Below are 144179 nucleotides of genomic sequence, written 5' to 3'. Positions count from 1 at the left end.
CTGTGTAAAATCAAAGTGTCTTCAAAATACAACTTCCAGATTCTGGTACACCAGCTCAGCATATGATGCAGTGATCACTTACGTATATCTTCAGTTCAAGAAATTCCTCTATGTAGCTTAACTACACTACATGCCAGTATAAAGAGATGTATGCCATGGCACCTGCTAGTATGCAGTCATATCAAGCTGTTCAGGGACACCACTAAAAATACCATTCACAATAATACTAGTGTGAAGGGTTAGACTGACTCAGCTGTCAATCAAAAGAAATCTTCATTGAGAAGTTAGACTATACAACATAACAGCCAGTCAGGTCTCTGAGGACAGTCCACACTCAGTTTAATAGTACGCGAGTGATAACACTAGAAAATAAGTGTAAACCAGCATGCATTAGAGCCAGTGTCCCTGCTAGCTACATAATGGTAGACCAGCTAGCAGCTAGCTCACAATTATATTCACATTGTAAATCAGGATTTGTGCTCTAATTGATGGTGGCATTTTTATAAATGTCATAAACGCGGATTGTCGTAAACTGGATCATTGAGGCTCAGGGGACTGCCTGCATTGTCTGCGTGTTTGACCTTCATGATGCACTAAGGGTCATGAGTAATTTCAGTGGTAGTTTTTTTCATCAAAGAGAAAAAAAAAACACACTGTGTTTAACTGTATTCATCAAAGAAAGAAAAATTACATCAAAACTGAATAAAGCTTCCAACAAACACTTTTATCATATTCAAAATGAACTGAATATTTTTTAGTCTATGACAATTCATAAATGACTGAAACTGATAAAGATAACCAGATAGATTTTATTGGCCAATGAAATGTGGTGCTGAGTAGAAGCAGTAATGTGAAACACTGCTACTTCACTGCATGCATTTATTGCATTTAATGGGTTTTTCTAACAGTCAGTTTATACACAGGGATTTTAGAGCTTCAGTAATATGATACCTTGTCTTAGTCCAGCACAAATGATCCAGCCTCATTTGAGCAGTTTTTCTTTACACTACCTTTAGAGCTAGACATTGCACTTCATGGACTATACCAAATTACAACAAAAAGCTGGTTATCACTGATCCATGTTCATTTCTTTTCCCTCATTTTTTTCATACGGTTTTAATAATTGCTTTCTGCATTTTTTGTGGTGATTAAATGTAATTGTCATTTGTAATCACAATTTTCATTTAATTTAGTCTCCAGAATTATTTGCTTTAGATGGCTTCTTATTTGAATTGAATACACAGTCCTAGTGTTGTTTAGCTCTCGCTGCATGATGAATGTGCTTTTAGCCTGTTTCCATACAGACCCTTTCACTGTGCTGTGCCATTTATCAGGAGACATTTTACTTCATGTGCAAGTAAACTCGTGTTACGCGTGTACAGATAAATTATTTTAAAGACCAAAGTCAAATTACTATAGCTGTTTTCCAAATGGTATTTTTACTCTGCCAATATTGTTCTACAAACCATCACAATGTAATCTATACAGGCAATTTACCAGTTTCTTTACATTGTGTTAAAATAATACTCTGTAGCTGCTATACCTCTATACATGTATTTGGATTTGTGGTATGAGGGACTGATGTTTGATTTGGTCTTAGTTTTGGGGTTGGGTTTTGGTAAAGGGTTAATCCCGGGCTAGGGGCAATTTTGAGGTTGGAATGAGGGTTATGGGCTGGGATGCTTTTATTCAGATAATCCATGTCATTATATAAACCACAAATGCGTATTATACATGAATCATTCTGAAACAAGGCAAAGAAACATGTTATTTATTAGTCATACAGTAGTTGCCATTACTCATAAACTGGTTGGCACTGTACGATGGCAAATAGTTTTCTAAAATGCAACTGAGGTGAAGTGGGTTTTACCACTCTTTCTTTCATTTTCTTTCATAGAAACCACTATATTCATGATATCGTATAAGTATCAGCTTCCTTGAATTCGTTATTCAGATTTCAGGACAAAGCATATTGCGGTTAGATTGAACCTGTACCGTAGTCTATCAACAGATGGCCACTGTGTACAACTTTATGTGATACTTACCTGACCCCCTGCTTCTCCGTCTGATGTTGATGTTCTGGATGGACCGCTGATAAAATCAGCTGCAATTTAATTAGACTAATACTGCATCCAATGATTTTACACTATTATTCAGCTCTTTGAGTGTCAGACTCAAAGCAGAGATGTTCAGGCTTGGACATTTGATATGCTTTGTTAACATATCCTATGAAAGTGGAATAATTTAATACTGTGAAATAAATAATTGAGTTCATTTTTACTGGGGGGGGGGGGGGGGGGGTCATGCCCCCCACTCCCCCACCCCAATCTGTACTGCCAGGGTGTCACCATACCCTCTGTCACAGTGCTGCTGTCTTCTCCTTCTGAAATGAGCCCGGACGCCTAATTCATCCGCAAAATAATTAGTGTAACTCATCAGGGATTTATTTACTTCTATCGGATCCTACTGGAGGGCTGACTGTTTCATTGTGTTGAAAGTAGACAGTAATCCACTGGTTTTAATGAAATACATTTCTCATCCTTCAGCTCTTTTTCCTCTGAGAGGCCTTTAGCGTCTGTGATTGAAGCTTTTTTTATTTCTCAGTTTCCTGCGATGCTCGCACCTCGCCGCCTCAGTTTGTCCGTTAATTCTCTCTCGGCCACCCACGGCATGTTTCCCGGCCTGCGTAATCAGCTGGAGAGTCAGCAGTTACTGTAGGGTGTGGATGCAGACGGATCAACTTCACACGCTAGTCCCATCCAATAGCCATTCATCCTCAGACATGTTGTAGGGGGAGAGGCTGGTTTAGGCAGGGAACTCACTGGGTTGCTAGGTGACAGTAGGCGTCACTGTCAGCTCACTTGCCTTCAATCATCTAAGGTGAAATACTGGTATCTTCTCCATTAAGTAAATATTGTCTGTTTAAAACTATTCAGCTATTGGTGAAAAACCTTTTACTTCATATGCTCCCAGCTGTCTCCTCTATCCCAGCTCCCACCTGCTCATAGGTTTCACATGAAAAGGGTGTGGTAGGTGTTGGGTATTGCATTGTATGTTTGGTATTGTAGTGTTATCTCCCTAGCAGGGGACAACCGTAATGGCAGAGTCAAAGGCCCAGACTAATATTATACTATACTACACCATTATTTGCATGGGTCACATAAATGTGTGATCTTGTTGTGTAATTTGTGACATGACATAATAAACACAAGTAATATGCGAAATATGAGCCTAGCTGTCAATGAGCTTAGCTGTCAATGTGGCACTGTGCACACCCTAGAACAGAGAGTGGTGCCTGATAATAATATTCCAAACAGTGAATGGTCAAATCCACAAATGGGGCACGTCTCCTGCACTGAGTTCCAGGCTCTGCAAATACACCGGTGCAGTGCAAGGATTACCTTACTAGGCCTGTCTCCTCTAGAAGAGAGGGCTACAGCAAACTGAACAGACTGGAAGCCAAGAGAGATGCAGGCAGAGGCTGTGGAATGGCTCCCGTTTCTTCCATATTGTTGCTACATATACTCAACCCTGTCAGCAGCAAACCCCGCGGGGCTGTAATACTCTGTAAAATTCCATCTTTATAAAAAGCCATGAGGTATTCCACTTTATTTAGGTATAGGTTTCCATATTTGATTAGCGCTACAAGTGGCGAGACCGCAAAAATTGCCCGGCTCTTGAATTTAGGTTTGGCACAGCTGGTTACTTCATAACCAGCACTCACTGGCAGGGAGGCAGGAAAAGGTGTTTAAGGGTGGTGTGGATGACTGCGGGCTTTGGATTCATAGCTTATGGGCTCTGGCATTGCTCAGCTCCTGGCCAATGCCAGAGTGAAGGGAAAATGAACAGACAAAAGACAGTCCTATTCAAATTTAAATGCCAATAAAACAACAGACACATCTGAGATTCAGTGACAGTTTTTCTTTTTGGCTACGCAATATCAAAATAGTTATCAACCACTATAAGACACATAACCATACCTATTAGAAATGCCTGTTTAGCACAGGTTTAGCTGCTGACATATTTTGTACTTGTCAAACACTTGAATGCCTTTACAGCTACAGAAAAGAGATGGTCACAGGTTGTTTTTTTAAGAGGGTACAGCATTTGCACAAAAAAAAAAACAGCTCTCTAACTTTCCAAGAAGCATGTCAGCACCTGGCTTGCTGTGTGAAATGTTCTATTTCTCAGATTACATCTTAATTGGGACAATTTTAACGATCCTTTTCCGATGTCTCCAGGAATGAAAACAGATGTGTGGCACTCTGCTTGAGCTCATCGGAATCAGAGAGGGAAAAAATGAGTAAAAAAATGACACACTCCTCAAGCGAAATCCCAGCACTAAACATTTGCTGACCTGCAAACGTTATTGTACACAGTGTATAAAATACAGTTTGCCAGGCCAGTAACTGTTTTAAATTGTCAACATACTGCCACTGGAAGCACAACATATTGTCATGCACCATACCACTCTGACCTCAGGTGAAGTGGTTTCCTGTCATTCCATACTATTATTTATTTATTTATTTATTTATGAGGTTAGTTGAAACAGGGTGAAGGGTTGGCCACATGCTTCTTTGATGTGAAGAAGAAACAGCAAAGAGAGTCCCCCCTGCACTCTCAGAATTAATACTGTCCTTTTCCCTTTAACTTTTCTGTTCCGTTCACTCAGACCTAAGACCAGAAACAATCAAAAGAATTCAGTTTCTTCGAGGTTATATTTTGTTCCAGAATATGCATCGTCTGTTAATTGTTACGCTCCGGGAACAAGAAATAACTAATGAGCTTAATCAGTGATGTGCCTGTTATAATTGTGAGTAATTGTTTGTGCACCAAGTATCATTTGCATGCTTCTCATGAAGCTTGGAACGGTTGTGTTTAAATGGTTTCACGCGTTCATTTGTTTTCCTCTTGGAAGAGGAACTGTAGCTGAAATGCAGAGTGCTCTTATGGTTGCAATTAAAAGGGAGGATGGGGGGAGTGATCAAAACAGCCAAAGGTACAAATTAACAGACAGCTGGAGGATTGTCTCAAAAATTAAAGGCAAAAAATGAAATGTCTGGATTTAATCACGGTCCTTCCAGGAAGCAAATATGAGTGGAATGTAAGACAGCTGAGGGGCGGCTTTCTGGGTACAGTAAGTGCGAGCAGACCACCGATTCCCAAGTTTCTTCATTATCGTGAGGATGACCGGTCACAAGTGTGACATTTTGTAATGGTAAAGCAAAGTCTGAAGGGAATAGTAGCATGTAGTCGTTTCAGAACATGGAGGATAAAATTGCGCCTTTAGACTGTTTCTTCTCATGACACCTGGACCAGCTTTTGATTGTCTCATTTGACTTGATGAGTGTGTCAGTTTAAATATCCCATCTACAGCCAATTCCTGTTTTACTATCATGGTAGCATACCTGTATATCTGTATGCTTCAAATAAGCACATAATATTTTATGTACAAGAAATGCATTTGCAAAGGTGTACAGGTTACAAAGGTACCTGTGCTTCAGTAATAAAAGGAATCAGCAGCTAATGGATTTTTTAAAATTTAAATCTGCACACTTGTTTAAGCAAAACCATTCAAAACAGGTCCTGCATTTTGGGTTTATGGACCTCCACCTGTGCTGTCAGTGTGTAATAAAATGGTATGAGCCAACACAAAGCATAGTTACCTCCTAAAACTCAGGCTAAAGCTAAATTCACATCAGCTGTCAGAAAGAGAGAAAGGTGAGTTACAATAAAAAATGAAGACACTGTCATAAAGCAGAAATGTAAGAAATTCAGTTCACGTTCTGTCTTTATTTTGTAAAATGTACTGTATGTAATTTTCTAATCATAATCACCAATCTATTTCATAATCATTCAACATCAGTGTTTTTTTTTTTTGCAGCCTGTGAGCATCTCCCTTGTGCAGTCAGGAGAAAAAGATACAAAACCAGGCTGAATCCTTGCCATAAGACAGGCAATAAGTGTTAACCAGGTGAAGCGGCACCGAGAAATGCATAGAGTCCTTGAGAATCTTAACTCTAGGTGCTCAGGCTTTGCTGGAGATCGAGGATGATGCAAGGTTAACAGGAGAGCTCAAGGTTTTCCCTGATTAATCAAGTAGAATCTCCCCCATGGCCAGGCCCCACCTCCTCCCCCTGTTCCATTCTCAGGATGCAGGATGGGGGGGCCTCTCGATGGCGACTGTGAGAATGGTGCTGACAATGATACACCTCAGAGAACGTACCCTCTAATTCTGTCTCCTGGAGCGTAAGCAGGGCCAACTGCAAACTTGCTGGTGCTTTGCCTCGGTGGGGGAGGGGGGGGGGTTGGTTTCCCAAGGAACCACTTCTAGATTAGAAGGAATCTCACACCGTGTTGGGAGGGGCCCAGGTCCCACCCCCCTACTCAGGTCTCTCCCCCTGGGGTCTTTCCAGGAAAGCATCACCCTCCTTGACCCCCTGTTATTCACCTCTCTGACCCCCAAGTCTAAACTTAGTTTGTTTTCGGTGTTCATCCTCAGTTGGAAGTGGAGCAAGAGTCTTTACTTTACACCGCCGAGTGAGACGCGGCACTACAACCCAACCCTCCCGAAAACCTGCACTGAAGCAAGGACAAGTTTGATGCTGCCGGTTTAATTTTTGAGTTATGATGAATTATGCCTGCCGTCTGCGAGAGGAGCAGGAGAAGGATACGCGCATCTGAGCCGAGCCGCGCTTCACGCCTGCCTGTGTTTAAAAATGATTGATTAAGCTGACACTCACTCAGGAGAGCGCGGACACCCCATTTCTCTTCCTCATTACGTAAGACAATATTTCAAATCGATAGAGCACAAGGGACGACACCAAAGGTACTGGGACATCCTTCAGAGAAAGTTTGAGCGCAAATATCGCAAACCAGCCCAACCATGTCCGTCGCGCTCTTCTCTACCTAGTTCCTGGTTATTTGTGTGTAGGCCAAGCATTAAAGGCTGTATGAGCCGAGTGCTGCTTTTTAAATTAAAAATGAAAAATAACACAGCAGCAAGGCTGACTGTTCTCTGCCATGTCTGAGGTTTCTCCCCAATAAGCTTCAGACGCTTCCATTATTCCAAACACCTTGGCCGGTACTATGGGGAAATGGAACCCAGGGAAAGCATTTGGCTGGATTTATGGGTATGAGTATTAGAAAATCAGCCTCATAAGGGCCACTGACTTGCTCTTTGCTTGGTGCACCCAATTAGGTGTGTTTCCAGGGATTCATGTTTAAATAACGAGACTTTGGAAAGAGAGGAAAAAAGGGGTAGAGCAAGCGTGCATCAGTGCATTGATGATTTGGAAATGGCATATGCTCGACCGCTTTGCTACTGTGCTAATGGGATGAACTGTCTTGTTTTTTTGGCTCAGCCAAACTGAGATACCAGGATACTTTTTATCATGTAGCCTGTTATTACATGCTGAAAGGGGAGCTCCAGCCCTCCCTTCCATTGACAGCAGCACAATTTCTTGTGACAAATCCAGCATCATAATCCAGAGTAGACTCATGTCATTTGAGCTTCCTGAGACATGAAGAAACTGCCTCAAGAACCAAGCCAAAAAGAGCAGGAATCTGGAAAAATATTATGTATACACATTGCCCTCTGTATTAAGTAAAACCATTGTTAAAATTGTAACAAAAACACAGTAGCAACATAGAAAAAAAAAGTATTCAGTATTTCTTCACAACAAATATGTTGTAGTTTGATTCCATAACTAAAGTGTGTATGGAATATGTGGAGCGCTGGATTATCAGCGGGATCCCCAGTTTTGACTGGAACAACTCAGTGATGACCCAGATGAGCCCATCTCTGAGCGGCAAAGGCTTAATTTTTATGATGGAATCCCTCTTTAAGCAGACCTTTATTTGATGAGAATCGCTCTCTCATTTTTAATTAACGAACCCTCCTGTTTTATTTGAGTGCCCCACTGTTTGGCTCACTGGGTGACTTCGACGCTCCAGCTGCTACCTCAGAGTTCCGGCACGTGGTGATCTTAGCGGGGCCTCTCTGATGCCTCTCCGTGCTCACGCTGGCACAACCCGACACGGGGGCCATGTCGGTAGCGGGTTCCGCCACCGCAAAAAACGTACCCCCGCCGGCTCATCTGACCCTACCGAAGTCACAGAGATGTATTGCGTTTCTCCGCAAGCGTCTAACAGGGCAACAAGACGAATTGATCTTTTAATAAAAGGCGCCAACCTGCCTCTTATGTTTAACTGCAGGGGATTAAAGCCAAACCCGGCTGTCCGCCGCCAGCTACCACCGAGAGGATTTTGTGGTTAACCCTTGACCGCGTCCCTTCAGAAGCGAAGCCGGTATGACAGGGCGTTAGAACGGCTGTTTGAAGCCTTTTATATTGCACTGCTCTGGCGCACTGCCTGAGCAGAGCTGACACTGGCCTTTATTAAACGTGAACGAAGCCGTAAAGAGCTATCAAATCCAGCTTGCTTTTCAGTTTTATTCTCCCGCTTTCTCGCTGCTGTAACCCACTGGGTACAGTGTGCTGCCAGTCAGGGGTCTCTGTTGCATGTGACAGGAGGGGATGGACAGCGGTCACCTCCCTGTCACATCGCTGGGATTTTCCTCCAGAGCGGTTTGTTAATGCAGCCTTACAAGGCTCATACATCCATCCATAAGGATGCCAGATACAGCAGACATCCATCCAGCTTGGTGATACGGGGCTGGGGCTGCCAGTCACAGCACACATCAATCTGGTGTGGTGATGTGGGTCTGAGGATGCCTGATACAGCAGACATCAAACCAGTATGGTGATATGGGCCATGGCATGCCAGATACAGCAGACATCAAACCAATATGGTGATATGGGCCAAGGGATGCCAGACACAGCAGACACGAACCCAGCATGGCGATATGGGGCTGGGGATGCCAGATCAAACAGACATCCATTACACATGGTGATATGGGACTGGAAGACCAGATGCAGTGGGACATGCAGGGTGAGAGGAGGCCAGCCAAAGGGATTTTGCACCATCCTTTTTATTACCCTTTTCCTCAGAGGCACACTTTTGCAGAGTATATAGCAATGGGCATGCCTCTTTTGCTAATCTGTCTCACTAATATTTAGGTTTTTCTGTTTGCTAATTGCAAAATAATAACTATAACATTAGTTGGGAAGAAGATTTATGAATTGTTGATGGTCTTCTTAATATAAAATCATGTTATACTGTACCTAACCTAGGGTAAATTAATCCACACACTTCATTTCCCAGTGTAAGAGACATATTGGATGGGTGTATTTGCTTTGTGCCAGCAATGAGCTGTTAAATTTTACAGTTTCCAATCCGTTTCTATGGTTCTTCCTCTTCCAAACCGCCCTGGTGCCATAAAAATCCAAAAGGCCAGAGTGAAGCATGCTCATTGGTTGAGAAACAGGGGCTCTTATCAGTCCAAAAAAGCACCGCAACAACCCCTCCTCTGATTTCATGGCAACAGAAGTATGAAACAGCAAACGCTGGCTGCAAACAAAGCCGGCGCGGCTCGGCGCGCTGACAGCTGGAGACAGTTGGCAGGGCGTGCGGAGGCAACGCTGGGGGAGCGCTGTGTGTAAAATTTTAATCGGAGGAAAAGGCGAGACAGGAAGACGAAGTGACACATTCGAGGCGGTTCAAAGTGATTAATGATGCGGGGCGCGATAGGAAAGGGGGAACCTTGGCGCTGGGGGTGCGCGGACAGATTAATGAGGGGGGGGGGCTCTGGAGGACAGCGGGGCCTGCGAAGCCTCCGCTCTCTTTCTGAACTGGCCGGAGACGGGGGGACCGCTATCACATTTCCCGCTTGAACCGGGCCGAGATACAACAAGAGCCAAACACGCACTATGTGGCGCTTAGAATGTGGAGTATAAGAGCCGAACGCTTTCCGATCGCCCTGCCCACCCACAGCCCAAAAGGCGCTTCATTTTTATAGTGTGGGGGGCAATGCTGCCAAACAGCGCCACCTAGCAGCAGTTGGAATTAAGTTTCAAATCACCAGATTCCAGTGACATAATCTGTACCAGTCATTACTGTGGAAAAAAAAACCCCAAAGATTATTCAGGAAAAAATCTGGTTCCAGTTCTCAAAGAATGCACTCACTGCAATGTGCTGAAACAGTGCAATCCTTAACAGTGGATATATTTCTACGGATGAAGTTTCATCAGGAAAATGTAAACAGATTTTAAACAAAAACCACTGGAACTTTTTGCACATTATTTTTTAGTCATATCACATTAAGGATTGTATCATATTTTCCAAAGACTACACAAACTGGAACAAATTTTTTATATCAATGTCAACTGTTCAGTTGTTTCACAAATTGACAGGTTGCATTCTGTTGTACTATACTGTATTTTATTGTAAGGACAGTATAAAACAAGGTTAGGGCAGTTTCTTGTTTTTTTCATTTAGTAGAACTAGGCATTTACAAAATAAAGAAATCCCGGACAAGGGGTTGGTGTGTGGTTGAAGTGTGCCGGAGCTGTGAGAAGGGAGTGATTTTCTCGCAGAGGAGTCAGAAGGTGAAAAATGGCGTGGTTATTTACTCCTGACAGGAGTTAAGCGTCTGTCCCTGAGGTGCAGGTGTTTCCCGTGGGCCCCGAGGTCGGCCTCTCTCCTCCAGCATCGTCTCACCCTGTGAGAGACCGCAGCGGAGCGGCAAACCTACACACACATCTCCGGGCTGGCTTCGCCCGCACAAACAAGCTTGTGTGTGTGTATGTATGTCTGTGTCTGTGTGCTTATGTATAAGCTTGTGTATATGTGTGTCTGTGTGAGAGAGTGCATGTGGGTGTGTAAAAAATACAGTGCGTGTCTGTCCGTGTGTGTGCAGGTGCATGTGTGTATGTGCATCTATGTAGGTGTGAGCATGTGTGTGTAAATGTGCCATTGAGTGAAAGTGGGTGACTGTATTTGTGTTTGTGCATGTGTGCTTGTATATGTGTGTGAGTGTGTGTGAACTGGGATAGCATGATTCCTAGCCAGACTCCTGGAGGTAGCAGGCAGGCTGAGTGGGGCTTTCCTTCTTGGCTGTGTTCTGTATCAGTAATGGAGATGAGCAGAGGCACTGATGAAGGTGTGCTCCTCCCTGCACATCACTCATTCCCTCATTCCGCTGGCCTCACTGCCAGTTCTCCTCCATAACCTCAGGATCTGTTGCCTGCTTTTTGAATTCCAGCAGAGCCGCATACAGTACAGGCTCCAAGAAGAACTGTCAGCAATGCCATTCAGATAACCTGCTCAATTACATTCTGTCACACACTTAACCTGTTTTCCATATTAGTAATGCTGAAATAATATTCTGATACATGATGTCAGTAAGTTTGTAACAGTGTTGATACAATGCAATTAGAGGAATAAGGTGCCTACATTAAAATGCGCCTCACTTATATTACTGTCCTCCAAACAGCACTCTCCCAGAACAGATCAAACCCTCAAAACCATTGTGCTTCCCAGCACAGATGAGTCACAAGGCTAAGCTGAACACAGACAAAAGTCTGTCAGGCTGTGTCAGACTGTGCAACAAGAATGTGAGCTAGAATGTGTTGCTAATGCACAAATACTGATATATGCTTGCACACGCATACACACAATCACACACAAAACATACAAACACATACATTCTCAGGCACGGCTAAGTGTATGGCATCCTACTACTTATTTTTTTACTGCTGATCTGTGTGTTCCTTAACTGCAATTATCAAAATCCCCTGCCCCTCCCCACCAGAGAGATCACACCAGAGTATGTGACACAGCCCTGCTCAGTGATGTTAAACTAAGACTGCTGGAATTACTGCAGCCTCTGTGTGTGTGTGTGTGTGTGTGTGTGTGTGTGTGTGTGTGTGTGTGTGTGTGTGTGTGGTGCGTGTGCAAAGGGTTTTTTTTTTTTTGCTAATTTAGCCTTTAACTCCACAGTACTGCAAACCATAGAGCTCCAGAAGACAAATGTCAGAACACATGTTGGCAGACTGTGTCTTTGAGATACAGATTCCTTTAATTGGGTGAGTGGGGACTGACTCCAATCCCCAGCACCCTCCCGTCTCTCCTCTGTTTCTACGTGTTAACAAAAGACACAGAGATGAAACAGACGTGGCCCGCCCATCCCCGTCTCCAGCCATCTCGGCGCAGATGCATTGTGGGTAAGGAGGTACGACGCATCGGCTTCAAGGAGACCTTTATGCGGCTCCCTGTTTTTCGCTCCTCCCCTTTCATCTTTATTTCACGTCTCCTGCCTCTCGCGTGTCGCCAGACGCAGCGCCCCTTCCCTCCGAGCGCTTTATTATTTATCAGCCCGACTCGATGGGGCTGATTGCCTCTTTAAGACGCGTGACAGGATCGACTTCATTCCCGCGGCCCAGGCAGGAGAACAGGAAGCTCTCTCAGCATCCACACCACCATAACAAGCCCAGCATGGCCACAATTCCACCCTCTCACAGGGGGTATTACGACGACAATGGACCAGACTCAAAGAGGGGGAGAGAGAGACAGAAAGAGAAAGCACTTTCCCTGGTTAATATCTTTCACAGTATTGTCCAAATTTTTCAAATTTCAAGAAATGGTCTTGAAATTATGGATATTTGAAATAAAGGGCATAGTGATGGTGGCAGTAACCATTATCTTCATTGTCACAATCATCATAATAATCATGGTTATAAACATAATCAAAACCATAACCATAATATTAAAACTAGTAACAGCAACAACAATGATAATAAATGTAATAATCACAAAACCAACTCTCGACTTGAAGTCCTATACTACAGGTGACCCTAGGACATGACACACCCACCTGTATTCCACAGACAATCACCATCAGTGCCTCTGGCTCAATAATGGACTGTGGAGTGGCATAATGGTAAGGAACAGGGCCTATAACGAAAGGGCTGCAGGTCTGATGCCCAGGTGGGACACTACTGTTGTACTCTTGGGCAAAACTATATATATCTAGCTGTATATATGGATAACATATAAAAGTCGTAAGCTACGTAGGTTGTTTTGACTAAGAGCATATGCTATTCAAAAAGTAATGCAAATGTAATATGGCTCCTCCCAACTCCCTGTTGAAAGAGAGCTGGACATGGTAAAATAATGAGACCTCAGACGAACTCAGGCGGGCAGGGATTCAATATCTGAGCTGTGCATTGGGCCCACATCCAGCACTGACATATCAATTCATTCCCCTCCACTGTCCCTCCAGTAATTACTTAAGCATGTTATTCTGTCCGCGTGGGTCTCAGAGTGCAAACTTGTGATTAATACAATAAGTCATTGCAAAATATGAAGAGCTCACCACACAATCCTCCGTCTGGCTCGCCCAGCAACGGGACCTGCTCCCACAAGGCGTCACTGCGCGCTGTAGCAAGTTCAGCTAATTGCGTGAGGGGCTGTCTCAAAATTTCCATCTTAAATCTTTATTTAAAACTCATGCACATGCACTTGATGTTCTCTGTTGCTGTGAATTTGTGATGTCTCACTGCAAAAACGAAAAGGTCCTACACTGTCCCTAAAGAGAACTAAAGAAGGTGTGCTTTTTTGCAAGAACTTATCCTGAAGAGTGAACACTTTTTATTGGTGGACACAAAGTGTGAGATGAATAAGCTGCGAATGACAGCTGTGCTCCATGGCCTTTGGATTTCAGCCCCATCTCTTTCCTCACGTCTCCTGGCTCTACTTACACAGGAAAGACCCTGCACATTACAATAAGCATATTATAACATAATGTGGTACCAGGTCTTGCTGCTGTTTAAGCTGTTTAAGTTAAGTTCTCCCTTACATTCAATCATTTTTTAACTTCCTTCCTTATGACACACTATGGAAGACATTTCATGGGACAGCTATGTCTTCATCATCATCATCATCATCATCATCATCATCGCCATCGTTTTTATTATCACCCTTTTGTTAGGGCCTTCTGAGTCCTCCCTGATCATCATTCTGCCTCTACTCTATTTATCTAGAGTACAGCTCTGGTAGCACCTTGTGTTTATGAATGCGACGTTTGATATGATGTTTTGGTTGGCATTGACTGGAACTGTACACTGCCTTCCCACAGCCATAATCACAGCAGGTAGATGTGGGTCAGTGCTGTAATGGTGATTCCTTTTTTTTTTTTTTACAGCCCTTTAGTTCCATTACCACTTATCTGCAATCAGCAGCAAACAACTGTGAACATCATTGGGTAATTTGCACTGAGTAAATTGGTTGGAGCAAATTATATCCAAAATCCACTTAAGCCTTGTTGCATTAGGTTTTAGTGTGGAAAACACAAAGGGCTGTTTCAAGCTTTTTATCTGACAAAATTTTGATTTTTCACCTGACAGAAAGTATAAAACTATTAAAGCTGACCCTGAGCAATGATTTTCTGTTCATTTACCTTCCTTAATTAGACATTTGCCAATTTAATTAAAAATGTGAAAGCACATTGCTTTGAATAACACCTTCTTTTCAATAGCAAGGCACTGAATGCCTGTTGAAGCAAAGGAAAGCATTTCAGCATGATTTTACTTAAGATGAACAAATCCATAAATAGATCATTAGGAGAAAAAAAAAACATTCCCTTGTTTAACTGCGGGAGGTCAAAGTTCAACTTGAAGTAGCTTCATAAACAAGGCAAGACATATAATCACAGTCAGAGACAAGCCCTAGAGTATGAAGAAGAGATCACTGAATGATAAACTTAACAGCAACAAGTCAAACTAACCCTGCTGTGTAATAAAACACAGGGTCTCACAGCTTGTGTGTCTGTTGATTTTACCACAAACATCACTGCAGTCCGCTTCTCAAGTGACCTGCATCAATTAACTGGAATAAAATCGAATGTAAAAAAAATAGTCCTGGAAAGTAAATAAAACAAGCCCAGTCTCTTCGGATGCTTAACAGGTTCATTTATTTCCTTCTGTGCCAGCTTTGCGCAGGGAGGGGAAATAATCAGAAAATATAATCATTTTAAAGGCAGAACTGATCTAAGTCCCCACTGACCAATCAAGATGTCCGTCCTTGTGAGGTTGGCGGTCCTCCAATGCAAGGCAAAGCTGTAGCTGATGTGTGTACAGATTTGGGTGTTTTTTTTTTTTCTTTTCAGATGAAAAGCCAAGGAAAAAAGGATTTTGGCATGATGCACACTCCTAGAAGCAAAGATCCCACCCTTTAGTGCAACAAAAGCAATGTACATGTGCCATTTTCCTTTTAAAAACCCAGCCAAACTGGACAATTTTCTACGGCCATGGCAGGCATGGCTCTGGCCTTCTGAAGACCCTTGCACGGAAACCTTGACCGATGAGTGATTTATGACATGCAATAGGTTTGTGGCAGGGACCAGCTTTTTTTAATGAAGCTTGTATGAACCATTGCAACACTCTTTCCATGATGACGGGTGAACACTGCTCTGCAGTGTGAAAAAGTCACACGGATGTTAGAAAGTGTTAGAGTGTTAGAAAGCAGGACAAGAGACTTCCCCGGCACAAACACATAAATAAATAAATAATGAAACTGTACCCAGTGTTCTCTCATCTAAACTTTTTTTCCACACTGAGCTGTCTCTAAAAAGTTCGAGAAACTCCGGAACTCTCCACCCGTGCCGAAGACTCATATTTTACATCTAAGGGCGCCCGGAATCTTTCTCCGGCATCTGCTCCGCTCGCGGCAGGAAGGGAAAAATCCATCACGCCCCCCTTGGGATTTGAATAATCTCCCGGCTGCGGTGTAGCGCGGGGCGGGTGTTGGGCTGTTTGCCGCCGCGTTCTGGAGCTCGCACCGTGTTCCTTTATTTGGCTGCGCGGCCCCAGCTTCAGGTGTGCTGGTCAGGTGACACTTTCCGCGTCCTCTTTACCAAAGATTTTGCAAGCAAATAGCTGTGACAAAGAATGGGCCCAAAGTGGAGTTTGTTGTATTCCTCCGGGGGATAGGGTGTGAGGTCTGGTACACCAGTTGCCAGCGTGCTCTGTTAATGCGATGTTCTTTGCAGGTGTTAGTGTAATAAGCATAATACAGCAGTTTTAGCCTGTTCATGTGATCTTCATCACTTGCATGTGTTTTCGTCATCTCCTCAGAACTGACTGCATTTCTAACTCTTTCCCTCGCAGAGACATCCTTGCTGCATCTGCTCAGAAACCTGTACATCACCCTGGATTCACTCCTTCTACCTATATATATATATACCCGAAACTCTCTTGCTTGGATCTTGGATATAATTTGCTCCAACCAATTTACTCAGTGCAAATTACCCAATGATGTTCACAGTATATTATTGTTTCAGTCACATCGGAAAAGGTGATTTGATAAATTACAGAATTATAAGAGTAATAATTGATATGTTCTGAATGGTTGCATTGTGACACCCAGCTGATGTTCAATGTGACATTTCATACAATAACAGCTGGGTTATGGTCGCTTTGGTGGGAACCATGCTTTCAGGGCGATTTCTCAGCTGCGCAGTGAAGTCAGGTGTTCCAGCCTCCCGCGTCATTGTCCAACAGAGTTAATTAGAATGGAAGTCAAAAGAAGAGGGTTCTAACGAGTTCCTCCAGATTCCATTCCTAATTCCACCCCGCTCGTTATTTCTGGTTTGCATGCACATGCAGTCCTGGTTGTAATTTGTGATGCTGGCCGGCCGCATTTGTCTCTCAGGAAGTGCATTAGACAGGATTACATATGCAAATATAATCTTTGCAGGCACTCAGCTTGTCACTGGAAGCCACATTCTGGGGGGATTCATTTATAGAGCAAAACATTAGGGAATATTCAGCGCTAATAATATAGAAATACATTTGTATGTTGTGATTACTATTATACTCCTGATATGATAGAGCGCAGACCATGAATTTCAGAACCAGGGGACTGCTGAGACCTCTCTGATATTGAGTTCTTTTTATTTTAAGACAAACCATGAAATACATAAGATCTTACACCTTTTATGCTAAGGCTGTAAGCCTTCTTCATAAGCCATCATGTAAAGAAAAACAAATAGACAAACATCAGTCTATTGGAGAGATTCTACATGATTTATTTTAATGGTAGATTTATGCTGTAAGGCATATGGAAGCTAAAACATTTTCATCTGTTTTATCCATTTAGTCTTGTTCTGCTTCTTAACAGAAGTGTTCTCCCTGAAACATATCCTTTAAGTCCTGAGTTCAATAGTGACCTTCATACTGGGGATGGCTGGATGACAGCTGAGTTCTACTGCCACTTCAGTGGCTGCCTCCTTTCTATTCCTTAAGGATGTTACCTTCAAGTGTTGCTCATACCTCTCAGACAGCTTTTAACGTCTTCAGCCCTGAATTTGTCAATTACAGATGATATTTCTCTGTATTTATTGATTGCTCTTTGAAAATCAAGCCTTGAAAATAAAGTGACGCAAGAAATTTTGTTCAATGCTATCACGGTTATTTGATAGCATTGCACATGTAACAGTACTTGTATTTTTATACAGTAAACAATTCTATAGCTTCTTATCTATACAAAAGATACATATGCATATATTCTCAGTCTAGAATGCGTGGCTTTCAAGTTCATTCACAGCCATACCCACCCTCACACACAGGCACGTAAACATGTATAAACGTATACATGTGACCTTCATGGCCAGAGGGCTCCTCTGAATTGTGAGGGAGGCATGGTAACGCATATACATGCAGACTGCAGGGAGGAGTGGCTGTAGTCTTTACTGGAATTATGCAAAGCTGTTTAGCTTTTGGCTGTTTCTTTCAATTATGGGGGGAGGGGAGAGGTAGGTGTACATCTTTGAACAAAATTATGTCTATATCTATAAAAGGCATGCTGTTGTATCATTCTGTGTGGGCTCTGGCCAAGGGCAAGAACTCTGGTTTGAGGTAACGGGACAAAGATGGCTTCACCTGAGCAGCAGGGGCACAACAACTTGGAGGCTAAGCTGCACATTTTCATTTTTCCTGAAGAAGCTGTTTCTTCCTGACTCCTCACTTTAGAAGCTTCCTGAGGTATAGTGGACTCCTCTCTCTAGAGGATTCCAGGGGTACAGTAGACTCCTCTCAATAACAGCTTTCAGGGGTAGAGTGAACTCCTCTAAAGTCTTCCATGGGTACAGCTGACTCCTCTAGAAGCTTTCAGGGTTACATTAGAATCCTCTCGGTAGAGGCTTCCAGGGTCACAGAGGGTTATCCTTCTCGCTGACCTCCAGGAGTATAATGGACACTTGGGTTTGTCAGTCAACAAGGTTTCCCTCACTGAGGCCCCAAAAAATTAAAATGAACTGCTGTCAACATCAGTATCTTTCTGCATCAGTCTCCCAGTCAGAAAATGTATGTATGAATATGTGTGCACACATCTGAGCGCATGCGTGTGGTTGCCTTCCTTTTGTTATTGCATGCACCCTGCTTTAAACAAAACAGCAGTTATTAGTGCAAGCAACATGTACTGATCAGCTGTTATTGGCTCCTTACTCCCCACTTTTCATCCACACACTCACAGACACCCACACAAATATAAGCCATGGTTCCTGTTTCCTGTGACCCTCTTCCCAAAGGGAGCACATGCCACTGCCCGGGAGCAAACTGTGTCCCAGTAACTATTGTGCAGCATGCTGAAATAATGCTGCATACAACATGTGCCACCAAGTTATTCAGCTCTCCTTCACAGTAAGTATTCTATCACCTTACAACGTGATAAAAAGAAATATAAGCTCAAAGCTTTCAGGGCACGAAGTGGTTAACATATTAAGGCGAGAAATAACATTAAACATTGTTACCCAGACAGAGAGAATTCCCAGGGGAGACTGTGAGACATAACAATTTAGTATTAAATAATACATTTTTCTTCCCAACTTCAGCAGTTTAAAAATGTCATATGTAAAGGAAAATATTCCCGCTATCACTCCTGACCTATTCCGCTGACTGGATGGCTGTCATTTAATCAGATCTATATCATTACGTCTATTAGAAAAAAAGAAACATTTTCTTTTCCATATTGGTGTCATTTATTGCAGATGAATTACACGAACGCGTAACTCAGATCGATGTGGGATGCATGGTTTACGGTCTGCTGATGAATGTGTCACGGGTGCATATTTCTCTCTGTCACATTTATTTGTTGTTATTATTGATCAAACCGAGAGGCCCCGCAGCACAGAGCAGAAGTCACCTTGTGCTTCAGGACATCAGTCTTTACGGGAGCTCCCTCAGCCCTGCTCGTCCATTAACAACAACACGCTGAGGTTTACAGAAGGGGTTAAGAATTCATCCGTTCAAACTGCAACAGCTTTTTAAATAACCACTTAAGTGCATGACTCCTGGACTTAAGTGCATGACTCCTGAAGTTAGGTGCATGATGCCTAGTCTTAAGCACATGACTCCTGGGAGTGAAAAAGGTATCAGGAGAAAATATTGCTTCCTTGAAGGCTTTTTACAAGCATCAGCTCAGTCACAACAACTCAAGCACACAGATACAGAAAATTGCATATTTAGTGTGCATGTTTTCATATTTATATTATGTTCACATTGGTATTGTTGTACATGCTGTTTGTGTGATGCTCCAAGTTAACTGTTTAACTGTAACAATGAAGTATCCATTCACGAATGCATTGTGATTCATGAGCTGGTACCCCTTAGTTAAAGAAGAATTTGAAATGTAATTTATTTTCTTTGCGACCGATTCTCCATGGTAGTTTCATTTTTTTAATTCATCATGTGATATATAATGTGTTTAATACATACATAAAATATATTCCTCTTTTAAGCCTTCCTTGCAGCTTCAGTATTATCATAATGGTGAAATCTACCATGGAGAATGAGTCAGGAATGGGGGTCTAAGAGGCTCAGAGTTCTCCTAAGCTTCCTCTACACAATCTGGAGGCTAACAATAGCCCACAGTTCATAAAGTGGCCACAGCTTCCTTCTGTGGGGTCACTTTTTTAATGAAGCCTAAGCCCCAGCTTTTTGACACAAATACATCACCTGTCCTGCTCCTTCTATGTCCCATGGCTCCCTTAAAAGCCAGCTTTTTGTCACGACAACTCAGACACAATCACCACACACTCCACGCTGCACGCCGACGCCACAGTCTCACAACAGAAGCAATTTCAGAGAAACGCAGAGCATGGTCCTTCACTGAACAGATTCGAAAAATGTAAATAAATAAGTAATGAATACATAAAATAAATAAATAAGATCTCACAATTCTTCCCAGTGAAGGGGGTGGGTTGAGCTGATTCACCTCATCCATCGCTAGTGTGCGGCACCCACCTGGGTGATCCGTACCAGCCATTTTGCAGCAGAAATTGGCAGGTGATGTGACAGTAGACAAACAAAGCTGGGAGAAAGTCATGTGACCACAGCGGGGGAGCAGTATATGGAAGACACCGCTGACTTTAAAGGAATGACACTAAAATCTTAAAATGTCCCTTTTTTCTATATTGTGCATCAGCCCAAATATCTTTTGCATCTGGAAGACCTGTGACAGACAGAATTCGGCTTGACAGAAATTTTTTATTATTTTTTATTATCTTTTATTATTTATTCTTTTTTTTTACCATAGCATGATAAGGAATTTAGAAATCGTCATGCCAACACATGGGAGTACAACATTTTTCTTATTTCTCAGTCACTGCGTTATGTTCTGTTTCAAAATACCTGCAAAAAAAAAAACCTTTCAGAGAAGACCGTCATATTTGTGATAAATCATTCTGTTAGTAACAACATCATACGAGATTTTTATTTTTAGCTGCAAAAACAATAAGGCGATTTCCATAAGCAAATATCTTATTTCTTGCATTTTTGGGACCTGAAGTCACCTGAGTTGATGTCACATGACCCTGTATTTTTTCAGGTGTGTAAAGCTAAGGGATTAATTAGCCAGTCTGGGTATTTCACACAGGACAGGGGAGAGCGTGGTTGGCTGCTGGGACATATGCTGGAAGCAGGCCAGCCTTACTGCAGAATAAATCACCCAAACCTCAATGACAGACAGAACCCACCGCAGCGCCTGTCTCGAGCACTCCTGCCCCCTGTCTCCCTCTAATCTGGCCGGGCCCATCTTTAACGCTTGCCCTAATATTCCACCGCGTGTCGCTGGGATTATACTGAGGTTGGATTATCATACCTCCTCGTCTGAAGCGACTCTCACAGCCTGTATTTTTGTATACCATACATTTATACAGCTGGATAATTACTGAAGTAGCTCAGGTTAAACATCGTGATTGGGTTCTTGCAGTTGTGCCATACCTGGCGATCAAACCTGCAACCTACTGGTCACATGCCCAGTTCCTTCATCACCACGGCAATGGGTTTCCACAGATGTGATGTGACATGCAGGCAGCTACGGGCCATGCAAAGCATAACCGAGTATCAATTCAGCCACAAAGAACCTTCAACAGGAAAAAAGGCATTAAAAATGACAAACAGCAACCTTCACAGCAACTGTGGGAAATTCAGTGCAAGCTAATTAAAAAGGCATTCCTACAGTAAATGCTGTACGTGGGGCCATTCCAGTACATGTGCTTCATTACTGCTACTACCTGTCGCTTCATTCTCGCTGTGGTTAAAGACCAACAGTAAAGAGCAATTACCTTTGATAGAAAAGTAATCAGTAAAGGGAAGGAAATTATCCCTGCAGCAGAAATGAGGGACAGGGCTGATGAGGGAGAGGGAGACGTCTAAAAGGACTGGGAGCAGCGGCATTGTGGCACATAGTGTGTGTTTTGCAGATGTATTCCTGGTGTGAGAAGCAGGGAGAGAAGTAAACATGTATATTGGGGGGGGGGGTTCTTCATTTGATCACCCATCAGGTGTCAGAGCGGTCTTACATTTCGCAGAAACAGGAAGGGGCGTGTTACTTCCGCATGTGCTCAGCACATGCCTTCAAACGTTCTGCCGCTGCTCGTGTGGATGTCAATTTCATTTCGTGGCGCACAGCAGCCAGGTGGATGCTCTGTTCAACAGCAGCGTCCTCCCTCCTTACAATATGCAGAGCGCAGGCAATCCGGCCTCCTGTTTAACGCACTCTAAACGAAGCACGCTCCTCATTGTCTCAGCTCAAATCTGCACCATTTAGGAGGGGAGTTCGCGCCGATGAGAAAAAGGAAGTAGAAGGAGGAAATTAAGTCTCACTCTGCTCTGTAAAGATGGTAAATGCTGGTGCTCCTGCTGCATCAGACTCCTCATCGCATTGCCGTTATGAAAAATAGTTTGCTATTTTGGAACCCCCTGGCAGCCGTACTGAATCACCAAGGACCCAGAGCTCATTTGTCTTTTGTCAGAAATAAAGCCAAACTCACGGCATCTCTCCAAGCCGCTAAAGGATGAGGAGGAACACGAGGAGGTAAAAATAACCCTCGGCAGCTCAGGTGACTACACAGGTAAGTCACTTTAGGAGTACTGAGTGGCTTTTTAAAGTGGAGCTTCGGTGGGTTAACAGTAAAAGTAGCGTAAGCCCTCTGGGCTCCACAACCTCCTCATCTGCTCAGTGTATGTCCATTAGCACCCAAACCTTACCAAAGGTGACTGATACATTCAACAAAAATATTGTGGCATTGACATTTCTCTGATTCTAAAAATTAAGCATTTTACCACTGTGCTACTTTAAGACAGTATTCCATATAGCGAGTGCATTTTTACAGTAGAACTGCATAACACTTACATGTACTGTACATACACACATGCAGGTCAGATTGTGCATGTTTATGGACCTCATATGGAACATATTCCTTAGCACTGTACACAAAGTGTTGAGGTGATAAAAATGTCATGATCATATCAATAAAGATCATTTACAATTTTGAATATTAAATGGGGTTGTACCTGTAACCATTGCACACGGTACATGAAAATATGAGCATATACATGTAAAGCAAATTATGAATTATTTGTTGAGTATTGCAGCACTCTTGCATAACTTACAGAAATGAATACTCTACACCAAATTATTGTGACTCTGTTCATGCTGCACCCTATGGGTGCTGCATGGTAATGGAGAGGAGCACACTTTGGATTTGTGTCTCACTTAAGACAAATTTCCTCTAATTCCTTATCAGCCCACAAAACTACCCATATTGCACAATATGTTTTCAATCGGTTTACTCTTTGTGCTCATGGCAATAAATAGACAGACAGAAATTTCGTGAATGGTTTTTGCCTCACTTTGTGACTTCAGACACCCAAGTCAATTGAAATTGAAATGCTGAAGCAGTTGGGTTGTTACGTAAGCCGTCAAACAGAGGCCCCCAACAGGGATACAATCTTAGCTCGAAGTCAGAGACCTGCCTGACAGCTGCGATGCCCCCTGCTGAGCTCTATTGTACGTTGAACCAGATGAGCTTGTGGCTACCTTGGTCACACGATCACATCACATGACCAACCATCACTCCCAGGAACATAACAGCTGCGTCCTGTTTAGGTGAGCACCATCAACAGGGCATCACGCCTGTCTTTGCCAGGCCAGTGTTTGGTTCTGGTTTGTGTCACTGTGCAGAAAGTATTCCCAGTTCTGGGAGGCACAGCCTGTGCAAGAAAATAAGAGGTGTAACGATAAATAAGCCATTCAGCCCAGATTCATCGTTTCTGCCTGTAGGGTGTAGAGTGTAACTAGCACAGTGTCAGGCCTGGCCTTGAGCAATCCAACCATCTCTGCTTCCACTAGGAAGTCATGTAAGTTATTCCATGCTTGATAAATACGTTAAATACCAAAATTCCTGGTGTCAGTGTGGTATTCGCCTTTGGATAATTTCCACCTACAGTATGCCCACATGTTCTGCTGACAAAACTCAGCTTCAGATAGCTTCTGTGGTCATTCCACATGGCATTAGCTTCATCCTGGAACTGCTGTAGAGTGTCCACTATGTTGCAGCTGACAGGCGACCCAGCAATAGCCCAGTGACGTTCTGGTGACATGGGTTTACCCTCAACCCCACCTCTTGACATCTGGTGTGTTGAATGCCTCTTTGTGCGTGATGTAACTTGCTAGATGGCTGATTCCTGGAAGGACGCAAAACCACCAGAGGAAAGACCTGGATCTGAACAGCACTAATGAGGAACGGACACACCAGGTCACAAACAGAGATAATTAGATAATGCAGCTGTTGTGCGTCTGTTGCGCTGGAAGTCAGGCTGGACAACAGCGTCTGCTAAATGAATGTAACGTAATGTACAATAAGTGCAACCAGGATAGCCAGTTTGTTTGTCACACACACCCTGACAGCTTATTATTCCTGAGTCCTTCATGCACTTTAATGGTAAAACATGGACTTCCTTTGTGAGGTCAAAGTACGCTCATGGGGACAGGGGTTTTAGTCATTCTTTTCAGGTGCCCTGCCCCGTCGCCATAGAAACCGCGCCTGCTTTGTGCTTTCCTCCAGTCCAGCTGTTAATAACTGACAACACAGCGCATCTGTTGCAGCTTAGCATCTGTTCGATAGCTCAAATTTACGAGCTGGTGTACCAAAACAGATAAAGTGGATTTGCTCTCAAAGTTAATCTTTAGTTGTCATTAGACAACCAGAGGGATATTATACACTTTTCTCCCCCCACTAATGTACTGGATAAGATCTTTTTTTTTCCTATTACCTTACTGTATATAACTGTAAGGCGCTCCATTAGGATGTGTCTCCCTTAGATCAAGCACAGTTTGATCACACCTCATTGCATCCTCCACTATAACTCTGGGTGCTTTCTCTTCTGTTGCTGAAGCATCCTCGCTTCCTTTCAAGTTGCATCTCCTTTAAATTAGTGTGTGTGCTGTTATTATGAAAAGCACTCCACCAAGCACTCTGTGACACTTCCTTTGATAGCAGCTCTATATCACACAGAATTTGATTGATGGGTTGATTTTTTATTTTCTTGTCAGTGCAGAAGGAAAATGATGTTTGGCACCTGAGTACAGACTTCTACCAAAAAAAGGTGCTAATGTCCATCACTTCTCCTTCTGTACTCATAGTGCATTGTCCTCAAGACCAGCAACAGGGGTCTGGTCTGTATCAACAAAGCAATGAGAACCTCCCTCCTTCGGTGTGTACAGAGAAAACGCCTCATTCTTCCATCCACAGAAGAGAGCTTATCTCAGAATAAAATGTGGTGTCTAAGGTTCAAATACACAAAATATGTGCTAGCACTCTATGTGATTTTGTTTGCCCTCTGCCGTTGCATCTCTCCAACCTGTTTTATTCTCTGTTTTGCCTTTGTACTGGCATTTCATTTTTCTTCTGTGTTGTGTTCAGTGGCGCCATCCTCAGCCATTCTTTTGCAATGTTGCTGGATGAGGTTATATGTTAAAACCAAATTTGAATAATGCATTGATTGTCAGCTGTACCGTCTTAACGCTGCATTCAATGATAATTAGGTTCTATTTTTTTTTCTGCGTGGGCCATTTCCATACAGTGTGCAATAAAGAGGTCTCTGTAAGTGAATGAGAGCTATCCCTGGGAAAAAAAAACAAAAAACAAATCCAATACAACAATGTTGTCAAGCAGCTCACATCACAAATAAGATTTTAGCAGTTCAAAAAAGGCGTAAAAAACATCTTAAACGAAGGTAAGGGGCTTCTGCAGCATGGTGATACTGTATGCACGCCAAGCTTCAGCGATGCTGATTTGCCATTAAATTGGCCGCTCGAGCTACAACTCCATCAGCGAGAGCACCAGCCAGCCAGAACCGGGAGAGACATATGCTAAGTTTATCTTCGGCAAATAGGTAAGTGGCACTTTAATATGCGCCTGCCCTAGCGGTCTCCTCTCCTCGGAACGGACACGTTCGAGGTTTTCTTCGCTGCAGGGCGAAGCGCCGTAATAGAATCCCAGCCCGGCTCCGGCTCGGCCGATCTGAAGGCAGGTCGCGTGCACCGTGCACCGAGTCGATGCCGGGGTTCATTTGCACGGCTGCTTTGCATTCCCTTTGTACTCTCCGACGGGGGGGCGCGGAATCTTAAGCCAAGTTCAAATAATAATAAAAGCTTAGTCCACCGTCCCCTGTGGAGCACCACGACCCACCCTATCTGCAGAAGAGAGAACAACCTCTAACCTCTACCTCAACATTTTCTCGACTTGGCCGATACAGTCAGTCACAACAGGAGAGTTTCACTTATAAAGTCCACCTTAAAATGGCCTGTTTTACAGGCGATTTATCCTTTTACAGGGCAGTAATGAAGATAACTGCATATTTCTAACTTCAATACAAATTAGCCTGCACTGACACTAAACATAACCATGTATTTGTCTTGTAATGTGTTTGTCCAAACTGCAGATTCACAGAGATCCTCCATGCAGTGTTGATTCAAAATGAATAAAAATTAGGAAAAAAAAAAAAAACTAATGCGAGCATACGCTTTTAAGATAGAAGGTGACTACATTACTGCCTACATATCGTCCCAGCAGCTATATATAAGAAAATGGATTGCATTTTTTAAAGTGCAATAAGCAATGATATCGGTCATGGTCATGGATATTCACTGGGGTCTCTTTGTATGTCTCTGCCTTAATTAAGTTATGGCTCTGTATGAATTTAATGAGCAAGACATACAGAATACACCTAGAGCTACAATGCTTAATGAATAAGATAGCTAATCACATGCCGTTTACATTGGCTTTAAATATCCCTGTGATCAAAGGCCTGGGTACAGCTCTCTGATATTAATAACAAGTGATTAATGCGTAGATAAACATGGCTAAGGAAAGGGAATATTCATTAAAGAAAGAAATATCACAGGATATATTCTGAAAATATTGGCCATCTTAATGCTAAAGCAAATCAAGCCAAATGTATCCATCACAAAATACCCAGAAATAGGTGCAATCAAATATTGTCCTTAAACACAGAAGAAGTGGATAGTCCTATCTGAAGGGATTGGTGATATACTCACATTATGAGTTAGCTGCTTAGCTAATGCCCTTCTCCTGGGTGATTTATATTGCTCACATTTCCATTTACACAGCTGGATATTTGATGGAACGATTCACATTAAGCACCTTGCTCAAGGGTACAATGACAGAGCTGAATCAGGAGTTCAAACAGGAAATCTTCTGGTTACAAGTTAAATTAGGTGAGACCAGACGTCTGCCATGAACAGACTCTCCTTTGACCTTATCTGTGGTTTTCGTCATGTTGGTTTTGGGTCACAACTTTCATCCCTGCAAATATCTTCTCATGCCAAATGTTTTTGGGTAGCTATACACCAGACTGTGGATATATCTCTTCTATATTTTTTTAGCAGGTACCCGGGAAATTAATGGATGTGCATGTTTTCCGTGTTCCTGTACAAGTCAAATTAGACCGCAGGGAATTCAGCACCCACTCAGGTGCTGAAGAAATAACTGCTTCTCTCCATGACAGGGAAAAAAAAGAAACATTCAGGAAATGTATGGGCTAAAAATGGACATGCTAATTTCATAAGCCCATTACGAAGAACAAGCGTGAATCCTTCATGCGCAAACCAGGACTGCATTCAATAGAGCTGAGTTGCAGCAGTGACTTTGGCTCTTTCCAAGTGGTTTGCCGTAGCGCAAGCAGCTCCATGTACTGACAAGAACGTAAGTTCACAGACAGAGGTCACAGAGTCCGCATACTCATTACAAAAGCCAATAAATTATTTTAAGCCGTGCTTTAATGAATCTAACAAAACCAGAGTAATTACAAAGCCCTCCTCAAGCTATTTGCAGATTTATATTAGGTGACTGGCATGTTAGTTTTAAAAGTTAATATCTAGCAAGCCTATGCAAAATTCCTTATGAGCTTATTTATATACCACACAGTAGGTAAACAATGCCACATAAACAGTGTATGAAGACGAAATGCAGTCAGTGTCTGATCAACCATTTGTGGATTATATGGTTTGCAGATTATCCCTGTTGGTGGTCGTCACCCATACCACATGCTGATGGTAAGGGTGAGGGGTCAGTCTAACACTCACTGGGTACCCACACAGACACATTATCAAGAGGAAAGGTATTAAATTATGTTATCATAAACATGGCATGATAAAATACAGCCAAATATCCTGAGGCAATAGCTTCATAAATGTTTTGGATTAAATTCCACCACAAAGTGCATTACACTCCGGAACTATGGCAGATGGGAGGATGAAATCTGCCCATTGGTCCATGTGACAAAGGGAGTGGACCATCGATCCCAATGACTGGCTGAAAGAAATTTCACTTCCTGATCCATTATAAGACAAATACATGCACTGCACACATACTCACGTACTACACATTATGTATGCCATGGCAAAAAATAATCTTATAAAGGCAAATGGTGCAGATATTATAATATATGCCCTGCCAATTATCCTTAAACATACAATGCACACTATATGGATGCGATTTGTCAGTTGCTGCTCTTTTTTTGGATGGCAGATTCCCAGCCTGAAATGTGCGGTGATTAGTGAGTGGCCTCATGGGTTATTCTCAGCTCTTCTCGATTGCTGCTTCATCATCCGTCAACAAGGTGCAAATCAAGCCAGTCTTTTAATGCACAATTTACTCAGCTGGTTACAATTATCTCTTCATCGTTGATTTTGTGATTCCAGTCATTACAGGTATGATTTAAAATGATATCTGCCACCATAATGACTGACAGCAACTGGAAACAGCTAAGGAGAAGTATGAATAGCACATTTGTCAGGAGTTGAATTTAAAGCAGTATTTTCTGTTCTTAATACCATAATTCTACTGCTACTGTAATATAATAGTAATAATAATTAGAGGAATTATGTTTGATTAAAATTTGTTACAATCACACCCAAATGTTTCAGTTTCTATCAAATTTCTTTGGAATTCATAAAATATGCAAAAAATATTTAAAAATCCATCCAGCAGCCTTTTTTCTGATATTAAATAGATGTGAAAAAAAACTGTAAAACAGCATTTCTCTAGCAGACATCACACATTGGACGGAGGCCCAAATTGCGTTTTTAATTAGAGGTGCTGGTGGCAGAGAATGGATGGCTTATCAGGTCATAAACAAGTGTGTTACCAGCGGGCCTCTGAGAAGCCCTTTTGAAAATCATTCTCAGGCACTTAACACCACCAGCCAGGGAGATGGGGGGCGGCTCAACGGGATGCAAGATTAAAATTCGTGTGGAGGCAAAAGACTGCAGCTGTGTAATTTGAACAATTACACAATCATCAGAAGAACACTACAACAAGAAGACGAGGGCTTTTGAAAATTACAAGGAGGCAGCCTGAGAAATCTGCTGCAAAGAGAAACAGGCCGACAATACCAACAATTATAGTGCAGAATCTGATCTGATTACTTAAGTTAGTACAACTGATTATTGCAAGTATACAAATTAATCATATTTATGTAAAATATGATTTATATATAAAATGATGTAAAATTATATATGCATGATAAAGTCACCCCGGATGAGGCAAAGATGGTGCCTAATGACTATTACCTAATGATTACCTAACCTAAATACCTAATGATATTAAAAGATTTCATAGTGAGCTTGTATGTACAGTACAAGTATAATATGATGAAGAGAGGACATGTTTTTCAGGTCCATGTGCTTCTTCAGTTCAATACTTATGTTTTCGCTGCACAGATAATGTTGATTCAGGTCTCTGGCATAGAAAACATACCACAGAACATGAACAATACCACTTTACTTTCTCTCTTTACGTTCTTTCAGAGTGTTGTTCCCAGCATGTGCAGTGTGTTTAATATTCATAGATGAGAGCATCTCTGAATAAAGACTTCATATTTTCCCAGCTCATTTCCATTCTTGTTGAAGTACTGCAGTAAGATAGTGGCCGCAGTGCTGCATGACACGGGATTGTTTGTGTTTGCAAAATATTTGTTTGAATTCCCTATTGTCTCACCACAAGGTTTTCAATTCCTCCGGCTAAATATGAGTCTGATATTCAGGCATGTAAAACTGAAATGTTTCTGTATGAAAGGGCAGGATTAAGGATGGTCCCTTTCATCTTGGAAGTACTTATCTGACACTCGTCTGGATCCAAGCTTCTTTTTGAACAATTCTGAGGCCTTCCTTTAATGAAAACCATTAAATACGCAATTCGTCCTTCCTACAGCTGCACAAATATCCCATATAGCTTGCACACAAAGCAGTGAACCTCGTATCAGAGAAAGGATGTCTTTGCCACATTCAGTGTCTCGAGGTTAAATTCAGAGTTTGTAGGTAGGAGGGATGGGAGATATTGCCAGTGGTGGAAGTAGCTACTTTGATACGATTAAAAGATCGGGTTCCATAACTAATTCCTAGCTACTCTACCTAGCACTTATTCTTACATTCAAGATAGGTATAAATGATCAGCTCTTGGAAATTATTAGGACAGTTAGTGTATGAGTTAGTTATCAGATACAAAGTGCAGTTCGTTGGCTGATGTGTCATTGTGAAATGGCCAGTGGGATATTCGTACTTCTCAGCCTCTCTGACCCCTGAATCACAAAAAAATGGCCATCTGCCAGCAACGCAAGAATAGAGCAGGAACATAACAAACAGCAGCAAGGACCAGAACACAAACACTAATGCAGCACATTTAAAGCTATGCAGTGATTGAATGTGTTTTATTTCTGTGCATCTAAGAGCTGTTGCCATGACCTGCACTGATCCTGCAATATTTGGGAGAGTTGACTCAAAAAAGGTGAAATTAAATTTCACCTAAACTATTATTCCCTCCTTGTAGTAAGAGCTTACCTCAGACACAACAGAACCATAAGGTCTTTAAAAGTCCACTGGCACAGGAATCGGAATATTCAGCCAAGCAGGTACTGAGCTGAATCCCTACCTGATGGCCCCACCCCTGTGGGAGGTGGGTGTAGACACCTGGCTCAGGGCTACAGTGCTGACAGGTGAGATTGCAGGTCTTCCAGGTGCTTCGCCATCTGGACCAAGGCACATGAGCTACCGTGGTAACAGAGCACAGTTAACCTTAGCAACCACAGAAACAGTGCAGGACACCTGAACTTCAGTGGCAGAAGATTACAGTCCACCTGAGCTACAGCAGAAAAAGACTGTGTTACAGATCCAATGATGACAATAAATTTTATTCCACTTCACTCAAACTGTATAAACATTTGACCTATTTACTCCTGTTCTGTTTCATACAGATCAGTATTTAAAATATACATCAACTCTTACATATATTATGATACATATATTGACACATAACTGAAACATATATTATAGGCAAAATATGATATCACAGATTAAAAACAGCAAAACAGCTTACATGAGCTTCATTGACCGGAAATGATTTGTGGCTTTGGTTCAAAACCAATTTGGAAAGATTCTCACAAACGCATGGATACGCACCAAAGCAGGCAAATGCTAACAAAATACAACCGCATGCACTCAGGGGGTGTATTCACCTCTGACATCCACTGGGCACCACATAAAGCATGGGACACTGAATCAAGTCGACATCCAAAGGATCAGTGAGCAAGACAACCAATCAGAATACAGTGTCAGCACTGCATCATTATGAAACATCACAGCACATTAAAATATATATACAAAATATACTTTATATTTTAAAAATCTGAGTAAATAGATCTGGTCAGTGCCAGTGGGTCAACATACACTTGTAATTAAAAATAGGTCACAGTGCTACATGACAAAAAACAAAGATGTGGTCAGTTTTGGGATAGGTAGTCAGTTTTTGGTAGAGGTACCATAGATGTTGGATATCCTTCTCCACAAGACTGCATGCGTGGGAATTCTGCAAGACCCCCAAGTAGCAGATGCATGCTGGGACCCTGTGCAAGGCACAAGGCCCAGAGACTGTGCAGTCAACTGCAGCTGAATTCTGAGCTGCGCTGCCTGCCAAATGCTCTTTTCCGTGCAAACAACCCATTTCCATTTCAAACTGAAAAAAAGCTCAAAGCAAAGCTGATGCTGTGCAGCAAGGAGTACTGCAGTAAAATGCTGCATGTTTGATGGCTGTCACAGTGCAGGGTAACGAGGGGAGGGGGGAGACCAAATCATGATAGTGCAGCTTGTGTCTCACTCCAGGGTATACACCAGTGCTTCTTCAGTTACACTGTAATTCCCACTGCTAGGAAACAGGTGGCTTACATTCAGCCACTTCCTCTTGGCTACTAAATTCAGACTCTGCACTGGGAAATCTTCTGTGTACAACAGATCTCAAATATATGATTGAATTCCAGAACAAGAGATTTAGTGCTGCATTGTACTGTCCATCTCTGCTACAAAATTGTAAATGCCTCCATGTCTTCTTTTGCGTCTTTTTGCATCACTATCTATAGAAGTATGGCAGTGAAATTAACCTCAGTCTTTGGCTATTTTCAATCAGTAGCGTTCAGGTCAGAAAGCAGCCAATCAGAGACGAATGTTGGAGCTGCAGACAGGCCAGGTCAGAATACCGCAACAGTCTCCAGAGATGACAAAGTGTGTTTTTTTTAAAGACGAGACTAATTTCCCTACCAGCCAGCCCTGGGTCCTGGGTTTTAGATTCATTTCTGCTGAGTAAAACCCCTGTGGTATTTTCCTAAAGTTTAAAAACCTTTGTCTAAATGGCCTTTGCTTTGTGCAGCTGGTAGACTGCTCCCGTAGATGAATACTCTCCAGAGGGCGGTAAATCCCAATAAAGGTTCCTCTGCCGCTCCGCGAATGAGCGCACGAGCGAGTCACCGCGCTAACGGGCAGGAGGCGTTACTGCCATTTCCCATTTTCATCCCCGCCGCTCCCATTCCTCTGTCGGCTAAAACGCCCTGGTGTTGACACAAACCAGGCTTTTTAAAAAATTGCTGTGACATAAAGTAGAGGCACGTATGAAATCCCCCCACAATAAAGGCAGAATATTAGTCAGTGTGTATGTGGATCATCTGAGCTAAGCCGATCCAGCGCCCAACATCGCTGATAAGTATATTTAGTTCTTACAAATACACGTCACCTTAAAAATGCCTTGTTTGGCGTGTCCTGTTTTGTTTGAAACATAAGCAATTACACATAAAGATCTAAAAAAAATTCTTCATCATTTAAATACTAAGGACATCCACGATACATGTCCCAATTTTCTATTTCTTCTTTACAAAATGAATAAATGATACCTTCTGGTGTTTTCAGCATCTGAGAGGTCAGACACAAGATACTTGCAGATCGGACATGGGGAGACTTAACTAATCTGAGTCATCACTGTTTCATCAGATTAAAAAAATAATTTGCCAACTTCTACTTTTCAAATAACTGCTGGCATTAAACAGTATTTGCTTAGGTCTATGAATACAGACCATTGTGCATGAATGAAGAAAGCAGGTCAGTAAATCTAAAACATGGCTTATTTGGCAGCTCAGCTCATGGCTTTAAAGTGTAAGTCCAGTCAAAAAACAAAATGTGACATTTTATAATATGTATCAAGTGCTTGCCTGCACAATTAACCATTGTGAGGCTCATCCTGTTAGCCTAGGACCTGACTCTGCTCCTGCGGTTGGTGACAGCCTGGCCTTACTAGCAGCCAGAGCTTTTCATCAGAGTGAATGGAGAATCACAAAGCCCCTGTCCACAAAGGCTGCTTTTCTCTGCTGATGGAACTCTGATCATTCAAAGGCCCCATAGATCATGTGGAATAACTTCTTGTGAGTTTATGAGTGAGAGGTTTGCGCCTGATGTCAATGCTGAAGATCTCTTATCTGAAAAAAAACCCTGCTGCAGCACTGTCAGAATGTAGTCACAGGGCCCTAGGGGTGTCTATACATGACTACGCAATTGAAAAACAGCAACATGACTGGAAAGCCATTACAACTTGAGGGTAGGTCCAGGTGATGATCAGAAACACAGAAAAATGCGAGCCCTGTTAAACATATATGTATTTGGTGCTGGACATGATAAAAAAGGCTGTGAAAATAACACAGTATATTGAACACCAATGAGGCTGGTAACAGAGACCATGTGGTAACCCTATTCAGGACAGCCTCCTCCCCTGCAATGACAGACTGCCTTTGTGTAGAAAGAAGCGTTATATTGCAGAGTTCACAGGAACAATATTTGAACAGTCTATTTAAACACCCTGCGGCCAGAGCAGTAGGCCACGGAGCAGTTGCTGGGAATGGGCAATGAGGCCTTGGGTGAAGATCTCAGCCTGTTTGCTGTGTTTTTTTGTAATTAGTTGCCAGCTAAGCTTTGAGGTATTGGAGAAGAGCTATTGATAATTAATTGCATCATCTGTTTCCTCTCGGATGCAAGCCCAAAAAGTTCTCTGACAGTACCCCCCCATCAGAAAATAGTGGTATGATCCCAGTAAACCTACCCCTGGGCTCCCAAAGAGGGCAGTACCATTATACAAGGCTGGTTGGGAAGCGCCACTCAGTAATGCCAGACAGCAGCAAGCATATCCCCGAACCAAACCTGGCTAGCTGAGCGCTCAGACAGGCACAAGGTCACGTCCATGTGCATTTGATTTTACCAGTTTCTCAGTGCCACGCCTTTCACAATGAATACAGTATGAATGAACGATGAAAGGAACAGACCTTCACTGCACTGACACAAAGCATCACTCTCTGTTCCTGTGTGTGTGTGTGTGTGTGCGTGTGCGTGCGCGCGAGGGGATGTCTGGGGCAATATGGAGGTATCAATACTGCATGACGTCCCCCTGGCTTTGCCTCTGCTGTCTGTTAGCTTCCCGGCTCCAGCAGTATGCTCACTCCCTGCTCACGCTGCATTCTCCCTGTGCCACGCCAAATCCTCCAGACACCATCACCTCGCCTCCTCCACACAGCCCTTCACGCCACTCTCCCCTCCCCCAAACTCAATCAGCACTTGACTCATGATTAAATGCTGGTTTGGCAATCAAAATTAATCCAAAAACATTTTTGCATTTAAAAAGTAACACTTCCATGTATTTGTGAGTCAGAGTTAAGGACAAATGTTGATTGAATCCATGGGTCTGTCCCTACCTTGCAGAGTAAAGGCTGTGTCTGCAGGAAGACTGCATGCCCTTACGTAGGAACATACTTTATCTCAATAATTAATAATTACAGAGGGATGCTGAATAATTGAACTGAACTTGGAGGCTTTTCTGTGCAACGGAGCATTGCATGCAGTTGATGGATTGCTGGGATTTGATGCTCCTGCGCATTAGAGGAGACAGGAAATGCTGTCTTACTCCACACCCATTGGTCAATTATTCAACTCGATATCCTAAAAAAAAGTGACCCCTGGTCGTGACATCTTTAAGCTTTTCACTTAAGATGTGTATGTGCGCAGTACCTTACATTTGTTGAAATGTTTCATGCTAGACAGGTTGCCCTGTCTCAAAGCATACCCCATTGCCATTTTTAGCTAATATTGGTTTCATATTTCACCTGATAAATTAGAGATAAAACAGCTGAAGCATGAATACTGAAATATTTTGTAATTTGTGGATGTGTTCCATGCCTAGCAAAAAGCAGGTTGAAGACACAGGCACCAATTTCAGGGTGCCAAGTTTCCCCCGGACCACTAGAGGTCCCGTGGCAGAAATGAGTTTTCACCAACACCAATAATTAATATTAATTGTTAATAGAGTGACATTTGGATGTAGAAAATCTGCTTGGAGTATAACCTTATGCTAAGAGAGGTAAATTATTCATAAATGCAAATTTCTGTCAAAAGTCAGCACTGCTGCATCTTCTCATGTAAGGTAAGTTAAGGCCATTCATATTTAATAATTAATAATAATAATTATATAACATATTCAAACAGGTCCAATATCCACCATGGAAAAGGCATGGAATTTCACTGTGATCATTTTTCACAATTTTTTTTCCATAAAAATTCACCTATTCATAGGGTTGTGTTTGTTGCAGAGAGCTAAAAAAACAAGGCAACAAGCACCTAATTTGTGATCAGTCTTTATTCTGAAGTGTTCATTCCCACAGGAATTCATTATTTCTAGAGGTTCCTTCATTTTTTCCTACCCTTAACGAGACGCCATCCCTCAACGAGGTGATTTAATTATATTCACAGAGTAATGAAGAACTATGGAGCATGACGACAGATACAGCGAATAAATTATCTATTCTTTTTTCCCCAGAAGATGATTATGTACTATTATGTAAATTACTCTGCCCACTCCTCATATATTTCTTTGTTTGCTTACTTTTGTTTTGATCTTCTTTTTTTTCAGAACTGTCATTGTATTATTACCCATTTACAGCTAAGAAACATATTTCAACATGAACTGTTACATTTAATTGTTCTGTATAATTGTTAATATTTGCTGTATTAACAATCATAACAATGCGCTTTTGGCAAGGAAAACAAACTCAGCCTTAACATGGAGTCATGTTCACCTGTGAACTAGTCGCATATACACACACATTCACACACGCACAGACATTCTGGGGGTTAATAAAAATGACGGAAATTTAAAATGATGAAAACATAAAAAGTGACAGAACTTTTGATTAAAATTAGAGTGTTACAAGTTTTCACAGATGTCCTTTCATCTTATCATAATTAATATGTACATGAATAACTAATAAACCCTGCAGCACTACAGTACATACACAGTACTCTCTCATAACCCATCTATGGATTACATTTTCAGACACTGTATGGAGGCGGGGGAATGCAGAACTTGTTTCTACATCCACACACAGGTGCTGAGGAGACTTCCCCTCCCTGGGTTGACTAATATCTGTGGCCTTGTAATATCTGCAGCAGGACATTCATTTGCAAAGTGCCTTCATAATACAGAGCACCATCTGCGGCGGACGGGGCTAACAACTGTTGCTGGTTAAATTAGCCAGCTCCATCATCGTGATGCATCAGCGGAGCGCGCCTGCTTCCCGTGACCTTTACCTGTCCCGCTACCCGGCCCTCCCCTCCGCTAATACAGACGCAAACTCAACTAGGTCAAGCACCAGGTATGAATCTTCCGCTGCAGGCGGCAGCAGGGTTTGCCAGGCGGGTGTGTGCCGCGGGCGGGTGTGACAGACCGTGAGGAGTTGGGCGGGGGGTTGGGGTTCGAGCGTGTGGTGTGCCGTGTGCTCACGTGTCCGTGACACGGTCCCACAGGCTCAGTGTGCCACTGGCCAAAGGGCCTGACTCCTGCTCGACGGTCCGTCGCTCGCTACCTCTTGTTTTTGAAAGTGGCAGTTTATTACGAGAAAGGGGCTGGCATCGTGCTTACCATACTTCCCAGAAAGAGAATTGTTATGCTGTGCCACACTCACACACAGCACTCTGCAAGAAGTGAACATGGAGGAAGACATTTGCCATATGAATGAACTGTTCCTAAAATGTAAAAACTGCTTTCAAAGCAAGCCATTTTGATGGATTCAGGCCACATGATAGTTGCCTCAGACTAGTCATGAAGCTGCACTAGCAGCACTAAAACGTAGGAGCAGTGAAATGTTAGCTCAATGCTATAATATAGTGATCCGATGGCCGAGTGCTGTAGTGGTTAGAGAGCTTGAAAAGTGACCACAAAAACTGCAGTATTTATTTCCAGGCGAGACGCTGTTGTTGTAACCTTGTGTAAGGTACTCACCTGAATTGCTTCTGTAAATACATAGCCACATAAATGTATGATATGTTGCTAGCTGGAGATATAAGCTATGCAAGTTGCCCAGGCATCAGTAAAGGATAAACTGCATATGGGTTGATTTTAATTATTTTTATGACCGTTTGTGTTCCTTGGTTTCATAAGACTAGGGGACCTGTGGGTCATGTCAGCATATCAGTGCACCGGGTCATACAATGTTTATGTTTGTTACGTAATGCTACAATGTTTTTTAGCTTAGCATATGCCTTTGTCCTGGAGGGACTTACACAGATGACATTTTACATACTATACATTCATACCTGTACAGCTGTTAAGGGACAGGGCTTAAAACCAAAAGGTTGTGGGTTCAGTTCCCAGACTGAACACTGCTGCCATACTTCTCAAGAAGGTATTTAACCCTATATCCCCTCAGTGGATATCCAGCTGTTCAAATGGATCATGGGTAGAAAATGTAAGCAATGTAGTGTTCCCTGGATAAAAGTGTCAGTTCAGCCAGTACCTAAACAACAGCGCTTAGTATTTTATCAAGCAATTCAGACTAATTACCTTAAAGCACCTTCCTGTCATAAGTTCAGCAGAGTTTCACAAATACTGCTCATTTATTTTCAAAACAACCATAAACCATTTCTTTTCAACCGCTCTTAAATTTAACTTTTTACATTCAAAAGTGGCTTGAGAGAGATATTTATGAATATTATGACTTACTAAGTGTGTTTTTTGATGAGGGTGAGCCATCTGGTTTTCATAAGTAACCTGATCAGCAATGTACCAGTAAAGGACCAAACAGTAGGAAGTGAAAAAATACATCTATTTGTAGGACTGATTCATGAACAGAGAGCATTTATGGACAATGAATTATAGTGAATTATGGTTAATTCTCAAAAGAATATTCTCTGCCTCTCATGTTATGGGCAGCAGAGCTCTGAGATGACTAAGCGATTAAAGGTGACATTTGTTTGGACAGATTTTCACACATTTCCAAGCTTTGTTCTTCTCCTGTGTTGACAGAGCACAGCATTTGAAAATCCCCTCACATCCCCGCCCAGTACGGCCTTCTGTCTGCCATCACCTCTGACCCGCACCTGTGAGCGACACGTTCTTTCCTTTGAGTTACCGTGGTTATGTAAGAGCCGTAACAGCACCCCAGGAAGAATGACATAACAGCCAATTCAGACTTCTTTCCGTGGCGCACGACAGCTGGTTCCAGGTCAGACGTGCCTGAGCTCCTCCACTTCAAGAGAAGGGTCAGAGCGCTGCCCCACTGACAGACACATGGCCTGTACCAAAGCAGGCAGGAAATTCTCTTTACCAGATGCCTGCATCAAACTAACCATCGCGCAACGTGGTGACCTCCAGTGCAACTGAAGCTTTTGAAAGCCAAGTATGAAGTATCTTTGGAGTTTCAGTGGTGTAAAAATGATGCCACTGCATTCCCCTCTACCCAGAACCCTCTCACAAGAATCCCTCTCTCCCTCATGGAGGAATGACACATTCACCTCCTTAACCAACTGGAGAAGCAGACGACAGTGACGAACAGCAGTCACTGGATCAAAACACACAGCAGCTGTCTCTCTCCCTTTCTGTCTGTCTGTGAGACTATCACTTAACCTCCAAGGACAGGACGGACAAACCTCAATTACAGCTTGCAAGTCCAATACAAATAAAGCAGTGAGACAAATATAACTTTCAAAAATAAAAATGTCTTCACTTCCTGGTCCACATCTCATCTCACTGAGTCCTTCACAAGGTGATAAGAATAAATTCAGCAGATTATTCTCTGAATTTGAGCAGATAAGTCTCAAATTTATGCATATCTGCAGGCTGGCTGGTCCATAATTCACTTCAAATTTTACAGTCAGGATGGCAAACTTCAAACTTTACTCTAAATGTCCAACACATCAAAATCTCACCAACTGCATTTTGGCACTAATGTTTTCAGCTATGTATGAGGAAACTGAAATGGTGAAATGCAGAAATGAATTAAAAAGCATTTGTCCGCATTTATTGCAATCATACTGATATCTTAGAAGAGAGGACAGGCATAGCTATCATGCACCAGATGCATCTGAAACCAGGACAATGGCCACAGCCCCACAGGCAGAAAGCGCAGGAGGAGACATGCAGGTATAAGTGTCATCTAAGAAAACAAAGAGCTTGTACATTGTGTCTGTGTACTCATAGCTTCAGGGTAAGGTGGTAAATAAACCTGAGGGGTAACCATACAACTAACTGGCAAGGGCTGCTCTGACATAAACCGCCCACCATCCCTCCTACCTTTGGGAGAGAGGAGCACCGCGCTTCTGCCCAGGGTGACGTCTCCGCCTCCATTACTCGCTGGGCTGGAGTAACGCCGCGGGACACAGCGGTGCCGAGCGAAAAGCAAACCTGTAAAAAGTGCTCTGATCAAAATTTCCATAATTCATTTTGGTGCGTTTCTTCAGTGCGAGAGCGTGCAGAGTGGATAGGAGAGGAAGGGAGGCCAAGAGGGAAAATCAGTCATCATTCTGTATGTAGCAATGACCTCCACTAAAAGGGAAAATCACTGTTCATCTCTCCAAAGTATACACTTCACAAGGTTTTCAGGACTGGCAGATGCTTTTTTTTTGTTTGTTTTTATGATGCACACTTCAAAGTGACTTCCCCTCAATCTTGTCACTATCGTCAAGGCACACAATGAATCACCATCTCTCTCTCTCATTTATCTGCGTTTTGATCTGTGGACTAATGCATTACAGAGCACCACGTTTTGGTTAAATGTGTCCTATGGAATGTGTTCTGTTTCTCCTCAACTGGTCCAATGCTGAATGCTCCTTTCTTCCTGTCCATACAGGTCACCACACTATTAAGCAAATGACCTCCCCCATTACCTTATTCACATTATTTTCGTGTGGCCGTTATGGATGAATTTCCAAAGCAGAGATCCCTTTTTCCCCCCACTGTTCCATGAAGTGCAGCACTGAGTTGCTAATGGTAAAGTGAAGTGTTGAGACTACTTTTGGATGATAATTTTGCCAAACCTAAAATGTTTTATTACTCTCTTAACTTCTCTCACTGAAACTTCAAGGATTATTCTAGCACTGGCCTCATTCATTATAGGCAGGCGGAGACACTGAATGTCCAGTGTTATTGGTTCTCTGTAATAGGCTAAGTTACCTTCAAACAGTTTGAAGTGCATTTCGTGACTTTGCTTGTTTTGGGTGTGTTTTTTTTTCCCAGTAACCCAGTAAAATTAGATACAGTTTGTATATCCTGGCGAGACTGGTTAAAATTAGCCACAATATTGAGATCTCGTTACTACACTCAAAAAGAGCGCGTCTGTGTCCTTTCTACGGCATTCAAAATAGAATATCCGGCCTAGTTTGAGAGAAACTATTCTTGGTGTGAGGCCTCAAACTTTGCATACTAATGCCTTCTGTCCCTCGGTTTCTCCAGACCTCCAGAGTAATATTGCTTTCTAAAACTTTTTCTTTTCCATTTGAATCACATCATAACATTGAGCTACACTTTCGATGAGCAGAGAATTCTGCGCTACCAGTACAAACACTTTCCAGTACCACATGTCTGACAGGGATTTTCAGACAGGATTAAATGATTAGAAGCGCAGCGCAGCCCAGACAGCGTCGGTAAGATCTCTCGTCGAAGGGCGTGCTGTCAGGAGATGTCACACTTGTTCACCAGGTTCTGCCGGAAAACGCTGCCATGATCTACACTTTACAGGGCAGCCATGAAAGTGTCTCCGTGTCTGGGTTTTTTCCACGTCTGGGTCACAGTTCGAAATTTAGCCATGGACACGGGGAACAGTATTTCAAACACAAAAAACAAGGTCTTAAATGATGCTAAGAGTGAATAAATGCAAGAGAAGGGAAGGAAGTTCACATCAGGGTTCCACGGCACTCTTTTGAGTATGTCATGACTTTGCTTTCCAAAATAGCAACCAAATGTGACTTTATTTCTCATAAAACATTCTTACCACTCAGCAGGTCAACAGGGTGGGTTGCTGAGGATTCAGAAGTTACAATAAATAAGTCTCTAACTCACAGAAAACCATAAACTATAGAGACAGCACACACTCATCACACTAAACGAGGGACGTGTGGTGTACTCTCTACAGAGTACCATATAATATATAGAAAATAATAAATAATAAAAAATGAACAAAAAAAGGTGGAGCCCATCGGGAGATTTCGCCCCCGGTGCAACACAGGTGGATGGAGCCGGCTGCTGGCGGGGTGGGGTGGGGTCACGGCAAAGATTTATATTATGTACAGAGTAAAGAACACAAGAATAATGACTATGAGTGTACGCGTCTCAGCGAGGCGAGCGACACAGCTGCTGGCGGAGTGAAGAAACGGTCAGCTAGGACAGGCCGATAATAATCGCAGGGCCATCTGCGGACCTGGGGCTACGCAACCCCTAGAGCCTCCGCCACATTCCTCCTGCACGCCCCAAATCGGAAATTATTCGGAGCAGTGAGACTGGGCTGTGCCCTCTCTGTCGCCGGGAACTCAGTGATGAGCTGTAGTGCAATAACAGACGACAAGTAACAAATACAGCAGAACAAAAACCACATCCCAATAGCGTGGTGTAACAGCGCCAAAGCAAAAAGGAGCATACACTATAAAACTGATGGTGATACGCTTTTGTATTTTACTCTCAAGAGCTCATACGCAATAAATCTGCAGAAACTCGACATGAATACCAATATTCCCTACAGTATTTGTCAAGGGGGCGCTGGAGAGAAGAACAGGTGGTTTTAAATAGGGAATTTCACACAACAGTGATTGACCGCAGCGGATCTTTAAAAATCACGGATCAGTTAGCACCCGACACATCATTAAACTAGTGGATTGAAATGTAATCGTACTTCCATTTCCATTAAAGCGTAATGATGATTAAACAGGAATTAAGTATCAAATAACTCAGCAGGTAGCCTATTGTCATTGCTTTACCATGTACAGAGCAGGCTGCTTCGTAAGGATCACATACGTCCAGAACAAGGCTAATTCTTAAAATCTGACTGACAAACTAAGGGGACAAATGGACGACTATGTTTTAAAAAGTTTTTCTTTCAACTGAGAAGTGCCCCAAGACAAGTGATGCAAATATTATTGAAACGTGTTTTAAAGTTTTTTTTTTTTTTTTTTTTTTTTTTTTAATGCAATCACCAAGTAAAATTAAACACCGAACTGTAGATCAGTGAATGTCCTTAATGTAGGCTAATCATTTGACCATCTTTTTTTCGAGCGTCACAATGATTACTGGCGGTCGTGTTGCCAGCTTTCAGTCGTTTTCTTTATAGGTTTCCGGACAGCGTAGGCTGTGAATATACAGTTTCTGAGCCGCATTTCTTGCACTGACCTTGAGACTATCGGAAGACACAGTGAAGCAAAGTTTCTTTTTTTTTTTTCGTCTTGCCATGGCGACAGGTATTAAGGTACGAAGCTAACCTGCACAAATTGTTTTCTCCAAATAGTTCACGTGTTAGGTAATTAGCCCGAAACAAGAGGTACACGGTATTCAAATTCTAACGGCTTTTTCCATTAATTAGGCACCCTTCCGTTCAACTGAGTGCAGTAGCTATGAAGTGTTGTCAATGAGCAATTTTAGCGAAACAATTGATTCTTGTAAAGGCTATCTTTAAAAAGTGAGCACAGGAACGATTCTATCCCCCTGTTTTGAAAACATGAGGTGGAATCTTGTATTCGTAATTCTTATAAGATGAGTGCTTTGTATAATTATTCCTGTAAATCAACACTATCAGTCTGGTCACAATATCTAGCCTACACTAACGTTTGCACATCACAATGCTCTATATTGCGATGGCTGCCTGCAGTCGTGGTTTGGGAGGTGGGTTTCTACTCATTTGGAAGGTACTGCTGTTGCACATTCATCAAACTCTAAATGGATATGAGGAATCCAAGCTATCGACTTTGCAATAAAAGTAATATGCCTGCAAACCTAAAATATTACTTCAAATATAAATGCATGCGCATAATTTGCTATTGACAAGCAAGTTAAATTATTTAAGCACCTTTTCAGATAAAAATGGGATTCGCACAGGCATGCAATCTCCAACCCAAAATGACCAAAGAGGGTATTCGAGATTCCCATTCAGTGAAAGCCAGAGTGGTTTAATTTAACCATTTATTTAGTCTGAAATTTAATGAAACGTGGAATTTTAAAGTGCATTTATCACATTAGTTTAAGAACAGGTGAATTCCAGCTTCGGTTCCTTTAATGGGTTTTGCTGGGGACAAATCAATATTGTGTTATTATATATGACCGATGAGGAGGCTGGGAAAAAGTGTGGAAAACGTTGATTTATGAATTTAGATAATTTCCTCTCAGAGAAGAGCAGGAGACGTAATGACAATTAAATGTTGCAGAGATGAATGGATCCGTCCTGAACAGTCAGACGTTTGCCGAAATCTCCTCCTGCACCTTCGTCTTGTTTTAATCCACGAAACAACCCCGCTGCTGCTAATCACCGGCGCCAGGGTCCTGCAAATTAACTCGACAGAGCCTATTTTCCTGTGATTTCTTGTTAATTAAATAAAAGCCCTGGTAGACGCAGGCAACATCTGAAAGACGTACTTATACAGATTGTCAGGCTGTGCGTTTTTCAGGAAAGCGCTTTCTAAAACAGCAGTCTTTACTGTTTAGGGAATAAACCAATTAATAGATAATTCTTCTATGCAGAAAAAAACGCATTAATTGTATCGATTCCACTGCGCAAATGTATAATTCTTGTTGAAGGCGCGTATGCCAGTACTGCCTTTTGTTTCGACTGAAGGCCGTCACTGTGTTGGAAAGCTGCGAGCTTCAGGGTGTCAGCGCACGCAATCGCAGCTCGCCTCACGCAACACAGTACCGGCAAAGCTCTGTAATAGGGAAAATAAATAAATAACTGCACAACATTCAAGGTCCCGTTTAATCATGGGAAGCATTACCATTGCAAGACAGAGAGGGGAAAAAAGCTGATTTATGTGCAAGTAATTTTATGACACTTTGACATGGTTAGTTTTTAAAGAGGAGGAAAGAGTGTTTTTTTCCCTTCAGAAGAAACGATTTCAGCTGTGTTTTTTTACCCTGACACATGACAAACAATTCAAACACAAACTTGTCAGGTAATAGGGAACAATGGCCAAATCAACCTCCAATTAGACTCGCTAGCAGCAAACAACAAACAGCTCTTGCTGGGTGCTCAGCGGTGATTATTTTCTGCTTCTCTCAGTTGTGCACATAGCAGCTATTGCGCCAGGAGCCAGGCTTTCATCACAAGTTTGCAGGGCTGCGAAAGAGAAGGCTGAAACATCACAGCGTTAATACAGAGGTGAAACGGGGAGGGAAAGCATTTTTTGTGAGCAAAGCACCCCCTCTCTTGCTGTCTGATGCGGAGCCTACCAGTATTTGGAACAGCGCAGAGGAATTGTTAACCAAAGGATTTTTTGTTGCACAGGGGTGGTCAAACCATAGCCCTTCAAAAGCTCGTGTGTGGCCCCTGAAGTGAGTATGAAGCAAAAAAGAAAAAAATCACACTTCCAGTACAGGCCTACAGTTCTGGGTCTTGTGGAATGTGTCAAATGCTATTACACACACAAATATGGATTCAGGGTGCAGCGGTGAGTTGGGTGAGCAGATTCTTTTTGTACAACATCTGAGGGACCCGCCCCTACCTCACAATGTACTATACTTAGCTCCCAGTTCAGGCCCTGGTCCTCTCATGCCTGGACTACTGTAACTCCCTCTTTGCTTGTCTTCCTGCCTGTGCCATCAAACCCCTGCAACTAATCAAGAATGCAGCTTCACAACTTGTCTACAGCCTCCCTAAATGTAATTAAGTAACACCCCTCCTCACCTCACTTCAATGGCTTCCTGTTATTGCTCACATCAAGTGCAAAACCTTGGTGCTGGCATAAAGGACAGTGAATGAGACAGCCCCCTCATACCTACAACTGGTCTTCAAACCATACATAGCACCCAAATCACTATGCTCTGCAACCATGGGGCAACTGACTGTCCCATCCTGATGGGGTCCCTCCTCTCAGGCACAATGCCTGTCTGTACTGGTCCCTTAGTGGTGGAATGAACTTCTGATGGGGTTCAGGACAGCAGAATCACCATCTTCTGATGCAGACTAAAGATCCACCTCCTCAGACTGGACCTCTGTTCTACGCGCTAACACCTGCTTCTTGCATTACTTGAATTATTTACTGTTTATTTTATGTGTAGTATTGCAATGTGTTTTGGAGTCTGTGATCTATTGCCTGTGATGTATGGTAGTATGTGTACTTGGCTTCCCATAGTTTCTAGGCTGTCTAGTCAGGTTGCACAAGTTAACTTGCGGTGGGGCTTCAATGGTGTTCTGCACACACTCACTGGTCTGGGAGTATTGTTAGCCTGGTCTGAAACTGTTGCTTGTTCAAGTTGAATGGATACATTCTGTTCCTTTGTGCTGGCAGTCGCTCTGAATAAGAGTGTCTATTAAATTAATGTAATGGATGGTTTGTAAAAACGTTTGTTGTGGCCTTTTGATAATGATACTGGTAAATCGGTTAATTCTTGCTCCCACTCTAGGTCATGTTGGCTGCCCCTGCTGTGCTGGGGCCTTAAGCTTTGCTCAATGGGGCACCTTCAATGAGGGGATCTCTTAGTGGTGACATCACAAAGTAGTGAGGGTTCTGGGTTCTGACTGCACTAGTCAGGGGCTTAAGGGTTTACACTGTTACAGAAACACCAGATACACTCCCATGATAAAACTGAATTTTTAATTGGGACAGAGGGCTACAGCACAGGCAAAGGTTTCAACATATCCCATACAACAGCCATGCATTTACTCTAAGATGGCTGCTTTCTGCAGTTTTAGCCCTCTTTCCTTTGTCAGGTAGTACAGAATTCTGGTTTAGTCTCCTCCCTCTCAGCAACATATTGGTGGTGTGCTACCAATACATTCACAGTTTTAAGTCCAGTCTCACAAGTTATTAAGTACATCACAAAATTCATTACGCATTACAAGTGAGTGCACATACATGCAGAGTATAGGCACTTTGTACCATGAGGGAAGCATAGCTTAGCACCTCTGTAAGCCGATAACAAACAGAAGACATGAACAGTCTGGACATTTGCATCTGATGATATAGCAGTTTGGTTTGAGGGGAGCAGTCATTCCCCAGGTATTTACACGCACAATGTGATTGATCGGATGTGTCTGCTTGTCAAGGTAAGTTATCTAATGGAGAGCATATCTCTGGGCCTGTGAACATTACTCCATCTGAGGCAAGGCTGATATGTCCCTCCACCCAGCTGTGACCCAACAGAAACCGTCCCCATTCTGCACAAGCAACATTCTGTCAGTGTGCAATATGCAGTTTTATTCCTAGCTTTTAACTTGTCAATATTACTTAATCTTGCTTTCATTAAGGAACCTACTGCTTTGAGGACATGTAGCTTTGAAACTGTGGGCTGAACATGCATAACAGGTGCAAGAGCACAATAACTAATATTAAATGGTAAGAAAAATTACTGTCTGAATTCCCCTCTGCATTGCACATTTTTTATAAACAGGTTATGAAATGTTTCTGTTGCCACGGCCTGAGGCATCGCCACCTCCCCTCAGCCCTCGTATCTCAGCACTTATTCAATTTATTCCTCCAAACAAACGCACAGCGCTCCCCTCACCCGCGTAAAAAAATAACGTTCGAAATGATCCATGTTGTTCTCGAGACTGGCCTCGGGCTTGAATTAGCTCCCATTTCCCAGCATGCTTTACATCGTTAGTGCCTTGTTGTGAAAGTAATAGCCATAAACTACTACCCCAGGTTACGGGAGAGGTTGCCTCGCGGTTTTCCGGCAGGGGGGGGGGGGGGGGGGGGGGGGGGAACGGCACTATCAGGTTAGCGATTCTGACCTCAAGGTATTAGTCTAGGGGGAGATGCTGCCAACATTTGTTACCTGCCAACCTTTGATTGTTTTTTTCTTTATTTTATTCCATCTGAGCCTGAGCTTTTTTCTTGCACTGGTTCTGCTGAATACAGACATTTCAGCATCTGCTCAGAATATCGCATTTCTTCTGGCATGCCACGTTTGTCATTTTATATGTGGCATAATTAGTATGATACAGTTCAGTGGATGACTGTAAATGAATTTTGAAAAATAGAAAACAATATCAACAATGCAAACCATGTGAAAACATTTTGTTTTGTGAATGAAACAAATGAACGATATTGCATGTTTTCTCATATAATTTCATAGTTTGTGCAATACACTGACTGAAAATGAGAAAGTATCTGACTGTCCCCCATATCTGGTATATGAAAGCCACTTAACTATAAATAAAATTTCTTTTTCGAAATGTTAACTGGGATGGAACCAGACACTCAGAGGAATATTTTCAAAACTTAATGGAACACAAACAAACATCTGCAAAGATTTTGAAACCCAAGAATCTGCTTTGTGTAAAAATGCCATATCATAAAAAACAAGTAAGTTGTTTATATGATTGATGGTGCTTTAGACTGTTGTAGTACTCCACATTAAGCAATTGTCATCACGATTTCATGTCTACAAAAGATTTCCATTACATAGGGAAAGAAATATTTAAGATCCACTTTGTTGACTTTGATTGCCATTACCTGGATATTTTCTGACTGGCTCATGGTGTTGTCTTTGGGTTTTTGTATAAATTAGTTGAAGTAAACTCAGAGTTTACCATTGGAAGGTTTTCCCACAGTTTAATGTTGGAATCTGTCGTGCTATGTTTGATCTGGTGACATCAGTCCTTGAGTGGGATGCTGGAATTCTGGGAAAGCTGAAAATATCACTAATTGCATCCTGGATTTCCGCTGCTGGGATTCAGCAGGCTTCAGTGTGGCAAGGCCAGGGCACTGCATCATCAAAGCCTAGTGACCCTTCAACATATTATTGAGAGATGAATCTTTTTCTAACAGCTTGTTGCCCTTGATCCTTTGATGCAATCAGTGAAATGCGAGGAGAGAAACAGAGGATTATCTATCGTGCATTTCAATGAATCACAACTGGAGACTAATGGAGAGATCTGACATGCTGTAATGACTTAATGAGTCTTCCCTTGCCTTGGGTCTGCCTGGGACAGATACTACTACTGAATGGAAACCACAGAGTGGAAATCACACCAAACAGACAGCAGCTCTCTGCTCTGCGCTAAAAGCTGATATAAGTCTGAATACTTGGTCACTCACAGAACAATAATGATGGATCATTTCCCAACAGTCTCACTGGTGAACGTTTTATCCTTCAGTACAATTCATCTGGGATTGCGCTGAGAGCAAACTATTATCATTCAAGTTAATTTGTATAGTTATCTGTGTGGTGTCCTGTTCATCTGAATTTCCATGAGTTATGTTTTTTTAGTATTATCTTGTTTTCCTTTTCAATGCGGCCATGGATGTCAAAAGGACAAATCTGTGACTGCAATTAGCTGAGCTCTTTGGTCTCCAGCTGTATTTTTATATTGCATTGTTAATCTCTTGGCCTGTTCTGAAATAGATGACATTTGAACTCACAGAAAAGGTGTGTGTGTAGTGTCCACAATGACGAACAGCCACTGTGGGCTGTTATCTGTGAACAGTTCTTCACCAAAACTGGTTTCCTGAACCTGCCCAGTGTTCAGGTCTTTCCCTGTGGATTTTGTGGGGGTTTTTCTGCCTTTGCCCAAAGACTTTTACAAGCCTGAGAGAGTGTTAGAGCTGTTTCTTTCATCCAAAAATGGCTTTCATCCTAAAATCCGGTCCAGACAGAGCCTCAGCGATAAAGCGCTCAGCTCTTTGCTTTGTCTCCGGCATCAGTTAGTTAGAGTTGAGTCAGTATGGGCAGACTGTATCTGCGTGTCCCATGATCCTCTGCAGTGTTTTACTTTCTTTTTTTGTCCCCCTCTCTATTCTGGCACGCCTCCACAGCCGACAAAAGCATCCTGTCGACCGTTGCCCTTCCCGCGGAGTGGCGGTTCACACCGTAAATCGAATCCGCATGCCGTCAGGTTTTTTTTTTTTCTCCCCGTGCCAGATCTCAGCGTTGTTTACCCATGATGCCTCACTGCGGGTCATAATTGCTGAAGGCCAAGCGGCTGAAGGCAGTGACTGTGACTGACCTAATGTTCGCATCCCTTTCTTTGGTCAGATGGTCGAGGCTCGGGGGCAGTGAGTGACACGGCTTGGGCACAAAAGGTGGCCAGATGCCACCGGTCGGCATCGCGAGAGGGCCAGGTGCGTTCACCGTCGTGTCCAATTGGCGCCTTACTTCCGAGAGTAACGGTGGGCGCAGATGAATCTCTGACGCCCCACGATTCTCTGATCATCAGCCACGTGAATCGGCATGTCTGCTTTCTGTGCTCCATGCTAGCTGCCAGACACAATCCCTGTGACCTAACTTTGTATTTTTGACTTGTACAGAGATTCAGATTCAACGGATGATTTTGCTCGGTTAAAACAAATGATTCATTCCCGTTCTACCACGGACAACAGTGTTTTCCACATTGCTCCCCGCTGATACCACTACGCTTCTTCCCTGCTATGCAATCACCCAGCTATGTTTGATTTCTATCAATATACTTCTCGGCTCATGAACTATTCCCATGCAACTGCCCAAAAATCATTCACTTTCATACCCTCATATTGTGGACACAAAACTGCAAAAAAAAAAAAATCTCAGTTGAATGAATTGGCAGTCATTTGGTTTGAGCTGTACTACACTAAACGCCCAAAAGACTAATTGAAAGCATAAAAGAAGAGAGATATGGGCCAATGAACACAGAAGTTAACTGTGTACTTTCATATTTCAACAAATCTGGTTTGTTGAAATATGAAAGTACACTTTCTTAAGGTTATGTATCCGAATAAAATGGGTCCTCTCTTTGATGATATTAAATGAAATTTTTTGTGCCTTTGTTTGCTGCACTGGCAGTGACCTTGGGCAATTCTCCAGTACAGAGGACCAAAAAGTGATCTGTCTCCGCAACTGTGTCAGTTCTGTGGCACATTTTCAGTTCATTGTGGGCCATAGATAGGTATTTTCAACCACAGAAACTAAGGCAATGGTAATGTAAATATAATAAAAGACACTGCTTTTTCATGAGAGGCCAGTCATTTGCGTCTTTTGAGACAATCTCTGTGTCTGTGTCTGTGCATGTGTGTGCCACATTTTATTTTTATATCAAACTGTTCACTGTTGCAAAATGCAAGAGAAAAAACATGAATGTTCCTGGGGATTTCTGTTGTGCTCCGATTAACAACGCTATTGAACATACTATGTGACGGCTGCCGAATCAGTGTGGGCATTTCCTACATAGCTTTGAAATGCCGACTTTCGCATGTGTGAAGGGAAAAGTGAGTGTCCCTTTGCAACGCATGGGTTCATGCAATCCATCGTTAAGGGTGTGAATCTGGACTTCATGATGACTTCTACTCTGTACATTATTGGTAGCTGGGTTAGGTAAACTGCACTTAGACATTAACAGTGGAAGCAGGTAACCTACCTCGCTGTGTACGCAGTAGCGTATAGGGTGCGGTTACAGGTGAATGCACGTAACCCTCCTATAGACATTGGGTGAGACAACCAACGCACCTTACAGGGAGTGCTTAACGTGCAGTGGATCAGATCTGAGTCTATGTCTCATTTGTGTTTTTAAATGAGGTTGTGATTTAAATGAGGCTGTTTTTTATGTATTCAGAAAGGTATTGCTGTGATGTAGGGAATTGCATGTTTTTAAATGTGTGATGTCAAGACAGCAATGTACCTATCTGCAAGATGGTATGCTCCAGTCAGGAGTAACCTGTGAAGCAAAGGGTATACAGGCCATTGTCCTTGCAAGGCCTGGGAGAGACAGTTGGAGTCTAAGACTACAATAAGTCTGGTCTGTATGTTTGCTTTGTAGTGTGAGCTAGGTTCTTTCTTTTGTTGTTGCTGACCAGTGTTAGTGTAGTTTAATACTGTATCAGTTTGTATATAATTATTTCCTTTTTGTATGCCAGTTTCCCCTACACTGTGTATATCTTTCACCACTGCACGTGCACCTAGCTGTAATAAACTCCCACCTTGCCCCATATTTTGGATTCCTGTGTTTCCCTGCCACCTCCCTTGGCCGTGTGTGACCCACTACCTTGTGTATGTGTGTGAGATGCAGATTGTGTTTTAACATGGAGTTTGTGAGCAACATATTCATCCCCTAATGAATCCAAATGCAGTTGCTTCAGTGCAGTGGCGTGCAGCGTGGCATGAGCTAGCCATGCTTGTGAAATCACCCATCATCACAAAACAAGGGTGAGGTATTTGTATCTGCACATGCATTTGCATGTTTCTTCTCCCCACTCTAAAGAGTCTCTCTCGCTCTTTCCCTCTCTCTCTTGTTTCATTGATGAATAAACAATTGTGCTTTTCTTCCTTTCCCCTGTAGGGAGGGGGATTCCATCACAGAGCAGACATTGCTTTCTGCTCATCAAAAAGATGAGTTCTCATCTCTTAAAATAGACCTTTACACAGGATATATCAGCACCGGCTTGCAGTACGTTACTGCACATCTATATTCATCTACATTCACACCATTATGAACGCCACTGTTTCTGAAGCTTCTTTTTATTTAAATCTCCATAGGCTCCTGCTCCCACACAAATTTGGCTATGCTCACCTCCTGACCGACAGAACAGGTAGAGGCAGATTCACATACTCCACAGTCAACCTCAAAATGACATTCTCGTCCTTAAAGAATGCTTTTTTTTCATGCAGTTCTATTAAAGTCCATCTTTTCTTTTCCTGTGATACTCGAACTCTACAAAAGCACAATGTGCGCTCAAAGGTTGCTTTTGCAATGTGAGGAGAGGCCATCGATGATCAAATCCCAGGCCTCCAGTGGGTGCAGACATCCTACCCCCCTTCCGCCCTGCTGGGGTAGGGGTCAGCGCACACTTGAACCTGTTTACGTGGCCCTCGGACGCTCAGGCGCTTTGCTCTCGACCCGCTCTAGCCTCTCCCATGCACAGAGCTCTAGGGAGGGACATCAAGGCACTCAGGAGAGCTTTCGCAGTGCACTCTGTTCACGGCTCAGGAGAGGGGTCATGCTGCTGCCTTAACAGCACAGCCAGGAGAGCATAGAGGTGCAGCGTGGGAATGCTCTCAGCACATACACCTGGGAAAGGAGACATGTTCTGATAGGACTTCAAAGGAGGGCGCCTCTCCACACACATACAGACACACACGCGCACACACACACACACACACACACACACACACACACACACCTTGGGAAAGGAGGTACGTTCTGATAGGACTTCAAAGGAGAGTCATCTCCACACACACATATACACATTTTTATGTACAGGTGTACACACACACACACACACACACTTACACACTCATTTCGCACTGCTGCAGAGAGGGAAACAGACTGCACTTTTTTAGCTAACGTCTCCATCTTGTGGACACAAGCCCACTGACGCCAGTGGCCTCCAGGGGGCTGCACCCTGTATAGCCAGTAAAGGTGCAGGTGTTGTGATGAAGAGAAGAGGAAAATACAGCAAAAAAACAGGCCACTTACAGTCTATCCCAGCTCATCTACCTATAGACTATAGCACACCAGCCTTCATCAACTTCAGACTACCTCCTTTCTCTGACTGTATGAAAGAATAACTTGGAGTTGTATGAAATAGCAAGTCAATGTTTTCAGACTGCATGTAATATGTGATCAAGGAATTACAGTAATTCATAATTTGAAATCATAAATAATGAAAAGACAACCTCTAGAGCAAAAAAAAACAGCACTCCCACACTTGTAATGATTTCTCTAGTTTGTCACCTGTTTTCAGGTCAAACGAGAAGTTCGCTGACTTTACGGCTGCTCTCACTTTGGCAGGTTGTTCATCTCTCCCTCTTGGGCCGAACTTCTCGGATGACAGCACAGGTGAAGCCTGCGGAGGAGAGCGCTTTTCTCTCGGACGGCGACGCTTTAGAAGGTACAACATCTGTGCAGGGAGAGCGTTCCAAAATGGCTTATCCTTGGAGGGTGTCGGCGGGGCCCGTGCAAACTTAGGCCGGGATGCTTGTTGCCACGACAGTGTGCACAGATGTTTAGCGATTCCCAATGTCAGTTTGTCCTTAACTGGAGCTCCTGAGGAATTGCGAATCTTCCAAAAATAGTACTGCACATACTAAAGAAACATAGAGTGTGTAAAACAAAGACACCCAGTCGGCCAGGCAGATAATATCCTTTTCTGTGCATCTCTCTCTCTGCTTGTCATCCCACACACAGCTTAATGCTAGCGTTTGTAGTTGATCTGTGATTAGCTTGTCTGATGGCAGTTTGGCATAGTGGTTGGGGAACTGGCAACTTAAAGCCAGAGGATTGCAGGTTTGAGTTCCAAATGGCGTACATATAACCAGATAATACATAAAAAATATGTAAATGATGTGTGTGTTGTGTCTAGATAAGGGAATCTGTGATGCAAACGAAGCTAGACTTTGTGGAGGTGATCCCAGCTACCCACCCCCCACCACTTCCCCAAAAACCTTAACAGACAATTATGTCTCAGTCATGTGAAATGCAGGCCACAGTACCCCACATCACCCAAACTCTGCGAGCTTAAACTAGTAACAGGAGAGTGAGGTTTCAGACACCAAAATGGGTGGAGCTACCATGTTTTATCAGTGATACAGTTATTTGAACCAATCGTAGTGAAGAACTTAACTCATGCTGCCCAGTGGATCCCATTCCCCCTCCATATCATATTTTCCCCTTTCGCTAGAAGCACAGTACAGCCCACACACACACACACACACACACACACACACACACAGTCTGCTAAGCCCCTGACAGACGTCCTTCGGCGGTCGGGGTGCAGTATGGTAAAAGGGAAGCTGGGTGTCACCAAAATGGAGCCAAACAGACCAAGACAGCTTGTGTGGAAGCTGAGGAACTTGAACCAGAATGTTGCTGGTTCAAATCCCAGGAGTTGCTCTGTTGTTGTGTCCTTGATTAAGGTGCACATCCTGAATTGCTTAATTATGTACTGATCTGCATAAATGGCTAGTATGTAAATGTAAGATGTGCACAGTGAGTCACCTTGGAAACAGGCTTCTGCTAAGCACATAACTACTGTAACAACGAGCTCCTCTAATCAGGCTAAGGTGGAGCTTGTCTTGCTGTGCCAACTAACACTCTGCAGAAGATAGGAAAACCCTTTTTCCCCTGTTTATGCAAAATGTATTTTTACACAGAGACCCTGCCCTCAGAGTTGCTTATCGTCTAAAATTATTCCACCTTCTCAGGTCAGATGAGAGACAGAGAGCAAGAGATATAAAGAAAGAGAGAAACAGAGGTCTCATAATGCATGGCCTCTGTATAAAAAAAAAGCAATATTCATGTTTAATGTTTATCCCGCCGGCTGATGCTGAGCAGGGAAGAGGCTTTCGCCATTTTCCCCGTGGCTCCGCGAGCACGGTGTCTGTGACAGCACTCCACTGCACTCCGGCGAATCACCCGCATGAATTCATGCAAACAAAAACAGGCCTGGCTGTGGCGGCTGAGGCGGGAGCGGCGGGACTCGGCCCATTACGGGCGGCATGTCACTTCGCATCACGAACCATCGGCGTGACGCGCATCGTCTCACAAACCTCCCGCTGCCCCCACGTCTCCACGGCCACCGCTGCGGCGACAAGGGAAACGGGAAGAGGGGGAAACCCAAGAACAACAGGACAGTGGAGAAAAATGCACCTGCCTTTGGCTCAGGTAGAGCAGTTAGGTCCAGCAGCAACTAATTCCTCTGTAGCCTGTGTCTGCATTTTGAGTGCATTTTCTTTAAGTAACATCAGACGCATTACAAAACTTGGAGCTCTTAGTGGTTTCCTTGATGTGAATCAACAGTGTGACCTGTGGGACTTGCAATGGTTTCACTGAAAGAAGAAAGAGGAAGTACCTGCATTTGTGTGGACAAATAAACCTGTCTCCCTAACCCTAATCTCCCTGCTTTTCAGAGATTATTTGTAACCTTTGCCAACAAGAGCGAAGTGTGACTCCCTCAATAATTCCTTCTCAACAGGAAGCAGGAGGCCATAGTTCAAAGGTCAGTCTTCCTCATGGCTGGTTTGGCTGTCATCTCACAGTGAGTTCTCTCCTCTCTGCATCTCTCTTCCTCCTCTCCCACTGTGGAGTGTATGTACACTTTACCTCCTGGTGAGTGGCACGTGGTCTTCTCCGAAGACACCCGTTTTACATCCCATGAGCCCGTGGGTGTTTCCCAGGGGTGGTGGAGGCATGTGGAGCGAGACTGCCTTTCGCTTGCGTTTTTTCATCCTCAGCCGTCATCTTATCCTCTGCCTCCATCCCAAAGGTTTGCTGCTGCCGAGTGCTGTGCGGTAAAGTAATCTTTTAACCACTCAGAAGCAGCTTCCTCCAGCGCACTGCTGGGTCCACTCACACGGCCATACACTCCTGAAGGAGCCTGCTGTGTTCGCAGAACCCATGAACACACACACACACACACACACACACACACACACACGCACACGCACACGCACACGCACACGCACACGCATACACACACGCACATACACACGCACATACACACACACACACACATACACAGGCCCTCATTCTCTCCGTCTCACACACACACACACACACACACACACACGCACACACGCACACACACACACACACACACACACACACACACGCACACACACACGCACACACACATACACACGCACATACACACACACACGCACACACACATACACAGGCCCTCATTCTCTCCGTCTCACACACACACACACGCACACGCACACGCACACACACACACACACACACACACACGCGCACACACACACATACACAGGCCCTCATTCTCTCCGTCTCACACACACACACACACACACACACACACACAGAGGCACTCTGACTCACACACATGCCCACACACACACAGGTGCACCCGTGCACACAGACACATATAGACAGGCACTCGCTTTCTCTCACGCCCACACATGCACATGTACTCTCTCTCTCTCACACACACACACACACACACACACACAAACACAAACAGGCACTTGTTGTCACACACACAGATACCGTGCTGTGCAACTTTTTCAGAGAGAACCGCTGGGAATATGAAAACAGTATTCCATAAATATAACCTGATCTTTTATTCAGAAGTCTTCATGTCAGTTTGGTGGAAAAAAATGCATGTTTCATGCCAAAGACATACATGAGATACAACTGTAGTTATGGGACAAGCAATATGGACAGTGCATATGTTACTGCAGTTTGAAGCACAGAAATCAGGCCACCAATTTTATATTAATGGTGCATATGAATATTAAAGAGTATGAAAAACTTCAAGCAACAAACCCATTTATCCTAACCCTTTCTTCATATAGAGAGCATTTATGAAAGGTAATTGCTAACAGAAAATATATATAATCTTAATTGTTTTTTCTTATATTTGTTCTTTGAGTTTGCACAATTTCTTTGGTCCACCTAGTCCATCTTTGATTATTACAGTTTCCACAATTTTTCCTACATACCTCACAGACATGTTATTTTTGCATAATCTAGTGGACAAGAGCACAGGGTTGAACCCAGCTCAATTGAATTGAGCATGTACTGGCAAATACATTCAGCGTGTTTGCAGCAAAATCTCCTCCAAACAGATCCTTTCTCCGGTGGACAAACTGCAGACAGGCAAGATAAAATGACCACTGAACACAAGCTGGTATTCCGAAATAAAACCACACACACTAAAGTGCTTCCTGCTCAAAGCTGCACTGAAACAAAGTGGGAAAACAGACTGAGCCAGCAATGTAGACTTGGTATATCATCAATCCCACCCTTACACCATGCTATACTGCATACATTCATCCTACCTATCCTATGTTCAGTAGCTGCACCATTTCCCATTTTCCCACAACCATTACAAACACAACAACTTCAAATTAACCAACATATTTAAGCTGCCACTGCCTAATCGTGCCGTTACATTCATCAGTACATTTCCTTGTGCAATTCTTATTAGTACAGTGTTGGTATACGTTTGGCAGTATCTGATTGCATCCCTCCATACCCCCTGAGGCTGAATTCCACTAAAGCATTGTGCTATTAGTCTGTAAACAGGAAGGCGCACAGGAAGGAGGAGGGGTTTAGTGCAAAGCGCACGGCCACCACGGGGGGGTGCCATGGAAGCGGGGGGCGGGAGGGTCTTCAGCTCTTGTTCTCAGGTTTTAGGAAGCGCTGAGACTTCTGCTTCACCATCTGATGCTGCCGACGCGCCACCTGGGCGTCTGTGATGGCGTCGCACAGTTTCTAAAAAAGGCAGAAATGTGTGAGAAGCTACAGGTGTGTTTCTGCTGCAACAACAGTGCTGTAGTGTGAGGAGGTACAGGTGTGTTACCTGAGCAACAACAACACTGGGGTGTGAGGAGGTGCAGGTGTGTTACCTGGGCAACAGTTGGCTGTTTAAGGTGCACAACTCTCATAGGTTCCTGGCCATCCTTCTTGGGGATCTTCAGTTTGTTCTGTTCCTACAGTAACAAGGGGAGCCGTTAATTCACTGTATGTTTTACTTCCACGTGTCACACAAACTTGGTTCCTTTCTATCACACCACTTTAATAAACTAGCAAATATTAGCAACTATCCCAACTTGTAAATCTGTAAAATGGAAAACAGAAAACAAAGTGCATTAAACAGACTGTGCTACACTGCACCACAGACAATCAGAGAGCATAAAACTGTACCACAGACAGCTAAAGGGCATGTTAAACTGGACCTCACGCAGTCAGAGAGAGTACTCTACCTCACACGGCCAGAGAGAGTACTGTACCTCACACGGTCAGAGAGAGTACTGAACCTCACACACTCAGAGAGAGTACTGTACCTCGGACTGTCAGAGAGAGTACTGTACCTCACACAGTCAGAGAGAATACTGTACCTCACACTGTCAGAGAGAGTACTGTACCTCACACACTCAGAGAGAGTACTGTACCTCGGACTGTCAGAGAGAGTACTGTACCTCACACAGTCAGAGAGAATACTGTACCTCACACTGTCAGAGAGAGTACTGTACCTCACGCGGTCAGAGAGAGTACTATACCTCACACGGTCAGAGAGAGTACTGCACCTCACACTGTCAGAGAGAGTACTGTACCTCGGACTGTCAGAGAGAGTACTGTACCTCACACAGTCAGAGAGAATACTGTACCTCACACTGTCAGAGAGGTCACAGAGTCACAGAGGTTACTGTACCTTGCAGTATATTCTCAGGTCCCCTCCATCCACACAAGGAGGCCGGGAGAAGTGTTCAAATAAACACTCCCACTCTTTATTGAAGTGGCCCACAAACTCAATCTCCTTCAAACACATGACTCGCCTAGGTCACACACAGACAGACAGACAGAGGCACACACACACAAAGAAAAAATATACCATCATATTGACAAAACTGCCCCAGAACAAAGGAAGATATATCTCACTGATATCTCACTGATATAAGATCAGAAATATCATTGGGTCTAGATGTCTACCAAACAAAACACCAAACAGCATTGACTTTATCAGCTTGTTAATGATCTACACATAGTCACAACATAATTTACAACATGACATTTCATGCATTTAACATTTTGTAACAGTAAGAAATGTTAGAGGCACTTTTGCTCTATCTTCAATGGAAGATAATGACTTCAGTCCTGCCCTTTTCTTTGCATCAAGCCAAGCTGCAAATATTCAGCACCCAATAATTTAACAGTTACACAACAAGCCCTGTATAATGCAGATACCTAGGCTTACATCAAAGGGCTTTATGCTGATCTGAGTTCACCTGTGCTGCATGCAGTCGATTACAAACAAAGCATTATACTGACCTGAGTTCACGCACACTGCATGCAGTAGAATACAGACAGTGGCAATATTGTGATGTGCTTTGTGTGTCCCATTACCTTACCTGTTGGTCACAATTATGTTGGTTTTCTTGTAGCCAGGGAATTCGCAATGTTCTCTGAAAACCTCTCCATCTAACTGTTTTATCTCTGACCTCTGAAAGAAAATGACAGGGACATTTTGCATAGTAAATACAGAACATTCCTGGCAGTCTGACCCCAGGTGTCAGTTTGAGTGGATATATACGCAGGAAGCACTGACAAAACCGCTCCGGTATTCGATTTTACTTTTCTTTTTTAATTTGTTGCGTGTGTCTCGGCTTAGACAAGCAGCAAAATATTCCGTTCATTTGATCAACGTTTTCAAATGCAGTGCTATTTATATATCCTAAACGCACCCATCATTGTACAGTCCTTCACTGTGCTTAGAAGAAACAGCACATCTGACAACAGAATAAGGAAGTCCATGTTTATTTTTCTTATATTTAAGTTTATGGTTAATATACTTTTACACAGGATGCTCCACACTGTATACATAAAAAGCCACACCAAATTACAGATTTCACTTATCCAAAATAAATTCAAACAACACTTATGCAGTCAAGGAAAATTCTCAAAGCTACGTGTATATAAAACGTTTAAATTTTCATAAATTACATATAACAAAGTACATTGTTTCAGTCATGCTTCCTTTAAATGATAAAAGTATGAAAATAAATTGATGTTTTGCATTGCTATATATTTTGACACACATTAGTTCTGCAACTCTAAAAGCTAAAGTATACTAGTACATAGATAAATAAGAGGACAAGTCATTTAAATAAAGTGAGTATGAATTTACAGCTATGAAGATTATAACATCTTAAGGGAGCTTTAGAAAAATATAGTGCACTTTGGCCGAAGCAGCACATTAATAATGCAAAACTGCAAAAAAAAAAAAATGCAAAAATAAGTCATTTTGGTAGTACTGTGAGATGTTTTCAAATGCTACGGTATGTTTTAACAGTCCAAACTGTGACTTTTCAGACAGGTAATTTTATTGTAAAATTATCTTGTAATAAACTGGCACTGAATAGATGAGGTCGGTTATATATCCGCTTAAGCAATGTCTGTTGGTGCATCTATTTCCACACTAACACAGGCTCTCAACAATGTCTTACTGTATATAATAGACTGCCTTATTGATGTTTCCACATTTAACCCGTATGAAATGCAAACTCAATGACATTTGGCACAGGGTAATCTAATTTCAAAATCCAGGCAAAACAAATATGCATAGCCTTGACTGAGGTACACTATGGAGCCGAAAAAATTCAGCTGAAGCAAAAGGAACCTGAATTTCTGTCTTTAAAATAAAAAAAAAACTGTGATGTGTAATTCTGCCCATGTCACAAAAAATGCAGTACATCTGATGTTAGAGTTAGGCTACACAGCCAAAAGATTTTACACTGCTCCACCGAGATGGTTTTTAAAGGCAGCCTGAGCTTGATGATGTCACCAGTATAGTAAGAGGACCCCCCATTTCTAGAACACAATATGAAAAACATTCATACAAGTTGTTTTATAACATCTTAACCACCCCCCCCCCCCCACCCCCCATCCCCACCCCCCCCCCCCAGTTTAGTCCTTTTCAGGCTGCATGTGAGAAAAAGAAGAAAGGAAAGAAAAGTTAGATTTCTAACAAAAACACAAATAGAACCAGACAACTGCAACAATAACAAAAAGAAATCATTTAGATTCTAGATGGGAAAAAATAATTAACACCCATTTAAATTCAACTCAGAAATGCAGAAAAAGTGCAAATGTTTCCTCAGAACGTGTCAGTTATCACGCTGAATTTGTACTCTCCCACCTCTTGCTTTTACCTTTACTTTACTTCCAAACTACTGGGTCAGGGTTGGTCACTATAGGTGTGTCAGGCAAACGTGTGACAAAATGCTAGATCACATAGAAGCAAATATACACTTGCCCATCATGGAGCTGTACTCGTCTTTACTCAAAACATTTATTCATTGCTTCACACAACACTGGTCATCTCACTTTAAGACCTTGTCAGTAGGATCTGCCACCTGAACACATTTTGTGTAACTCTAAAGTGCTTCGTTTTTGCTCCTGTCATCCGCCATGTGATTCGTAGGTAACAGCTTAGCAACAAGGAAGACAAGTGCCTGCTTCACAGCAATACAGGACAAGAGTACAGCCTTTATCAAGAAAACCACTGCAATGTAACCTCAGTCACAGTTTGCTGCCAGATGCCCCAGATCCACCTCCTATGAAGGGCCATGTTTGCTGCATAAAAATAATAACTGACATGTTCTGGAGAGTACATGGCTTTTCACAGCGTCTTATTGTGCGCAAATAGTGAGAAAGTGAAAAGACAGAACTGAGACGGGAGAGGCATGCCGTGTCTGCCGCAGTGTGATGCCGTGATACCTTCACAAACATGTATGAATGGAGACCTGAAAAACACATGTGCCGTGTGACGGAGCCGCATCAGCAGCAGCTTACCTGGAACAGGTCGTAACCCTGGGACGCGACCGCGTTGTACGGCCGAATGATGCCATCCTCACGGATCAGGCGGACCGGTCTCAGCTTGGTCACCTCCTCGGTCGATTCGGCCACCCTGCCAATCAACAGCGAGAGTCAGCTCTCCGTCCAATCTGGTGGGGACACCTCCAAAACATACGGAGGCCGTCTAACAGACGACAGGACCACCTGCCATTTTCATTTATTTCTTTCTTTTTAGATTGGTTTCGTTTTTTCATTCCAAAACCCAAGCTGAAAGAGGAGCAGGCGGAAAGCTCCAGAAGCGTGCGATCGCACCCGCCAAACCGCCGTTTGCTCACCTTTCGTTCCCTCTACAGGGGGGAGCATGGAACAGCAAAAGGCCATGTGGTTACTGATAAATGCAGCACGTACTTAAGTTTGGAGGAGGATGGTGCAGAGTGATGGATGGAGAAAAGACTCGGGTCTCTGCACTGCACAATCACCAGGGTACCAGCAGTGAGTAGGTTCACCACTTGAGAGAAGAATTAGCCAATGGGGAGCGGGGAAGGTGGGTGGGAACTGGGCTCAAGACAATAGCAAGGGGAGTCGTCATAGCTGTTTGTGAGCATAATTGCAGGAAGTGTTTTCTGTGTAAATTTAGGAGGGGTTGAAAGCATCCCAGACTGGGTTCACAGTGGACTTGTGGGCTCGTACCCCTGGACTGATGGGTAAATGAATCTTGGACCTGCTTTCTAAGGGACACAGATTTAGTGTGTGTTCTACACCCAAATGAAGACCCATGTATTCATACATACTTTACTCCTCAAAACCTAATCTGAATCATGTAATCCAATGAAATAAACCAGCTAAACTGTGATTACAGAGCTGGTGCCCTTATAATGTTACACAACAACTCTAAACAATTCAAGATAAACCCGTTTATCTTTCTTCATTCGGCTTTTGGTTCATTTTCCCCACTCTTAACTGATAGCACCCCTCCCCCTGTCCCCATCAAATCAGCACACGGTTCATTTTCACCAAAGTCTCTACTGTCCCAAGTGCAAAATAGTGCTCCATTGCCATGACAGGTTGAGATTGATTCTGTGCAGCACGCCAAATTCCATCCGGCAGCGCAGTGTTTTCGTGCAGCCAGCCAAGCCTGGAGAGAAGCAGCTGTGGGAGGAGTTAGGGGCGGGTCTTAAATCACGCTGTTCTCACGTTTAGGTCATCACAGCCACGCTTAGTAGCTAATGCACAACGAATTATCTAAATAGAAAGAAACGTTTTTTTGTTGTTAATGTGACTATCAAAACCACTGCTGGCGAATAACTACACACTTTTTGGATGTACAGCAAGCAAGCAATGTCCCTAAACAAAACTGTGAGTTATTCATTCATTTCGCTTCTCTCTAGACACCATGTCGACCATTTTGTTCCTGCCGATGCACCAAACGTTCTACTACAGGTCATACCAATGGAATAAAAGAGGAAAACGTTTTACAGTGTTCTAAAAATTGATTTGCTGTCATACAAATATTTAAATTTATATTATTTATATGTACATATAATAGAAATTAGCATTTAAAGTGTTTCATTGAGTTTTACTGTCATGTACATGTTTAAATGATAGCAGTTTAACATCCCTAACTCAGATTTTTATTTCAATCAGAGAGTGGACTGTTTTCTGCCCTTGTCTATTTTCCCATTTGAGCAGGCTGTCCTTCTCCCAGGGCTTGGCTGTTCGTCTCACAATGCTCCAGCATGGGAGGGCGGTCAGTTGCAGTGTTAAAATGATGTAGGGGGTAAATGTTTGTCATTAATTAATGCGAACATTTCATTTTTTTAATCTGCAGGCTTGTACAGTAGATTATGAGCAAATAATTCACTGTACAAGGGGTTAGATCCTCCATGGTCATGATGCAACGCTTACCTTCCAGTTAGCAACATCCCTGTCAAAACCTCCAGCAGGCGAGCTGAAGCCCGCTCTTTACCACTGAGGTCATTTTACAACAGTCAAGAGAATTAGCCTTGCTTCCAGCCACAGCTGCAGGGTAAGCTTATTCAACAAGCTCAGAAGAAGTCAGCAACAGGAGTGTGACAACATTTTAAGCGCGACGAAATACTCACTCAACAGAGAAGAAAGAAAGGAAAAAAACATTGAAAGAACAAAAAAAAGAAAAACTCCATGGGGTTTAGTGATAAGAAAATGAAAACAAAAAAAGGTTAAAATTAGTCAGCTTGATTTACCTTAATGAATCAAAAAAGCAAACAAATAATAAAAAAAATTATGTGTGACACTCAAACCAAACCATTTTTTCACAGTTCACAGTTTCACAGTCACAGAAAGCCAGTGCAGTGATTGAGGGCAGGGTGGGGTTTGTACCTCTGTATCCCCTGAAAGGTGCTGCTCGCCATATCCACGATGCCCCCTGTAGGCCGGGCCACCACACCCACCAGGCCCTTTCCGATGCCCTTGAAGAAGCCGGCTGCACCCTCCTTCTTGGCCCCTGAAAAGCAGACAAGAAGGATGATTTAGACACACACACACACGTACGCACGAAATAACCTGGGCCAACATTAAATCAGTACCTCCTCCCTAAGGGGGCTAAACTTGCACACGCTTTCATCACGTAACCTCCCAGCATGCTCAGCAAATGACCTAAATGTGGGTCATGACCTTTCCACAGTGGAACAGGATGGTAGAACAGTGAGGTCACGTGCTAAACAACCTAAAAGGGAAACACTGTCACAGTGGCTTAACGCAATGACTGAGACTGAGACTCTGCTAATTAAAATACCCCAACGTGACTTTCATCTTAAGGGTGGTGTGTAATGCAAAAAAGAACAAACACTTCTTTGTGCAATCACCACGGATGTCACAGTTACTACACAATTCATGCGAAATTAATTTAAGACCCATGACTGAAGTCTTACGGAGGGGTTCAGAAGAAAAACTTCTTTACTTCATGCAGTGGCAGAGCAGATAAAGAACTGAACCGAGTATAGTTTAACAATGAAAACCACACAATCAAAACGATGTCAAAGGAAAATTAAGAAATGCACCTTCCACAGGCTTGGTGACGATTCCTGTTACGCCACCGACAACCCCCTGAGGGCAGAGGAGAGAGAACTGTTAGGGCTCCATGGAAACGGTTCTTTCCCCATAGAAACAAGAAAAGAATGGGACACTAGACAACCATGGCCTGGTGTGGAGTGAGTTCCCACAGGCTAACTCCCCCTAGTGGTGAGGCAGAGATTGCCAGTACCAAGTGGCCTGGAAAAGCAGCATTCTTGAAGTAAGAAGAGACAGAGCTGATGTGTGCAGTGATCAATTTTTCCTGAAAATCAAAACCAGATGTGCACAACGGTAGACAAACACGTCAATCATTCAATACTGTGGGTGTATCACACCTCTGAACTGTTCTAACCAATCTACTATAATAAGTTGATTTTAAATTTAAAAAGTCACATGCAATTAATCAGTTTCAAAGTAATAATCCTAATTATGTAACTCAATTATTGGATTCAAATTAAATCTGCAAGGAATCAAAAATAAATTTAATTAGTTGGAAAGCACTTGTATTTCTTCTACTCCGTGTGCATCTATTTTTGTATTGTGAGTTGCTCATACGAATACACCTGAGAGGATCCATTTTTACAGGCTGTTAAAGATCATACGGTGTTTTCTGTGACACAGGAGATAAAAGATTTACTAAATATAAAATGCATCAATCAAACAAATCTTAACGCCTTTGCCACCTAAAATGTCTGTTTAATATAAAAAAGGTAGTGCAGCTTATTTGATCTATAATGAATTCAATGCGTAGCCGCATAATTTCCTAGTAATTACTATATTGCAAGTGACATGGTAATTCTGGCCTCACAGCAGAAATATTAATAAATGATCCAGGTGCTTTTAGCAGTCACAATAAAGAGTTCATTCATATTCATAACTAGCCTTGCAGGGGAGTTGACTTAACCCTTCACCACTGACACAAAGGACAATGACAGACAGCCTATAATGAGCTGTAGACTGGTATGAAAAAGGCTTCTTTACAGCAGTGCCTTTCATCCAAATCACGACTGTAACTTACACAAATGAGAGGTCCTCATAGGATGATTTGCTCAATAAATATAACATCTGAGAAATTTAAAAAAAGTCGCCCTATGAGTCCAGTGAGTGACCATGGGTATAGGTGTCTGGCCATACTCGCCCAAGAGCTTTAAAACTCGTGTGAGTAGTTTTATCCTGGAAATAAGATGGGAAAACAGCACAAGCTACATATTGTCTAGCTGACTTTCACCCCCGTGTTCCATTGCGAGCCACTCCACAGTCATTTTTAACACACTGAGAAATGGAAAATTATTCTGATGGAAACATACAGTGCCCCAGTACCTGCAGGGCTGTTTGCTGTATGCTTTTTTTTCCCCTCCTCGGTTTGAGCTTTTCGCTTGAAACCACATACAACAGCAGAGGACGATATTCATATTCATGTGATATTTGCTGTGAGGCATTTGTCTCTCCTAAAAATAGCGCGGAGAACCAAAGGCCTCACATGCCTCATCCCTGCATTCATAAGCGCAGCCCTGACGATCGGCAGCAAACAAATGCTTCTTTGCGGAGCGCATGCCATATGCTGTGGAACAAGCACAGTAAGTCATTTAAAAAAACGCCACTTCTCAGGGATCGGATTCACTGTGTAAGCACATATTTTCCAGCAGGCTGATTAACGTGGTCTGTATGTTTTTTGTCCAGAAAACCTTTTCTGGAAATAAATAAATGTGACAGTTTTCTTTTTTAGAATCATTGTTATATCTCGTGCCCAATGAGAAATGTCTGTTACCCAGTGAGTGCCGTAACACTATTATAACACTGTCAGTACTCGTAAAGGTTGAGAGTCATAAATTTCACCTGAGAATCTCAGTTTAAATGAGAGCTGTGGTTTTTTAGTGTTCTCAGATGCACTGGTAAAGGTCATAAGAGACTTGGTCAAGTTTGGTTGGTCATGACTAAATCTCAACTAGAAAATGAAATGAAATTTGGGTTGGGAATAGCTAAAGTTTTGATGGGAGCTAGTAAAGTTAGATTGGGAGTCTATAAAGATTGGCCTGTAGTCAGTAAATTTAGGTTGCAAGGGAGGGAACACGTAAAATCAGTGTGGGAGTCTGTAAAGTTGGGCTGAGAACAGGTAGGGAGGGCAGGAGTCTGCACAATCAGGGTGGGAAAATCAGGCTGGGTGCTGGCACCTTGAGAAAGCCCTTTCCTCCCTTGGCCAGGCTCTCCCCGAAGTCTTTGGGTGGGCGGTTCATCTCCTCTCGCCGCTTCTGCTGGTACTCTTTGTCCATGGTGATGGCGGCCAACCCTTTTCCCACGGAGCCAGTAATCCGAGACACCATGCCTGCAGCGCCACCTGGTGGAGGAAAGAGGGGTGAGCGTCTCACACACGCTTACAGCCACAGTCCTCCACGGTTGACCACATTCAGCTGTCACAGGGCAGTGAGGTTTCACAATTGTTAACCAATGTGTTAAACCGATCAAATAACACCGATTTTAGTTTATTTAAGTAATTAAGCACTGAGATTAGCTGAAATTGGTGATATCACATGGTATTTCCCTCCATTTCGGCACTCATGCAGCCTCACTCTCCCATCAGTCGTGTTCCCAACTGGTGTGAATGGGGACGCAGTAGGTCCTGCGTGTACCTCCCTGTCTTACCTACTGTGTGGCCCAGCAGACTCCGCACTCCAATCACAAAGCCCTCTGCAAACTCCTCCGGCCCCTGCACAGCTCCCTGCCATTAACACACACATCAAACAGGCGCTCATTGTCCAATCAAAGGTGACTTAGAATTAAAAACAATTTCTAGATTCTGTCTGATTTGTGCCTAACACTAATTAACAGACTGAATTTCAGTGTAGGAATCCATCTTTTCTATTATTACATGACATATTTCTGTAGTCTTCTAGACCTAAAACTTAATTTATGACCCATTTAAACACCTTAAATTGATACAGCATTAAAAAAGACAAGTGCACTTATAAGTAGATTAACATTAGCACTTAATTGGGCTCCTTTTTGTCTGTTTAGTAATTTAAAAAGGGATCATTGAGGTTTCTGTGGAAAAGTGATTCATGAGCTTCCTCCCGCTGAAGACCACAGAAAGAACGGTGCGTAGCACATCCTGTGAATATATATCACCTGGAAGGGCTCATAGAAGAAGGCCTCTACTCCCTCAGACAGACCCCGGATCAATCCGAAAGGGTTTCCCAGCACATCCAGGCCCAGCACCAGCACGTACATCTGCTTCAGGAACTGTGGGGAGAGCGAGGAGGAGAACGGCAGTGAGCACCGGCTCTCGTGGAACAATCCGGGTCAGAGCAATCACAGAAATGGCACACTTTCTTTCAGGTCAGGAATCCCTGAAGCTCATAAGGTTAATTTGTAAGGATAGAGGGAACTCACCTGTTCAGAGTAGTGTCGAATAACTGCCCACATCAGTTTCTCTCTTCTGTAGAACTGATACTTCACTTCAAAGAAGGCAAGTCTACATGAAAAAGACAGCCTGATCAGCAAGCTGCTACTGACAGTTAATGAAACAGATATTAAGAGCACAGGTCTTTATGGCTGATCTAGGGTAATAATCTGCCTCTGATATGTCAGATGCGCATTTTTGTTTAAAAAGCAGAAAGGGTTATTTTCTCTGAGCCGCTCACTTGAAGATGAGGTCGTCCACATCCGTGAGGGTCGCTCCAATGCTCTTCAGGAGTAAGTTGACGGACTGGATTGCAACCATGTCCTGGTTCTCAGAGTCGTCCCCGCTGGAGCCCAGGGACAGGCTGAGGTGCAGCTGGAAAGGGACAACAGAACTCAGTCAACAGCTTTCACCAGCAGAGTGTTTTCAACAGTAAAGTGAACCTTAATTCAGATTACAATGCACCAAAAAACAATATATGTTAGTGTTATGGATGCACAAAGTGTGCATGATAATAACATTAAAGTGATGGCGAAGGCCATCATTTTCCACGGTGTGAATAAGAATAATCTCAACAGGGCAACTGGTGTGTGTGCTGTGGAAAAAAGACTCTTACTATGATAGGAGAGATGTTTAAGACTCTTCATTTGATAAAGAAGATTGGTGTGCAATGCAAAAAGACACTCCTACATAACAGACAAAATAAGGAAGTGTGCTGTGAAAAATACTTCTACTTAAATAGGAGAAATGGGTAAGACTTATTTTTTTAGGCTAGATGTGGGAGCATGCCATGAAAAAACTCGTACTTTGATACAGAAGATGTTGAAGTGTAGTGTGAAAGGAGACTCTTACTTTGATACAGAACATGCTGAAGCACAGTGTGAAACGAGTCCGTAAGTGCGCTGTGAAAAACAGTTTCCTACTTTGATAGCAGAGATGTGCGAGACTCTTACTTTGATAGGCGAGATGTGGAAGTGCTCGAAGAAGCTGAGGCCCGAGGTGTCCGTCATCGACGTCTCCATGAGCTCTGCCTGCAGCGCCTCCAGATCCTTCTCAATCAGCTTCGTCTGAAAGCATTCGCAAGTCAGGGTCCCGCCACCCGCTGCAAATACCCAGGGCACCTCTGCCCCTGCACTGAGGATCTAGCATCAAACAGCCTGAGAATGTCCACCCACAGCACCGCACTAGCACCACACAGGGAAACGCTGCAGCTTGCATTCAACACAATGCTTAAATGACCACAACCCAGTCCACCGAGAGCACAACAATCAGCCACTATGGGTATGGGTAAATATAAAAATAACGCAACAGACAAATAAAATTTGAACTAAACTGCAATCTGGAAATGCGAAAAGAAAGTGTGTTTCAGACATGCAAGGGGCTGTATAACAGAGATATGCTCAAAGACTCCACACAGTATTTCTTTTAAATTTGAAGATGCGGAACACTGAAATCATGATCTAGGATGAAACTTCACCAGATTCATTTAGAATTTTAGATTTCCGTATAATAATCTACCTTTACAATCCTGGAAGTCTGCAATTGCAAGCAGAGTAAACAAAAAAAGTTTAAATAATAAATGCCTGTTCCGAACAGCAAAAAAAATCAGATAGCAATATTAATTCTTCACTTCAAAAGCTGTGCGGTCCTGCTCCTTTGCCATCATAAATATGCAGTGCTTGCTGCAGCCACCAGGGAGCAGCATTCACCACGTCTCCCACCACCAGCTCGAGATCACTGCCTAATGACTGTCAGCTGTGTCACCTTCTGCTGATCTGCCTCGGGGTCTGTGGCCGGGGTGAACAGCGCGATGATCGCTCCGAGGAAGCCCTGATCGATCTTCACCGCCATCTCCTGGACCAAAGCCATGAAGTACCTGCAGATACGCACCGGGCAACAGTCTCTCGCTAAGCGGCCTCACGACAAAACTGCAGTCATTATAAACAAGGTTCTGTTACAGAGGGATGTACACATTGTCCAATGGTGCTGGAATATCTGCTGTAGCTCCACATGGAAGATTGTTCAGTTTCCAGTTTCTCAGCTGGAAATGAACTGCCTAAACCGAGAGTACAAATACAGAGGGCGAGAGACAAAGCCCTGCTGCTGGACGGCATAAGCAGGGATCACACTTACTTAAACTGCATGACTTGGCTGTGTTCATTAAACCTTGTGATGATGCTGATATCGATAAAAGGCTTTGGCTCTGCAAAAAAAGAAGGGAGATTACTCTGTAACGCGTGCACTCACACACGCACGCACGCACGCACGCACGCACGCATGCAAACCCACGCACGTACACACACGTTAACATATAGCATTCACATACACGTTTGCAGAACACAAACACACAAATACAAAATCACACACAAAAAAACGTGTGCGCACACATGAACAATACTGAACCGAGTTCCTTCATCTACCTGAGTCTAAGGCGATAGACTTGGGAGGGGGAACTGGATGGAAGACGATGGGAAATACAGCCCCTGTCAGCTGATTATCCACCTGTTAGGAGCACAGGAAACAAAGCGATGCCTGAGAATCACGTGGTCTGGAACTCAGCCTTGTGTGAGTAGCCATGATGCTGTTCCAGTGCTTCACACACACATACATACATGACCCTCAGCCTGAACTTTCAATTTCTGACACATCTGGGTTAACAAGCAGCAAGGGTTGCTCTCTGTTCATCCTTCAATAATCATATAACATGTACATTATTCATAAGTATATCCACAAATGGATTTGAAATTATTTTTATTTGTTAATGGAAAAATTCAGTGTGCAACACAATGACACTGTGTAAACCACATGGCTGATTTATAAACGCACACGTGGATTTATGTCCACACAAACACTGTCCCTGGGTTATTTTCTCAGATAACACTATAGGCTTGTTGACAGACCACATAGAGATCAAAGAGTCTCTTCCAAGAAATGAGAACATCAAGACACAAAGGTCATGCCCCTAGGCCTCAATCTGTCTATCTTGTTAGTGTAGATAGGTGGAGGCTTCTGCCACTCATGTGACCTGAGAGGACCGATGAGAAGGCAGTGTTACCTGCAGCCAGTGCAGCTGGGCACGCAGGCTCCTCTGATGCGGGGACTGCTTGAACTCCACCTGGATGCCGGACAGGAAGTTCCTGCGGATGCTGCAGGCGTACGGCTGCCGCATCAGCATGGGGACACGGCTGAAGTTCACCTGTCCCATTTCACAAAGACACATGTGTTACCTTTAACCGTGAACTCATGTTCATCTGAGAGATTTTGGCTTCACAAACGCAAAAAATATTCATACAGTTTGAATTCTATCTATGACATGGCTTAACACTAACAAAAATTTTAAATGTAAATATGTGCTACTACCTAAATCACAATAATGGGATGTAAAATAAATTAAGTGAATTTTCCACTCACTTTAACCTCACATCTCTGCTATCTCCCTCACCCTGACTTCCTGTACAAGACCACCTACATATGCCATTGACCACAGACACGCAGGCAGTTAGAGCAAAATCAGATAAATTCATTACCTCTAAGCCAGTCTCCAGCTTTACCCATCCCAGCTCTGCCTTTGAAGAGAGATGGTTCTGATAGGCCTTCTCCAGGAGGTTTATGTTTTTGTGGTTGAAAGACTTCCAGCGATTTTTTGGCCTCATCTCCCACACCACCCCAGAGCTGAAATTGGTAAAAAAAACACAGACGTGTTTCACTGCCGTTCCTGGACACAACAGGAAGGATTTTGGAAGGGAATCTCACTTCCAGCCAGCTGCAGCTCCAGAATGCTTTCAAATATATGACAGAAGCACAATAGAGTAAAGGTTTATAACCCTCCAGCGGAGCTCTTAAATTTACATTACCATTACATTACTATTACTATACACCACTGCTAGTTACAAGTTCAACTTCAATGATTAAGATTATTTGCCTATTTAATTGACCATTTTTGGACCAATAACTATAAATTATACAATCATAAGAGACTTCACTGAGACAGATAACACAAATTTGCTTAAGGGAGCAATATGAACAAAAGCATGTTGAGCATGTTACCTGTGCTCAAACACACCTTGGGCAACACATTACTTTGACAAGAGAATAATATCAAATTTCTTCTCAGGAGATGTCAAAATCACATCAATATTCAGTTAGCAGTGCAACTAAGTTGGAGCAAAATCCACTATAATGATGACAGAGGGGGGGAGGAAGGGAGGGGGGGAGGAAGGGAGGGAGGGAGGCTTCCTAGAGCTCAAAATATGTGGCGCTATCAGGTGTTACCTTTGCTTTGGACAGCAAAGTTTTCTGTTTAGTTCACACAAGATACAGAAGACAAGATTAACAGCATACAGTAGCTCCACCAATTATGGAGTTTGTGAAACCGCATTCTCCTCTCACCATGATCAAGGCCACTGGTGGCACCTACATGAGAGACTGTCATCCCTCTGTCCGCCTTCAGGGCGAGCTCCAAGGACAGTCTCTCAGAGCACCGTCTTTAAGCCCCTCCCTCTCATCAATAGCCCCTCCCTGTGTGGCCTCCCAGGGTTGAAGTGAACAAGCCCTGCTGCGCTGTGGGGTTACCTGGTGATGCCCACGTAGGCGATCTCCTGCCGCAGGTCGTTGTTGACGAGGGACAGCCCCAGGTTCTGCAGGGACACGCTGACCTCCTGCTGGAACTGCTCCATCTCCTCGGCCTGCCGTGCCTTGGTGACCACCGCCACGTCCTCGGTGAAGAGCAGCACCCGCTGCCGTCCGTCCAGGAACGACACCCAGTGAATGTGCGACATGCTGTCGTAGGGGAACTGGCCACACTCATCCTGCCAAAAGCAGAGACCAAAAGACCATTATAATGCTTAAGTACAGGCCGTTTCACCCCTCCTGTCTCCTCATTTTTGTGGAATATAGTAGAATGGTGTGCTGGCTCCGTACCATGCAGTACTGGCTTTCAATTTTTTAGATATTTGCTTAGCAGAGGCCCTTATACAGGCCTTATACAGCTTACATTTTTACACAATATTCATTTACACAGCTGGATATTTACCGAAGCATTCCAGGTTAAGCACCTTGTTCTAAGGTACACAAGCAGCTCTCCACTTGGTAATCAAACCGACCTCTGGGTTACAAGTTCAGCTCCTCCGTCTCACCGCCCCCGCCCCCCACGTTCCCCTGAATGTGTGATGTGTGGGAACAGCAGGAGGCCACTGAGACATGTGAAGTGAGGAGGGGAACGTGTCCCACCTTGACCAGGTCCAGCTCTCCTTTATGGTCGCCACACATCCAGCTGAGCTTGCGGGTCCCGGCGGGGTCGTCCCACGCGAAACGCTGCACCTGTCCCGGCTTAAGCTCCCGGGCCTCAGAGAACCCGCTGCCAAAACAAGGGGACACTGAGGAACTGCCCAAAACCATGGAGTCATGCAGAGCGGCTCCTCACACCACAGAAACAAAGTGCTCTATCACCATGACTGACAGACCATCTCCCAAATACAAAGCAGAATTGGCTCAAATACATTTACATGTACTTATATTAATTTGGTAGACACTCTTATTCAGAGCAACTTACAAAAAAGGGCATTCAATAGTATCAAGAATGCAGCCGTATAGACTCAACAAATTAGCTTGCTTTTACTGTCCTGCTTTCATCCTAATATTACAATAGATTATTGTTTTTTTTTTACAACTGAACAGAGGTTGAAAAACTATTAATACTTCAAACTGATCAGCTCAGCTTGTCGGTAGGCAGGTAACAGCACAGTCAGAGGTAGCCTGGCTCACCTCTGTTTGAAGTGAATGTTCACCCAGGGGGTGTGGTTTACGATGAGGGCGGGGGCAGAGCCGTGGTAGTAGTCACTGAAGCTGATGACGGTGGAGTGGTCGGAAATATTCACATCCACGATGATGCCTCCACACTGACAACAAAAGACACAAGACACTACTGACCGTAATCAGGTACAGCTGTGGTCTTACAGGTATACTTGTAAGAGGTACGCTACATGAGCAGCAAACATGTTCTTACAGGTACTATACACCAGAAGGGTTTCTTGTGGTCTTAACACATAACATGATAATAATGTCCATAGGAAATAAGTAAATACATTTACTCTGCAATACGTATCCTAATAAAATTTTCTGTAAATTATATCATCAGGTAGCATCCACATTTACTATACCATTATAATAATAGCAGATTGGCAGTAAGGAATTGTGGTTACCATTACATAAACCTAAACCACTGAGAACCTTTTGCATGTGGGTGCCAGCTCAGAAATTAAGGTTTAGTTAAGGGCCTAAAGTAGTTCAGTGCTGTGTCTGTGGTCCCTCACCATGTCCATGCTAAGCAGGGTCCCGTTGTCCTGCTTGTTGAAGAAGAAGGATTTGGACGAGGACTCGGATCCCACCACTCGCACACACAACTTTCCTGTGCTTGACTCAGGCCACAGGGGAAGACACTGGCAAACACAGAGAAGATGAGAGTAAGGTGATGAGTATGTAAATGTTTTCAGTGTGTCTATGCAATTTTGTGCATAAGCCTGTGTATATGTGTGTGTGTGTGTGTGTGTGCGTGCGTGTGTGCGTGCATACATCTACATGGGTGTGTCCATGTTTGTGTCTGTGTCCATATGTATGTGTGTGCATATGCCTGTGTGCATACGTCTATGTGGATGTGTGTGTGTGTGTGTGATGCATATGCTTGTGTGTGTATGTGTGTGCCGTCCACCCCCTCCTACCTCTTTAGATGCGATGTAATGCCACCTCCCGTTGCTGTTGCTCTCCTCCGTCTGCACCTCGCCCACCTCCAGCTCGTAGGACGACTTGTTGACCAGCGTGTAGAAGGGGCTCATGGTGACAATGCGGGTCAGGTTAAAGCTGCTCATCTGGATGCTGATTCCCACCTGCGGGAGTCACCTCAGGTTACCGCTCACAGGTCTAAACAAAGGCAATAAGCCAGCAGTTGCTACCACCTTGATTCCCAGGTGAGGCACTGCTGTTGTATCCCTGGGCAGAGTATTTATCCTAAGTTGCCTCAGCAAATAAACAATACATGTGAACTAGTAGAAGTCGCTCTGTGTAAGAGCATCCACTAAGATCATGAAATTAAAATCAGCTGTCAGTTTTGAGGCTTTAGTCAGGTTTGTTGATGTCTGAAATGAAGGTTTATAGTTTGTTCACAAAGACTAACAGGCAAGCCAGTTCTTACCAGGTACTCCATGTTATTGGCCGGACACTTCACACACCCATAACTTCCAACAGTGTCCAGCGAGAATCCATCCGACCAGGTGCTGGTGGAGACACAGAGCTGGAGCTGGAAGTGAAGGAGACACGACCAGCTTTAGGGAGGGGATATGATCAGCTTTAGGGAGAGGATGTGATCAGCTTTAGGGAGAGGATGTGATCAGCTTTAGGGAAGGAATGTGACCAGCTTCAGGGAGGGGATTTGACCAACATTAAGACAGTCACAGACGGTCACACAGGATTTCAGGTAAATTTGACTGCAGGAGACATGATCCATCGCAAATGCCTGCTGTTCCGGTACCTTGTTCTTGCTGAAGATGTTCTTCTTCTTGAAGGAGAAGAGGACGACGTCGCGGAAGTCGGAGGGGTGCTTCACGTAGATCTCCTCGGCCCGGTACTGCAGCACGCGGGAGGTCTTGTTGATGATCCAGTAGGGGCTGAAGATGGACAGCACCAGCCGGCCGCCCACCCGGGACACGTGCACGCTCACGTCCACCGTCAGCCTCTCGGCCGAGTCGCAGCTGAAGCAGACGGGGAAGAACTCGGCCATGCCCGCGTGGATCTTCACGTGGCTGTTCCAGTTTCGGCCCTGGTACTTCACCAGCACCAGCTCCATGATCTCGCCGCTGATGCGGGCGTTCAGCACGTCCGCTGTGCTCCCCTCCTGCAGCTCATGGGCCTCTGCTGACCCCTGCAGGACGGAAAAGGAACACCATCAGCAGGACCTCACAAGAAACTTAAAATTCAAACGCAAGCAAAACGTTAAAAAAAATCAGTTGCCTGGCCCTATACACACAGTATACCATGCTGCATTGCCGCCAGGAGGGGGCACCATGAAAACAAGATCAAACACACATCCTTAGATTTCCACAGATCAAGGGAGAGAACACAACTGTCAAGTACCTCCAGGGTTAAACCACTGTTTGAAGATTCTCCTAAGAGCATAACAAAGTGTGTTTGCAACCAGAAGTAAAGAAGGTTAAATCTCCAGATGAAGCACTGCAACTATACTCTCAAGCACCTGGACCTGACATGCTTCAGTAAAACAGTACATTTGGATAGTATGTGAAAGCTACAGAATTCCAGTGGCCCTGGAGGCCTGCTAGTCTCGTGAGCGTGCTGCAGAGCTGCGGGGCGGAGCAGGTCACCTCCAGCAGGTAGCGGATGGAGTAGGGCAGCAGGTTGCGGATGGTGACGGCCGGGTGCAGGTGGATGATGTAGGCGGGGTCCCAGTCGTCCTCGCCCTGGCTGGCGATGAAGCGCAGGTCGTCGGGCACGGCCAGCGTGCTGACCACCAGCGGCAGGAAGCTGCTCTCGCTGGCGGGGCACTGCAGGATGGAGCGCACCTCCGAGCTGCAGTGCACCTGCTCCTTCCAGGCGATGCAGGTGGACGACTCCCTGTACTGGCTTTTCAGATGGCCGGCGGGCTGCAGGAAGAGCTGACCCCTGCACCCAGAGACGAACCCAGAGAGGTCAGAGGTCAGCGGGCAAGACCACAAGAGTACAGACATTCTATTTTCTGACCAAATATTTGGCTCCAGGTGCCATTCCCTGATCTAAGAAGCTCCGGTGCCAACTCTGTTGCTGCGCTAGCTATGGATGATCTATTACAGACCACACTCCTCCATTAACTTTCTTAATGAGCCAGCAAATCAGAATACCTATTCTTTCTATGGTGGCAAAGAGAGAACTTTCAACGTCTAACAAACAAAGCAGACTATCCAGTCAACACAGAGTATCTTTGACATGAGGGCCCTCCAGTGGCCAGAAGAAGCATTGATAATTCATGAGCACTGTTGTGGAAGATTGTGGGTATGAATTACTGTAATAATTCCTTTAAAGTCCCTCTTGGTTCTGCTGCCTCCATGAAATCGAGACTACAAGCTGATCCTAAACATTGTTTCCATACCTTTGTTTTCCTTACTTTTTATTGGTATGTGATTAACAACAGCTATTGTTCCAGTTGTTTTTTTGCTGTAATACAGAGTATTAAATGCCATTATGAAGACAGACTGAAGCCTCAGCCCATACATATATAGAGAAAAACACATTGTCTCTCCATGATGGGTGTGAGCTCCGTGTGAGAGGGTATGAGCGAGTATGAGTGGGCGTGACCCGTTCCAGCACCTGTAAGAGTCCAGCGCCACGTGGGACTCCTTCTCCGGCTCCGCCACCCCTATGCTGACCAGGGCTCGGGACGTGGGGCAGTATTTCAGGATGTTGAAGGGCACAGAGAAGTGGTTCTTAATCTGGAGCGGGCAGAGGGAAGACGTGTGTGTAGAACGCATCAGTGGGCAGTCTGCATAGGCACACACAGACTCTAGCGAGGAGAAGGACACTGATGGACACCAGGCGGGACACCGAGTGGGGCTTAGCGGGAAAGTACCTGCAGGGGGGAGCGCACGGTGATGACTTTGTTGCCCTCAGTGGCGTCGATCTGCACCAGCACAGAGACGGCCTCCTGCTTCATGGGCCCCCGCACATTGTACAGCCTCCGCCCCGGTTTGTCCACAGGGATGTTGGAGATCTCGCTGTACCCAGCCGGCACTGACCAGTCAGACAGACACAGAGAAAAGCGGAGACAAGATCAGCCAACGGTCTGGAGACACGGTCTGTCCCGTGGTCCGGTGGACGGCGAGGTCACTGACCGAGGCTGAGGTTGAAGAGGCAGCTCTCCTGGCGCTGGAGGGCAGACAGCTTGCCCCGGGCTGAGGGCTCGAAGATGGAGTACTCCAGGTCCACGCTCTGCCCCACACCGACCTCGTGCAGCTTGCCCCTGGAAGGCGAGCCTGCCATGCGCAGATTGGCGCTGTGCTGCACAATGAGCGGGATGCCCAGCGCGTTCCGGATGGTGAACGGGGCCTTCTCTTTCAGGGAGTAGTCAAACGTGGAGGCCGTTCCCTCTGAGAAGGCCTGATAAAGGACAAGAATGAGGTGGAGAGAAAGAGAGTGAGAGAGAGTGAGAGAGAGAGAGAGAGAGAGAGAGCGTGTAGGATTGCCTCTACCCACACAAAGCTGGGCTGGTCTGGTGCTGTTTGCCCCTCATCTACACACACCTCCTCTTTGAATAACATATAATTAGCATTAGCTGGGTGACTGCAGCTGTGAAATGCCTATTGCCACTGACCCAATTAGCTGGTAATTGCATCCACAAAAGCTCAAATGCAAGAGGCTGTAATTGTGAGCAATTGCGTCGGCCTGCGTAATGAGCTTGACCTGATTAGCCAGGCATCAAAGCAGTACAATGTTGGTGTGGCCAACAAGCCAAAGTGCTATTTTCGAGCTGGGTTTAAATAAATCGAATGAATAAAACAAAAAAAGAGTCTCTGATGCATGGTGTAATGAGAGCAGCTTATGGTCCTGTCCCTCAGTGTGGTGGTAAGATAACAGGGACGTGGCAACATGAAAACTCATACCACTGACATATAGGGTGTGATGCCCTGGGTGGCTCAATTTGGTTTCCCCAGACTTTTGTAGTCTTTTTTACCCCCATCATAAGTGTTCTTACCTTAGCCAAGTTTGTGAACACATTGAGGCAGCACTTGGAAATGGTGATATTCATGGTGTCCTTTGAGCAGATGTTGATGGCCGTCTGGGGGTCAGGCAGAACAATAAAGTCGTCCCCTGGAACCGGGCTTCTGTCCTGCACGGGGCTGTTTTTCATCTACGGAGTAATCAAGAATGACCTGCAGAAGGCTGTACGCGCACCATCCACACGCAAGCCTGACGGGCAGGCATGAAATGTCAGATAAACAACTGGACACCTGCTTCTCGGCAGAGGTCATAAAGTAAAGAGTTTAGGCCGCTCCAATTGAGCCGCCACTTAGTCACAGAAGAACAAGCAGAGCGACCTTATACTGCGGTGATCATTTAATTAGACTTCAGCTCGGAAGGTTCTACTGTCTGAATGTGTTTCAGGAGCGGCTGAGAACATAGTGGCCTTGAGAGGATAAACGGATTGGTTCTGCAAATTACAAGGACAGCGTTGCACAGAAGCTTTGAATCTGTGGAAGCACTCATTCAATAGACACCCTGATATGAGACCGCTCTCTTTGAGTTTATGCAACTCTCAGTACTAGAGTAGTGGTTCACAGGTGCTAGCACAAGTATTCAAACTGTGCTGTAGCTGACTGTGTTCTTATTAACTTGTAATCTAAAGAGCTCATTTTGACAGTACTGACGTGGGTAAGTGGGGCTGGGCTTGGTTACTGCTTGGATGGAACACCTCCTGGGAAAACCCATGTTGCTACTGGAACTGATGTTGTCGTGCAGCAGGGGGTAGTGTGTGTGCCTGTGTGATGTGAAAGCTCAAACGGTCGCGTTGTACCTCCAACTTCAAGTTCCACCTGCGTTTTCCATTCTCCACTCTCTCAATGAGAGGCTCCCACGCAGCATGCGTCTCATTGAAGTAATTCACCTGCAGGAAAATTGGACAGTACAGCAGTTCAGATCTTTCATCGAGGCTAATCTACCCACATTCATTTGCAAATGAATATTACATTTAACTAGGTTCAGTTATCTTCAGTTATATGGAAAATGACCCACCTCCAGAGTCATGTCTGCACTGACATTGAGCAGGGAGGACCAGTTCTTGGCGGTCCCGGTGAGGGAGGACTCGGCCAGGAGGAGGGGGACGGTGCGGTGACCGAGGCCGGACTCCAGCGTCACCTGCACAACTTTCACGTCCACAGCAAAGTTCTCCCCGGCGTTCCTGCCGTCCTGCTCACTGAAGTTCTCCATGACCTCAGTGGCCGAGTCCACGCCAAGGAACCAGTAGTTGCACTCGTAAATGTTCATGACGGACCAAAGCCTGCTCATGTCGCCCGCCTCTTCCTCCAGCTCAGCCTCCTTGGGCTTGGCCGTCATGGCCGCCGTGATGGTCATAACGGTGTTGAGAATCACTGGAGATATCTGAAGCAATACACACATCAATCCAATGTAAATTTAAACAACTATGAATGCATGCAATAGAAAATGCTGCATTTCACCTTCAAGAGGATTGTGTCCATGTTTACATATGAATATACATGCATAATATATATATTATGTTTGAGCATTTTGTGCAATTTTGTTCTATTAATGTGATTTACTGACTTTAACAATGACTTCCTCCACGGTCACAGACCCTGCCAAAGGCTCGTTCACACGCCTTTTGGTTTCCAGGACAACAGAACATGGTCGCAGCACCTGGAAGACATTGGGTCACGTCCTGAATTTCAGGTTCTTTTAGTGTCATAGTCTTGCATCAAAAGAGCACAGTGGTTTTGGCAATTACCAGTCAATCACATCATAGATACTGATAAATAAAAATGACATATTCATCACACATCAAACTATAGCAAACACTTCTCCAGTTTGACCTATTTTAAACTGTCCTGTGGAGATGTATTACAGTGATGGCACAGACAGAGTACTTAACATATGTTGCCTCACCACTTACGCCATCTACACTCATGCAGGAGCAGTGAAACACAGCAAATGCAATACTCCAACACACCCATACTGCAACAACAACCTTTTGCACACTACAAATCCCACAGTGCACCAGGGAAGCAAACGAGGTTGACACCCCTCGATGTCATCTGAGTAACTCATAGGTGACTGACGAGTCCCTAGAGTATGCTAATGAACAGTGCAGATCAACCCCAGCTATACTAAGCCAACTGCGTTCCACGCGGGAGACTCCTGGACATTCTCAGTTAATAACACAGCCCAGACTGGAACATTTATCTTAGGAAGTAGGGTTCAGCCTGTGCTTGGAATGAGCTCCTCACAAGACAGAGCCACTCAGGAGCTGCAAGAATCATTTTCTGAGGTAAGCAACATCTGCATGAGGTGCTTCATACATTTTAAAAATATATACAGAACCCATCATCATCCCTCAGAAATCTCACAGTAACTACTTCTAGTCTCACAAGGCCCTGAGGGAGAGTCAACCAATCAGGAAGCTTCACTCTTGGAGGTTGCTCGGTCTCCTACCGTGGTGACGGCCTTGTCCTGCTTGTTGCGGATGAAGGGGCAGGCCAGCACCTTCAGCTCACGCAAGTTGGCCCTCATGAGCTGGCTGTCCTCGTCTGACTCCAGGGAGAAGTCGCACTGGAAGGAGGCAGACAGGGCTGGGGCTTCCGCCTTCATCAGATTGGCCACAAACACCACCTCAGGGTCCACCACCACCGCACGGATCTTCATCTTAGGCACTGAGGCTGAGCAACAAAACCAGGTTGATAAAAACGCCACAGCCCGCTAGCAAGTTTATTTTCACTAACACCATTTAACTGAAAGTTTATACAAACTATAATGTTAGACAAGATAGTAGCAAGTTTTAGGTGATAAGAATCACTTGCTGGTGTCCAATATTTTACAATATACACAAATGAGAAAAAGTAATGGGACTGAAAAACAGTGTAAAAAAACTACAACCTAGAAGATTATTGTCGTTTAAAAAAAGTTGTAGATTGATTAACAAAAGGTATTGAGAACATTGACTAGAAGGTGTTTTTTTAAATCCTCCAATCTGTCTACTCACGTGTTTTGGGCTCTACGCTGACCTTCGGTTCGGTGACCTGCTTGATCGGCAGCTGGCTGGGCCTATCAGGTGGAGTGGGCGGGCTCTGAGGCATCGCCTGGATGAAGAACTCCGCCACGGCCATAAGGAACTCCACGCTGGCGCAGAGGTAGAGCTTCTGCAGCACGGCGACCACCTGCCGCTCGCTGTAGTTCTGCCGGTACGTCACGTCGATCATGGCGTCTGCGCTGTCCTCATCCCTCTTGCCCACCATCCTGCGGAGCCACCAGACAGCAAACAAGATCAAACTCAGCCATATGTTACAAAAAACAGAAATATTAACATGTATTAACAAATATTAACATAGCATATTAACTATGCGTAACATAATACTAATGAAGCTAACTTATTTTGAACTTATTTTTAATTCACAAAGCAGACATATGTATCCAGGGTGACTCATATAGCTAATATTTTACATAAGCTCCATCAACATAATTGCATATTTACATCTCATGTTAATTATACTCCATAAGGATGGCCTGGGATTTTGGCCTGTGACACTCTGATTATAAGTAAAGTTCCCAATTACAGCTGCTGAAGGCTCTTTCCCAACAGAGAACACGGAGCTTTATAGGCAACAAATTGTTGGTTAGATAAACGCTGTCGTTTGCACTTATGAGTGTAATCCATTTAAGCAGACACTGTTATGCACTCTGTAATTGCACTGAGAGCGATTTTGCAAACCTTAATGATCTGATAAATGATCTCCGAATTGCTCTCTCAGTTGCAGACACCGTTTGGCTATTTTCCTTACAACACTGCCATGTGATCCTAATTGAGACATTACAAAGGTAAACACTCCCAGATTAAATCTATTTGTGTCACCTGGGGGGGGTGGGGGCTATATACAGAGAAAGCTGCAGTTTCCATTCTGACTTGAGGGGCACTACGGCAATGTACTACCCAGAGGTGCCAAATTTATACATAAGTATAATGGTTAAAACAAAATATACAGTAATGGAAGCCACTTATTGCTTATTTGCTTAGCCCTGGATAAGGGATTTTCACTGAGCAGCGCATTCACCTTGGAATTCACTCTGGAAGAGGACCTGTGGGGTTAAGGGTCAGAGTGAGAGGATTCTGGGGTTACCTGGAGGTGACCTTCTGGACTCCCACTCTCATGTCGTCCAGGGTGCAGGCCGTGAGAATGGTGGTGACCTCCATGGCCCCGTTGTTGAACATCTTCCCTGATGCTTTTATCAGGTGAAGGGTGAACTCCCCGAGACACAGCTCAGCCTGGTGCTGGCTAACTGGGGCAGTCTATGGAGCAGACAGAGAGGAAACACCACATCATTCTATTTTTCCTTTTCCCTGAGTGGAATAGCTCATTTTTCTCTATATGCTCGGTGCTATGCATAACTCTAAGTAAGATTGCTGTCACATTCTAGTAAATCAGCCCGGGGAGATGATGTTTATCCTACTGAGACAGCCAGTGTAAGCTTTAATGATGTAACCAAGTATCCAGAGGAATGGGAATCATAAATAAGATAAGGCTGTCACATTGGCCATTGAAGGGTGTGGGCCCCTCCTTTTCTGTACATATTTCATTTTGACACTATCATTCTGAAAGTCCTGTGTGGCTTTCAGCTAAGGCATTCTCCCACATACTGCATTTGTGAATACGCTTTGCATTTTAAGTGAAAATTTCAGTCTGGCAGTTAACTGAAGATAACTAAAGATCTGACTTTGGGGACCACACATCCCTCCTCAGATGCATATTTCAGTCATTTTTCCTTGGCTTCCCTGGTGCTTCCTTTTCTTTTTAGATGACTAGGTGGTCTACGTTAGAGCCCTTTTTCTTTTTGTCCTGTTACATGAGAACAAAATTTGACAATGAGAGCAGGTCATTAAGACTAGCACAGGCTGTTCTTCTGGATGTAGTCTAGGGTGTATCTGACGTGAAAAGACTGGTCTAGAGCAATCCAAGCATCTCTACTTCCAGGGAAGCTATTCACTCCATTAAAAACTCTATCTGAAACACACATCTATCACAGCTATATTATTTTTTAATGCTTTTTCCATTTACGCAACGCTGTTTTTGGAATCACTGATTGTATACAGTAGTAGGAGGTCAGAAAGGAGGTCACTCAGCATCCTGCAGTACACAACACAGGAGTACCTTCAAAACAACTCAGTATTACATGATAACGACACATAACGAGGCAATTACAGCACCATTGTGCTCGCCCCGAAGTCTGACTTTGTGATTCCCTCCGTGGCTTATGTTTTGGAGAGCGCATGCAGCAATTACAGCAAATGACTGCAATCACAGCAAATTGCTGAGACACGGACAGATAAACACAGTCACACTGCTCTCAGCTGGCTCCATGGGCTCAACCGAGAAAAGCTTCCAGCCTTACTGTGCTACTCCCTCTGACAGCAGAACTGGGAATCAGAGCTAGGATTCAGTACTCATAATCAATGCTAGGATTCAACGCTGAGAATCAGAGCTAGGATTTAGTACTTACGATCAGCACAAGGATTCAGCACTGACAACAGAACAAGGATTTACTTGTAATCAGTACTACAATCTAGTGTTAGGAATCAGAGCTAGGTTTCAATACCAACCGGATGATATATTAGGATGAGGAGAGCTGAAGGAAAGAGCATGGGGCATACCTGCTTGGGATCTTTGCTGTATAGCACTAAAGCCAGAGACTCAATGTTAAAGTTGAACTTCATGGTCTCCAGCGGATCTTGGTCCTGTTCCTTAAACTCTTTCTGTTTCTCTGTTCCCCCTTGAACACACAGACACGTATATGCATGCATTAGTACAACTCCAGCTGAGACTATCTCAGATGATAGAGTTTGAGGCTTATGCCACAAGGGATGGCAATACAGCTCAGCTGGCATTACCAGTGAATTTCACCCAAACCTTACTGCAGGTCCTCTCCAAGGCACCCTCATTAAATACGTATCACAAATGGAAAGGCATGGTCTGAGCTCAGATGATGTGAAAGCAACTTAATTTCAAACATTAGTAAAAAATGTATATGACACAACACATAGAATGATTTAAAGTAAAAAACAATAAATAAACTAGAATGGAAAATTTGAGGACAAACTAAGTTAGCTTGAAAAAAAAAAGTCTAGCGTGGTAGTAGCTCGTAGTTACAGCCTTTGCCTGGGAGACAATCTGCATCTCTGGCTGCTGATGTAGGCACGTTATGATGTCAGCTGAATGCGTTATAATGGGAAATGTTCAGATATAAAATCATGAATATGTCAAAAATATTTTAGGTACTGACACACAAAGGACAGGCAACCTAATCCAATACTAGCTGACTGTATGGGCCAAGTTTCGTAAGTGTAGGTAAAATGCTGTAGGACATGTTGCGTACAGAAAATCCAATGGAATAATAATAAGAAGAAATAAGAACAGTTGTTTTTTTTCTTAGTAAGTGGCAGCAACATCCCAGTTGCATAAAATTCACCAAGACAGCAGAGTGTACCACATTGCTCTCTGTCTTCTATAACCGTTAAAAGACACATTTTGTTCCACTCCAAGGGAAACTGCTTGGACATCTTAAATCACTTCAAAAATGACTCATTAGAAAGACACACAAGAGAGAGCTGTGCTCTCCCCATGTTCACCTTTCAGGGTTGGCACATTTCCTAATGCTCCCCTACCTCTGGGCACGTCCCCTCCTGCACGCACACTCTCCTGCTTCTGCGCAGTGTCTGCGCAGACACACGCATCCGTCTGCAGCCCAGCTGCCTCACCAATGTTCTCCATCAGGATTTTCAACAGAACGGAGAGGTCATCCTGACTCAGAGCCACCTGGTGAGGAGCAGGAAACGTGAGAGAGTGCTATGCTAGCCCTATAAGTGTGAGAGAGCGCAACGCTAACGCTGGAAGTGTGAGAGAACGCAATGCTAGTCATGGAACCACAAGAGAGTGTTACGCTACACTTGGAATGGAGACCGAACACTACACTAACTCTGGAGCTGTGAAAAAAACACTACACTAACTTTGGAACTGTTACAAAGTCACACATTATCCCTGGAAAGAAGGAGGGACTACAAAGCTGTGCTAAGCTAGGTGAGAAGCATATAACAGGACTCTAGAGACTACCCACACAGAGAACTTTATTTTCTGCAGAAACCAGTACTCTAACATAAAGATAAAGCAAGAGACAAGCACTATTTGTACACCTATCAGCTATTATAAGATGCAACTTTCTATCTCTTCTGTAGTAATAGTTGATAAAATTAATGCAACGTTCATTACAAAAATTATATCACAGTGCAGGCACCTTCATGGGCTTCAGGTCACCATCGATCTCCACGGCGGCCATCTTCGGAAACCAAGCAGATGCCAGGTTCCTCTTGATTGACAGGAGGAAATTGACTGGCTCCAGGAGCTCAAGGCTGGGCTGGGCAGAGTCTTCCTCCAGATAAATCCTACCAACAAATGTAAGCATCTAAAAATTAGTGACTTATCATCATACATACTGCAAAAAAGGATTCAGTGTGATTTTGATCTATTCATGCCAGATGGTAATTTCAGTTTTACAGAAAAGATGAACAGTATAACTGATATGTAAACAAGTAGGTTATGTGTTATCAGGTACAGTTTGAACTTTTCAAGTGCTTTTGAATCATAATGGCAGTCCCTTGCTTCAAGGTAAATATTTCCTTAGAGGATGCCTTTGCTAACTTAGGTCAAGTACCTTGCTTTAGAAAGTGCACCAGTTCATCTGGGAATCGATCCCACAGCCTTGTGGTTACAAGTCCAGTCCCCAACCCGCTGAAGGCCACTAACCTGGACAGCTTGAGCTGGGTGAGCTGGACGTCCATCTCATCAATGACAGCTGGGAGAGGGCAGTCCTCCACAGACAGCAAGGAGAAGCTGTTTGCCACAGTGATCAGACCCAGGTCCACCTCTAGGGCATTGTGGGATATGGAGGACTGTGGGATGACGATGAGGGGGGCCTTCAGCCGGATGTCCATGGAGAGCCGGAAGCTCTTCTGGGCAAAGTCGCGCACGCTGGAAGCCGCCTTCTCTGCTGCCTGTGCTGTAGCTGCACTCAGGGCCTCCTTCGCAGTCTGGAAGTTGTTAGTGAAATTCTGATTGGGGAGGGGGGGGAGAATAAACAAAATAAATACATTAAAGCAAAAGTCAAGTGCAAAGGTGTCAGTGTAAAAAGTGAAAAAAAAAATTAATGCAATTCTTCAAAATGTTTGTGTTAATACAGTAATAATACCCGAGATGGGATTATCAAATTTAAATATTCATATTGTGCAGTGGATCTTCAACATACATTCAGTACTTGCATTCACTGAGACACTGCAGTATACCTCCATTCAGTTCTTAGAAAGCTGGCTACAGGACGGATCGAGTGGCACTGTAAAAGCTTACCAGGAGTGACATGATGAACTTGTGCAGGTAGAGCACTTGGATACAGCCAACGTTCAGCTTGACCTTGCCATCGACCTTGGAGGTGTCCGTGTATCCTGCCCCCTCGGTGGCCTTTGGCGTCAAACTCAGGCTGAAGTTAAACACCTCGTCCCCCACGATGGAGATCGCCTGTGAGGAAGTGAAGATCCGCGGTGAGTCATGGCCACTAGCTCAGCAAGGCTGTGGACATGCCCTGTTTCACACTCATCCTCAGACTTACTTTGAGTGGAAGCAGGGCTACCACGTTGAACCTTACTGGCATTCACCTGAGAGAGAAGGGGCTTCATTCAGACACATGGGAGGGGAGGTTTACTTGCCTTCTTGTGGATGGTTTTTGGGTCAACATTCATGACGATGAAATCTCGGAGACGGGCAGACATGTGGGTTTGAGTCCCCTTCATCAGTAACGATCCCTGAATGCCTACATAAAAAAGCCGAGGTGTTTATCTGGAAAATTTTGTCAGTACGTACAGCTCCATTAATTAAAACCACCACAATCCAATGTCACTGTTAATTAATACACTGAATCTTAATGAAAGCCTTACCCTGAATATTAACACAATGTCACTTTTACCTCAAAATCCTCACCTTACTTTCAGTGTTACACTGCATAGTGTTAATATCGTACTTATCCTAAATCTTAATGGCAGTCTTGAACTGAATATTAATGTAGTCTTTCTGTCAACCACAGTACAAACAACAAGATTTGAGGAGTGAAAATACTCAGTACCCTCAAGCTTTCTTTTCCTTACTCTTTCAGCTAAATCTTTATGCTGGTCTTGACCTTGAATCTTTTTGTCAGACTTGACCTGACTCTCAATGTGCCTCTTAGCCTGTACCTTCATATTGGTCTTACCCTGGATCTTTATGTCGGCAATGTTGCACCTCTCCTCGCACACCAGGACATTGAAGGCACCCAGCTGCATGACAATTTTCAGATCGATCACGTCTTCATCCGAGGGAGACCCTGGGGACACTGTCGAGAGGATGAGGTTAGCGGGACTGGGGTGGGGAGGGGTGGGGTCATGGTCAAAGCAACATGAGAACCTGCAGCCATGCTCTCCTCCTGTAGAGCCGGATTTGGCCTTCACCAGCTGCTTCGCTAATAAGCCCCAGCACTTACACTGCTCGTTTCTGATCAAGTGCTATTTTCTTGAGGAGGCACGCTGACATTAACAAATTCTTCATTTAAAACAGTTATGAAAATGTTGTAATGAAGTCCTCAACTGATTTTAATTTTGGTGTTGTATTGAATGAATTTTAATGCTGAACTTGGGTCTTACCCTCCATCCTTGAAGGAATATGCAATCATTAAATTTTTTGAGTGAAGGAATCCGCATCTAACTCTAATGTCAACCTCATTCTTAATCTTACTTTACCTTAACGTGAGGCCTTACTGTAAATCTTAATGTCAATCTAAGCATGCATAATGTTAATACTGTTTCTACCCGTAACTTGATTTCAGTCTGAGCGCATCATAAAATGAAGAAATCCCAAACTTTGTCCCACTGTAATGGAATCTGCTGACAAAAAGTGACTGTTTCTCCAGCCATAGCATCACTCCCACCAGCCCGTCTTAATTCCAGATATAAATGTGTACTATACTGGATGTCTCAGATCGCATTAGCTGCAATGACTACTCTCACCTTTGTATTTAAGTGCTGGACTCAACAACAGTCTTTTGATTTCCCCTCATTAGCCTAATTTTAGATCATCTTAAATAAACTTTTATGTGAATCTGTGCACCACTGAAAACGTCTCCACCTTAAGTGTTGGGAACTAAGAGCACTTAATAAATTAGTTTCAAGGTGAAGTGTGTGTGCGTGGGCTTGAAAATGAAACAGTGATTAGAAAGGATTCACATATTATGGGTTAAGTGTTGGAGATGAACAAAAATAAGTTGGGGCTTACTCACTAACAGCTAAACAACCTGTCTAAATATGTCCACATGGCACAGACAATGAACAAAGATGGCAAGGCGCTGTTAATGGAAGTAGAGCACATTTACAACATACATAACAGTTCATAAAGCACCTCCATCAGACAGATCCTCAGCTGCACCTGGGCTGTGCAGTTATGAAAGCTGTCTCTCCTGACAGAAAAAACACCACAGCCCAGCCATTTTATATTCACATCCCAACAGCCCAGCCATTTCATATTCACATCTCAACAGCCCATGGTACTTACTACCATGCCCAGGGACCCACAGCACAACACAGACAGAGAAAGAGAGAGAGAGAAAGGATGAAGTAGTCTGAGAGATAGGGGGAGGGAGACATACTGAGATAGGGACAGCGACGCTACATCTGTAATCCAGTGTGGGGCAGAGGTTGGTGCTGGGAGAGAGCGTGGAGCTAGAATCGAGAGCGGGCTAAATCAGAGGGCGGGTCTTGAGCAGGGGGCAGGGCTTTGATAGAGTGCAGGCTAAGGCAGAGGGTGGGGCTAGGACCTGCTAGGCTATGTCTGGGCAGGGAGTGAGCCTGTGGGTGGGGCAGGGTTGGGGTACAGTGCGAGACGTCCCAAAGCAGCACACCTCCGGAACGGTGGGGCCTTTACCTGTCCTGACGGCGGGGGCTCTGCTGTCCTCCACCCTCATTCGCTGCTCTTTGTCTGGGGAGGGCGCGCCGCCAGAGGAGAGGGCAGCCGACAGGAAGTTGATGGTGGTGAGCAGGGCCTCAGTGTGCAGCATCAGGTCGAGAGATGAGAAGGTCACCTGGAATGAGAAGGAATGAGGTCAACTGCCTGTCGTCCTTAACTGTCATTGCAGCCAAATCAGAGTCACATCAGCCCGCCAAATACCAAGAGGCCTGTCTGCGGTCTCTGCGAGAAGATGAGAGCGAGACAAGAGCTAGACAACAGTGAGACGGGAGCGAGTCAAGGCCCTGCTATCGAAACCACTCTCACAGCGGCCACAACAGCGGAACCACATTTCTGAGGAAATTGCACTGCGCCTTTCTACTTGAGACATGGGTCATAAGCACAGGGCATACGAACACAAAATACAAACAGGGACACAGGGAAATTGTAAATTTGTAGTGATATTATTCACCATCATTCCAAACAAAAATAGTCAAAAATAGTCCACTAGGCAAACCAGCAGTTGACTGGCGCACTTGACATATCAAAAACTCGACTCTATTTTAGAGTCTCTTCATGCTCCAAGGGCAGAAATCCCGCTGTCTGCTTGGAGGATGTGGAGGATGTTCGGAGTGGATGCCACAGGCAGGGATACAGTCACAGAGGGAAGAACCAAACAGCAGAGTCTCCGTGTGCGTGCCTGTGGCTTACTTACATTGATCATCTGCTCAGTGTTCTTGTAAACGGAGGCAAAGTTCGGTCCGTTTCTGTCGGCCTGTGGAGAGGAATTTAATAAAAGAGGTTTGGTCACTGTCCTGTCTGTCAGATACAGCTTCACTTTGCTACCTTTAAAGTTCTAAAAGAAAATCCTAGTAAAAAAATGAGTAATTCCATAAAGTAATGTAATATGCATGACATGGGTACAGCTACAACTGATAGGCTGGTTCAGAGGTACCGTTTAAACTCCAAAACCGAATCTTTGATTCTGCGGTGCCTGGCACAGCCTTTCCCACAGAACAACAAGGCCAAACATTTATTAATAACAGCTGCTCACACTAGCTGGAAGGTAATGGCTTTTATCATTTAACCGGCCCCTTAGCCTTGAGAACACCTGCAGATACCTGTGTTGCTCTGCCCAGAGAGCTCAGTACCTGGCAATACAGGCGCCCTTGTAAGAGGAGGCATATGGCGTGAGATGGTTCCCCCACACAGCTGGCCTCTCATTGATTTCACACGGAGTACCACAATTTTCTAAGAATCTGAGCGACTGGAAAATTTGGAAGTGGCCAAATTACGTACGCTATACAGTCCATTCACTGAGCATACAAATATGTTTTGATGTTTTTCCTAATGGCAAATTAAATGTTCTTTGTTCTGTTGATTTATTAAACGATTCCACAGAGATAATGAATGGCAGGGCAGGGGGGAGAGAGAACTTACAGTACCTTAAAATATTGCACTTTTAGGAGATCACCTCCAGTTTCCACCGATGAGCTGATTATACTTAGTGGCTCACCACTGGAATCTTAATCAAAACAAAAGACAGTGACAATATTTACTTAGAGAGGCTTCCCATTGGCTGTGTTACCACAGTAGTGCTACCTGCTTACACAGAATTGCTTTAGTGAATATCCAGCTGTATAAATGGGTAACATGTAAACAACTGTAACCTATGTGAGTCACTCCGGATAAGAGTATCTGCTAAATGACAGTAATGTGGTGTATGTACGCTGCTCTAGAGAGAGGCATCTGCTAATGTAACAATCTAAAGACCCAGCACGCCCCCTTCCAGAATGCTTAATAATCATCCCTTCACCCATGAAGGCCCAACTGACCTTTGAACTCCAAGCACTTCATGCTGATCTTCCTGATGTATGTGCTGGCACACATGTCGTACTTGCGGACTTGGGTGTCGATTCCAAGGTGGGAGACTTGAAGCACCAGAAACGGACACTCCTTCTGGTTCCTGGGCTTCTTCAATGTCACGACAACCTGTGCGCCGTGACAATAAACAAGAGTGACTGGTTGCCCTATGGCATAATGTCTAAGGGACTGAATTTACAACCACAAGGTGGCAGCAGAGAGCATTTCTTCAGGAAGACGTCACATACACAGAATGTTATCCTCCTAGTGAGAGTAAAGTGAAGTTTCATTTACTCCAGAATAGGTGGGCCCACCACATAAAACCTCATCAACCTCATCGCATTGTTCTCCAAAACAAAATATTGCGTTGGTTCAAATCAGAGACTCACTGGTAGCACACTGTCACTTTTGGGGGTCCATGAAGCTTTGCTCTTCTATAAGGAATTCCTTTCCAAATATTGGCTGAAGTTCTTTTCACATGTTGCTGACTACTGTAAGTGTGTGCCTATGTGTGTGGGCAGTGCCTGACTCTCATCACATACAGAAACAACACAGCGAACCTCTTTGATTTCGAAGTTCAGCAGCACATTGATGGTGTTTTCACTGACTCCTCCATTGGCTATCCCCGGCTGGCCTCCCGCCTCCACTACCGAGGTGGCCATAGATTTCTGGGCCTCGCTGCCCTCCACTTTGTCTCTAACTGAGAGAAAGAAAATAAGACCGCATGTCAGATGCATGGAGTTAAAGCCAGCACATGCACACTGAATGAAGCCGTCACAGCTCTCTTGTTGCATTTTTTCATAGTACATTTGTAATCCGCTGCGGTGTCCTCTTTGGCATCCCCTCTCTTCACATCCTGAGTATGCTCCTTACTCCCCTCCCCGATGTTTTCAACGATGATCTTCATCAGGACCCCGAAGTCCTCCTGGCCCAAATCCATCTGCAGCCATGTGGGAAGGGCACATCAGCACACAGCACGAGCACAACCTTATCACTTCAAATCAACCATCAAGTGACATCATCATATGGCCTTCGTGTTCTGAGATGCCACGTTTCACATGCCAGATGATCAAGGCCATGTGTTCCACTTTGTAAGTTCCATCTACAGTATGTCAGCTGTTGCAGCTAAAAGTGTTCTAGTTTGCTAGGAACATTCTTTATGGGATGTGATCTAAAGAACATCTACAGCTAACACAGTAATGCACGCAGCAGTCGAAACACCTAGACAAGAAAGCATCTGTACTATTACTGTGGCAGAAACCTACATTCATAGACTTCAGGCCTCCCCTGACTTCCACTCCTGGGATCTTGGTGAACCAGGAGGCAGCCAGGTTTCGGTTGACAAGCAGTTCCAGGTTTATGGGCTGCAGGATCTCAACATCAGGCTGGGAGGAGCTCTCCTTCAGAGTGGACCTGAGGAACAAAAAATTAGCATAGAGAGGTTCTTACTGTGATCTCCCTGAGATAGAGGGAGGAAAATGCACGCACGCATGCACGCACACACAAACACACACACACACACACACACACACACACACACACACACACACACACACACACAGAGGGCCCCACCCATTAGACACATAAAAACATCCCTACACTTCAATCATTCAAGCAAAATAAATTATGAGTATTTTCAAGTGCTCCTGATATCTAAATATGACACACTCAAAAGCCTGTTTCTTAAGGTCTGACAAGGGTAACATGCAGACATGAGTCCTTCAACATCTGACTTTTCAGACGTGCCACAGAGCATGGAGCTGCCCTAACAAAGTCCCACATAACCTGGATCAGCCGCCCTAACGAAGCTCCACACAACTTGAATCAGCAGGCCTAACAAACCCCATTTGACCTGGATCAGAAGCCCTAACAAATCCCCAGATGACCAGGATCAGAAGCCCTAATGAAGCCCCATATGACCAGGATCAGAAGCCCTAACGAATCCCCATATGACCTGGATCAGAAGCCCAAAGGACGTCCCTATGACCTGGATCTGCAGCCCTGACGAATCCCCATGTCACCTGGATCAGCAGCCCTAACGAAGCCCCATATGACCAGGATCAACAGCCCTGACAAATCGCCATATGACCTGGATCAGAAGCCCTAACGAAGCCCCATATGACCAGGATCAGAAGCCCTAACGAAGCCCCATATGACCAGGATCAACAGCCCTGACAAATCGCCATATGACCTGGATCAGAAGCCCTAACGAAGCCCCATATGACCAGGATCAGAAGCCCTAACGAAGCCCCATATGACCAGGATCAACAGCCCTGACAAATCGCCATATGACCTGGATCAGAAGCCCTAACGAAGCCCCATATGACCAGGATCAGAAGCCCTAACGAAGCCCCATATGACCAGGATCAACAGCCCTGACAAATCGCCATATGACCAGGATCAGAAGCCCTAACGAAGCCCCATATGACCAGGATCAGAAGCCCTAACGAAGCCCCATATGACCAGGATCAGAAGCCCTAACAAAGCCCAAGGCTACCTGTGACATTGCCTGTACCTGGACAGCTTGAGCTGAGTGAGCTTCACATCCATCCTCTCCACCACAACAGGGAGAGGAAATCCCTCGGCGGACAGCAAGGAGAAGCTGTTTGCCACAGTGATCAGACCCAGGTCCACCACAATGACATTGTGGGATATGGAGGACTGTGGGATGACGATGACAGGGGCCTTCAGCCGGATGTCCATGGAGAGCCGGAAGCTCTTCTGGGCAAAGTCGCGCACGCTGGAAGCCGCCTTCTCTGCTGCCTGTGCTGTAGCTGCACTCAGGGCCTCCTTCGCCGTCTGGAAGTTATCCACAAATTTCTGGGGGAGGAGAGGGACAAAAAAAGAACTCAGTGACCCATGAGCCTGTAAATGTGCGTCCTGAAACAGGCATGGAGAGTTAGCTGCTACAAAAGGAGACTCTTTTGGAAGACAGTTTCACTTTTAATTCTCTGGTTAGCGGCAAAAAGCCATGCAAGAGTCAGAGCAGACCCACCACTTATTTCTCTCCCAAACAAGTTGCAAGAAAAAACAACAATGCAAGTCTGACAACACGCCCCTGCATGTAGGGACATTCATTCATTCAGTCGTGGTGGATTCACAGGAGTGTTGAGTAATGGGGGGGTTGCACACACTCTGAAGGTGGGAGCCACTCTAGGTGATGAGGGTTGAGTGAGACTTGCTTGGCGCAGGTGGAAGGTGAATTTTTTTTTCAGGTGTCTTTTGCACGTGCTCAAATGGAACGTTCCAGACCTTGGACTGATGTCACGGGGCTTCACCCACATCACATGGGCACAAGTGACACACCAGCATGCAAAACAGACACATCCCCCCTTTCCCCCATCAACGCGGCCCTCATTCAACACGTCAAGCCACCTGTGCATTGTGGGAAACAAACTCAGGTGTTTGCCCGGACTCTTGTAATAAAATATAACGCAAGCGCACAAAGTGATGAATGACTGGCAATCTAAATCATGTCAGCTTAGTACAAATTAAAATCAATGACTAGTTTGAGCAGGACAATGGAGGCGTCAGTTAGTCATTGTTTACGCAAAGGCAGCGATTGGCTCCATGGTGCGCTGGGTTTGTTTTAGCGGTAATTGGCAAACACGAGCGATAGCTGAGCAGCTATAAGAAAAGAGAGGTGGAAAACGCTCTCTACTTCCCCTTCAATGAAAGAACAGCCACAGACAGCGCATTAGTATTCCTCCACTGTTGTGACTGACGTCACTTTCATTAACACTGTTTACCCACACGGAACCAGCTCTTTACAGCCACAACCGCGTGGGAGCTGCTGCAAAGCCGTTACAGTAACAGTAAAGCCATTCTAAAGCCTGAAAACAAGGAGGAGGAGGAGGAGGACTTTTTCCATAACGGACATAAAATTCAGGTCAATATGTTCAGGATCCACACACACACCCATCCACACTCACACACACACACACACACACACACACACACATCCACAGTCACACACACACACACACACACACACACCCATCCACACTCACACACACACACACACCCATCCACACACACACACACACACACACGCACACACGCACACACACACGCACACACGCACACACACACACACACACACACACACACACACACACACACAGACACACAGACACACACACACGCACGCACTCACACACACACACACACCACCCAATTAAGTACACAGCATGTCAGTGATGAGTGCCATAAAACAGAAAGTGAATGACTTTTCTCCTGTTACTAGTGCATGGCTCTGGTTAATAGTGCGGAAGTGCTGTTTTTGGATGGAGCTGCAAGGCCAATGCTTAAATGCTTGCTGTGCTTCTGCATGCTGTTAACCTGTACCTCGTCAGGCGAAGAGTACTGATAGCTAAGAGAGTCCTGGAAAGAACAAGAGAGATTCAGAGAGAGAAAACTGCAGTTGAAAAGACAGCTCTGGCAGTATTTGGAAATGTAGGCAACAGGAAACAGAAACTAGGGCTGACAGAAACTGATAAAAAAAAGATTCTGAGCATTGCAATAGGAAAGCTCTGGCAAGACAAATGGCTGGTCATTCCAACCTACCCTTCACCAAACATTTCAAGGACCATTTCCACAACAGCACATGAGACACTTGGCCAGAGTTCTGTTATGGATATACGTGCTGCATTATATGTGACTTAAAACTGTATTTACTGGACTGCCACATCTCTGCCCCTCTGCAGATTTTCTGTTAAACACTCATGGTGCAAATCCAGTAATCTACATGTCCACATAATGCTGCATTTAGACATAAGCTGCTCACAACTTAATGCTTCTCTCTGTCATTGGCAACGTTGATCAGTGTTTCTCTGCCTGTGATTTGATATTATTCAGGAGTGTAGGAAAATTTGCTCTTGGAATGATAAAAAAGCAATCTGAAACTTAAATCTTGAACGATACACATATGACATATTGCAAATACAGTTAACCCGTACCATTCGGAAAATATCTAAATGTGTGAGGGATATTTATGGCATGCTGCCTTTAAGGATTCAGAATTCTCTTCAGAATAAGGATTGTTAAGGATAACTGTCGCACATGTACTCTAATATAGTAACAGCTGTACGGTTATGCTTGTGAAGTGATGTTCTTTGACTGCTTCACTGGCATTTTATCACAGTTTGCACCTCCAGCTCATAAACTCTCCCCCTGGGGTTACTCCCAACGCCTGAATTTTAATCTATCTTGCCATGATGTCTGCGCAAGAGTGACAAATAAATAAACGAGTAGCCATATTCATCGTCATAACAGTCATAATGACAATCACAATCGTAATGTTTCTCACCAGCAGAGACATGAGGAACTTGTGCAGGTAGACGATCTGGATGCAGCCCAGCCTGAGAGTCACCTTCCCGTCCACCTTGGAGGTGTCGCTGTAGCCCTCTCCCTCTGTGGCACTAGGGTACAGTGACAGCTTGAAGCTGAACACCTCCTCTCCCATGATGGACACAGCCTGGGGGGGAGAACAATATAGTCGAGTCCCAGGCCAGAGCACAGCAGCGTACTGAAACAAGGCCTCCACTGTAAACAGCTCCTACAGGTTTACCTTATACCACTGTCACAATACCAGACTGTTACAGTACATTAAAACCATATAGTAACTAATGTGGCACAGGAACTGTATGGTACAAATAAGTACAGAAACAGTCACACAGTGTCACAATAGGGTGCATTACATTCCAAATTAATTTGTGGTTGTTATGTAACAATTTGTTGTTATGCACTCACTTGTTAATTAACTAAAATGTTGCTACACAGGTCAATATTAAATGCTACAGCTAATTTTTTTTTAACACAGCACTCAAATGTTTTGGCCTTGTGGAGAGTGCATCACACACCCATGCCTTACTTTTTTATGTATGGTCTTGGGGTCGACGTCTATCACGACGATGTCCCGCAGCCTCGCGAACACCCCTGTCTCCTTGGGCTGGACGGCCACCGAGGCGTCAATGCCTGGGTGAAAACAAGACCGTTAACACCACACGCAGCTCTTCATCCCAGCTGGGCCTGGGATTCCTATTTACAACACACTGTCTGGGACTCTGAGCTCCGCATGCAGGTATTTCACCCTGACAGAGAAGCCTGTTCTGAGCACCGTGTACAGGTATGTAACCCCTCATACAGAAGCCTTCTGAGCACCATGTACAGGTATCTAACCCCTCATAGAGAGGCCTTCTGAGTACCGCGTACAGCTATCTAACCTCTCATAGAAACATGCCTTCTGAGCACCGCGTGCAGGTATCTAATCCCTTATAGAACAGTGCATTAAATGCTTTGTCGCTCACCCTGGATTCTGATGTCTGCAATGCTGCGCCGGTCATCGCACACCTCCACATGGAAGGAGCCCAGCATAGCAAACAGCTTGAAGTGAAAGACATTCCTGTCTTTGGGGGTCTTGGACACTGACAGAGAGAGAGAGAGTCTCATGAAAATTACATTTACTTTGTTGTCTTCAAGTGGCATTTTTAGGATAAATGTAAGAGTTGTGAGGATTGTATGTTCAAGGATTTCATGCACCTTTGTACCTTTGCTGTTAAAGTCACTCTGGACATCTGGTAAGTCACTACATGTGGGTGTTTTTTTTTTTTTTTTGCGATCAAGTCAATAGTCTGCAAGTGCTCTAAGAAGTGAATAACAGTGAAGAGATACTTTTGGTGGTGGGCTTCCTTTACAATCCAGGTAAGCTAGCCTGTGAGCTATCTGTTAGCAACACTGCACTTGTGGATAATGTTTGTTGGCACAACTTTGTAAAATATGACCTTGGTGATAACTTCACATGCACAGCACAGCTTCAGCCATAACATATCTCTGTTCTGTTTTTTTCCCCCAGACTGAACATAATGATCTTTTCTACTAAAACCCTAACAATGACAAGGCATTTAACTTGCACAAGAGCCAAACCTGGAGTGGCCATCAGCAAGAGGGTGGTCCGTTGTACCATACCTGTCTTCCCGGCCACGCCCTTCTCCGTCTGCTTCTTTGACTCTTTCTCCACGGGCGTGGTCAGCTCTTTGGGTAGGGCGGAGTTTAGGTAGTTGATGGTGGACAGCAGAGCTTTGGTGTGCAGGAGAAAATCCAAGGAAGAGAACTCCACCTGGAATTAGAGACAGTGGGACTAGTGGGACTCTGACAGAGCAGGAAGATATGGCATAGAGCTAACATCTCACAGCTGTACCATTAGGCAGAGTGGAGTCAGGGGTGTAATGTTATGGATATATAGATTTTTAAGAATGCCATTAAGTCATAATTCCTTTTGCACAAATATATAATATCACTGGATACAGTTACTGGCTCTGATAGCAAAAATATACCCAGTACTATAAAGTTCCTTTTTTGTCCAAGACAAAAAGATAAAAAGACTTTGCTGCTGTCGGACAAAGAAATATCTGCCTGTTGCAGTTTACACTCTCAATTGTTAGAATGGGGATCAATTTGGCTGGAAACAGTTTAAAAAAGAGAGACATTTCACAAATCAAGGAAGAGAAGATCAGGAAATCCATGGATCACGACACAGTGAATGAGATAAACCACTGCTGCAATGATTGAGGTCACATATAAGCCTGCTTAGCGTGGGCTTTTTCTGCTCTAGGGTGGGGTTTTCCTGCTTTAGCCTGAACTATGAAAGACTCCAAAAAACACCAACAGGACCTGCAGGCCTTCACTATGCAAGTAATATCACAGAGCAGAATATGCACTGACAGATATGACACAAATATGGCGTGGGAATACGCACTGGGGAGAAAAGAACTTCTATTTCTAAAATGCCAATTTGATTCATCATCGCCCCCACCAATTAACACAGATACTTATAAAAGGATCCTCTCTATCAGAAGCTGAAATGGTTTAGTACGCCGTGCTGCAGCCCAATTATGTGCACTCATTAGTGCTCTAGCTGAGTATTTTTGTGTAGTATCTCTTTATCTAACACTGCAGCAGAACCTGGTTTTACTAAGAGAGGAAAGACAGAGAGCCAGAGGCTACTGCATACTATATACAGTACAGTATAATATAGTACAACACCAGTGGACAAATTGAAAAAAACTGCAAAACCTACTGACTGAAATGAATGCTGTCTTCCATAGAGACTGAACTGAATGCATATTTTATCAAAGAATACACAGAGCACAGCCCCGTGTACCCACCGAGCCTGCAGTCCACAGAGTATGCTGGACAAGAGCAGCTAAGAGCCTTCCCTCTGCAGCCATCACTGAGGCTCTAATATTACCCTAAAGGTCATATGGCACTCTTGCATGTTATCATTTATTGAGAACGTTGAGATTAACTATAGCACAAGCATGGCTTCCATTTGCTGGGGTCTGCAGGTGGATGAAGACCAGCATTTCTTTATCTCTGGAGAAAATCCTCTTCTGTTGAGCAAACCATCAGAACCAGGGAAAACCTCGTTAAAGCACGACAGAGCAGCTCTGAGCATGCTGCAGGCAGGAAACCAAAGCGTACCAGCACACCAGCACACAAGCAATGCACAACACCTCAGTATAAGAGAAATATTGCTATATGTACTTCAGTGTTTCAAAATATGTCATCTACTTAAAGTGTTATGAAGATCGTTACTAAGACTCTTAGATATGAGTATATATTTATAATGCCTGCCTCATATATTTATGTCCGTTTCCTATGTTTAAAACAGAGAGACAAATGCACTTTCACCATGTCCAACTGCTATGGTAGTACAGCCTGGCAGTACAGTATCTGTCCTCAAACTTGACCTGTTTGTTTTGTTATGGTTTTTTCATAGATTTGTCTAAGCAAACAACACCGTGAGCTGCAAACTGATCTCTGATTTTAGTGTTATCAAAGAGTCGGCTATTTCTGAGCGCATTAGAGGCCAATTAAGACCAACATTAAACGCCGGGGCAGGGCTCGGCCAACGGAAAGGATTTAATGCCAGGCCACGGGGGGGAAGTCGTTACTGTAAAAGGGGCATTCTAACGTGACCCCAGCAGGCTCTGCAAACAAGCTGGGTAAAGAAACATCGCCACGAGCTCCAGTCTCCGACTCTATCAGGCGGTTGCCCCGGAGACCGGAGTAAAAACACAACTCCAGCACCTACCTTTAGAGTTTGCTCAGTGTTATCGAACAGCGTTTGGAAGTTGGGCCCGTTGGCATCGGCCTGCAAAAGAAAGCACACGGCCCTGAAGCTCAAGCACACAGCGAAGGCCTCTTGGCCTAAAAATAACAAACACAGGGCCACGGGTTTGTTTACCTCGTCTGGCATTTGCATGAAAACAAGGATTAAATCTGTGAGTAAATTTAGAACATAAGGTGCAGACAGGTAAACCCACAAAATGATTTAGTTTAACACACAGAGACAGAGAGACAGAGAAAGAGAGAGAGAGAGAGAGAGACTGAGAGACAGAGTGGTGGTAACACTGAGAGACACTTACTTTGATGTACTCCACCTTCAGTAGGTCAGACCCATGTTTATCAGAGGAGCTAATTAAGTGGAGTGGCTGATTTCGGATATCTGAAACAAACGGAAGGATGTTTCTGAGATCCTTTCAAGGTTTATTTCTGGCGATGTCCGCCATTTTTAAGCGTGAGCTTCCCTTTTGACAAACGGCTAGACACGACCCTCTGACAGAGACTATTTTTATCTGTCTGTGGTCCAAAGCACCGATGCAGTGTTTTGAAGCCATTAATAGATGCAGGCCGTTCAAATAAGGTAAATCAATTCATAACGTGAGGCTCTGTACATTGCTGTTACATAATTATCACTGCTCTCCTCACCCCCCACCCGCCGGGGTGAAGCCCCTTGCAGCAGGCCTACCTCGAATCTCGCAGTAATCCAGGCTGACTTTGCGCAGGTAAGAGGTTATGGCAAGGTCGTAGGTCCTCATCTTGCCCTCTGCTCCGAGCTGGGACACCCCCAGCGCCAGAACCGTGCTCTCCTGATCCGCCTGTCTGGTGAGCTCCAGCAGAACCTGGGAGTCGAATGCAAGGATCACACCAGCACCACACAAACTGTACCTCAGGCAGCCTGGGATGCAAGTCTTGAGCAAAACACCGGCAGGGGCTTTATCTCATAGGAACTGTGGATCTGGACCCAAAAAATATCCAAAATTTTAAATACTGTTATTGTTCAATATGTCAAACAAGGGTATAAGCAATCTAAAAGACAACAAATTCATACACTTTCAGGAGGAGGTCAGAGCACTTGGCTTTCACTTAGCTTGGTTGTCCTTGCCTGGGTATCAGTGTTTACCTGTTCAGACCCTGAGCTGCAAGTTAAGGTGCCCTTTCTGAGATAAGCAACCCTCAGTGAATTAGAAGGCTAATTTAAGTAATCAGTGTTCCTAACTCCCCCATCCACAGCCGCGGTGACCCTTAGCAGCGACTGGCTGAGCCCTCTCTGCAGAGCTGACTGAATCTCAGTAAGACGCACCGATGTCACTTCAAACTTGAAGTGCAGCTCTGTCAGCTCCTCTGTAGGAGTCCTCTGCTGGTCATCTCCCACCGACCGCTCACTGACATCTTCATCAGAGTCTGTGAACAGGCACATTGGCAACACACAGGCTGCCTATTAATTTCACTCAATCTTTACATTTTCATGCAACACGCACCAAAGTGGATGAGAAAGCCAAACAGCCCAGAACAGTATTTTTTATTGTGTTATACACACATACATTTCTCGTGTGAAAAAACATGTCTGCCTTTCTTCCAGCAGGGGTAGCTGTTGCACTATTAAGATACCATGCCTGACCCCTCTGTGGAGAATTAATTGTCTTAAAATATAATTACTTTTATGTTAGTTTAAAACATAAATCATCATTGTATATTTATTAAGATATTTTATATGTAATTACTACATTTATATATTCAAATAAATGCAATGTCATCTACTACATACAATTACTGACAGCACTCATGTGAATGTAAAATGACGCCACCAACCTGTGTCCATTGCATCCAAGAGCGCAGAAGGGTCCAGGCTCAAGACTCTAGGTCTGGCATCGGCTAAGGGCATGGGCAGCACCTGGAAAGGAAGGGGTTAACAGTCAGGGCAAATGCACCAACGCGAACACCTGCTTCCCCTGTCATGGGTACACCTGTGACCCGCAGGGAGTCCCACTCCATGTGAGAGCCCACAGGTTCAGGTCAGAGAAGTGCAGGTGAATTAGGACTATCATGGGTCTGAAGAGAGACAGAGCAGCGCTAAACCCCATTGGCCGCTTCAAGAGCCTGCATACTTAATCCAAACAAATTCTCTCTCTGAAGCATTAGCCTTTCATCACCTGCCAAAAAAACTCAGAAAGGTTTGTCATGACATAATGGGTTTTCTTTCTGTCATTGATTTAATTAGCCTCTTTGGGTTTGAAAATGTTCCAGAAAATGCTGGCAAGCGACATTGGCCGGCGATGAAAGGGCAGTTTTCAAAAGCGGTATCACGGTACGTGGCGGACGTGTCGGCCCTCGTCTGAAGCACCGCGCAGCCCCTTGCCGAAAATTCTGGGCCTGGACATTCTCACCTGGTCCCATCTGAATAAAGGCCAGGCCTACCCTGCTGTTAGCACTTTATTATTCACTCCTGCATATTCATCAAGTCATCGCCATGTTAATCGCTGCATATTTGTGCTGGAGTATTTTTCCATTTCTCACAGATTTCCCCTCAAAGGCACCTGAGCAGGGTATCACAGCAAGCCAAAACCGTGGGACAGTGTTTGGATTACTGAACCATGGATTCACAAATCCATTCACTTGGTGTCTGCTTAGTAAGTCCTACCGTTATTTTATATTACTGTCATTTATCAGACATTCTTATCCAGAGCAACTTACATAGGTTGCAATTTTATCCATTGATACAGCAAGATATTTACTGAGGCAATTGTAGGTTAAGCACCTTGCCCAAGGGTACAACAGCAGTGCCCCGGCAGGGAATCAAACTAGCAATTTTTGGGTTGCAAGCCCTGCTCCTTTCCATTAAACCACACAGCTGTCTTACATCGTCCCTACCAAACATCCTCGCTGGGTTTTCCATCTCTAATGCATGTTCATATCGTAACACTTGTTTAAATTATATCTGTCTGGTACTTAAACTGAAAGCCCTTTGTTTCCCGTATTGGCGGTGCACTAACCTTTGCGGTTGGGGTAGTGGGGGTCGAGGAGGGGGACGTTGTCTGGGGGAGTGGGATGCTGTTGACCAGGTCCAAAGCTCCCTGGATCTTCTGGTCCGATATCTTCACATGCAGCAGAGGAAGCTCCCCAGACACTTTGAACCTGTGAGACAGTCAGTGTGGTGCTTTCAAGCAACTCCTTCACCACAAAGCACTTAAATTTGTACATTTGTGACAATGTACGCGCAATTCCAAATTCACTATCAGTAATGTTGAGCATCCTAAAATGCACCCGATAAAATGATCACGGTCATCCACAGTGCCTTGTCACAACTGGTTGTGGGTATAAGTGCTACAACTTGAACGGATCCCAACGGATCCCAGGTTTGAGAAACAGAGCTATATTTGTAGGTGGAAACTTGTGTTCAGGATTACAGAAGCTGGAGTATTTGGTTTTACAGTGTTTTGTTGAATAATCACTTTAATAAACCAGAAAGGGTGCTGACCTGGGCATCCTGGCATCTTTGTCTACCATGCACTTGGCCAGCTGGACTTTGACGTCCAGCGGCTGGAGGATGTGCTGTGTGGATGAGCCCTGAAGACGGGCAGTTTTCCAGGCGTCACCTGGAAAATCAGGTGTACAGTTCCAATACACACACTGTCTTTACAGCAGCCATAGTGAACAGCACCTAAACACACACGTATGCACACACACACATACACACACACACACGCACACACCCACACACAGCTGACAGTTCCTACACATACACACACTCACTTTGCACACAGTTAACAGCTCCTACACAACACGCTCTTTTTACACATAGCTGCTAAATACACATTCTTCACACTAGCACTCTTAATCTGATCAAGAAATGTTTCTTTTTATCTTTGAAAAAACAGAGCCACTTCAACAACAGATCAGCTTGTCTAAAATCCACCTGACTTCCTGTTTCATCGAATGGGTTAGTGTCAGTGCATTATCACTCTCAGTCCTTATTTTCAATGCCGAGTTCACCTAAAACTCTCCCCAACAGTCCTCCCCCACACTCACCCACTCATACTCAGATGGATTAGGTTTCATGCTGTCTCAGATAAGCCAAGGACAAAGAAAGCACACCCACCTGATCTGCTGTACAGCACCTGGACACTCCGCAGCTCCAGGGAGTACCTCTCATAAGCTCTGTCCATGATCTCCTCCAGGGATGAGAAGCTGGCCGATGCCGGCTGGTGGCTTCCCTGGTCCACGCTATTCAGCTGCAGAACAGCCGCTGGTTATCGCCATGGCTGCCATACACCACATCAGTATCACAACCATCCTTTTTTATTACACTCACCTGCAAGCTACCGAAGTCCAGTATCATCAGGTCTGACTTCCCATCGTAAAAGCCTGACTTTGGCACCAGCAGGTATGACGGTTTCAAGTCAATCCTGAGGTCTAGAATTTTCCGCGTCTCAATGATATGAGACAGACCTGGGAGTAGGAAGAGGAAGCACTGCCCAGAATGTACACAGCCAGACACTTATTATTTTCTTTATCAAAACCCAAAATCTGCTTAAAGTCAGTCAGACTCAGTCTGGTCACTGAGTATGGAGTATTAAAACCATAAAAAGTGAATCCACTCTGTCTGGAGACTTTTCATGGATTTTTTTGTTTGAAAAAATTTACTAACAACCCTGTGCTGCCTTATAATGTTTCCATGCCTGTGTGTTACAGCGTTTGTTGCACTTTCACTTGCTTACTTAGCAAGTGGAAGCCATCTTGAATTGAGGCACCTGGCAATTACTACTTGTACTTGTACCACCCTTCCACCAATGCTTCTAATACGACCACAACTACAAACATGATGACGTACCAGTAGCAGTCTTCTCTTTAATCTCCTCCAACTTCATGAGAGTGGCAGATGTCAGCACCTCTAAGTCCACCCCTTTGCCTGTCTTGAAGAACTCCGCCATGCTGTTGACTGTCAGCTGATAGAGACCAAAACCACATTTCAAAAAGGTTTCAGTCTGTAATAATTTTGCCCTCTCACTCAGACACAAAGAGACAGGGCAACAGAGGGAGGCGGTGGGATTCACTCTCACACAGAGAGAGGGAGGTGGATGGGGCGGGATTCACTCTGGGAGATGGTGGGATTCACTGTGGGAGATGGTGGGATTCACTCTGATATAGAGAGAGGGAGGTGGGATTCAATCTGACATAGATGGAGGTGGATGGGGTGAGATTCAATCTGGGAGATGGTGGGATTCACTCTAACACAGAGAGAGGGAGGTGGATGGGGTGGGATTCACTCCGACACAGAGAGAATGAGGTGGAGGTGGTGCAGACCTTCGACACGGCGTGAGAGGGAGAGAGGCGCTGGGACTCACCGCGTCGTAGATGATCTCCACGGGCTGGGACTGGACCCTCAGCAGCTGGTCGGCGCTGCTGCCCTCGGGGTTGAGCTCAAACATGATGCTGAGCAGGGAGGAGGAGGAGTCGCCCAAAGAGGCGATGAGGGAGGGAACAGCACCCTGCTGCTTCAGACCCGTCACGTACCAGTGCTCCAGCTTAGCCTCCACCCTGAGACACAGAGAGTGTGCGCGTGAGCGTGACAGACAGAGAGCGCGTGTGTGTGTGCGTCTCTGTGTGTGTCTGTGTGTGCATGCGTGCGTGCATGTGAGGGTGTCTGTGTGTGCATGTGTGCGTGCATGTGATGTACTTGCATGCGCGTACCCGCATGTGTGTATGGCCTGACACCAGAATGTCTCTTCAGAAATGGGTCAAGAGCTGTTTACTGAGGGGGTCTTATTCACAGGACTGCTGTCTGCTGTGAGCACCCCACTTCAGCCCCGAGAGAAAAGAAGTCCCACAATAAAATCTGTGTCTGTCTTCCATAAAGTAGATACTTAGAATTTTTTTTTTTCTTGGAAATCTACACACATGGAACATATAACTGTCACCATTAACCACATGCAAACTGAAAATTGCCAACGTGGGAATGGCGCAAGAAATTTTAAATCTCAACCCAACCATACTCTCAAAAGCCTGCTCGACAAAACAGCCAATTCCAGTCTTTGCTTCTAAAAGGAAGAGATTCTACTTTTACAGATAGACATGCTAACACTGACACAGATACAGGTAACGCTAACACTAGCTATTCAGACAAACCTGGAGAATGAACTGGGATGTGCACTGAATAATAGCATTATTGTCTATTCACACACATAGTGAAAAAACCACACTGTTTTATTTTCTCAAAACCCGTTTCCAGAGAGTAAGTTAACACATACCACAAGAGGAACAAGAATGGTTAAAGACAAGGCTTACTTAATGGCCTGGGCGCCGGGTCTCTGGGAAATACTGGTGCTCAGGTCTATCATTTGGACCTTTAGGATCTCTGGGACGTTGGGCTCCTCCCGCACCGTGATGGAGGTTCGGAACAGCTTGAAGGTGACGATCACGGCCACGTACTGTGAGACAGAGGGACGCAGGGGGTCAGGCCAGAACACAGAGGGAGCAACACCGTGTTCATGTGCTGAGCATTGCACAGCAGGAGAGAAGGGAAGGAGGGAAGCACTCACCTGCTTGGGCAGGGCCAGGTTATGCGAGCTGCCACTGTATCCTATGGCAGTGTAAAGCTTGGCCTTCTCCCCGGGGGTCATTATCTCATCAATGCCTGCGAGGAGTGGGTAAAAGGAGAAGGAATAAGCAAGCAGAAATAATGGTCGATGGTGAAGAATGGGGTTAAGGGGTTAAGGCTGCAGAGGGGTCGTTCAGGGGTTGAAACCATCTGTTTAGCAATGGAAATATTCAGGACACGTACATCTAATCAGGCATAAACACACCTGTGTGTGTGTGTGTGCATGTGTGCGTGTGCAGGCATGCCCGTCTGTATATGTTTCTGTGTGACTTTATAGCCGTGTGTGTGTGCGTGTGTGCGAGTGTTCGTGTGTGTGTGTATGTACTGAGCCGCATATGTATGAAATGGGCATCTCAACCATATGAAACAGAAATGCGAGTGGGGTGGCTGGCATTCACTGTCAGAGGTGAGTGTGTGCGGTGTCTGGAATTCACTGTCAGAGGTGAGTGTGTGCGGTGTCTGGAATTCACTGTCAGAGGTGACTGTGTGGGGTCAGACAGTATGGCAGGGGTATGCACTCACTATCAGGCTCCTTTGAATCCTCCTGCTCTTTCTTCTTCCCTTCCTTCCTCCCAAAGAAGCTGCTGAAGAAGCCGCCACCCCCGCCCTGTTTCTGCGCCGCTGCCTTCTTCGCCACCAGCTTCTGGCCTGATCGGATCATCTGGGGAGGGTACGAGGGGCAGAGTTCAAGCACCCCGAGACACACATGGAAAAGACTAGACTTGAGTAGTGCAGATCTACTTCATCGTCCTCAAACAGTAGTAGTTTGTCACAGCTCATACAGTAAAAGTTCAGGTTATTACATGGAAGACATGAGAAACCCAACAGCGTCTAGAGTCATATTCCACTCAACCAATCATAATTAGGCACTCTAAACAACTGGCATTTCTGTGTCTGCTGTGCAGGTACTTGTCACACAGCAGCCTGGATTTGCTCACACTGCAAACCAGCCCTAACCCTTATTTTACAGGTGTGCACACACACACACACACACACACACAACTCTCTAGAAAGAAAGATACAGACCTCCATGTGTGCTTGCTGACGGGCTAACGTGATGTTAAAGACATCCAGGATTTTCTCCAGATCCTGCAGGTGAGGGGCACAAAGAGCTCATTTCATTTTGTTATTTTTCGTGTCTGGTCAAAGTGTCAGGTTGGGAAACCTTGATAAAAGATAACAGTACAAATGTGCAAGTTAAAAAAGAATGTGGAGTAGCTGTTGTTCGTGCCCGATTATTCAGTATGCTTTCAGGCCACAAAGTTTAAAGGTACTGACTCATACAGTAATAAAGCTGTCAAATGGAATCAAACTAATTATTACAAAACCTTTCAATAAACGCTTTTATTAGAAAAACAATTACGCATAATTACGCAGAGAGACATATACATAGTGATGATAATAATGATGGTGACGACAGTGATGATCGTGGTGATAATGATGTCACCTGTATCTGCTTTTCGGTGTCCTCTCTGAGCTTGCCCTGTGTGAGCTTGGCCTTGTATACCAGTTTGTAGGCCTTCAGAGTCTGTCTGTGCTTCCGGATGTTTGACCACGACCACATCTGGTTGAACCTCCTGATGTGAACCTCCAAGATGCTGTCAATACCGTACTTCCACCTGCAGGGGCAATGGTCAACAGCCATTTACACACATCAATTTCCCTTCCACCTTTATTTACACAGGCAGGTCAGCTAAGCAATCCCACTTTACTGAGGTGACCACAGGAGCCAAGGCAGACAGATGAAGGCAATGAAAAGAGAGCGTAGGAGGGAAGATTAGGAGGCCAGGTGTAGACAGTCCATCTGGGAATCCGACCAGGGTTAACACCTCCACTCTGACAACAGGTGCCACGGGAGTTTTAACATCCACAGTGAGTCAGGACCTCAGTTCAAGGGCAGATCAGGATCCCTCTCACTGGCAACTGCTTCAGGCGGTACACGTGACATGAGTGCTGTACTTAGAAGTGCTGTCAGCTTGAGCTGCTCAGCCTTGGAGTGCTGCTCTCTGGAACCGCAATGGGGCAGATAAGCTCACCCACAGCGTCTGGGGCTCTGGACTCACCAGCGTTTGGCGTTTCTGTGAACAGGCACATCCGGCCGGTATTTCCTGTAGGGGCCGTTCTTCACCATACAATCTATTGATTCAAGCAGGTCCACCATAGTGAGGTACTGCAAAACAAGGAAATGATGCTTTAAGCAAAATGAAAAGCAATCACAGCAGAATCAACAGTTACTTCATCACAGTTACGGTAACACTGGGTATTTCCCAGTGGAGGTGACATAACAAGGTTCACATGACTGCAAGGTAAACCGAATCTTTCGGTTAATTTACCAGCAGAAGTGAAAGAGAGATAGGTCTACCCGGAAGCACGTCCGATGGATACACAAAAGAAGTGTAAACTAGGACCATTAAACACCCACAAGTCAAACAGCAGACACCAAGAAAATGAGCGCACGTGAGACGAGGAATGCAGGGGAAACACGTGTGATGTTTTCTTTGCCTCTAATGAGATCAATATTTGCATCACGTCCAGCAGAGCAGGCTGCTAGCAGATATCCTCCAGACAGCAGCGCATGTTTTCACAAAGCAAATGCGTCGAACCCCACTCCCACATTACACTGGTGACCCCCTGCCCCGTGCCACCCGTCAATGGGTCACACGTGAAGCGCGTCGCACAGGTCTGTTAAAGAAATGTTGGCTCCTTAGATAAGCAGGTCACAGAACTGTGTCCCTTTCAAAACAGGGATCAATGTTAAGCAGATACTCCTCTGCACCACGTATACACAATTTTATGTTGAAGCCCATTCCGGGAAAGCAGCCGAGGCCTTCGGGAGCTCGTGATATTACTCATTCATACCTGTGGTTTGGTCATCTCAAAAGCAATGTTCTGCACCTCCAGGTACAGGTTGGCTTTTGGCGATTTCAGCTCAATCTCAGCATTGGGGTTGATGCACATTTTCGCTGAGGCAAAGATGGGTTTGAAGACTGCAGATGGGGGGAAAAACAATAAATTATTCAAAACAGACTTGACTGAGACACAATCCAGTTTAGGGTCACATACAGTGGTAATACAGTAGTTAGGTTTTGATGTCAAAAATCAGGTGAATTTATCAAAGAAATGATAAAATGATTCACACATTCAAGCTTCACTGTATTACACAGAAATAAAAAATAAAATAAATAATAATGACTTTCCAGGGCAGGTGTTATCCTTAATGTAACCCATTATGTTAACAGAGGGCAAATATTATGCCACACCTAATTCAAATTTGAATACAATAAAACTGTCAAATAATTCCTCTCCTATACAACGCCTCTCTTATTTTATTTTTTTAGTGGCACAGCAGCTACAGGAGATAAGACCGGGTGTCTGAAACCAACAAAAAAAAGATAGGAACACTCATATTAGTGTAGGTGGCTCCGGATAAAAGCCTCTCACAGATAAAAGACAGGATTTCCATGGTTTCCCATGCAGCTTGGCCAGGTTGCCATGGAGAGCAAAGGGAACCCTTCTGAAAAAAACAGCAGGGAAAGACAATCTTGGCTGTTCTCATGCTAATTTCGGCCGGCTTTCTCTATCCCGCTTACGTACTATATTGATATTCGTTGAGCTCCCAGTCTTTCGTGCTGATTCCAGCTTTGAGCTTGTTCTGCAGAGAAGAGAAGAGAACGGAGGTCAGAGACAGCACATTAACAGTTCCCTGGTCCACATGCATAGGCATATTTGCATGCACAGAACTGCAAAGCACAAGAACAGTCTGTCCTTTTTCTTTCCTCCTGCTGAATATAGACACATTTCAGGATTTATCTGCACCCCTCAAGGTTTGATGAGCATTGTGATACCATCCAAGAGATAATCATCAACACAGTTTCAGCAAGAGGGGAAGCATAAATCAGTTTCAATTTGGAGCTAATTAATTCTATTCAGTTTGCTAACACATTTTTACTGCTAAGCTCAAATATTGACTTAGAAAAATTCTTCCCCATTGTTGGAAGCATTGAAACTGTTATGTAACAGATCAGACAGCCACTGCACTGAAGCAAAAGAGAGAAGTGAAACCTAAATAATCTTATGATCTACAGAGCACAGGAACCTGTGTTCATGACTTATGACTTCATGACTTACGTTGCTCTGGATAACAGCATCTGCCAAATGTAATAATATGTTCATGACCCTTCATGAGCAAACACGGTTGAACTCATACACAAATCAGGTGGTCCCTTCTACTTCCACTATATCAATAATCTTATGTGGAATGTGGAATGTGTAAGTGAAATGGATCCCATATACTGGCTTCTTAAAGTAAAAAAGCAAACAGAAAAGGAACATTATTATTTACTATTACTTAGGCTTATTTCTGGATGAAGAGACTTTCAAAGCCATTGTGACAGGACATACTAAATACAAGAGAAAAAGAAAAAAAACAAGCCCACAAGCAGAAATCAGTCTGTGACACTAAAAAAGCAAAAATGCGTTAAAAATCTGAAAAACGGAGCTAAAATATGAACATGCAACTCATCAATTGTTTTAGTCTAACCATAGTTCTGAACACTGTCCCTCAGCATGTCACACGCTGAGTGACATCACACCAATGTGCGCACACAACTGCAGCATGATGACCGAGCTGTGTTGATTAGCAGTCACAGATGTACTATCAAGTAACGTATCACAACATAATGCAACATAACATAATGTAACGTAACATTAACATAACGCAGTGTCATGTAACGGGTTCACCTCCCTCACGTGTCCCGAAAGCCATCCTCCACCTGCAACACCTCCCCTACCACGCATCCCCTCTACGTCAGAGGCACCTGTTTGTGCTCGGCCTAATGGCTATTAAGAAAACATTACGCAACATCCTGCCGAGCAATTAGCCCGTCCATCTGCACACAGCGGCTTTCATGCATGTGAACCTGGCGCAGGCCAGAGATACTCACTGCAAGCCACCGTGGACTGAGCGCAAGCTGGAGTTCAGCACATTCAAGGAGCGGTACCAGGAAAAGCTCAAACACACACCACAGAGCAAAAACAAGGGACAAGCTGGTTCCCTGAACAAAAGCCACACCACTCCAAGGATGCTGGATGTCAATATCTAACAAATTACAGAATCCAATAAATATGGAATATAGCTTATATATGTTAACATCAAAACCGCAAATGTCATATTACATGCATGCCGTATTTTCAAAAACTGTCAAAAATGTTATTCTATAATTTATTTCACAATATATAAACAAAATACTAAGAAAATTTAAATGCTGCAAATGACCATAACTGACATTTTCTATCTATTGTGACAGTTTTCCATTTCAACACATATTTCCACTTCAACACATACGCTTCCCAGATATCCCTTCCCAAAATTCAGAAATGCTTGCAAGATACATTACTTCTACCATACATCCCCCAGTGCTTCAGTTCGGACCTGCTTACGCTGGTGGGACACACTCTTATGTTTCAATACAATGAACCGATGCCAGAGAGAAACAGAAGGTGAAACCTTCCTAAGAAGCTTGGCACTGATGAGAGCCGAGCGGGCTTCCTAGTAAATGGGGATCAGCCAGTGAAAGGCCGTCACCTCTGCTCCTCTGTAACAGGCTGGCAAAAACCACAACAAAAACTGATAGAACCAGTTCAGCACGACTGCAATGCCCAGAGCCAAAGCAGTGGTGCATGCCATCATGCTGTGTGCTGGTGTTTGCATATGCTGAGGGGACTTTGTGGGCCTTGCCTCCACTCAAAGGCTGGGGTTTTCCTGGAAAAGGTCTCCATATTACTCCGCTCTACAGGTGCTGGTTTCATTTCTCCCCTGTGTGTTTACCTGCTCAGTATTCTTTATAAACAATGTTAGAAGTAGCACAGGGAGACAGCCATAGTAGGCAACCGCTAATAATACTTATGGGCTCTGCCTGTAATGAGCCAGCCGGGTTCTATCTCTACAGTGGAAAAGGGATACAATTAGCCAGCCTGGTTCCAGCTGTACAGTGGAAAACGGGTATAATAAGCCAGCCAGGCTGCATAATTTACAGTGGGAAGGAAGTATAATGAGCCACCCTATTCTCTGCTCTTACAGTGAGAAAGTGAGCCTGCACTGACTCTTGACCACCAATAACATACCTTTTGTAACATTAAAATGGCCTCTGCCTTATTCTTCATCACCTGTGCAGTCAAACCTTCTAGAGAGATGCACCACAGCTGAGTTACAGGATTTTCCCAGGGCATGTTGCCACTTTTAACACCACCTCCCTTTAAACATATTGACACCAGGACAGCATTGAGCTTCTGGGCAATAAACAGTGCGCAGTACTATCCACTGTACAGCAGAGGCAGCCTCCCCTTCATTCCGAGGTTATCAGCATGTAAATCATAAAACCCATAAATCAAATTTGTGACACCCTGTTCTTTTCTGTCTCTGTAATACAGAGCTGAAGACATCTGCCTTCCAAAGTGAAAAGGCAAAGGCCAAGACAGCTGTGGTTACTGTGTCAGCCCACAGCCACTTCCTGGTAAATCTGCACAGAACAGCAGTGAACACATTCTGCACACTTACAAAATAAGGGTGTCACACCCTGAGCCTCCGCGCCATTAGCTTCCGGAGCTCTCTGAGGGCCACGCATGAAACACGCAAGTGAGACAGGGTTATTTTACTAATATTAACACCACCGTGACACAGCACTCATTGCACACTGCCTGAATACATCACAACACTCTGTATAGTAGATTAGTGCTCATCTGTTTAGACTTACAATTGTTCTATTTTTAGTGGCAATGGCACAACAGCCAAATGACTCAGCTGAAGTACAGCTAGAGAGGGGCAACATGTTTACGCCGAAAACACAAAGTCTTCATTGCAATTTGTTTTTGCTTTCTATAGGAAGCACGCGGCAGGGTAAAACCAGGCCCCCGCTTCCAGCCTACGAAGCCATAATGCAGAGGTGCCTCCAGCCCAGACGGTAACAGGTTGTTTATATAAGTTAGATCCAAACAGGGGAAGCAGAACACACTGTGCTCCTCCACCACACAGTTGCTATGTATGGGGACACCGTCACGGTTGGCGTGAACTCCATACAGCATGTCAGGTGACAGTGGCGGCCAGGTAACCCTGGGCAGGTGCAGGGGGTGCCGGAGGTTCCAGGTACGTGCAGACTGGGCACGTCGCCCAAAAACAAACCTACCCTCCCACCCACCCCCCCCCCCATCCGTAAATGTAGGCTCCCATAATGCCTTGCAGTTCTTCTTTTTATAGAGGCTGTGCAGCTGCTCAGTGGGTTGAGCAGGGCAAATGGAGCCAGTTTACTGTAGGATGGCTGTATAGGTAGGATAGAGGTTTAGGCACTGGGCTTGTAAACAGAAATTTGCCAGTCTGAATCTCCAGCCAGACACTGTAGTTCCTGTAGTAAACCTGAATGGCTGCAGCAAGTATTCAGCTGTAAAACAGACAGCATATAAAATGCAAGCAATGTAAGCTGTCCTGGTTAATGGTGTCCACAAAGCAAAGCAATTATACACCAATGGAGGCAATGATTCAATCCCCACATGGGGTCTCACTCACTTCGTAAGGTGATTTCACACTTGATTTGAATCGAGAGCAGAAACCTCAGGGTCTGCATACACGTTTGCTTAAGCCTGGACAAAAACCATATTAATTCTACCACAGCATCCCTGACACATGCTCTAAACACAAGACATTCTGTAGCCGTGACCTCAGCCCCAGCACCGGCGACCCAGGCAGCCTATATGGGATTAGCACATCAGAAGAACAGAGAGAGCGCTGTGTCCCAACAAACACCTTCCCTCTCTTTCAGCACAAAGGACAAATTCACATCTCTTCTAATGAAAGACCACATAAAAGTAAATGCTGCTTTGTGAACATGGCTCCAGATGAATTGGACTCACATAAAACATATCAAGTTGGAATTAAATAAAAGCTGAAAGTGCAGGCACACGTGAGCATGGGCCAGACACACAGCTTACCACTATTTCATCCCACGAGCCTCGGTAGAACATTGGACTGACGACGTTCCAATAGGCACACAGACATTCCAAACGGCCCAGCTGGAATTGGAGAACACTGTCAGAACATTCTTTCAATAAAAAAAAATAAAGACTGATTGATCGATCGATCAATTCAAAGTGGTCACTGCACACAGGTCTGCAGTTATGGGAAACACGTTTTGACTGTAGATGATTCAATGAGACATTGATGATGCATGATTCACACTTAGTGAAAATGCACTAATGGTATGATTAAGAGCATCCAGGTGCATTAAACGTATGTTCAAGATCTTGTCTTTCCACATGCAGGGTATTTCCAGGTTTGACCCAGGTTACCTTATAGATGATTTTGGCCGCTTCATTTAATATGCATGTCTTCCAGTTCTCATCTGCTGTCTAGGAAAAAAAACGTAAAAAATAACAATAAATGCATTGCTTTTATAAAATGCATTGCTCTTCAAAAATACAGAAATATAAATGAGATAGCAGCACAAAGAGTATTGTTCACACTGTGAAACCAATATAAACAACACTACTGCTGCAAAGCTTGCCAATAAACCTGGAGCATTTATCACTGTAGATCTATGATGTAATCACAATCAGCTTAAACCACTGACATTTAGAGATTCATTTACTTAAACTCCACAATGTTTACACATCAAGAACATTTCAATCAACTGGTCACTGGAGGGAACTTTCCATTGACTTTGTTCCCAGACTGACTTAATCTTGATAATTAAAATTCTCTACCTGTGTATTAGTGTGACAGCTCCTCACAGAGGAAACAATGGCTCGCTCTTACTCAGTAGCGACCTGAGAGCTGGTTTATCACAGGAGTTTATAGAGAGTCTATGAAGTCTCCTATTGCTTGTAAAAGACGCTTAAAAGGGTGCTATGGAGGGTGGAGTCCTACAGCTTATTTTGGTGCAAAGGCCAGTCATTTGCCCCATAAAACTTCAGATAATGGAGTAATTTAAAGAAATACTGTGTAAAAATAAAATGACAATATGTTTAGTATGAGAACTACCCTGAACTGCAGGACATGAAATTGGAAGGTAATTTAGTGTCTTTTTTTTGTCATCAAATCTATTTAGGGCAGGAGTTGGAGAGTGAGGACCATTTAGGACTTTGTAAGCCTTAGGTAAACATGACCAGGTACAAGATATGAAATTGGGTAAGCCACATGTGTGGTCACGATCAGCCAGGGGACAACAGTCCTCTCTGCCAGGGAAGCTCTGCACGGCCGACCTAATTTGCACTCACAATGCCCCAACGCTCGACTCTGACGCACTCTAGTATTTGCACCTGGGCGTTACTTCCCGGGACCGAACCCGCGGCTATGAGAAGAGTCTGCAGCGTTCAGCCAGGCTGCCGGCTCCACCATGACTAAAGGCCAAACACGAAAGCCCGCTTCACAAACCGCAGCCGGCCAGCAGCTCTCGGTGTCCGTTTGGCTGCTCAAAGCTTATTGACACAAGGAGTGAGGCTAATCCTTCCGAACCGAGAAAAATGGAGTGTGATCGACCCACACAAAAGGGCAGGTTAACGTCTTACGCAGAGCCTGCTCTGTGTACACAAATAGCCACATCAACCGCACGCTAGCCATCCCTGCGAATGAAAAATCGCTCAGCTGCCTTCATCCAAAGACCTTCCACACAGAGGACTCCAGGGCTACGGTGCTGGATGAAGAAGTAAGGCTCTATACGGCACCTGCAGGCTGAGCTCCGCGAGGGTCACGCCCATGGAGAGTGGCCGCTGTGGGTCCGAAACCTGGGAGTAAAAAGAGGACAGGTGAATTCCGTGTGGCTGACGAGCGGAAATGGAGAAGTAGAGGGGAGACAAGAGGTGTGCACTCACATCGTCTTCGTATCTGATGTGAATGCTGGTGATCTTGACCTGCAGGTTCTTGATGACTTGCGTGGCCAGCTTCTCGGCAAACGTGTCCTTTTTCTCCTCTTGTGATTTTTCTGAAACATTAATGCAGCGTTAGCGCAACTCTTACATTGGCCCTTGCACTGCATGCTTTTGGTAAGCATGCAGAGGAAAGTATTTTTTCCCTCAATACCACTGTACACACAGCAGAGAGCTGTACAATAGCAAGGGACAGTAGACAGGGAGGCGCACAAATCTCAGCATTCGGTAAAAGATAACATCTCATATAATGGGGTACTGGAGCCATGTCATTATAAGCTACAGGTAGGTGACAGCACTGAAAATTTACTGTGGCAGACAGGGGAAAGGGCAAACTATTCGAGGGGGTCATGATACATACCTTGTTTGTGCTCATGTTTTTTAGATTTTTTAAAGGGTTTTTTATGCTTTTTATGTTTACGTCCTTTCTCTATCATTCAGCGCAGGCATTGGGAGAAGGAGAGATAAGAGTTAGCAGTGATCTCAGCCAAGCACACAGACACCACAAACTGGAGTCACATGCAGGGAAGAACAAGGGATTTAACGAGATGAAAGGAGTGGCTGAAGGACAAACTTACTCAGCAAATAAGATTAGAAAGATAACGAAAATCATACTTTTGGGAGGGAAGAAACATGTTGAAATCAGCTTTTACTAAGAGGTAAGAAGTTCTTCACCAAAGCTAATCAGAACTTGTATCTTTTTTTTAATTAGGCAAATAAAATGAACAATAAGCACACAATCTATATTTGAACAGGACACAGTGTGATAAAACAAAACACTAATAAAATACACAAGCCATAAAAGGGGTAAAGGGGTGGGGGTTTGGGAGTGGGTGTAGCCTGGGAAAGGAACAATGTTAAGAGAACAGAGGTGGACATATTCTGTTAGCAGGGTTTTCGTTGTCTTTCGTGGTGCCAGTTTACATATTTGTGTATATATGACCAGGACATAGCAAATCATGATCTGTAAACCTTAAAAAAAGTAAGTATCTCAAGAGGAATGTATTGTGCTCTTCTAGCCCAGAGCGGGAGCACACATTTCATTAAACGGCAAGCCGGCTCAGACCAATCAAAACTGATTCCCATCACTGACAGACGCTAACTCCCTTATTTCCAATTACCAGCATGAATAAAAGACCACTGCAACAGTTGCAGGACAAACGGAAGGCCTTGCCGGGCCACAGAGTGGTCCGTGAGCCTCCTGCGGAGATCCCCTGCCGCGGGACACTATACCTACCATGCCGCGCCTCCTTGTACACATAGCTCTCCAGATTGAACAAGAACTCCCCTGAGTGGCAGCCTTGGTCCAGCGTGAGCGGGAGAAAGGCAGACAGCAGAGAGCACACAGGTTAAACAGGCCACCGGCACGCTCCCCGCACTTAACGCCCACTCCCTCCACAGCATATGCCCCTATGGGCTCACAAGAACACAGCCAGCTTTGGGGTCCCACGCACAGTGGGGGGGAAGGGGGATGTGTTGGATGCTGTTGCATTTAAAGGCTGAAGCACTGTGGTGCGATGATAATGGTGACAGGGGTTTTGGTGATGGTGGGGTTTCTGTGGCAATGAATGCATGACTGGCTTACCGAGGACTGACTCTGATTTCAACAGCTACTCTCTCCCCCTTACCCATGGTCCTCTGCTCTTTTTAAACGATGAAAGGGTAGTCATCACATTAGAGTAACGAGTGAAAAAACATTTCTGTCATGTCTGACCTTAGAGAACTGGTACTCTCTAGAACATAACCCAACTAATACTACAACCAAGGAGGAACACAGCAATGCTCAAGAGGCTATGTATGTAGAATACTGTATTATTCAAAAAAGAGAGTCCTCCTATAGTCATCAAAAAGTGCATGTTTAATAAACAATTATTTGTGGTATTACAACACTGATCTCCTTTCCCTTTGAACTGTAATATGAAAGAAAAATAATTACAGCAGGGACAGTAATCTATATTTACAAGAACAATATAGGATTCAACTGTTGCTTTGATGTTTTTGCTCACAAAATTAATTTGTCATTAAAATGAACATGTATTTTCTGTAATGCCACTTGTTGTATTATCAAACAAAACACACTGAAATCCTGGTTAAGAGAAACATAAACTAAACTCTAAGACTCCAATTCTCAGCAGAGTCTTAACATTTCCATTCATATCACATTATTCACATTATAACTGTTACATATTGTAATTGTTCCTGAGTCTTGTTTCCTGTTGGGTCTAGATGTATGGTATTCTGCTGCAAAAACAAACTTCCCAACAAAAAGGAAAGGATTTCGTGTAAACCTGGGAGGAGAAGGCTGTGAGTATCAGAGCAATCCTTGCAGCAAGCTCATCAAAGCATCAAAAACCTCCACAGCTGGTACCAGGTGAAAACGGACTGGGGTCTCCATGACAGCGGCGGCCGACAAATCACGCTCTGCAAACAATGAGTCACCGTGAGGACATCTCTGATGTCACTGCGCCGGTGTCAGTATAATACAGTTATTGCAATTCTTGCTCTAAATTAAACACCTTTGTGTGTTTCTACAAATACAAACAGGGGTGGGTCGAGTGGGGAAAATCCATCGTGGGTTTGATTACAGAGGCCGCTGTGCTGACCGCCTGTGTGGTCTGATAGAATTAGGAAGCTCATTCTGGATTTCCACCAATAAGAGGGGAAGACGCTGCTTTCATCACACATTACTCAGTTCTAATTTTCTCACACCTATTGTATTCATCTGAGTCAGAGCATCCCCACATCTGCACGGCTGGGGACAACATGTGCAAAATGTGGGTAACCAAAAGAGGGCAGTAGGAGTAATGAAGGGCCTGAATACCCTATCACCATAACGGTAAAGCTGGAACATTCTGTGTATCTGATCTAATTCATTTAACATAAAAAATTAGGGCAACCTTCAATATGTCCTGAGTCTGATTAATAAAATAAAGGCCAGGAGAAGGCAATGTTCAGAGGCTGTGACGCTCTTGTGGGCCTTTTCCTCATCAAACTAGACTTTATATTAGAGACAAATTTCAAGCAACTGAAAATCAGTATTTCTGTTTCTCCTGAGATGAAGGACAGGTAATCCAGTGTTCTATGTCTGCCTTTCAAACAGATACACCTTTCCCAGAGCAGAGGCTGTTGCTGCTAAGAAACTACTATAACCACAATGCACAGCATAGAGAGGCAGGCAGGGTAGATAAATTACTGTAATGAACCAACAAACCCAACAGGGACAAATCTATCAGGCTTATAAACCAGTGGTACTGAATCCTTCCATATAGCCTGTTGATTGTATCAAATCTGCGGTGTAATGATGTGGAATACACAATCATAAATGTTAATGTTGCACACAGCCAGCCTTTTAGATAAATGGTATCATTTATGTGTGTATGTGTGTGTGTCTGGGTGTGTGTCCTATCTACCATCAGTACACTAAATAATCTTTGACTAACTTGACAAATGAGAACCCTGTATGATTTTCTTGGAAAAAGCAGAAGCTGTCAATAAAAGCAAACACATTTAGGACATAGATCTATGTTACACTTTGATTGTAGTCCCTTTGTTGACCGTATTTTGCCTTTCTCAAATTGCAAAGAAGAGATCCAAAACAGCAACAGGTTGCTGGGTAACTCTTGCACGGAACACGCTATCGAAGGCACTGCAACACCTATTTGTGAGTTTTCCTGGTGTTATCGTTATCAACAGCGCATTGTCGTGAGCACTGTGCGAGTACACTGGTGAAACACAACAGTTCCATCTGTGATTGGGCAAATCGCTCCAGAACAGCCAAGCTGTGGGGAGTGCTTCCATACAATTAATACCCATCATGTATAATGTCATTTTCTTAAAAACAGGCCATTTGCTTTGTCACCAAAGTATGGATATTATATGGATATATTGATGTGAGTGGACAGGTGTGTTCATTTGTTTGTTTATGTGTGTGTGTGTGTGTGTGTGTGTGTGTGTGTGTGTGTGTAAGGGGGAGTTATTAAGTATAATGCTTACCAAGACGACATTATTATTACAGGAACATTACTGCAGCAAATCAATATTGCATTAAAGCTCAGTATGGCAAAACGAGAGCTTCCTTTAAAGGGCATCGAGTGCAGTTCTCTGAAACATTACAGGGAGTTTACCATAGAAACACATGGATGAATAATTGGAGCAGAAAACTGATTGCAATAAGCTTTTAAAAACAAAAACAGACAAAGCATTTACCAAGCGGTAAACACCCCGGCTTCAGAGAGTAAAAGTCCTCCCATATATTTGTTCTAGCCATTCGCTAAATAAGGTAATTTCACTAATTAGCTCATCTACCTGGATGAAGAATTGTGCTAATTAAATTCAGCTGGTGCAGTGCATGGGTGGAACAAATACGTGGCAGGACTTTTACTTTCTGAAGCCAGGGTGTCCACCTCTGCCAAGCGGACACTAGATAGATGGACTTTGCAAGGCTGATGCACCTGAATGCTTGAAACTGTTTTGAACCAACCTCAATCTTTGGGATTTAAATTTTCACAGAAAAACCTTTTAAAGTCAGTCTGATGATGGTGGATTCTAGAACAAGTGATCACGTTAAAGAAATAACAGGAATAACACCTCCCTTCCTACACAGTGCCTCTCCAGAAACATCACGGTGGAGAAAGAGAGGAAGAACAGACCGTGTGTGCGGTAGAGCACAGCAAAGCGAGAAAGGCGGCAGCATGGAATCCAATCAGCGGCGATCGGTGACTGACCCACGTGGCAAAGCTTCACGTGTGAGCGAGGTAACCGGAGTGTCATTAAACCCAAAGGGCCACACACTACAGCTGCAAGCCGGAAAGATCCAGAGTTTTGAGATTGCTCCTCACAGAACCTCAGAATACCCCGGGTCAGGGAACAGCCAATGACAAGGCCCAGCATGCCTATTTCACACTAACAGCAGGGAAGTAGTGATGCTTTGTGGCTGAGGAATCAGACATAGCTGGAAGGTGGCAGGATCAAATGTGAGAGGACTACAGACGTGTGCTAAGTAAATAAATCATAAGAAAACACTACTACTAATAACTGCTGTAACATTCATTGGTAAGCAATTCAATCACTACATCTGAAGCAGCCTTTTTACTTCCTGGACAATCGTATCTGAATTCATAAGAAGGCTTTAGTCCTCCACATCTCTTGGAGGAATTCCAGACATTTCCTGGGAAAGCAATCTTGCAGGTTCAAATCGACAAGCATCCAGCTTCCTGATGATCTCAAATCAAAGCTCAGCTGAGACTATCACAGCCTTGATTTTCGCTTTGTGTGTCCCCATCAGAATCACGTACTAGAGAGCCAGTTCAGAGTGGGTTTATCAGTACGACTGAATTTCTAAAGGAACAGACATCAAGCCAAGCTGGCCAACTGCCTAGCAGGGAGAAAGCCATGCTGTGGCAATGATGGAGGTATGGAAAACATCCTTGACCATAATGGAATCGGATTCTGAACAGCGCAAAAAGTCAGATGCTGGAGCTGGACTTGGAGCTGGAGCCCTGCAAGACTCCAGCATGACTCCATTTAGACACAGACACCTGCACTCAGCTCTATGCGATGAACACAGGTGAGAGCAGGGAGATGGAGCTCACAGGTAACTGCAGAGTGGGGTGACAGCGAGGAGGAAGGGGACGGGGGTGGGGCGGGGTTGCGTACCTCTGCGGGCGGCCATCTGCAGGGCCTCGTCGATACGCTGCAGCTCCTTCTGCTTGGCCTCCTGGGTGTACTTCTCCTCCTTCGCCGCATCATACTTAATGGCTTCAAAAACCAAACACACACACACATCATCATCAAAACGCACCAAAACACTCACCGAGAAGTTATGACACGCCTCGCCTTCAGTGTCATCTTAGAGATTTGGATGGAATTGCTTGTCTAGTAGTCAAATCCTTAAACTGCTTTGGGATGGGGAAAAAGGACACTGCAGAGAAAAATAAGGGTTTAAAGGAAACTTAGAGCTGTTCTCTGAAAATAAATGATCAGCCATTTATGTTATCATTTAACATGTACATACAGTAAGAGACTGAAAATAATATAAGCTTCTCTGAAAAAAGAAAGCTGAAAACAAAAACAAACCCCTAGGCAAGTGTTTCATTGGATGTACCAAGGTCACACATTAAATGACTACATGCGTCTGAAAAACACTTTCATTAGGTTTTATTTTTTCCCATTTCAAACCCCAGGGCATTCACTCAGATATGGACAAAGGGCATAGAAAAAGCACTGATGCGGTGCTTTTGAGTATTACCTATATTGTGCTGTATGAGGATCTGTATGCAGTGTTATGTTGTCCAATTTGACTTGCTGTTATCTAGCCCAGAAGGACACATTATGCCTCAAGTGTTTTGCAGAACATAGCATAAACACCCACGCAACCCTTGGGATGCAGGCGTGTGTATGCAGATGCCACATCTATCCCAACACAGTAACTTGCAGTTACAGTTACTTCGCCACAATGTTTTTTTTTCCCTTTCTGGACCAGAGAGCAATCTTACATTAGGCACGCTAGATTTCATTAAAACCCCAGAGGTGACTTCACTGAGCCAGCAGTGAGGCTGTGAGTTTGTTTGGGCTCATGATTTGGCTGTGGGGGTTTTGTTCACTGGCAGACGACCCGCTCAGATCTGTATTTCACAAGGATGTACTGGGTGAGGTTTAGCTTAGCATCCTCAATTTGTTTAGCATAAACAAAAGATTAGCAGCACAGCAGCCAGCTCCAGAAAAACACTGAGCTTTTTTAAAAGTCCTTATTAAAAACAAGCATTCGCTGCTGCAGCACCAGAGCCCTGACTTGCGTTTAGACACTGGGAACAGTTTATCTGAACATCTCTTTTCGCATGACCGAAAACTGAGATAATCCGCCATGTCGTCTGAAGCAGGCTCGTCTCTCGACAGATGTTTGGCATTAACATTTTACAAAACAACAGAAAAGGTGACATGAAGGCAGGATGCAGGATATCAATCCAAATTGCCGGTCATTTGCAAGACGGGTATGATGTAGTGTAATCCCTGCCATCCGATATCAGCATCCAGCTCTGCCTCTGGTCCAAAGCACAGGAAAGCTAGCACCTACCTCAGCTGCCAACTGCTGGAGAAGCCTTTATTAATTTCCCCATGTTCAACAACCGCCCCCCCCCCCCCCCAACCCCCTCCACCAGACAGGTTCATGAACATACATGGCTCCCTAAGAATCTTAAATCCTCTGTAGCTTCACAGTGCTCAGGCAGGCCTGCACTCACTCCACGTCTAAATCACCCACAGGCCATGCAGCAAGAGGCTCTGCTCTCCCAGCTAGTTTATAGACTTTCACTTCCTCTCTCTCTCTAACACTTCCCTCTACACAGAAACTGTGTCTGACTGGATCTGCATGGAAATGACTTTTTTAACAGGAGAACCGAGATATTCTTGCTTGAATAAATTAACAAAGGACTGTCTTTTCCAGCCAATTACACTTCCTGTTCCTAAGAAACATAATCTCTTTCTCACCCTTTCCTCAATCTCATCCTTCTCGCTTTCACTCTGTCACTCTCATTCTTTTTTTTTCTGCCTCCACCTCTTCCTCTCTATCGCTCCGTCTCTGTTTTCCTTTCTTTCCACTCTCACTCTGACAAGCTAAAATGGCTTTACTGAAATCTCACAAGGCCTGGCAGCAAAGCCCAGGGACTGGTAATCTATACCTTATGCAACAGCAGGTGACGACCACAGCAGTGCAGCTGAAATTTGCATTGTAAAAGTCATTCCAAAATGTGAATATGATCTGGTTTCTACAAAGCATACTGATTCCCATCTATGGGTTTAATTAATATGGACACCTGTGAGGGCATGGGAAGTGCTTTTCAAACATAAAAACTAAAAACATCATATTAAGAGGGTGAGGACTCTAATTAAGGAGATACTGACCAATTGGGTTCATGTGTGAATCCAGAAGACTCACGTTAAAACCCTTGAATGGGTAAAACCACAATGAAAAATTACTCATGCGCTCAGATAATGACTCTCACACTTAAAACAGGGATGTGCAACATAATTGCACTGAAAAAAAAGACTGAACAAATGCAGGGTTGGCCATGTCATCTGTTTGCTAGGCAACAGAGATGAAATCATATCAGTAATTAGAATCAATCCATGCATCTGAGGATGATGGACGCCCTGTGATTAGTGCTCTGCTCTGGGCGCTTTCCTGAGTGTGGAAACGTGGTAATTAAAAACGAGCAGGAGAGGAAAATGGTTGAAAAACGACACTGCAGCTGTTTACAGTCAGGCTGTCAATAACGCTGCCGGATGGCAGAGCCTTGTTTTATTCTGCTTTGAATGATGTGCTAAATATGGTGATCAGATACAATCCTGCTGGGATCAAATACAACATAGTCTATCAGAATGTACTGCCCCGTCGCACTGTCCGTTATGTAACACTTTACATTTTTACAATGGCCAACTGAACACGGGAAAATGTGATTTCTGACATCATTATAACAGACTGTATTTATGATTAAAATAAATAATGTGTCCAAGTCCTCCTACAGTCCTCCTGCAATCACACTGGTCAAAGAGCTGTGTTATGAGTCCAGCTCCCTCTCTCCAGGTGTCTCCCTGACGCTTGCCTGTGCGATTCTGAAACCCTAACGTTAGTCATTAACCAGCCACCACTAAAAGGGCCTTGAAAGATGCCACTGAACCAAGCGGATGCTGTTAAGTGCAGGTCTTAATGGCTAAAAACAGCAGGAGGTCGCTCTCGGCAGTTTCCTTTATGAGCTTCCAAGCTCTCAAAACAGGGCAACGCACATTCAATGAGTAAGTCACGTTTCCGACGGAAATGCAGAACCACAGCATGAGCCTTAGTTATAGGATCATGTTTTTTAGCCAATCCCCATACTCTTTGGGATAAGGTCCGAGAAAGAAAAAATACATTTAACATTGAAGGAAGTTATAATAATAATGTAAAGTTAGATGAATGAGAGTTTTGCTAAATAACATTTTTTTCACAATGTGTGCATAACTGAAAATACACAGAGGATTTGCCACAACAAAACTTTAAAGGGAATACTCTGAATTCAGCTTCATCTCTGTCACACAGCACCTGGGGCAGGCTGTGAAAATGATACCCGGGACACCTATCTTAGGTGTCATTATCTGACAGGGTGTGCCAACACAGGCTACAAAGCAAGTAATAAACCCCTGAGAAATAAAAAAAAGAGCAGCAGAATGGTATACAAAGAGGAAGATGGGGCTTGACACTACAGGGTTACAGGCTTCAGTCCAAATGACTTCAGAAAGCTTCCAGTTGCATAACTGCAAAATATGACAAATGTAAACTATGGAAGCCAACCCTGGATAGAGGCACCTGCTAAGTAATTACAATAAGGCTGAAAGCTTGCTTGGTACAACAGAAAAATCATTTGTGAACTCTACACTATTCACAGGTTTAAAAGGTGTCACGGTTTGGTGGCTGATCCCTGTGCAAGTGCCATGGCTTGAGGTTATGAGGTGTGCTTCTGTGGTCAGCGATGACCATTCAAAAACCACACATCCTCCACACTCTCTCATGTTCTTCCCTTTTTCTGCGGAAAAAATGCCCAATCTCAGTTTTGTGAATAGTTATGCCTGAGTTCCATTTCTAGTAATATTACGTAACAGCAGTTTACATTACTTGACTGAAAGAGTGCATTACTTATCTATTAAAAACAATCTGCACTGTTCTTTCCTGCTATCAAGGAGGTCTTTACAACCAAATGTGCTTTCAACCTTTCTGTCATCAAAGGATATCTAGACCACTGGCTTTAGAAGTCTTTAAGACTGGGAAGGACACAGTACAAGATGTGTGTGAGCAACTTTGCTGCAATTACAGCTTACTCGTGAGTACTTACCGAAGTATCCAGACAGTAGAAACATTCGAGTTTTGAGATGAGGAGCAAGGCAGGACACAGTGCTGACAGACATATTTCCCCCAAAACCATAAGAGAATATTATCCCTTTATCAATTCATCCAGCAAGTGCACCAAGGGGCATTTTTGGAGAATTTTTTTGGTAGTTCTCCAGTTTCATTTGGTGTTCACTTCACTGGTGACAGATAATGGGTTGAGCCATGTCTTTGTCTCACTAGCCAGGTGACCGAGGGGCTTCCTTAAGGTGTGGTTCCCTTAGGGAACTGACCCAAAAAGGAAAGAGGGCCTGTAATGCAGACTGGTGTTGCCAACTCCATAAAGAGGATTACTCATTAACTATAACTGCACATGGGTTTTGAACTTTGGGGTTTGCAGGCTCATGAGACAAAAACTTTCTTGTACAAAAATATACAAGATGAGGGTCCAAACCTGTGAGTCATGGTTGGACGAACTTGAAAAGAGAGGGTTAGCTACACACTAACGACAGTAACGACAAGGGGTTAGTCACAAAGCTGAAAAGAAGAAGACACAGCCTAGCACACGCACATACAACAGAAACTCTGAACGTAATGAGTAAGTCCACTACATCGGAGGTCTACTGATTGGAAAAGTCCTCCATCCACCACCTGAAGATCACCCTTGCCAGGAACTCTTACCATTGTATGGAGTTGTAAATAAACCAGACTCAGCTGAAACACATAAACATTATTACTGGATCCATTCTCTGCGGGCTCTGTCACACAGCACGGATGCGTACAGAGGAACTTGTTAAAAGTTAATCTCTGGCATAATGCTGTTTTGAAGAACTGATTAGAAGTTGGTAAAGCTCAGCATCGTGCATGATCATATTCCCTGATATTATACTAGCATTTGGACCTGGCACTTGCCCGATGCCATCTGATGTATTCCAGGTACCATATAGGAGGGCAACTGCATTTAACACCTCCACTTTCATATACATGTGATACTGAATCATATTAACATCAGATGAGAAACTGTTCAGCACTTCTCCAATGTGCTACTGAGGAAAATTTCTGTGATTATTACATGTGCCAGGAAGAATGAACAAGCTGCAATATCAACGGCTTTTAAAAGATGCGAAATAGAGCTCAGCTTTTGAAGGTCATACCACTTTCTGACCTTACTGATAGAACACAGTTAATACATGTCAGCATGCTGGCTATGTTGTTGTTCAGCTGTGTATTGTGAGATACTCAAAAATACACTTCTTTCTTTGGATAGAAATAATGGCTGTCTTCTCTACTCCTCGCTTACCACCACCACCACCACTGCCGCCCCCCCCCCCCCCCCCCCCCCAAAAAAAAAAACCTTGAAAGCAATTGAAATAAAAGTGTTTGAATGTTGTGTCACGCTGTGTTAGCCATGTGTTGCTGTGAAGGTTATTTAATGGAAGAACATACTGTGTTCGGCCTTGGCCCTCAGCAATAGTTGATAAGATCATAATGGAGGTTAGTCATCTGAAGCAGAAAGGAAAGGCACAAAGAGAAGTCATACTAAAGCAGTGCTTACTCGCTCCAGGAACCACCAGCAGATATAGGCCATCTAACGTCGCGACCACGGCCTCGCTGTAAAGGTTCTTCCAAGGGATCTTCAGCGTCAGCTTACCTGAAAAACATTCCCAGCCGTTCTTTAACTCAACAAAAACACTCAGGCAGTAAAATACGACATTAACCAGCTCAGTGGGAACGTGTCACAGCTTAAAATTCAAGGAATATTTGGGCTCCCAAGCAGTTCAATTGGCAAGGAATGCAGGCTGAGCCCTATGGCCCAGGTTCAACACCAGCCAACAATGACCAGGAACCCACGGCAGGAGAACAAATCAGCTTTGTTCCACTAGGGATAGCAGTAGGTTAGCCTGTCATCAGACCGCATTCAGCACTCTGCAACTCATTGGGCACCTGTGAGTTGCTTTGATGATATCAATGGAGTAGCACCTATCCTCCAAGGAGCACCCAGTTCACCATATTGTACTTTGGGACTTGCAGTGCAAAAAAACAGCCACATTGGCATTCGTGTATCAGAGAACTGAATTTACCTGACCCTGTGTTCCCATGCAATTGCACAGGTTGTCATGGTGAGGTGAACTGGCACAACTGGCAATTACAAAAACTGCTGGGTGAAAAGGAGGTAAATGCACAAAAAGGAAGCCACAGCGCTGGATTTCCTCTGCTTGACCCCTTCTTTGAGTCTAATAAAACTTTCCAGAAATGTGTCAAAAGGGGGATTTTATTGCAGGTGTTCTTGGTTGTACGTCGATGTGGAGCTTCTGGAAGCTTTGCCATGTGTCAGGGTTGATGCAGTTCACAAAAATCACAGGTTGTACATTACGTAACCCTGCAAATGTACAGCCATAAGCTTTAGTGAAAAGCAAAGTGGCCTTTGGGGCTTGTGCCTTAATATTAATCACCTGTTTAATATCGTTACATGGGATTTATTCCTGCACAAATAAATTGCTCAACCTTAATGCATCCATTCATTACAACAAATTAAATCCCCAGAAACAAGCTGCGGGTTAATGCATTGCCCATTAAAACCACAGCAGGTTTAGGAAGGCATGGTCGCTATGGCAATATTAACCAACACAGAACAAGTTTCCTTCAAATGACAGTTTACTTTATCTCTCTGTAATCACCTCTTTCTGTCAGACAGGTGGACTGCAGTGGAGGTGCACCTATAAGGTCAAATAAACAGGATATTGCAGGAGGCAAGGTCCAAATGTGCAGACTTCAGCAGGGCTTGCAACCCCAGCGGTTGAACAGGGTTGCTTGGCAACTCCACCGTCTGTCGACACTGAAGGCGATCTGAGCAGGGACTGGGCAGTTTTATACATTTATAACATGGGGGCTGAGCAAATTTACTCCTGCCGTTAATTTCTTTCAATGGATGATGGCCTCGCAGAGAGAGAGCGAGAGAGAGAGCGAGAGAGCGAGAGAGAGAGAGAGAGAGAGAGAGGAAAGAGACAGAGAGAGGGAGAGAAAGAGAGAGCTTTCCCTGGTGTGATTAGGTGTCCAGCAAATCATAGGGGCTGGTGATTTACTGCTTTTATCTGAAAACCAACTGCACCTTATCTTCTGCCCCCTGAGTGAGTGTGTCTGCTCTGAGAGTCAACAGCAGAGCCCTTCCTGCTGGGAAATGAAGGTGCCTCTGAACAAATGACAAGGGACCAAGGGCCCTTTCTCACAGGCTGTCGGACACCCGGATTGACCCATCTCCACCGGGCTTAAACTCCACACACAAGAGCGAAAAAAAAAAATCGAAATCACAACAACTGGGAGATTCACATGTCTGACACATGGCATGATGGCTTCTCTCACACACCTTTCAATCACGTCTTTTCAAATAATACCCTCATTACCACTCCCAAGACAGCTTGTAGTGTTATTAGCTTTAGCTACAACAATCAATTTGTGAAATACGCAGTGTCGCAAGGCAGCTATGGGAATGAAATGCAATGCAGTTATTTTATTATTTTTAAGCCACACATGAAACGTGTCCCTTAGTGCGGAACGTATGTTGGGGGGGTGACGACTCTGTTTGTCAACGCAGGTCGCTGCTGGTTTTCTTCTGAGTCACTACAATGGAGATAAAAGGATGGCAGAGGGGAATTCAGCAAGGAGTGGCCTCCTCCAGGCCCAGCACACCATGCCTCTTGTCCACTCACTGTCCCTCTCACAACGGGACAGAGTTTCCCTCAAGGCTGATCCCAGAACAGCCCTGGGCACAATCCACTCGGCCCACCGTTTATTCCATCAAAATGCACAGGCCCCATGCTGGCTCAGGAACAGACACAGAATCTGTACTATTTACAGTGATGTCTGTTTTCATTCTACACTCCTTAACAAAGTGCACAGGATACCAGTAGTATGCCTGTTGGAGAGGTTTGTATAACAGTATGTGGTCCCACTAATTTACCATTAGTAAAATAGTAATTACATTTATTAACACTATAAAACATGTTAGGGAGTGGGAGTGAGGGAAACAGAGAAAGAGAAAAAGATAGAGAGAGATAGCAGGAGTTTAAGAATAAAACTCATCTACCTGGAGAACACACACATACACAGCACACATCAATGCACAACACTGAAAGCCTCACTGCACAAACAACCCATAGCTGATACTCTCTGACACATGCACGCACACACACTCAGACACACACACACACAGGGGAAGCAGAACCGCTACCACCACTGCGCTGTGCCACAGAGCGCAAGGGGCTTTTTTCCTTGGCATTGTGTCCTACTTAAATCCAACACAGAATGTAATAAATGAATAATGTGCCTCCTCCTGACACTCAGCCCTTCAGCATTTATATGGCAAGTACACTACAACCTCTTCTCTTCCAAAGTCCTCTCACAACACAGAGCAAGCAGTTTTACAACAGTGTTCTATACAACAAAAATCTGGAATTCGAACTGTGGTGAGGCACTTGGAGGAACCAAGCCCAGGGGGTATGGCTGGAAGCGTCTCTAATTTGTTAATATGACGCTCCGGCCAGCACGTCCCTGCGTCCCACTGTGGCTGTTTCTGTGGAAGCACGTCCACAAAGTGATGACACAGGAGGGAGCGGGCCTGTCGTGAAGTGCCGTGCCGCTGTGCACACACACGATCCGGCGGCACAGATGCTGGGAACATCAAAGAAGCAGCAGCCGTCCCTTGCAGTGCCGCTCGAGGCACAAACAGAAAGGCTTTGAGAGAGAGAGGCGCTGGAGTCCCGGCCTGGCTCAGTCAGCTGACTCGCTCACTCCGAGCCCAGGCAGTGCCCGGCAGCCCGGGTTCGAGCCCCACTGCATCATCAGCCCACGAATGAGTGGGAGGTAAGGGTCTGAGGAGTGTTTCTTTGTCTCAGGCGCCCTGCAACTCATCAGGTACCTATGAGCTGCTCGGACAGCGTCAGCGGAGGGACACCTATCCTCTAATCACTGTTTGCTTCACTAAGGTGCACTCTAGGACTCAAACTGTGAAAAGTAATGACTGAAAGCCTATCCCAGGCGCTCCAGGACAGTGCAGTGCTTGCTGAGGTAAGACGAGCCTAATGTGGCATTTGAGATTCCAAAGATGGGGGTGCAAAAAAAGGCATTGCATACACCTGCAGCTATGCCTACGAGAAAACCAACCGTGGTAGTGAGTGTAAAACTTTAGTACTTGCCAGATGATTTAAAACACACAGAAGGGGTCCATAAGGAGGCATGTTAAGCTCTCAGTGTAAAAAATACCCGATTCTGATTTCATGAGCACGATCTTATACTCCGTGTGAGCTTTGTGCTCAGGTGCACAGCACAACCGAAGCGACGGGAATACTTACCAACCTGGCCCGCTTTCACTTTGAAAGGAACATCCAGTTCACTCTGCCAGAGAAAAGAGAGAAGGACAATGTGAGGTACAGAGAAGAGAACCAGACACACACACACTCAGCATTACAACATCTCATGAGCTGGTACAGATTACAGAGCCATTCCCAGAGCAGGAGTTCTCAAAACGTGGGTTGCACAAAGAGGTCTTGTACCCCTTCCGGTGACATGCATATCCAAAAAAAAAAAAAAACAACATCACACTTGCTGTTACACGTCTACTTAATTTCACATATGAACTTGATTTTTTCCATACTAAAAACTATTTCATTCCATGTTTGTATATGCTAGGCATCGTGTTAATAAAGGGCAGTTTACGGAAAATGTGTTAGCTCATGAAGTGGGCTGTGGGCTTGGAAGATATGGGAAACTCTAGCCTAGAGGATGCTCACCGGAGAAATATGTACACGTAGAAACTAAGGAACGCACAGTTATTTAAACTACAGTAACAGAGATGCTTGGCTCTCATTTTTTATATTTCCGTCACTGACAGGAGCAACAGCTTTCTCAGGTTGAGTCCTTGCCCATCAACAGGCTGAGATTAGGCCTGTCTGCTGTTTCTTCGGGTAGGGCTGTCAGAAAGTAGAGAATTAAGGTCAGGGATCTTCTCTGCTGACCCAGTCCCACATCAGAACAAATTGGGGAAATTGATTTCCAACTGCGGCGCTGCTAAATGATTCACAAATCTCTCCCTGGCAGGGCAAGCCGAGAGCGTGGGCCGACTGCGTTCGATCGCAGGGTAACACTGCCTCAGTGCCAGCCAGCAGCCCCCACCACGGAGAATCCATCACCGCACGCCGCTCTTTCCACACGTAAGCCGCCTACGGCACCTCTCATCTCTCACTGCAGACTGCTCTTTCCACACATCACACATTGACAGCATCTCTAACCAAAGACTGCTCTGTCCACGTCACACATCTACAGCATCTATCACCACAGACTGTTCTGTCTGCACGTCGCACGTCTACAGGACCACTCATGTCCCGCTACAGACTGCTCTTTCCACACATCGTATGTCTATAGTGCCTCTAATCACAGACTTCTCAGTCCACATGTCCCACATCTATAGCGTCTCTAACAACAGACTGCTCTTTCCACACGGCACATGTCTACAGCACCTCTCACTACAGACTGATCTGTCCACATGTCTACAGCACTTTTCACCACAGACTGCAACTACTACTATTATTATTAGTAGTATCATTGTTATTACTGATGTATTTAATAGACTCCAGAGCTACATACAGGAGAGTCACAGCAGGATACATTAAGTAAATATTAGAAAAGCTGCAAAAATAACCATCTGGCCAGAGGATAGCAGTTGATTAAAAAAACTACCAAAACCATACAAAAGAACTACAATAGGAAGATGCAGGTGTAGCTTAACCTTATGTCACGCCAACATGGGCTGGATGAGGCTATAACCTCACCTGGCACATAATCAAACACTACAGACAAAACTGAGGACTGATTCAGACCTGCTGGTGGATTAGATAAAGACACTCTACTCTTCATAAGGGTACCATGACTGATTGCTATAATTAATTTAGACTAAAAAGTTATGTTCCACATACAAACAATTCAGGACACACCTGCTCCCACAGCACAACACAAGCAAGCCACAGAAAGCAGCGTCAGATTTCTGCTCTATCAACTGAACCATCACCCCAACGTATCCACCCACAGCTGACGCAGAAGATGCTTATTAACAATATCTGTCAAAGCCAGTGCTGCCTATCACCGTTATTTCAGTTAGTTCACCCTACTGATAAACAGTGGTCACACTGTCACACCAAACTGAACGTGCAATGACAGAAGCATCTTTTGCTGCAGTGCTGAGCAATATGACATAAAGAGTAATGTGCGCAAGGAGATCTTGTGACAAGATTGCACCACTGGCTTGCAGGCAGGAAGACACTGTGAGAGAAACTGTGATCACAGACAGGAAGGGGAAGGGACTCATAACTGACAGGACATCCCTAAATCCTGCCATGGGTTTGGAAACTATTCAAATGCATTGGCTTATTGTTTTAAGAACAGGTGTTATCGGTCATCAGATCATGTTTTCTGTCATGTCAGAGAGACTGAATAAAATGTAGTCTCTTGGCTTAATGAAGTGAAGATGTAGATCTAGTGAGAATGCTTTAACATGAGTTACAGGGCCGCAATTAATACTTTAAAAATTAATAATTTCACTGACTTACTGGACCATAAATTGAACTGGATATTAGTTCAACAGATCCTTAATCCCTGAACCAGTATGGGAATTAACAGGAACCTGGGGGGAAGAGACTCTAGTTTTTTGTTATGTTTGACCATCTTCAAGATGCATTTCTACTCAGTTAAGTAAGCACCTCATGTAAAAATGGACACACATTACCTACCAGCGCATTTTCCTTGACCCGCAGATTTTCCAAAACTACATTGCCTGCAAAGAAAAAAAAAAGGAAATGTAGGTACATGTGATGGCAACAATGTTATTATTCTTCTCACATTCTGTCTTTGGTATATACCACAATAGAAATGTCAGACATAATTTTTTGTTCACAAATGCTCCATCTCCTCACAGCTGTAGCTACTAGCAGCATGGGACATAAAATCAGCACCTAAAAGCTAGCCTTGAAAACAAAGCCTGCCCCACCGTGTTAGGTTAATAATGAGAGTCTGACAGAGTACCAACAGTGCCAACTTTACACAGCAGAATGTTCACTGGCTTGAAATCCCACCAGTTATGGGTGGGTGAAAATTGCCCTGCCTGGTGTCAGGTTTTCGCTGGCTATCTTTATGTCTGCAAAGGCCGGCAGTAAACACCCATCCCTTCCTTTTCATCCTGCTCTCAGTAATCGGAGAAGGTTGCTGCTCTCTCCCACCTCACACCTATCGGAAGTGACACGCATCATCTGCCTCTTCTGTCATACTAACAGAGTCTCATCCACAGCGACAGAGGGATGTGTAAACTCTTTTACAAGGAAAAAAAAGAACACCCTATGAGGTTCAGAGTTTTTAATACATTTCATTCAATTCCACCCTAGCTGGAGCTGCCCACATCACACTCTCTGTGTTGTGAAGACCTGCATTTCTGCATGCTCTTAATGTGACAGTTCTGCTGTAGGCCAAGTTGTACTGCCTTTAAAAAAATGTGACTGGAGAAACAGGAAGGCCTGTTGCTGTTCTCCTCAGAGTTAATTACCTAATCCAGCTGGCATGCATGTCAATGGGCCAGCCAGGTTTAAAAAGAAACGCATTGGGTAGAGTATTCAAATGTAAAACAAAAAAAACTGAAAAAACTGATGACCAAAGAACACATGGAATTTGCACTGAATCAGCTTAATAAGACAAACTACCAGCTTCCTTCCTATAAAATCCGTAACAGTGAATGTGTCACAGGTTTATAAATTGTCCCGTGAGTAGCACGAATAACTAAATGGCCTTCATGTCATAATAACAGAAGTATTAATAATGTATTATTATTATGCCTTTGGAATTTTCATTATAGACAAAAGCTGTGTTGAACAGAGGTAAGCGCCTGTTCTACTGGAAACAATCCCTGTTGGAATCTGGTCTGGACTGTGACCCATCAGGTCATTCCTGCACAACTAAATGAAGCCAGCACCAAAGCCCTGCAAACGCAGGGAGGTGCAGACTACACCTGCCAGAAAGCAAAACCAACCAGAGCAAGCATTGGCACTCAAAACCACTGCAAGTGCATGAAGCTCTCTTTTTGAAGGCATTCAAACGCAACGACCGTGACTCCAAACAGCCTGATAACGATATTCAGGCAGTCTTAGAGAATTGCTTGTGTTTAAGTGCTACTGCAGCTGGGCTATACTGAGCAGAATACATGGCGTTTCAGCCTGTATTGTGTTTGATGAGGACAATAGAAGACTGGGGCATGTGATTTGAGACTGCTACACTGGTCAAAGTTCTTTTGAGTAGAATTCACAGGGCCTGGATTTGAAAGCCAGCGAGAGGCGTGGCAGGTAAATACCTGCAGGACAAGAGGATTCTTTACACTGATTTCATACTTCCTTTAAAAATTTACTCAGCGTGACACCCTTTGCAGCCTGTAATTTTCCACAGCAGACGTGGCAAGGAAAATATCCCAAACAATGTAGTGAAGCAGCACTTCTTATTACTGTTACACATACAACATGAATGGAATGTTGTTTGCAGCACACTAATAATAACTACAAGCTGGCAAAGCTGTAAAGATGTAGATACGCTATGACCAGATGTGGCTAGCACTGTGTCATTGTATTCAGTGATAAGAACTGGCTGTCATGTTCACACACTTGCCTGTGTGAATTCCGCAAGACAACAGTAAGCATTACTGTAGTTCTTCTCGCTCTCTCTCTCAAAAACCCAATGCCATTTAAAATAAACTATATTCGTTAGCTAGCTACATTATTGACTATGCAGACGCTTTCATGCAGAGTAAATTACAGCTAGAAACCTACAACATATGCAATTATGTTAGATAGCTAGTAATGCCTTCTGCAGTCTGATATATACAGTTAGACTGCTGTTGAGTGAAATTAATCTAATATTGGAAACAACAACGTAAAGTGCGTGAAAGAGCCAAAATATTTGTTCCACTTTGTTTTGTTTTGAGTCATTTTATGCCACCTATCAAACCAGGCAATGCCTAGTTAGCGAAGTAGCTACACGTCGCCACAGAGGTCTAAATACAAGGAAATGTATTTATGGAAAAATTGAAGTCACATTATTTAATTTAGGTGTAGCCCTACTCCTCTGTTTACTTTGTGACTGAAGTGCACTGGACAGCCCACTGCTTACCCTTAAGGCTATGCCAGACTGACAATGCTAGCTGGCTACCTAGCTAGCTCGGTGATTACTTTATGCATGATGCTGTTTACAGAGAAAACGTGCACAGTCCTTACCTCCCCATATACCAATCTTCAGCTGGGACTTGTCCAGGTTTTCCACATAGTCTCCGATGAATCTGTTCAACAGATCACTGACCAGGGCTTCGAACACCATGGCTATGTGTGATACACCCCAGCCCTTTCTGCAGGGATCCTAGATGCTGAGCCACAGTCCCGTGATCTGTAGACGTTCCTTTCTATTTCATGTGTTGACACCGAGCAGTTCTGCGATCAACTACCTATGTCTGGCCGCCTTTCTCAAATCATCTGTACTGGGATTAAATGTAACCTTACGTAACGGCGCAAGAATAGTTGCTACTTCATTAAAGCATTGCAGTCGCGGCGATCCCCAAATCCAGCGTGAATTACAAGGAGCAGTTTCAGTCATTGACTGCTGTTACAGTTTGCCCAGTCCTGTAGGTTTATGACTGGTCAGGGATTCAGCGCTGCTTCTAGCAACTCGTATATTCTCCCACTACCAGAAAATTACCTTCACATGAAGAAGCGTTTGACAGTCTTCAAAGTCGTTCATATTTGAAAAAGGGTGTAATATTTTGCATCGACAATTAGGCAGTGTACTTAGTTTTATATTGCTGTAATAGAAAAACTGCAGGGGTACGATGAACACAGTTTTGCAGTATGTTTCTATCACGCTTTTTGTTGCATTCTAAAGCCGTAGTCAACGATATCGTGTTCTGACACGAAAGAACGCAGCACGATTATCAGTATAGGCTATTTGAATACCACAGTTCCCTCGTTTACGTTAGTGAATAAAGCCTTTGTGCCACGTTGCGTTTGGACCAACCAAGGTTTATACAATCTCCTTGAACGTACCAAACCACGCTGCAATGTTAGGACAACATTGTTTATATACTTTCTTGGTCATACATGCGCAGACACATAATATTTTCACTTTGTCAAAATGTTGCCTCGCTGCCGACCAGTCCACAACCTTTATTCTAAGATGTTAATGACACAAACAGCAATATTTCCACTAGGTGATGACGATGACTGACATTACAACCTAAATATAGACCATATTTGTCAAATGTTTTCTTTCTCAGCCAAGACAAATTGACATGTCACAACAACAGATACTCACCATAGTGTGGTATGTTATGACATGATTTGTCTTTTTTAAAAAGGTAGGTTAATATAAGAGGATGCTAATCCATCATGGAAGAGGTTTTCATGGTGTCATAAAAATGGGCAGATAGTGTGCTGCCTCCATCAAGATAGCTCTAGTATTTTATTGCACAAAGGTACATTTTGTTTGTTCCTAGTCTGTTATTATGAGAAATACTACAGAGGAAGAATACACAAGTGTACACAACAAGACCTCATCTTTTGAGGTACATTAGATTAGAATTTCCGAGAAATCTCCTCAGGCTCCTGAGTTTTGCAAGGGTCCAAATAGATTTTTGTTTTCTTGTTTATGGGAGACAATATCCTGACTGAAGATCCCACCTACCAGATGAGAATACCCAGGCAATCTCAATCACACACACACAAGCACACATTTACCCATGCACATGACTCATGCACACACAAAGCACATGTGCACACACCGACACGCATGCATACATATATACCATATGTACGCAGATGCATACACATGTACACACACATACATGACAGGATTTACGCAGAGGAATCATTCCACCGACAGCCAGCAGAGACACTACATCACCCCCTCACATTTAAAGGTCACGCATCATTTTGCAGTATTGCATGGAGGTGTGAACGCTACCCTGACAGATAGGGAGAGGGTGAGATGAGAAAGTGAGAGGCAGAGAGGAGGTCTCTGATGACAAGGAAGGAGCAGTGTAACAACAAAACTACTCCACTCTATTCATTCATTCAGACAAAAATATCATGGCTTTGCTAACAAAATCTTCATTTCCATGGTAATTCAGTCAAAGGTAACATCTGTGTGTGTGGGTGTGTGGGTGGGGGGGGGGCAGAGACTTCTAAAGAAAAGGCATTTTTCATATATATTTTTATCACTGATTATTTTTATTAGTTTCATTATCCACCATTAGATGAAAAGTAGGTCAACTGTCAGTTTGACACAACTAGCTTTCCCCCCCTGAAGCAGGCTGTGTCATTTTACAGAGAAAATTGATGGCTCTGTTGTTTGAAATTCATAATAGAAGTAATACTGTGAATGAAAAGCAATGGTGTGGCTTTTCATAGTCTTTTTAGCTGTATGTTTTGCAGAAGATCAATAATTTATCATTTCCTTGAACAAAATGCTGATTGGTCTAGTGGTTCTCGTTTCCCAGATGCTATATTCCAGACGTTACTTCTGCAAAATGGAAAACAGGGCAAACAACTCTTAAAGAAAACACATGCAAACATGCGGTTTTATTGGATAACTCAAAGTCAACATACATGTGCAGCATGACTGTAACACTCCCAGGAATTTCCACAGTGGGGAATTTCAACCAGAAATGCAAAGATTTTATGGGAATTTTATGGACTGTTTTGAATATTTAAGTGTTAATATTTGCTGGTATTAAGGTCTTGCCAGGAACAACCTAGATCTGAGCCATTCTGTCGGCCAATATTGACTGACAGAATGGCTTGTTCAAAAAATTCCTCTACAACTGAAATTGTGACTAAATGCAGCTCACAATGCAGTTGTTGCCTTTGGGGTCAGCTATTTGTTCTTTAAAATCAATAACTACATTTACAGTAGAAATATAACGTCCCGGTGCAACACTGACATGCGGCAGTTGTAAAATAAAACCATCAAAAGAAATTACCTTTAAAACTAGAATTGCTTAGATGTGTTTGCAGTTTCTTGAGTGTTTCCTATTCCATTGCCAGCCGTTGTCACTGAGGGAACCTGTAAACCTCATATTTCTCAGTTTTGATTTGTGTGCAACGCATTCAGTAGAACTCAGATAGGGAGTTCCTCTCATTCTTGTCAGAAGTGGAGGACACTGTGACATCTTTGCATGGAGTCTTTGAAAACCAAAGATAACCAAATTCAGCCTTTTGAATCCACTTTAATTGTATTAAATTTTATATATCTGGTATTTCATTTTAATCTTGTGACAGAACTGTGGTGAAGTCGAATGTTTTCCAACAAGATAAAAGGAGATTTATCAAAGAAATGAACCCTACATGAACCATATTCTTGGAGAAAAAAAATGTGCTTGCACAATAAATTCTTCTACCTATGTAAGAAAAAAGGTCAGAACTAGGAGGGGCAGCTGTCCTTCAAATTGATAACTATACTGAACCTGCATTTGTTTTTAGCATGAACAAAAACCATGTAAACTGTGGTGAAGCTAATTTGTAGCTCCATTTTAATAATTTTTAGCTTTCATTGTCATAGCATTATAAGACATCTGTACACTTTACATAACATGCATTTAATTATAGAGAGATTATAGGAAGAGAAATATACGGGATTTGGTAGCATTTTAATTATAATGTAGAGGTGTAACATTGCTGTTAACTTAAAACCCATTGTTATTTTTGTAACTAGAATGATTTCATGTTTCATGATGCACTTAGGCTAAAGGAATCACCTCCAAATGAGTGGATGGTCCTTATTTAAACTGGCATACTTTTTAAACATGCATGGGTTACTGAAGGGAATATTTCAAATGCTTCCCAGAAATCGTTCGAGGAAAGCACCCAAATTACCCAACCACTTACCATCCCTTGAGAAACCTGACATTGTAATATATGCTGTGTTTATTGCACTGTTTGAATTTAACATGAATATTTGTTGGCTGTGCATTGTGTTAGTGCTAGCTGTGCAGTGTGTTAGTGGTGTGGTGTTCACAACGGTTGTGGATAAGATGACCTGCATAAATCCACATGCTATTGTTGTGTGCATCATTCTTACATGATAAACAATGCATTTCCAGATGGTCTCCTCACGGGAGAGTGGCATATACAGCAGATGTGAACAAAGAAATCCTTTGCAGAAACAAAAGCCTTCACTGGCTGAAGTGTTTCTGTTTTTGGGCCACACTTATGCAGATCTTCTTATCAGAATATCTTCTGATATCATAAAATATAATCATCTATATAATTATCTACATCCTAAAAATATAATCATCTAGTTTGGCACACAAATACATCCTGAAAGAACAGACAAAGAGACAAGAACCTGTTTTTTTTCCAGAATTTAATATGCATTTCTTTGCACAGTATAAAAAATATAAATAAATAGTTTTTCGTAATTACACATGAATAAATAGCTCCTGAAAGAGACGGCCATACAGTGTAATATTACAAAGTTAATATGCTGGTCAGAGGAAGTTCACAGTCTCCCAGTGTGTAGTCCCTCTTCATCGAGCACATTTTGTTGACCACTTTGAAACGCAGTGACCTGTTGGCTAGGTCGTCCTCGGGAACCCCGTCGAAGAAGAAGTCCTCATTGAAGATGGGGTTGCGGCTCTTGCGGATGACAGTGCTGCGCTGTTTCTGGGTCTTCCCTGGCATCATGGAGACGCTGACGCTACAGTTGATGCCTTTGGGGTCAGAGGTCGCGGCGTAAAGCCCCTCTGCACTGATCAGTCGCACGCGCAGTCTCTGTGTCTCTGGGCAGTACTCTGCCGACAGACGCAGCGTCCCGTCCCTTCCCAGGGGAACGCGGCTCTCCCTCGTGACTCGGTCCCGGTACAGCACCAGGTCCATGGGGAAGATGGCAGGCGGGGCCAGTCCGAAACAGGGAGGGCCCTCCAGCAGCCCCTCGGATGCCCTCCTCAGCACGTTGGGGCTGTTGTCTGTGGAGCTCCCCTCGTCCGTCGAGAGGGAGTTGTTCCGGGACACAACCTTCCTGCTGCCCCGGGAAAGCAGCTTCTCATGGCTCAGAGCCTTGAAGAGAGAGGACTTGGGAGGCGTCCTGGCAAGCATCGGGGAGCTGAAGGGGGACGACTCGGTGGAGGAGGTGGTGTCGCTGTCCAAGGTGCCCTGGCGGCTCAGCGAGAGGCCCCTGGGGGAGAGCCTGGAGCTGAGTGCGCTCAGACTGAAGGAATGCGAGGAGGGTGAGGATTTGGAGCAGGTGTTGGAGCGACTGCGGGGCAGCACCAGGGGGATGCCGCAGGAGCTGGGGTCGCTGTGGAACAGGGACTCCTTCCTGCGGGTGTGGGGGCTCTCCAGCAGGGTGCAGAAGCCGTAGCAGGTCTGGGCTTTGGCCAGGTGCGGGAGGGAGAGAGCCGCCTGGCTCTGGGGGTCTGCGTTGGTGGTCTCCTCATCGCTGTATCCATTGTCGAAGGGCGCCTCGTCCACACTTTCCACCTGGATGATGTGGGTGTTCATTAGCTCACGTGTTGGGGCCTCACTGCTGGGAGTACCCCGCTCGGATGGGGCTGCCCTGTGCCCAGGGGCGTTTCTTATCAGCTCTGTGCCCCGCTGCTCGGATGGGCTACAGATCTTTGGTGGGATGCAGAACTCTGGGATGGTATCCGGGGTGATGACATTGGGGCACAGGGAGATCTTCTTGCTTTTGTCTGAGGCGGTTTTATCTCCAAACATGATGTCTGTGAGCCTGAGACTGTGCTCTGCCGTGGGGAGGGGAAGGTTGGTTCTCTCCACTGACACACGGATCTTCTCAACCATCCACATGGAAACTCAGCAGAGGGGTTTAAAAACTCTGAAAAAGCAGAAGAGTTGGGAGGCCGTGTTAGAACATAAGAACTGAACACAGTCAATGTGTTCCAAGCCAGACATCATATCACAGGAGTAAAGTAGATAAACAGAGCTTCGTTTTCGCTCTGAAAGCAGTTCAGATATGTGAGAGAAGATTTACACATGCACCCACCACAAACAAGCATTTAGGACAGGAGAGGATGCTTACCTTGAGTGTGAGCGTTCTAGTGAATCCAGTACTATATCCGTCAGGGCAGGACTGCACAGCATCCAGCAGAAAAGGGTCCAGGACTTCAAGGTAATACCTCAGGCTTTCTCTGTCTCTCTCCAGGCAAGACCAGCACAACTGTGAGACTCTGAGAGGCTGCAAGCTGTTTATATAGGGCTTCAGGGTATGGGCGGAGCCAGACGCATTTCATTCACAAAGGCTCCTCCACCTCCTCTCTCCTTAACAGTCTGCTGTCATGGGAACGGTGAAGCTACAACTGAGCATTCTGGGGCCAGAGCCTGGCAGCGTCCGAGGAAAAGGTCAGCCAGACGCACAGAGACGAGGGCAAACTCTCCAACAAGAAGAAAAAATATCATCGGGCACAGGTAGAGCATGTTCATTAGCATATTTGCTTTTCCACTCCTGCTTGTGTTAAGAGATTGTCGAGGTCAGATTCAGATGGAGTACAGCCCACATGTGTGGGAGCTCAGAGGTCTGTATTGCATGGTTACTGGGTCAATGACGCTGATGTGAAAACATACATTATGTCAGTGTGACACAGGCTTTGGATTATCTATCCAGAACATGGTTCAATGGTTTCCCGTACACACTGACAATCATTACCCAGTTATATGGCAACCATATTATGACATCATACTGTGACCAATTTAACCCTTTCTAGACAGTG

At 44.1% G+C, this 144179-nt stretch overlaps 2 protein-coding genes across 4 annotated transcripts; both read right to left on the bottom strand.

Moving 5' to 3' along the window:
* Positions 1 to 56914: 56914 nt before the first annotated feature.
* vps13c (vacuolar protein sorting 13 homolog C) lies at positions 56915 to 137880 on the bottom strand. Of its 3 annotated transcripts, XM_036543167.1 has the most exons (85): positions 137683 to 137880; positions 135166 to 135209; positions 132736 to 132778; positions 128943 to 129038; positions 123187 to 123288; positions 118769 to 118831; positions 117893 to 117961; positions 117478 to 117587; positions 117331 to 117390; positions 115957 to 116016; positions 115600 to 115680; positions 111214 to 111271; positions 110479 to 110606; positions 109683 to 109789; positions 109067 to 109238; positions 108646 to 108708; positions 108142 to 108280; positions 107561 to 107655; positions 107307 to 107449; positions 106367 to 106559; positions 105853 to 105967; positions 105334 to 105470; positions 105121 to 105253; positions 104500 to 104617; positions 104015 to 104156; positions 102834 to 102915; positions 102325 to 102425; positions 101710 to 101863; positions 101327 to 101406; positions 100993 to 101052; positions 98865 to 99015; positions 98207 to 98323; positions 97771 to 97874; positions 97207 to 97374; positions 94414 to 94718; positions 93164 to 93311; positions 92706 to 92838; positions 92459 to 92598; positions 91871 to 92027; positions 91481 to 91560; positions 90751 to 90810; positions 90015 to 90171; positions 88315 to 88434; positions 87776 to 87879; positions 87420 to 87587; positions 86823 to 87127; positions 86314 to 86461; positions 85688 to 85838; positions 84677 to 84795; positions 83148 to 83317; positions 82016 to 82269; positions 81469 to 81692; positions 80584 to 80676; positions 80035 to 80400; positions 79817 to 79906; positions 78998 to 79153; positions 78138 to 78402; positions 77876 to 78036; positions 77617 to 77738; positions 76638 to 76935; positions 75791 to 76180; positions 75455 to 75559; positions 74985 to 75149; positions 74580 to 74705; positions 74032 to 74165; positions 73498 to 73624; positions 72841 to 73076; positions 71796 to 71940; positions 71324 to 71464; positions 70689 to 70770; positions 70402 to 70471; positions 70033 to 70144; positions 69222 to 69335; positions 68510 to 68643; positions 68259 to 68340; positions 67995 to 68108; positions 67512 to 67587; positions 67043 to 67206; positions 64859 to 64904; positions 64179 to 64302; positions 61818 to 61932; positions 59375 to 59466; positions 58678 to 58801; positions 57872 to 57955; positions 56915 to 57737 (listed from the first exon to the last, which is right to left on the bottom strand). In XM_036543167.1, the coding sequence occupies exons 1-85, from the start codon at positions 137780 to 137782 to the stop codon at positions 57636 to 57638; spliced, it is 11286 nt and encodes a 3761-aa protein (XP_036399060.1). In that variant the 5' UTR covers positions 137783 to 137880; the 3' UTR covers positions 56915 to 57635. The 3 variants fall into 3 exon arrangements, with proteins under 3 accessions (XP_036399060.1, XP_036399057.1, XP_036399058.1); XM_036543164.1 differs by lacking the exons at positions 117478 to 117587; positions 117893 to 117961; positions 118769 to 118831; ... (3 more) ...; positions 135166 to 135209; positions 137683 to 137880 and adding an exon at positions 69787 to 69804 and having other exon boundaries at positions 117331 to 117376; XM_036543165.1 differs by lacking the exons at positions 56915 to 57737; positions 57872 to 57955; positions 58678 to 58801; ... (7 more) ...; positions 135166 to 135209; positions 137683 to 137880 and adding exons at positions 60923 to 60944; positions 69787 to 69804; positions 96246 to 96281 and having other exon boundaries at positions 117331 to 117376.
* Positions 137881 to 141921: 4041 nt separating this feature from the next.
* On the bottom strand, positions 141922 to 143511 carry LOC118788523 (C2 calcium-dependent domain-containing protein 4C-like). The gene is made up of 2 exons (XM_036544541.1): positions 143492 to 143511; positions 141922 to 143287 (listed from the first exon to the last, which is right to left on the bottom strand). The coding sequence occupies exon 2, from the start codon at positions 143257 to 143259 to the stop codon at positions 141922 to 141924; it is 1338 nt and encodes a 445-aa protein (XP_036400434.1). The 5' UTR covers positions 143260 to 143287; positions 143492 to 143511.
* Between the last annotated feature and the right edge of the window lie 668 nt (positions 143512 to 144179).

This window comes from Megalops cyprinoides, chromosome 13, assembly GCF_013368585.1.
Source record: "Megalops cyprinoides isolate fMegCyp1 chromosome 13, fMegCyp1.pri, whole genome shotgun sequence".
In the NCBI taxonomy this organism is placed as follows: Eukaryota; Metazoa; Chordata; class Actinopteri; order Elopiformes; family Megalopidae; genus Megalops; species Megalops cyprinoides.
This window is presented reverse-complemented; position numbering and strand designations above follow the sequence as displayed.

What these genes read in the sequence shown, in the direction of transcription:
- vps13c (XM_036543167.1), bottom strand. Translation starts at nt 137,782, where the DNA reads ATGGTGTTCGAAGCCCTGGTCAGTGATCTGTTGAACAGATTCATCGGA. An exon ending in TGTTCACAAACTTGGCTAAG is followed by an intron (nt 78,403 to 78,997) that starts GTAAGAACACTT and finishes GTCCTTTATCAG; the next exon opens with GCCTTCTCAGAGGGAACGGC. An exon ending in GTCTATCGCCTTAGACTCAG is followed by an intron (nt 70,472 to 70,688) that starts GTAGATGAAGGA and finishes CTTTTTTTGCAG; the next exon opens with AGCCAAAGCCTTTTATCGAT.
- LOC118788523 (XM_036544541.1), bottom strand. Translation starts at nt 143,259, where the DNA reads ATGTGGATGGTTGAGAAGATCCGTGTGTCAGTGGAGAGAACCAACCTT.